General features: G+C 41.7%; 1 protein-coding gene across 2 annotated transcripts; it reads right to left on the reverse strand.

The window, feature by feature from the left end:
- Nucleotides 1–956: 956 nt before the first annotated feature.
- Nucleotides 957–57,222, reverse strand: LOC126457799 (protein chibby homolog 1). Of its 2 annotated transcripts, XM_050094396.1 has the most exons (4): nucleotides 56,919–57,061; nucleotides 47,943–48,175; nucleotides 24,754–24,869; nucleotides 957–1,402 (listed from the first exon to the last, which is right to left on the reverse strand). In XM_050094396.1, exons 1-4 carry the CDS (start codon nucleotides 56,927–56,929, stop codon nucleotides 1,313–1,315), a joined length of 450 nt encoding a protein of 149 aa, XP_049950353.1. In that variant the 5' UTR covers nucleotides 56,930–57,061; the 3' UTR covers nucleotides 957–1,312. The 2 variants fall into 2 exon arrangements, with proteins under 2 accessions (XP_049950353.1, XP_049950354.1); XM_050094397.1 differs by lacking the exon at nucleotides 47,943–48,175 and having other exon boundaries at nucleotides 56,919–57,222.
- Nucleotides 57,223–144,179: the final 86,957 nt, after the last annotated feature.

The following is a 144,179-nucleotide window of genomic DNA, read 5'->3' on the forward strand; positions in this document are numbered from 1 at the left end:
GGTAGTCCGCTGTTTATTTATCACTTGTCCTGTCGTATCTCCAGTTACTCTCATAGTACTGGGTGACAATTACTCATTTCATCTACACTGTGCAAATAATGAAGTATATAACAGGGGAAACTTTCTATTGTGCACATACGAATGTTTATTTTCCATTATTTATTACCTCTACTGCCAAACTAACTTTCAAAAGTAATGCTAAGATGAAGACAGTGTCATTCAATTGATACATTTCTGTTTTTGTTATATGTTGTGCAGCCATGGTGCAACTGTGTTGTAATGTCAGCACAGAGACGATGACACACAATTTGTCCAGATGTGTGGTTTATTCAGTTTGAAAAACACCTGTTTTGGGAAGTTGTGATGTGAAATAATGAGATAGGTTTTTCTTGTTTAAAGAAGTTGTTAACAGAATAATGTTTTCCCGAAACATGTTTTTCACATTAAATAAACCACACATTTGGACAGCTGTTCTGTCACAATCTCTGTACTTGTGTTTCACCTGGGACTGTACATGGACATGCTTTATATAATTAAATTATTAATGCCTTCTTTATCATGATAAATAATACATGAGAAAGGAATTGTGAAACCACTTACAAATAATGAAAATTGTGAAGAGTGCAAAGTATTAATTCTGCTGCAAATCTGTCATTTGTATTACATCTGTATTTAAATCATTTCAGTGCTGTAGAAGTTGAGGAGATCGAATAAGGCAACTTACTAATTCATAGCTTCCTCGATGGACAAACTGCTCTGTGCTCGAGTTGGTGAGAAGGCAGTAAGAAAAACAAATCTGATAATCGATCTTCAGACAGCAACAGACATTTTTACGTTAAATCACAGTGTTTCCACATTTATTTATTCCTGAATGGAGGCAGAGTACTCAAGCCATTGTGGATAAAAAAACGTCTGCCATGTTACTTATGATGGTCAGAGCAACATGAAATAAAAAATAAAAAAATGAGCTTTTTATTATTAAGTCACTTATTTTCACTCACACTAAACACTATCAGGCAGCCTTCTTAAACAGTATGACAAAAATCCACAAAGAGTGCATTCCTTAAAAATTTCTGAAGGCTTCAGTTTTACAGCAATTAGCTTCTATACAGACAACCTTCTACATGCTGATTAAGTGTTTCATTGTCTGAGCTGTGGAACAAAACATCAGTTCTCCTTAACAATAACCACTACACTTAGTTGTAGTGTCTCCGTTCATGAATTATTTATCACACCATGATGTCTTTCAGACCTGCTGGTGATAACTTATTTCTGTAGAGCAAGAAACATCTGACGGCAGAAATAATAGTTTTCAATTTCTCCGTTTTAAGTGTTTCATAGCTGACTGCAGTTTCTCCATCTGTTTTTCTTTGAGATGAGCTTCGGCAGTTGTTTGTGTTAGCTGTGAATGAAGAAACAATTCTTGAAATTAAACTTTCTAAGAATGATGCAAAATATTGGTACCTGTTTTAGCATTAATTTAGAGAAAAATAGCAAATAATGAATATCTTATTTCACAAAAGTATGTATCTTAGGGTGGATGCTGCATCAGTGAAAGGATTTTGCCACAAAAAAGAGCATTCTTAGATCAATAATGACTTATAACTATTCAGTTAGCTCATCAGCACCAGGTATATTCCCAAGTCCAACACAGATTCTGGACAAGGGATGAATAGTCAACAAGGAACAAATGGTTTCTTTAAACTGACAAGGGAACCTCCCCATCACACCCCCCTCAGATTTAGTTATAAGTTGGCACAGTGGATAGGCCTTGAAAAACTGAACACAGATCAAACGAGAAAACAGGAAGACGTTGTGTGGAACTATGAAAAAAATTAGTAAAATATACAAACTGAGTAGTCCATGCGAAGATAGGCAACATCAAGGATAATGTGAGCTCATGAGCGCCGTGGTCCCATGGTTAGCGTGAGTAGCTACAGAACGAGGGGTCTAGGTTCAAGTCTTCCCTCGACTGAAAATTTTACTTTCTTTATTTTCGCAAAGTTATGATCTGTCCGTTCGTCCATTGACGTCTCTGTTCACTGAATAAGTTTAGTGTCTGTGTTTTGCGATCGCACCGCAAAACCGTGCGATTAGTGGACGAAAGGACGTGCCTCTCCAATGGGAACCGAATACATTTGATCGCAAGGTCATAGATCAACTGATTCCTCCACAGGAAAACACATCTGATATATTCTATAAGACACTGGTGACGGCATGTGCATCACATGACAGGAATATGTTATCGACCCACCTAACTTCTACACTTAGCGAATGCGTAAAAAGATTCTTCTACCTTGCCCAATTTAGGTTTTCTTGTGGATGTCATAATCACTTCCAAAAAAGTGATGAAAATATAAGAGTTTGTCACATAAACTGAAAATAAAGAATTAAACTTTTCACTCGAGGGAAGACTTGAACCTAGGACCTCTCGTTCTGTAGCTGCCCTCGCTAACCACGGGACCACGGCGCTCCTGGAGTCCCATTATCCTTGATGTTGCCTATCTTCACATGGACTACTCAGTTTGTGTATTTTACTAATTTTTTTCATAGTTCCACACAACTTCTTCCTGTTTTCTCGATTGATCTTTGTTCAGTTTCTCAAGGCCCATCCATTGTGCCAACTTATAACTAAATCTGAGGGGGGTGCGATGGGGGGGTTCCCTTGTGAGAAAGAAATCAGTACCAGACAGATGATAAATACTGTTATGAAAAAATATATTAAGAATGAGTGAATTAAAAGTGTCCAATATAATATTAATTATAATCAATCAATTTTATTGCAAACTGTTAACATGTGTATATAAAGGAGCAAAATAATAAAAGACAACTATGTAAAATGGCAATAAGAAAGCATGCTAAAGCTAATTTACCTTTGTGATAAAATAAGGAAAAATAGAAAGGTTTTTAATCAATAATTAGTCTCAAGAATAAACAAAACCATTGCAAGCTAACAGATACGAGAATAACACCTTGCTAACTTTCCAAATAGAACTGTATAGAAAAATAACAGAAGTAATTAAATTGTACTGAGAAAATACTAGCACAGGAGACATTTTTAAAACTGACACAGGCTGAGACATAATTTTCCAACAAAACTTATCTGCTAGTGTTGTGTTCTGACATATAACTATGACAGTACTTTCCAACTGTATACATGTTGAGCATAGCACGAAGCCACATTTAAACAGTGTTGAAAACATTTCTCAACATTGTTTTCAGTGAAGACTGCAACACGTTTGAAACTATACTCATTGTTTGCATCCCCGTCCACACTAGCAACAAATATTTCTGCATATATAATTGCAGTGTTTACAATGCTGAACTGGTAGCAGACATTTCACACAGCATATCTGCATCAAAACCTGTGCTACGAGCAGCGAAGAAGTGCAGTGGTGCTGCACCAGTAATACTTGACAATATAAGAAGGCAAAGACTTAGGCTTTGTTGGTGAAGGAAAACACAGTACAGCGCTCTCGTCAGAAATGACATGCTCTACTAGCTGAATTTGGAAGATGCTGCTAGGATTTTGAAATTTTAGCAAAGACAGAGCTGCTTACCCCAAAGAAAGACACAAGTTTCAGAAAAGCAATTCCTGTGAGACAATGACTTCCTGTTATTCTTCACTTATGCCAACACAATTTTTTTTATCAAGGCCTTGCATAGTTATTCCACATTTTAAAGCTATCTCAAGTAGTTCCTGCAGTCTGTGAAGTTTTGGTTGACGGATTACGTAAAGTTAATTTGGTTACATTAATAGAACTGAAACATATTTTTCTATTGTTCATAGATAAACAAATAGCGTGCAATAAAAACGAATCATCATTTTCAACAAAACAGTGGAATGTCACTGTCCATTCTAAGGAACATGAGAGAGGTATTTTCACAAAACACTCTGTAACATTACTGTTGCCTCGTTTAATGTGTTGTGTTCCCCCTCCCACCACCTTTATCACCAGTTTTTCTTGATCTGCAGTGTCTCCTGTTTCATCTGCTGGTATATCTTGGAGAATCTGCACTCAAATTTTCAGATGTTGGCACCTGAAGGTGAGTGCCTTGAAAAAGGAAGTGTGTCCAGCTGGGCATTCCACTTTCTCCGTTGTGTTGGATCAATCCATGGGAAGCAAAGTGTCTTACAGTGCCCTGTTGCTAGTGGGAGCAAATTTTAGAATTACAGTTTTCTGCCTCTTGAATAACAACCTGAGAAGGCACATACTATAACTATGACAGCAGTGTATCTCCACAATTTGCAAGCGGCTATTACAGCACACAATGAGGCTGCAATTTGTATTGCCTTCAGGCAGTTGTCATGATCTCAGGGGCTTAGAGATGCTGCTCCTTCATGTCTAACTGCATTTCTAAACATAACACAGAGGACTTCACAAACATTCGAATAAATTCATGATGAATCTTCACGCAATTTTGTAAGCTCACAAGGAACTGTACCAGGTAAAATAATTTCAGCTGAATCTCACTGTATAGAATACAAATCAACATTACCAAGCATAATCTTGTTTACCTTCTTTTCAAATGCGGCTCTTGGTTCCTTAGGTTTCCGAATATCATACAATAAATGTAAAGATTCAAATTCAAACTACTTTGGTTTATATAATCATTCAGTAGCACTGCAAGACCTCTTGTTCTCTTCCTTTTTTCATTTTTTGTATTTGCCCTGAGTTAACACAGAACGCCTCCTTAGTGAGTGGTCAGTGCAGCTGACTGCCATGCAGTGGACCCATTTGAATTCCCAGTTCTGCCAGAGATTTTTCCTCGGTGGGAGGACTGAAACGAGGTGCACTCGGCCTCATCAGGCCAATTGAGGAGATACTTGACCAAGTAGTAACAGGTCAAAAACCTGAAAACGACCAGGAGAGTGGCGTGCTTACCACATGCCCATCCATACCGCATCCAGTGATGCCACTGGCAAAGGATAACACTGTAGTTGGTCAGTCGGGACTGACTGGCCTGTCTACAGCCAGACTGTGGAACTTACTTCATTAGCAGGCACCTCAGTTTCTATTAAAATTAAAAGGAAGGTCAGTGTTGGCCGTAATACTGATGTTTTATTGATAGCAGAATCGATTTTCGATCACATAATGATCATCTTCAATACTGTGGTATAAAAATTCTGTGGTATAAAAATTAAACTCAGACACTGGTATCAAGTTATCAATAACCAAAACTGAGAAGCACAATTGTGATCGATAATCGATTCTGCTTTCAATAAAACATCAATATTCGGCAAACGCTGACCTTCCTGTTAATTTAACATACATGGTCGTTGTGCACACAGCACTCCATGGAGTAGCCAATCAACCTCAGTTTCTTCTCCGCGTCACTGTGGCTCATGCTAAGCGGCACAGTCATTTTTGGTATTGAATCCTGTTTTCACTCTAATATTTTTGTAGTTGGCACTACATAAATTTCAGAGGCACTCCTCTGCTTCAGAGTACAAGTTTGAAAATATGATTTCTTGTCTACATCATTATTTTTTACACACTGTAACATAACACACATACAATATTCTCCAGCACCAAGTAGGGAAGAAAATAAACACTGATGCTACACAGCGGCATTTAGTCGTAGCTGATCAAAAACAATGTTTTCTTTCATCTGTATCAACATAGCCGCAGAGAGCTGTTTTTGTGTGTTACAGCACGTTACAAGTATTGATAACCGAGCAGTGGCTGCATACAATGTCACAAACATTGATACACAGCTCAGTGTAAGTGTGGCTGTACGTAGAAGTGAAGCAGACAATAGTATAACTTGAGGTAAGGATATTGCACTCATTATAGCTAGGAACACAACACATCTACGAAGAGAGAGAGAGAGAGAGAGAGAGAGAGAGAGAGAGAGAGAGAGAGAGAGAATGACTGAGCAATTGGTTGTGTATTACACTGTATGTAACAGCATATAGCCCAGGCAAAATTACACCATAGCTTGTTCCCTACAGGGTAACTGTAATCGCCACAGCTATGTCTGCAACCCAATAGAGTCAAAGAAAAGTAAGACATCTGCAAACCGCAATCAAGTCTAAATATGTGTAAGCCTAAGCCTATTACCTGCACTTTTTTTCCCACAAAACAGCAGCAGAAAAAGATCCCCACTACACAGACTAATCCCCTACTTCAAAGACAATATAAAACAAAACACAAAATATAAAATTTATTTAATTTGTACTAAACAAATATTTAAATAACATTGCAAAAAACCTATATCACAAAGAATCAAGTGGTGATACCCTTATAAAAGGCATTCACAAACATTAACCTTAAACCTTATGTTGGTTCTCAGAAATAGGCACCCAAAAGTTAAAAAGTTGAAACACTTCTCTTACTTTCATTCTATTATGTCATATACACTGATAGAAAAAGAAAATTGCGACATCAAGAAGAAGTTGTGTGACAAAAACAAAAGTTGATTGGTGTATACCTACATTTGAAAGATGATATCTAACCACATTTCACGCCAGTCACATAAGAATGGTGCCAGTAGCACCACTATGGGGACGCAAATCAGGTTTGCTTTACATACAAACTGTAACAGTCATGAGATTGATATGGTGAGTTGATATTAGTCAAGAATACCTTTAAGGCAACAAAGATGCCATTACCAACACTTCACTGAGTTCGAAAGAGGTCACGTAATAGTGTTACGAGAAGCCGGATGTTCCTTTTGTGATATTGCAGAAAGATTTGGTGAAAAGTAGCCACTGTGCACAACTGCTGGCAGTGGTGGTCACAAGAATGTACGGCTACAAGGAGACCTGGCTCTGGACAGCCACGTGGTACTACAGAGAGACCATCACATTTGGCATATGACTATGGACATTGTACTGCATCTGTAGCAGGAATTTGAGCAGCACTTGGCACTGCAGTGACCAATGAATTGCTACAAATCAGTTACTGCAAGGACGGCTGGGAGCCAGACATTCAATAGCATGCATTCCACTGAACCTAAACCACTGCCATTTGCAACATTGGCGGTGAGAAGCAAAAAAGCTGTGTTGTCTCAGTGTCAGTAAAGACCGCATGTTAGGAGCAGGACAGCTGAGGGCCTGCAGCCAACTTGTCTGTGTGCCAAAACATTGGACCTACATTTAGAGTTATGGTCTGGGCTGCGATTTCGTATGACAGCAGGAATAATGTCGTGGTTATCTCACACATCCTGACAGCAAATATGTATGTCAATTTGGTGATTTGACCTGTTGTGCTGCCATTCATAAACAGCATTCTAAGGGGTGTTTCCTAACAGAATAATGCTAGCCCACATGCCGACGTTGCAACCCAACATGCTCTACAGTGTGTTGACATGTTGCGTGGTCCTGCTCGGTTATCAGAACAGTCTCCAATCAAGCACATGTTGGATATCATTGGAAGACAACTCCAGTGTCATCCAAAAACAGCATTAACCGTCTCTGTACTGACAGACCACGTGAAGTAGGGCATTAAACACCATCCTTCATGTATGTGTTCTACCGCCACTTGTTGAATACATTTTTTATCCATCCAATTACATAATTTTGTCAATAATTGATTGTTTTCATTGTTATAACATATTTCAGTAATTAACACTGCAAAATTAAAGGTTAATGTAAGTGGGGGGATATGCCATTGCAAATCGGAAATGCTGGTACATTAATAACCTTTGTCACTGCCAGAATGTTGAATGCAAGCATGCAAATGTACATGCATTTTGTTTTATAGATGCCAGATGTCAGCGGCAGAGGAACAGCTCCATAAACAGCCACACCATCAACCACCACTCCTCTCTTACGCACTGAGCTTGGCCAACCTTAACATCCCACAGCCTTCACCACTGCCTCCCAGATCAAGAAAAACCCATAATCTCACAAACCAGTTACAACAGTACAGTGCCTTAGCCTCTCATCTGAAGCACTCTCCTCTACTGAATTATTTATATTATCTAAGGGCCTCACTGTCAGCCCTAAACCTGCGTTTGATCATGCTACTTTTGTGAAGGACGTACTTCCCTTCACATGTAATGTCCATTGGAAATATCACTTTGTACCCAATCCCAAAACCTTTCCAACAGCAAACCTGGCAGTGAACCCTGCCTTGAACAGTTCAGACCGCAATCCCAACTTGATCCACCACCACTACCTCAAAATCATCCCTTACAAGCCTTCCAAAGAATTCCTTACATCCAGCATTGCTTCGTGACCTACCTCAGGTCCCTACAACATGACCCTAACCTGTCCTCTGCAGAACTCCAGGCTCTATGTTCCCTAAAAGCTGATGACTCCATCATTATCCTCCCAGCAGACAAAGGATCTACTACTGTGGTACTTCACCGAAAGGAGTATGTTAGTGAAGGTCTATGCCAGCTGTCTGACACCTCTCCATACAGAATCTTCCATCAAGATCCCATCCCTCGTGCCCCTCACAAGGACTAACACCTCAATCCATAGAATTTCTCACCCCACCCAAACCACACACCTTCTTCCTAAAATCCACAAACCCAATCATCCTGGCCATCCTATACTTGCTGGCTTCAAAGCACCCACTGAACATATATCTGTCATGGTTGATCAACACCTTCAATCAATAGTACAAAGACTCCCATCCTACATCAAAGATACCAACCACTTCCTAGATCATCTGAAATCCATGCCCGTCCCACTCCCACCGCACATCTTGCTTGTCACCATTGATGCCACCTCCCTCTCTACCAACATCCTCCATGTTCACAGTCTGTCTGCTACTGAAAGCTTCCTCAGTCAGTGCCCACCTGATTCCAATCCTATGACATCCTTCCTACTCACCTTAATTAACTTTATACTTAACAACTACTACTTCGCCTTTGAGGGGGCAGACATACAAACAGATCATGGGAACCAGGATGGCTCCTTCCTATGCCAACCTTCTCATGGGTCGCTTGGAGGGGGCTTTCCTAGGATTCATGGTTTGGTTTGGATACATTCATGACATCTTTACCATATGGACTCATGATGAGGCTGACCTGCTAAAATTCCTTGAATCTCTGAATACCTTCTCCCAATTAAATTTTGTACGGTCCTGTCCCGAATTCCAGCCACTTTCCTTGATGTTGATCTCATCCTCACCGAAGACCAGCTACACACTTCCGTCCCCATTAAACCCACCAACAACAGTAATTACATTTTGACAGTTGCCATCCTTTCCACGTCAAACGTTATCTCCCATATAGCCTTGGGATCTGAAGCAAATGTATTTGTTCGGATGCAGAATCTTTACAGCAATACGCCACCATTCTCACCTCAGCCTTCACTGTACGTAATAACCCCACCAGCCTAGTTAAAAAGCAGATTTCTCAGGCCATCACATCCAATCCTAGTACTGCTGATCCCTCAAAAAGCAACTTTGGACCACACCACTTGTCACCCAATATTATCCTGGTCTTGAATGTATCAAGCACCAACTTTGACAAGGGTTTTATTTTCTACAATCATGCCCGGAAATAAGATCCATTCTGTCTGTGATTTTGTCCACCACACCTAGAATAGCTTTTGTTGCACTCCCAATCTCTACAATATCCTTGTCAGACCCTACGCTCCTTCTGCACCCATCTCCCTACCCTATAGCTCCTACCCGTGCGACTATCCCTGCTGCAAGACTTGCCCTATGCGCCCTCCTACCACAACGTATAATAGCCCTGTACCAGGCAAAACATATACTATCAAAGGGAGAGCGACTTCAGACATGACACGTCATATACCAGCTGTTGTGTAACACTGTTTGGCTTTCTACATCGGTGTAATACCACCAAATTATCAATTAGGATGAATGGGCATCGGCAGAGTGTGTATACTGGCAACTCGCAATATTCTGTTGCAGAGCATGCTCTACAACATGACATCTGTGACCTCGGCACCTGTTTCACTACACATGCCATCTGGATTCTTCCCTCAGACACCCGTTTCTCGGAACTCCAGGTGGGAAGTAACACTACAACATGTCCCAGGTTCTCACCACCCACCTGGCCTTAATTTATGCTAATTTCTTCCATCTCAGCATTTCTTCACTGTAACTATTCTTTGCTTCACTCTGTTTTAGTTTTCTACATCTTTCATTGTCTTTCCCGTCTATTTTTCATCACCCCACTCCCACCTCTGTTACATACAAGGCACTTAGCTTCTCACATTAACTCATGCATGATGTTTAAGCAGTAATCTCTGTCTGCATATTACGCTGTCTTCCACCTTCAAGCTCTCATCAGGTTTTCAAATCTCGTCCATTGCAATCCCCAACAATCAGCTTTTCCTTCTAACCCCATACGGATAACCCCCCCATGAACCGGTTCTGGGTGACTTTCCCAAAATCTACCCCTTTTCCTAGACCTCTCCAGTCCTTTTCCTTCACCCCTCTTCCTTCTCCTTCAACTTTTCTGCCTGAGGAAGGAGCCATTGGCTCCAAAAGCTTGCCAATTACAACGATTCTTTATGTGTGTGTTCTGCCACCATTTGGTGAGTAGATTTTTTCTCTATCCAATTACTTAAATATGTTAGCTAGACAAATACATTCCCAAAATTGAATTACTCTACATTAATTATTTTTCGGCACTGCAATTTTTCTCCATTATCATTTTTTTTCCCCATCAGCTTAGTATCATATTTTGGGTTTACTAACTACCACTTCTCCAAGTATCTACTCTTTCATGAAATTTATTGTAAATAATATATCCCTTTTTCCAACAAACAGCTCAGTTTGAAACCCAGTATTTGGAACAAGAACTACCAACACACAGACTTAATGGCACTTTAGCCCAAAAAGTGGTCCACTATTCAGGAACAAATATTTTCAATAATTTTAGCAACAATAAAAAGTTTAGCTAAAAATTAAGTCCAGCCTAAGAGGAAGCCTGAAAGACTTACTTGTGGCCAACTCCATTAGCTTGTCTGATGATATATAAACAGAATTAACTGATGTAGTATATGTATTACTACAACAGCTGCTGCTGCTGCTGTACAACTACTACTACTACAATCACCACCACTAACACCACAACTAACGATACTATTATTATTATTGTTATTTCTCTTTCCTGTCTCAGACGTTATGTCTGGTTAAAAACGGAAAGTGACACGGACCTTGATCAAGCGTGACTTCCTTTTAACTGTACGGTATATGTTACATTGCATTTAGGAACTTTCGGGTAATTGAACGTGTATCAATAATTACAGAGTTCTGTAGTTGTATATATACGTTTGGATGTAGCTGTATTGCATTCATGTACTGGTGGATATTGCGTGGTATGACTCCTGTAGTTGAAAGTATAATTGGTATAATGTCAACTTTATCCTGATGCCACATGTCCTTGAATTCCTCAGCCAGTTGGACGTATTTTTCAATTTTTTCTCCTGTTTTCTTCTGAATATTTGTTGTATTGGGTATGGATATTTCAATTAGTTGTGTTAATTTTTTCTTTTTATTGGTGAGTATGATGTCAGGTTTGTTATGTGGTGTTTTTTATCTGTTATAATGGTTCTGTTCCAGTATAATTTGTATTCATCATTCTCCAGTACATTTTCTGGTGCATACTTGTATGTGGGAACGTACTGTTTTATTAGTTTATGTTGTATGGCAAGTTGTTGATGTATTATTTTTGCTACATTGTCATGTCTTCTGGGGTATTCTGTATTTGGTAGTATTGTACATCCGCTTGTGATGTGATCTACTGTTTCTATTTGTTGTTTGCAAAGTCTGCATTTATCTGTTGTAGTATTGGGATCTTTATTATGCTTGCTGTAATATCTGGTGTTTATTGTTTGATCCTGCATTGCAATCATGAATCCTTCCGTCTCACTGTATATATTGCCTTTTCTTAGCCATGTGTTTGATGCGTCTTGATCGATGTGTGGCTGTGTTAGATGATACGGGTGCTTGCCATGTAGTGTTTTCTTTTTCCAATTTACTTTCTTCGTATCTGTTGATGTTATGTGATCTAAAGGGTTGTAGAAGTGGTTATGAAACTGCAGTGGTGTAGCCGATGTATTTATATGAGTGATTGCTTTGTGTATTTTGCTAGTTTCTGCTCATTCTATAAAGAATTTTCTTAAATTGTCTACCTGTCCGTAATGTAGGTTTTTAATGTCGATAAATCCCCTTCCTCCTTCCTTCCTGCTTAATGTGAATCTTTCTGTTGCTGAATGTATGTGACGTATTCTATATTTGTGGCATTGTGATTGTGTAAGTGTATTGAGTGCTTCTAGATCTGTGTTACTCCATTTCACTACTCCAAATGAGTAGGTCAATATTGGTATAGAATAAGTATTTATAGCTTTTGTCTTGTTTCTTGCTGTCAATTCTGTTTTCAGTATTTTTATTAGTCTTTGTCTATATTTTTCTTTTAGTTCTTCTTTAATATTAGTATTATCTATTCCTATTTTTTGTCTGTATCCTAGATATTTACAGGCATCTGTTTTTTCCATCGCTTCTATGCAGTCGCTGCGGTTATCCAATATGTAATCTTCTTGTTTAGTGTGTTTCCCCTTGACTATGCTATTTTTCTTACATTTGTCTGTCCCAAAAGCCATATTTATATCATTGCTGAATACTTCTGTTATCTTTAGTAATTGGCTGAGTTGTTGATTTGTTGCTGCCAGTAGTTTTAAATCATCCATGTACATCTACATCTACATCTACATTGATACTCCGCAAGCCACCCAACGGTGTGTGGCGGAGGGCACTTTACGTGCCACTGTCATTACCTCCCTTTCCTGTTCCAGTCGCGTATGGTTCGCGGGAAGAACGACTGTCTGAAAGCCTCCGTGCGCGCTCTAATCTCTCTAATTTTACATTCGTGATCTCCTCGGGAGGTATAAGTAGGGGGAAGCAATATATTCGATACCTCATCCAGAAACGCACCCTCTCGAAACCTGGCGATCAAGCTACACCGCGATGCAGAGCGCCTCTCTTGCAGAGTCTGCCACTTGAGTTTATTAAACATCTCCGTAACGCTATCACGGTTACCAAATAACCCGGTGACAAAACGCGCCGCTCTTCTTTGGATCTTCTCTATCTCCTCCGTCAACCCGACCTGGTACGGATCCCACACTGATGAGCAATACTCAAGTATAGGTCGAACGAGTGTTTTGTAAGCCACCTCCTTTGTTGATGGACTACATTTTCTAAGCACTCTCCCAATGAATCTCAACCTGGTACCCGCCTTACCAACAATTAATTTTATATGATCATTCCACTTCAAATCGTTCCGTACGCACACTCCCAGATATTTTACAGAAGTAACTGCTACCAGTGTTTGTTCCGCTATCATATAATCATACAATAAAGGATCCTTCTTTCTATGTATTCGCAATACATTACATTTGTCTATGTTAAAGGTCAGTTGCCACTCCCTGCACCAAGTGCCTATCCGCTGCAGATCTTCCTGTATTTCGCTACAATTTTCTAATGCAGCAACTTCTCTGTATACTACAGCATCATCCGCGAAAAGCCGCATGGAACTTCCGACACTATCTACTAGGTCATTTATATATATTGTGAAAAGCAATGGTCCCATAACACTCCCCTGTGGCACGCCAGAGGTTACTTTAACGTCTGTAGACGTCTCTCCATTGATAACAACATGCTGTGTTCTGTTTGCTAAAAACTCTTCAATCCAGCCACACAGCTGGTCTGATATTCCGTAGGCTCTTACTTTGTTTATCAGGCGACAGTGCGGAACTGTATCGAACGCCTTCCGGAAGTCAAGAAAAATAGCATCTACCTGGGAGCCTGTATCTAATATTTTCTGGGTCTCATGAACAAATAAGGCGAGTTGGGTCTCACACGATCGCTGTTTCCGGAATCCATGTTGATTCCTACATAGTAGATTCTGGGTTTCCAGAAATGACATGATACGCGAGCAAAAAACATGTTCTAAAATTCTACAAGAGATCGACGTAAGAGATATAGGTCTATAGTTTTGCGCATCTGCTCGACGACCCTTCTTGAAGACTGGGACTATCTGTGCTCTTTTCCAATCATTTGGAACCCTCCGTTCCTCTAGAGACTTGCGGTACACAGCTGTTAGAAGGGGGGCAAGTTCTTTCGCGTACTCAGTGTAGAATCGAATTGGTATCCCGTCAGGTCCAGTGGACTTTCCTCTATTGAGTGATTCCAGTTGCTTTTCTATTCCTTGGACACTTATTTCGATGTCAGCCATTTTTTCGTTTGTGCGAGGATTTAGAGAAGGAACTGCAGTGCGGTCTTCCTCTGTGAAACAGCTTTGGAAAAATGTGTTTAGTATTTCAGCTTTACGCGTGTCATCCTCTGTTTCAATGCCATCATCATCCCGGAGTGTCTGGATATGCTGTTTCGAGCCACTTACTGATTTAACGTAAGACCAGAACTTCCTAGGATTTTCTGTCAAGTCGGTACATAGAATTTTACTTTCGAATTCAATGAACGCTTCACGCATAGCCCTCCTTACGCTAACTTTGACATCGTTTAGCTTCTGTTTGTCTGAGAGGTTTTGGCTGCGTTTAAACTTGGAGTGGAGCTCTCTTTGCTTTCGCAGTAGTTTCCTAACTTTGTTGTTGTACCACGGTGGATTTTTCCCGTCCCTCACAGTTTTACTCGGCACGTACCTGTCTAAAACGCATTTAACGATTGCCTTGAACTTTTTCCATAAACACTCAACATTGTCAGTGTCGGAACAGAAATTTTCGTTTTGATCTGTTAGGTAGTCTGAAATCTGCCTTCTATTACTCTTGCTAAACAGATAAACCTTCCTCCCTTTTTTTATATTCCTATTAACTTCCATATTCAGGGATGCTGCAACGGCCTTATGATCACTGATTCCCTGTTCTGTACATACAGAGTCGAAAAGTTCGGGTCTGTTTGTTATCAGTAGGTCCAAGATGTTATCTCCACGAGTCGGTTCTCTGTTTAATTGCTCGAGGTAATTTTCGGATAGTGCACTCAGTATAATGTCACTCGATGCTCTGTCCCTACCACCCGTCCTAAACATCTGAGTGTCCCAGTCTATATCTGGTAAATTGAAATCTCCACCTAAGACTATAACATGCTGAGAAAATTTATGTGAAATGTATTCCAAATTTTCTCTCAGTTGTTCTGCCACTAATGCTGCTGAGTCGGGAGGTCGGTAAAAGGAGCCAATTATTAACCTAGTTCGGTTGTTTAGTGTAACCTCCACCCATAATAATTCACAGGAACTATCCACTTCTACTTCACTACAGGATAAACTACTACTAACAGCGACGAACACTCCACCACCGGTTGCATGCAATCTATCCTTTCTAAACACCGTCTGTACCTTTGTAAAAATTTCGGCAGAATTTATCTCTGGCTTAAGCCAGCTTTCTGTACCTGTATAGTAAATGTGTGATCTTGTGTGGGTATGTTCCAGTAATATTGTATCCATAATTTGTATTATTTAGCATGTTGGATAGTGGGTTCAGAGCAAGGCAGAACCAGAAAGGACTTAATGAGTCTCCTTGGTATATTCCACGCTTAATCTGTATTGGCTGTGATATGATATTATTTGAATTTGTTTGGATATTAAGTGTGGTTTTCCAATTTTTCATTACTATGTTTAGGAACTGTATCAATTTAGGATCTACTTTGTATATTTCCAATATTTGTAGTAACCATGAGTGGGGTACACTATCAAAAGCTTTTTGGTAATCAATGTATGCGTAGTGTAGCGACCTTTATTTAGTTTTAGCTTGATATGTCACCTCTGCATCTGTTATCAGTTGCTCTTTACATCCTTGTGCTTCTTTGCAACAGCCTTTTTGTTCTTCATTTATAATTTTGTTCTGTGTTGTATGTGTCATTAATTTCTGTGTAATGACTGAAGTTAATATTTTGTATATTGTTGGTAAGCATGTTATGGGGCGATATTTAGATGGGTTTGCTGTGTCTGCTTGATCTTTAGGTTTCAGATAAGTTATTCCATGTGTAAGTGTATCAGGGAATGTGTATGGGTCTGCAATGTAACTGTTAAATACGTTAGATGTGAACTTCTTTAGCAAGAAATTTGCTATTTCATGTTTCCAGGGGCTTTCCAATTGTGAGTATAATTAATTGCTCGGGTGACTTCATGTTGGAAAATTATCACTTCAGGCATTTGTGGTATCATCTTGTATGTGTCTGTTTCTGCTTGTATCCACCGTGCATGCCTGTTATGCTGTACCGGGTTTGACCATATGTTGCTCCAGAAGTGTTCCATGTCTGTTATGTTTGGTGGATTGTCTATTTTAATGTGTGTGTTATCTATTGTCTGGTAAAATTTCTTCTGGTTTGTGTTGGATGTTTTGTTTTGTTTCCTTCTATTTTCACTTTCTTTGTATCTTCTAAGTCATTTGGCCAATGCTTGTAATTTCTACTTCTTTTCATCTAATTGCTCTATCGCTTCTTGTTGTGAGATTTTACCTAACTTATTGTTGTTTCCACTTGTGGTTTATTTGATGGTCTATGCAAGAATGGTCTAATGTCTGTATTTGTGTCTTTGTATTCTATATATGTCAGCTGAAATTTTTCTTCTATATCTAACATGTCTGTCACTTCGTGTTCTATTTGTGCTTGTTCTGGTGGCTGTCTTAAGATTTTGTTTTCCTCCGATTGTTTAATTGATGTGTGTTGTTCTTTGTTTGTTTGCTCTGGGATGTTTGAGTCCATTACTGTATTTTCTTCTTCTTCTGATTGCACATTATTTTGTTCCAGTATTTGTTGTACCCTCCCCCCATGAACCATGGACCTTGCCGTTGGTGGGGAGGCTTCCGTGCCTCAGCGATACAGATAGCCATACCGTAGGTACAACCACAACGGAGGGGAATCTGTTGAGAGGCCAGACAAACGTGTGGTTCCTGAAGAGGGGCAGCAGCCTTTTCAGTAGTTGCAAGGGCAACAGTCTGGATGATTGACTGATAACCAAAACGGCCTTGCTGTGCTGGTACTGCAAACGGCTGAAAGCAAGGGGAAACTATGGCCGTAATTTTTCCCAAGGGCATGCAGCTTTACTTTATGATTAAATGATGATGGCATCCTCTTGGGTAAAATATTCCGGAGGTAAAATAGTCCCCCATTCGGATCTCCGGGCGGGGACTACTCAAGAGGATGTCGTTATCAGGAGAAAGAAAACTGGCGTTCTACGGATCGGAGTGTGGAATGTCAGATCCCTTAATCGGGCAGGTAGGTTAGAAAACTTAAAAAGGGAAATGGATAGGTTAAAGTTAGATATAGTGGGAATTAGTGAAGTTCGGTGGCAGGAGGAACAAGACTTCTGGTCAGGTGACTACAGGGTTATAAACACAAAGTCAAATAGGGGTAATGCCGAAGTAGGTTTAATAATGAATAGGAAAATAGGAATGCGGGTAAGCTACTACAAACAGCATAGTGAACGCATTATTGTGGCCAAGATAGATACGAAGCCCACACCTACTACAGTAGTACAAGTTTATATGCCAACTAGCTCTGCAGATGATGAAGAAATTGAAGAAATGTATGATGAAATAAAAGAAATTATTCAGATAGTGAAGGGATACGAAAATTTAATAGTCATGGGTGACTGAAATTCTACAGTAGGAAAAGGAAGAGAAGGAAACATAGTAGGTGAATATGGATTGGGGCTATGAAATGAAAGAGAAAGCCGCCTGGTAGAATTTTGCACAGAGCACAACTTAATCATAGCTAACACTTGGTTTAAGAATCATGACAGAAGGTTGTATACATGGAAGAACCCTGGAGATACTAGAAGGTATGAGATAGATTATATAATGGTAAGACAGAGATTTAGGAACCAGGTTTTAAATTGTAAGACATTTCCAGGGGCAGATGTGGGCTCTGACCACAATTTATTGGTTATGAGCTGTAGATTAAAACTGAAGAAACTGCAAAAAGGTGGGAATTTAAGGAGATGGGACCTGGATAAACTGAAAGAACCAGAGGTTGTACAGAGATTCAGGGAGAGCATAAGGGAATAATTGACAGGAATGGGGGAAAGAAATACAGTAGAAGAAGAATGGGTAGCTTTGAGGGATGAAGTAGTGAAGGCAGCAGAGGATCAAGTAGGTAAAAAGACGAGGGCTAGTAGAAATCCTTGGGTAACAGAAGAAATATTGAATTTAATTGATGAAAGGAGAAAATATAAAAATGCAGTAAATGAAGCAGGCAAAATGGCTAAGCAGGGATGGCTAGAGGACAAATGTAAGGATGTAGAGGCTTATCTCACTAGGGGTAAGACAGATACTGCCTACACGAAAATTAAAGAGACCTTTGGAGATAAGAGAACCACTTGTATGAACATCAAGAGCTCAGATGGAAACCCAGTTCTAAGCAAAGAAGGGAAAGCAGAAAGGTGGAAGGAGTATATAGAGGATCTATACAAGGGCGATGTACTTGAGGACAATATTATGGAAATGGAAGAGGACGTAGATGAAGATGAAATGGGAGATACGATACTGCGTGAAGAGTTTGACAGAGCACTGAAAGACCTGTGTCGAAACAAGGCCCCGGGAGCACACAACATTCCATTGGAACTACTGACGGCCTTGGGAGAGCCAGTCCTGACAAAACTCTACCATCTGGTGAGCAAGATGTATGAAACAGGCGAAATACCCTCAGACTTCAAGAAGAATATAATAATTCCAATCCCAAAGAAAGCAGGTATGAAAATTACCGAACTATCAGTTTAATAAGCCACAGCTGCAAAATACTAACACGAATTCTTTACAGACGAATGGAAAAACTAGTAGAAGCCGACCTCGGGGAAGATCAGTTTGGATTCCGTAGAAATACTGGAACACGTGAGGCAATACTGACCTTACGACTTATCTTAGAAGAAAGATTAAGGAAAGGCAAACCTACGTTTCTAGCATTTGTAGACCTAGAGAAAGCTTTTGACAATGTTGACTGGAATACTCTCTTTCAAATTCTAAAGGTGGCAGGGGTAAAATACAGGGAGCGAAAGGCTATTTACAATTTGTACAGAAACCAGATGGCAGTTATAAGAGTCGAGGGACATGAAAGGGAAGCAGCAGTTGGGAAGGGAGTGAGACAGGGTTGTAGCCTGTCCCCGATGTTATTCAATCTGTATATCGAGCAAGCAGTGAAGGAAACAAAAGAAAAATTTGGAGTAGGTATTAAAATCCATGGAGAAGAAATAAAAACTTTGAGGTTCGCCGATGACATTGTAATTCTGTCAGAGACAGCAAAGGACTTGGAAGAGCAGTTGAACGGAATGGATGGTGTCTTGAAGGGAGGATATAAGATGAACACCAACAAAAGCAAAACGAGGATAACGGAATGTAGTCGAATTAAGTCGGGTGATGTTGAGGGTATTAGATTAGGAAGTGAGACACTTAAAGTAGTAAAGGAGTTTTGCTATTTGGGGAGCAAAATAACTGATGATGGTCGAAGTAGAGAGGATATAAAATGTAGACTGGCAATGACGAGGAAAGCGTTTCTGAAGAAGAGAAATTTGTTAACATCGAGTATAGATTTAAGTGTCAGGAAGTCATTTCTGAAAGTTTTTGTATGGAGTGTAGCCATGTATGGAAGTGAAATATGGACGGTAAATAGTTTGGACAAGAAGAGAATAGAAGCTTTCGAAATGTGGTGCTACAAAAGAATGCTGAAGATTAGATGGGTTGATCACATAACTAATGAAGAGGTACTGAATAGGATGGGGGAGAAGAGGAGTTTGTGGCACAACTTGACCAGAAGAAGGATCGGTTGGTAGGACATGTTCTGAGGCATCAAGGGATCACCAATTTAGTATTGGAGGGCAGCGTGGAGGGTAAAAATTGTAGGGGGAGACCAACAGATGAATACAATAAGCAGATTCAGAAGGATGTAGGTTGCAGTAGGTACTGGGAGATGAAGAAGCTTGTACAGGATAGAGTAGCATGGACAGCTGCATCAAACCAGTCTCAGGACTGAAGACCACAACAACAACAACATTTGTTGTACTTGTTGTTTGATTTTTTCTAATTCTGACTGGGGTATCCTGTTATTTTTGATTATTACATGGATCTGATCAGCTAGTCGTTGTTCTGTCAAAAATTTTAATTCTGAGTATCTGGTAATAAAAGTTGTGTATACTTGTGATCTGTATCCAGTTGTGTTGGTTCCTAAGTTTGCTGCTTGGTAATAACAGAACATGAGGTGTCGGTTAACTTCATCTCACCATCTCATCCTCTGTCTTTGTTTTCCTTCTAGAGTGGTTGCAGGAAGCATATCCTGCAAAACATCTCTATTTGGATTTAAATCATTTTCCGTGTGGCTAGCAGTGTCGTTACCATTGTGGACGGCCATAGGGTTCAAGCGTCGTCCCCGACCATGACAGCGCTTGTCCGAGGCTTCATTAGTTCTGTACTGAACCAACTAATCACACTAAAAGGGGGGTTAGCCCTATTAGTGGTTTGTTCTTTCCGTCGCCTTTTACGACTGGCAGAACATACCGGAGGCCTATTCTTTTCTTGGGCCTCCACAGGGTTATTATTATTATTATTATTAGTGCATTTTGCCACATTATGTAAAACAAGAACCATGGGCTTTGCAATAAGAGGTGGGAGTTGCTTGGGTGTCTCAATGAGACAGGCAACTGCAACAGAGGAGCCATACCATAGGTGCAACCACAACAGAAGCGTATTTGTGAAGAGACAAACATGTGGTTCCTGAATATGGGCAGTGGCTTTTTCAGTAACTGTAAGGACAACAGTCTAGATAGTTGACTAATTTGGCCTTATTAACATTAGCCAATGTTGCCTTGCTGTACTAGTACTGCAAATGGTTGAAAATAATGGGAAACTACAACTGTGATTTTTTCCCCCAAGAGCTTGTTGCACTACTGTATGGCATAATGTTGATGGATCCTCCTGAGCAAAATATTCTGGAGGTAAAAAGATTCTCCCATTCAGATATCCAGATGGCACTACCCATCACATTAAATAACACCCTAACATTCTACAATTCAAAGCACTGTCATGTAATCAAGCTTAAAGTATATTCTCAATACTTCAATATCAACACGTATGGGATAATTTCATTTTATAAATCAAAAAGTTCATAGAAAACTGGTCCAATTAAATTTCATAATTTCATGCATAACTACACTCTAAAAAACAATGCACCACATAGAAATTATCAAAATGGGACACAAATTAGCACATGTGATGTACATATAAATACAAGCAAATTATTACAATTTTGAAAAAATTGGATTATTTGTTCAAGAGAAAGAGCTTCACAAATTGAACAAATGAATAATGGATTAGTCTACATCTGGCCCTTATGCAAACAGTTATTTGCCTTGGCATTGATTGATATAGTTGTTTGATGTCCTTCTACTGAACATCATGTCAAATTCTGTCCAACTGGCATGTTGATCGTCAAAATCTCGACCTGGTTCAGGGGGGCCCCTGCCCATAACGCTCCAAATTTTTCAGTTGGGGAAACATCACATGACCTTGTTAGCCATGGTGGTGTTCTGCAAACACAAAGACAATCAGTAGAAATGCTCACCATGTGTGGGTGGACATTGTCTTGCTGGAATGTAAGTCCAGGATGACTTGCCATGAAGGGCGGGGTTGGGGTGGGGGGTGGGGGTGGGGGGGAAGCAGGCTGTAGTATATCGTTAATGTGTCACTGGTATGTAAGGATGCTGTGGATGACAATCAAAGAGGTCCTGTGAAATGAAATGGCACCTTAGACCATCAATCTTGATTGTCGGGCCACATGGTGGATGAATTTTATTTTGGTATCCCACCACTGTCCGGGGCATCTCCAGGTTTGTCTTCAGCCTGGACTTTCATACACTGGAGCAAAATTGTGTGCATTGATGAGTCCCACTTTGATCTGAACCCTTACTATGACCACTGAAGATGTCTCTGGAGATGTCCCAACAGCAGTGGGATAATAACCCAACTATCACCTGCCATATGATCCATGAACATGGGTTGAGATATGGGATGCCATTTCTTCTCATAGCAGGACCTCTTTGGTTGTCACCACAGCACCCTTACTGCACAGTGGTACATTGACAATATTCTACACCATGTTTTGTTAACCTCCATGACTATTCACCATGGGCTTTCATTTCAGCAATATAATGCCCACCTGCACACAGTGTGAGTTTCTATTGCTTGTCTTCATGCTTGCAGAACCCTACCTTGGCCAGCATGGTTGCTGGGTCGCTCCCCAATGGAAACACACTGGAGCATTGTGCGCAGGGCCCTCCAACCAGCTTGGGATTTTGATGATCTACTGTGCCAATTGGACAGAATTTGGCATGATATCCTTCGGAGGACATCCAAGAACCCTATCAATCAATGCCAAGATGAATAACTGCTTGCATAATGGGCCAGATGTGGACCAACAGATTACTGACTTGCTCAGTTTGTGAAGTCTTTCTCTTGAATAAATCATACAAATTGTAATCATTTGCCTGTTTATACAGGTACATCACATCCGCCAATTTCCGTCCCACTGGGATAATTCCTTCATGGTGTTTTTTTAAGAGTGTATTTTTATCTTACATGTTTAGAACAAAGTTTGAAGTTTTAACATAAAACACTGAGGATAATGTGCACAATTTCAATGGTTGCTTCACAATCCAGGCCATCTGGATCCTTCACTCTATCACCAACTTCTCTGAACTCTGCAGATGAGAGTTATCATTGCAACATATCCTTCACTCCCACAGTCACCCTGGCCTCGATCTCCGGTAACCCAATGTCTCTAACACTCTCCACCCAACAGTTTCTCCGTGCTTTGCCCTGCCACCTCCTCCCAATTTGCTTCCCCCACATCAGTGAACTTTGTTCCCCAACGGCTCTGACACTGAGAACTGTGCATCATATGCCTAGTCTGTGCACCTGCTAACTCTCCCTGCCACATTCCTAGCCACCAAACCGACTGCCTCCCTCCAAGCTGCTAGCTACCCACCCCCAACACCTCTCTCTGCCTTGTGCCTCTCTCTCCTCTACTTATCTCACCGAACACAACTCCCACTGCAACCTAGTCCAACTGAAAAAATGCAGCACTGGCATTGTGCATCCAGACAGTGCCATGTGAGAGTAAAGGCGTGTGTGTGTGTGTGTGTGTGTGTGTGTGTGTGTGTGTGTGTGTGTGTCAACAACTAAATGTTTCTGCTTTGTGGTGAGAGTTGTTCTTCACTCCTGAAGTATTTACGTTCTACCAGAACTTGCCTACAAAATTAAATTACCTAACAGCTAATCCTGTGCACGGTACACAGTCCAACAGGCAGGTTGCCTATCTAAAAGCATCCAGCAGCAACAGAAATTTGAATTTCAGTATTTTATATAGTTATAGACGAAATTTAAAAGAATAAAATGCCGTGATTACTAATTAGGAGTTATAATCTTGCACTAAATATTTAACATAAAACATTTAACACAGTAAGACAAGTATTATAGGATGTAAGCTGAAGGTGGAGGGAGGAGGGGGAAGGGAAAGGAATGGAATGGAAAGGAAAGGAAAGGAAAGCAACTGATACCAGCTGCACTGGTACTTTACATGGAACTGTCGCAACAAGTGAAAATGTGTGCATGACCAGATTTCAAAATAGTGAAGCTGGTCAACTGTTCACAAGCTGATGTCATGAGCATCCATGTAATGTGATCGAAGGACAGTGAAACAATGAGTAGGCGAAAAGGTGTTTGATGCCAGCACTGCATCACAAAACATAGTAGTTGGAAGGTTGTCCTCTTCGCGAAGCAGCATAGGTGGCTACCTGTGGCTGGTCTGCTGAAAGAGTACAATGCTGGTGCAGGTACAATGTTTTGGAGCACATCATTGAATGTAAAACTCCGCAGCATTTGATCCGCACATGTAGCTGTGCTGACCCAACAACATCAATTACATTTTCATTTGGCATGGAAATTTAGATTGGGCTGTGGATCAATGGAATTGTGTGACTGGATTGAATGAATCATGTTGTTACAGAAGGTCAATGGTTGTATCTGAGTACGCTGACATGCAAGCAAATAGCTCCTTGAATATGCAACGCACTGGCCGGTGGAAGCAGTATTAAGGTATGGGGGACATTTACACGGGCTTCCCTAGAAACTGTAGTAGTAATGATGATAGCTGCGGACTAGGTGAACACTGTCATGAACCATATGATCTCTCTCTTTGTGCTCGGAGTCTTCCCCAACAATGATGGTGTCTTCTGCCAGTGAAACTGTCCATGTCACGAAGCCAGAATCTTGTTACAGTGTTATAAAGAGCATGACAGTAAACTCATATTGAGTTCATGGCCACCAAATTTTCCCTGATTGGAACATAATGGAACACATCGGGGACACCAATCAAATGCCAGCTCAATTTTCACAAACTACTAGTCCTTAATTTATGGGAATTGCATGACCTGTACGGGAAAATTGGGTGTCATATACCTCCAGAAACTTACTGCGAACTTGCCGAATCCAGATCATCCAGACTCACTGCTGTACTGTGTTCCAAAAGCGCACCAACTCATTTTTAAGATGATGGTCGCAATGCTTTGGCTCATTAGTGTATCTATTCTACACTGCTAACGATTATAGAAAACAATATGCATCAGTGGAATATAATCTCAATTGTTTCATGAGGTCAAGTACAATACTTACGGAGTTGTGATATAACTTTCAGAACTGGTTATTTGACAGTGTCACAGGAGCTTTGAAAATATATAGCAAAATTTTAGGCAAGTGCTCAATGTTCAAAATGCTTTTCGTTTTATGGGTATGAATGAGAATGTTCATTATTTCCACAAGCTTACCATGTCAAGAAGAATTTCAAATTTCAGTTTAAGCAAATTGTTCTCATTCTCAAGATCTTGTAGCCTTTTCCTCAATTTCTTGTTTTCTTTGTGAATTCCACTTGTTGGGCCAGTCTCTGAAAAGTCAAGAAGAAGCTATGTAATTTGAGTGTCCCTGTGATTCTTGCATATTCCAGAGGGGCAAATGTTCAACTCCACAAAAAATGTAGAAACTTTCAGCTCAGAGGAACAGTAGTTTAAGAGAAACACAATGCTATTTCATTCTCACATTCCAATTGTTATTCAATTTATAATCACTTTGTGAATGTAAAGCACTCAAACATATTAAAGATACCAGTCCACCACAATGTGACAAGGTGGAAGAAGGCAATGAAAACTCCATCTCACCCACAAAGAATTATGAACAACATGAAATGGAATTGTGTTCTGTGCTTCACATCTAGCATCTACTAAGATAAAAACTGAAATGTTAAATGAAACAGAACTAAAATTACTACCCTGAAAAAAAGATTTTGGGGTGTGCCAATGATAGGGCTACAAACTGATTAATTATCCATATTCATACAAAATACTTAACTATAGTCACCAGTAACAATAAGTGATATTGTGCTACAATGATATTTAACTACAATCAATGTCAGATGCTTTAAACTGCCACGCAATTAGTCTCAATCACTCTAGTTTCTGCTAACTCAGAACAAGAGAACTGTGAGGTAAAAAAAAGTTTGTATATCTAATATATCCTGAACATACACTTTCTACTTTCCTCTACCTTTACATGTAGCAATGACACATTTAAACATACCATGAGCTCCGTCCTCGAACCACTCACATTTATATAATGTGACACTTTATAACAAATTCTTAAGACCGGGATGTTAAATACTTTCAGACAGGGCCATGAGACGTGGCTCCAGTCCCCACCCACCCTCCCCACCCCGTCCCACATGTAGGAGTGTCATTTAGCACTTCTGAAGAATGGGTTTAAGAATACAAAGTTCTGAAACAGTAAACAATTCTCCCACGTTGCATACAGACCTCACATTAAGTTCTTACAGCTTAACTTAGAAAATAAATACTTCATTGATATTTTCACCATTACTTCAGAAAATAAACTAATAAATCAAAGGAGAGTTAAGACAGTAATGTATTTTTCAACCAATGAAGTATAAACGATGTTACAAAAAGGTACGGCCAAACTTTCAGGACACATTCCTCACACATAAAGAAAGAAAATATGTTATGTGGACATGCGTCCGGAAATGCTTACTTTCCATGTTAGAGCTCATTTTATTACTTCTCTTCAAATCACATTATTCATGGAATGGAAACACACAGCAACAGAACGTACCAGATTGACTTCAAACACTTTGTTACAGGAAATGTTCAAAATGTCCTCCGTTAGCGAGGATACACATCCACCCTCCGTCGCATGGAATCCCTGATGCAGCCCTGGAGAATGGCGCATTGTATCACAGCCGTCCACAATACGAGAACGAAGAGTCTCTACATTTGGTACCGGGGTTGCGTAGACAAGAGCTTTCAAATGCCCCCCTAAATGAAAGTCAGGAGGGTTGAGGTCAGGAGAGCGTAGAGGCCATGGAATTGGTCCGCCTCTACCAATCCATCGGTCACCGAATCTGTTGTTGAGAAGCGTATGAACACTTCGACTGAAATGTGCAGGAGCTCCATCGTGCAAGATCCACATGTTGTGTCGAACTTGTAAAGGCACACGTTCTAGCAGCACAGATAGAGTATCCCGTATGAAATCATGATAACGTGCTCCATTGAGCATAGGTGGAAGAACATGGGGCCCAATCAAGACATCACCAACAATGCCTGCCCAAACGTTCACAGAAAATCTGTGTTGATAACGTGATTGCACAATTGCGTGTGGATTCTCATCAGCCAACACATGTTGATTGTGAAAATTTACAATTTGATCACATTGGAATGAAGCCTCATCCGTAAAGAGAACATTTGCCCTGAAATGAGGATTGACACATTGTTGGATGATCCATTCGCAGAAGTGTACCCGTGGAGGCCAATCAGCTGCTGATGGTGCCTGCACACGCTGTACATGGTACGGAAACAACTGGTTCTCCCGTAGCACTCTCCATACAGTGACGTGGTCAATGTTACCTTGTACAGCAGTAACTTCTCTGATGCTGACATTAGGGTTATCGTCAACTGCACGAAGAATTGCCTCGTCCATTGCAGGTGTCCTCGTCATTCTAGGTCTTCCCCAGTCGCGAGTCATAGGCTGGAATGTTCCGTGCTCCCTAAGACGCTGATCAATTGCTTTGAACATCTTCCTGTCGGGACACCTTCGTTCTGGAAATCTGTCTCGATACAAACGTACCGCACCACGGCTATTGCCCTGTGCTAATCCATACATCAAATGGGCATCTGCCAACTCCGCATTTGTAAACATTGCACTGACTGCAAAACCACGTTCGTGATGAACACTAACCTGTTGACGCTAAGTACTGATGTGCTTGATGTTAGTACTGTAGAGCAATGAGTCGCATGTCAACACAAGCACCTAAGTCAACATTACCTTCCTTCAATTGGGCCAACTGGCGGTGAATCGAGGAAGTACAGTACATACAGACGAAACTAAAATGAGCTCTAACATGGAAATTAATCGTTTCCAGACACATGTCCACATAACGTCTTTTCTTTATTTGTGTGTGAGGAATGTTTCCTGAAAGTTTGGCCGTACCTTTTTGTAACACCCTGTATACTACAGTGCCAATGATGACAGGACTTCACAGAAAATTAATTGTGTGTAGCATTTATTGTCTCAGTACAGTGTATGTCTCCCACTGGCCATTATCACACCCTGTATTCATCTGGGAACACCTTCTAATAAGTTGACTTTAGGTATTTCCTTCAGTCCCTCCAATTCCATGACAAAGTCCTGTGGGCAGTCTTAATGTGCCTTTTGAGCAGTCCTGTTATCACAGCCCCATTAGTTGTGGACAGTACTTGAGCGATGATGAAACGTGGGGTGGCTCCTTTCTAACATCGTAAGAAGTGAGAGGGAGTAGAAGCTCTTTTCAGTTACTTAGGACAGATGAGGGAAAGCGAGATGATCGCTACCAAACTAGGAAGTATCCTAGTTGTCAAATAGGTATAGTTTAAACAGTTAAACAATTTATTTCCTGTACAAGCCTATACCTCAATGGAAGAGGTGTGCGTCTTACTGTGCTTTTACTCTTATAGGTCACTGGCCTAACTCATTCGAGAGACACAACTTGCATCATAGCACACTCTTCTGATCACACTAACAATATGGGTTCCTAGCTACTAGAGGAGAGCACTGTCCCTCAGCCTATTCTGATTACTTATAGAGATTACATATAGTTCACTCTGTTCCCTTAACCTTGCAGTTGTGCTGTTTTTTGTAACATGAGTGGGCGTGTGGCATACTTTGTACAAGAATAAGTGTCTTTATGTTACCAAGGTATGTATGAGGAATACCATAGTTTAAACTTAGTATAATTCAACAAGATAAAATAAACTTACATTATACGAGCTAAATCACTTGTTTAGTTAAACAATAATAAAATAGATTTTCATTTTACCATTTTGTTGCGACAGTAATGACCCACTTGAAGCATTAAACAGTGCAGTTGAGTTGCATCAGATCCCAGCCAACTGCTTATTCATTTGCTAACTATCTCGTAGGCAACTGCCTAATTGTGGGATTGTACTGCTAGCTCATAATCTAGGTCATCATCTTGCACAGATAGTAAATTTTTTCTCACCTAGCACACTGTTTATTTTATATTATTGCTGGTATCTTGGACATATAACAACACAACTTATCACAGTGTTAACTCAAGCAACGATGAACAAATACATATGGGCTTGCAATAGTAAAACAACAATGGAATGGTACAAGACAATGTTATTTGTCAGTAGTGCTCTTTATATACTGCTACACCTGCTCAAGGTCTCATTAATCAGCTTTGTCAGAGCTGAATCCTTTGCCATGGTTCATCTTCACTTTCTAGAAACATTTACATCACTACAATTGTTCTTCTATTATCTTACACACAGACAAAGACACAAAATATTTCTGTTGCTCTGCAGTTGTCCTACTCAGTTGCTCTCCAAAATGAAATACAGTTTGACCTCACATATTCCTTACTGGGTAAGTGGCACTCAATATTGTAATGTCAAGGGTTCACTGGTGAACTATGAGACATCCAGTTACATGTTCTGACTCAGACTGCTCCAGTGCTGCAGAAGCTAACATGCTACTATGCATACTTATGATGGGCTCTTATTTACAGAACACCAATGGCTATTTGCTTCGTGTTCACAGGGTGTCTTGTCACATAGCTTCTATTTTCTCTTACTGCTTCCCCAATTTCTGGAAACTTACAACTGTGGTTGGAACGATTTTCATTCTCGTGGCTTAACTAGCACGTCTTTGTTTTCATCCACTGACATATCTACTGTTACCTAGAGACATGTTGATGCAGTACAGTGTCCATCATGCTGAGGCTTTGGGTGCACCACTTTCCCCTTTGTATGTTGACATCACTAAGTTTGCTCACTTGAAGGACTTTCTGCCAAAACTGTCTAATATTTATTGATGGGAGTCATCATTCAGATCAATGAGGGGTGTTCTCTTATACTTAACATTAATGGAATTTGACAGTTCGGGGTGTATATGTGGACAAGGAAAAAAAATTCCCAGATTTCCCAGTTAAAAATACACTTTCTCCCAGGTGAAAATACAATTTCTGTGTTAAGTGACAGTATACTCTTCCTTGGCACTGTAAAACTCATCAATCCTTTGAATGTTTATGGTTATATATACGGATATAGAATTTCCTGGCACTTTAGAAAACTAAACTCAGTGGGGAAAAATATGTTTTGAAAGACCTTTGAAATGCAGCAACAAGTACGCTGCATATTTTTGTATTACGAAGGTATAAATTTGAATTCCACCTAATACCGCATGTCACTTTCCGAAGCATTGAAATCTAGATTGCTATGTGCTTTTGTAAGCCAGTCATAGCTCACGTCACATGAGCTCACCAGCTGATGACAGCATAAGACACGTGATGTAGTCATCCAATAGCAAGATCACTCTTAAGTAGCGCGAACACACAAATAATAAAAGTTAATAGTTTAAATTAATATTATTCTGTAGTAGCGGGATACAGTAACATCCTTTGTTAGAGTATTGGTTCTTACCAGTCAAAATCACAAAAATTTAACTGAAAACTAAAGCATTGTAAAATTCCCAGAATTCTAAACAATCCCGGCTTCTTCCCGATTTTCTTCCAGATGAAAAAATTCCCGGGTTTTTCCCAGATATACTGGTTGTCCTGGGTCGTATACACCCTGTAGTTATAACACTGCAAGTGTTCTCACGGACAGTCCATGACAGACTGCAACCAGATACAATGTCAATATGTTATTTTTACTTTTGTTCATTACCAACTGTTATTATAAAAATCTGTATTATTTAATCATTAATACTTGGTTTGAGAATCATGAAACAAGACTGCATATATGGAAGTCATCTGGAGGCACCAAAATGTTTCAGATAGAATATTAAGACAGACAGTCTAAGACTGAAAAACTTTTTCAGGTTATATGTGAACACTGATTATTAGTTGTGGACTGCAGATTAAAACTGGAGGAACTGCAGAAAAAAGAAGGTGGGACCTGGGTAAACAGAAAGAACCAATAGTTATTGAGGATTTCATTTGTGTTTGGTGTTATAAATATTAATCCTGCAAAGTACTATAGATCACTCAAATTGCCGACTGACAGATCTCGAAAAGCTTTTGTATAATAATCAATACTGTTGTCGACATGTGGCCTTTTCTTCAGTTCATGCCTATACGGAAAGATGATGATTTGGCTCAAGGGAATGCATGGAGTGGAGAAACGGTTACATAGCATGTGTGTCAGAGGGGTCATGAGAGGGGGGAATGTTTACTTGTTTCTCAGATAGTACTGGCAACCCATGGAAGCACTCACCTCATACTGATCAGCAGCTACGGTAATAAATAACACATGGAAGTAACAAAGACTCGCGAAAATGGATTATACAGGCATTCATGTTTAAACACAGTCATTACATTAACTGACTCTCACAACACAACAACATTTTACAATGCTTCAAAAGAGCCAGTCCTAATAGAGCGCTTAAGTTGGCAGCAATTAAAAATTGAGGACAGTCAACAAAAAATTTTCTGATTTGTATAGTTTTCTTTGCGTAATTGTACCTAATATACTGTTCAGTGATCACACGTGTATTCATTTACTTCTAAAGTGAATAAATTATCGTCATGTGATCTTGAAGTGAAGGAGATGTAAAACAAAGTATGCCAGACTTTTTATATTTATACCTCCACGTCCCCTATTCCCAGAAAATGCAATGCAATTGTGCAGTGGAAATTAATTGTGACTAAATCTTCTGTTAACATACCAACCCTGTACGAGGGAGCTGGCCACAGAATTTCATAATTGCAAGACCTTGCGGGAGTATCAACAAGTACGACAAGAAAGGATAGTGTTCCATCGCATTAGCAGGTCATACAGAAAGCAGGACATCATTGCTTTGTGCAAACTGAGTAGCTAGCATCAGCAGGAGCTTAGTAAAGCAATACGACTGAGAAGTATCACATCACCTGGTTACGTGAAGTAAGAAGCCGTGTCGCTAACACAAGAATGCACACTGAATATTGTTACAAACCAGTATGCTGGTATAACAAATGCGTTAAGCAAATAGGGTGCAGTATGAACTGCTGATACATTCATATTAGGGAAGCCTATGCGGTCATTACAAGTGATGTTGGGTCAACACCAGCCAATATTTCACACTATAAATATTCCAGCATTTGAGTTCAGAAGGGAGTTGGTCAGAAGGATCGATGTCATAGAAAAATGCTTGTACTCGATTCACGGGCACGGTATTAAAATGGGGTATAAGTCTGTTGTAGATTTCCTTCTCTACTCAACACCGCCAACAGCCGCCGAAGAGATGTCTTCCTCTCCGTAATCACCAGTCAGGAGTTCGGTGCTGCTGACAGCTCCAATGCAGATGGGAAGGCCTGGGGGTCTTCCGTGTCAACTTGGACCAGGACACCAGTGTTCTTGACACTTCAGTGGAGCCATGGGTCCTACCTGCATGACAGGCCAGGGTCGGCGCACTTCTCGACCACACGACAACTGTCATTGCGGTTCTGAGAGTAGAGATGAACCACAGAAATGGGAGGGGACCGAGGACCTCCTAGGCTGGCGTGTGTAAGTCACATATGCATGTGCCACCTTCTTCGAGTGCGGAGGGTGGAGACGCAAAATCCACTTCCAGTGTAGCTGCCAGGCGCTCGCGGCACACCTGGACAAGCAGCGGCAGAGGACTGCCTTAGAATCGCTAAAGGAGAGATGTATTTGCAGAAACAATAAATGGTTAAAAGACACTCTTCTCTTACTGCACCCACCGGCGTACACAGGTTACAACTGGCTCCTCTTCCCTGAAGAATTAGCGAGTGGTGAACTGGAAGAGTGCCTCCTGACACACCATCCATCTGCCACGCCTTCAAATAGTCACCACCTGCACTTCCTTAACCTCCCTTAAAATCATGGTCAGATGTTGGTCGCCCTAGCAACAACTGAATGAAACAGGGGGAAAGAATACAATAAGAGATGAGTGGGTAGCTTTGAGAGATGAAATAGTGAAGGAAGCTGAGGATCAAGTAGGAAAAAAGACCAAGCCCAATAGAAATACTTGGGTAATACACGATATATTGAATGTAATTTACATCATCATGGAATACATATGTTTAAAAATGAAATCGACAGGAAGCGCAAAAAGCAAAGTAGCAATGGCTACAGGAGAAGTGCAAAACTTTAGAAACAAGCTTGACTATCGGAAAAATATATGTTACCGAAAGGAAAATTAATTAAAGCTATAGAGAAAAGAGGTTGTATGAATGTCAAGGGCTGAAATGGCAAGGCAGTTTTTAGCAAACAAGGGAATGCTGAAAGATGGGAGAAACACAGGAGGGTAAGGCAATATCACAGAAAGGAAACAGGCAACAGACAAAGAAGACATGGTTATACAATGAATACTAACAAAAGTAGAATAAGGATAAGGGCATGCAGGCAAATTAAATTAAATAATTCTGAGACAATCTAATTAGGAAATCAGTGGTCGAATTTTGCTATTTGGCAGCAAAATGGTCAAAGTAGAGAGAATATTAAATTTGTATTGTAGTCTTCTCTTGAAAACCAATTTACTTGCTAAGACTGCTACATTAACACAATTACTGGCTTACTGGTTCTAGCAATATATTGCCTGCCATCCCCAGATCTATAATAGAAAATATGTTGATGTTGCAGGCTTACAGTCAAATAAATAAAAAAATGAAGTAGGGCATACACAACAGCTCAATGACAAAAATTACATACCCAAAAAAACAGGCAATGAAAGTTATATCATACACTGCTTGCACCACTCTCCCACACGAGGACTATACAATATGCTGTAAAATAACAACTCTCACAAAATTCTTCTCATGTGGATGGACACAATCCAAAGGCAACATATAATAATAAGTAGCTTTAACTAGTAAATAAAAACATACCATAAACAAGTCGAGACATTACTGTGACATGCCAGATGTTCTATCAAAGTGTGTACAACTTTGAGTACACATGGGTTGAACAAGACAGACACATGCCACATCTTGCCACTTCATGGTATAAAGCCAGCTTGGCTATGACAGAGTAATTGACAAGTGGATTTGGAGTGTAAAAGAAACTAGTGCTGAGATGTCCAACCAGATGGTGGTCTGCACTGCCTGATGTCAATTGCAACAAATGTAAAGGGGTCACAGTTTTGTTTTAACATTAGAATTAACAGAAGAAATGTAACATCAAAGTAGGAACATCAACAATGATAGATTTCTACTTACACTTTCTTAAAGATGACATGTTAAATTTCAAACAGGCACAATCAAAGAACAAAATGGAATTGCAGCCCGAGCTGCTGGAGTTGGTAGTCATGTGTGCATGAGGTGCACTTGTTTGTTTGTATGAATGGTGTGTGTTTTTCTTTTTCTGATGAAGACTGTTGCTGAAAGCTTTGTATAAATGTCTTTTAACTGTGTCTGTCTGCAACTTAATGAGTCACCTTTAAGGTAAGTAGCAATCGATCTTTTCCTACATTGTTGATACTCCTACTTGGAATTTCCATTGTTTAAGACCAAAGCTGACTACAACAAGTACCTAATAACAATGGCAAAGTTTACTCAAATTGCATATAAAATAATCAGTGTGCTGCAAACTGTCATGGATGGTTGCCTATGCCATCAGATAAAAACTGGACAATTTGCGAGATGACAACATAATACATTATGTGCATTAAGACTTTCATACTGTACAATATATGTAATAGAATTGTTCTAAGGGGAAAGCTACACAATTGATATTTACAGAATTATGAAATAGGATTTGACCTTATTGATCAGTTTCAGGGCAAGCAAAGGATGACAATCAACAATACGTAGAAGGAAATAGAACAACAAGCTTCCACACAATGAAAGACTGTAATATAAAACATTAGGTTGGTGTGTAAGCTAGTAGCATTTTCCCACAAGATTAATAAACACAACAGACACACATATCAGATTTTAGTCATCAGTAATGTATTCCCCTTTGCTATTTAAAACAGTCTGTCAGTGCTGGGGTAACTTTTCAATTCCACAACTGTAGAAATCATAGTTTTGAGGAGAAGAACTTGTCGATCATGATCGGAGCACATTTTCATCTGGAAAGGAAGTTCCTTGAAGGCAAGAGAGTGCAAAAAATGAAAATCTGAGGGCACAAGATCAGGCAAAAAGGTGGCTGTGGAACAACTTCCCAACCCAACTCCTGTATAGCGCCTTTTGTCAGCCTAGCAAAATGGACAAAGGCGGAAATACGGAAGCGTCTGAGGACAAACTAAATATAAACAAATTTAGACACCCACCCCCATACAAAACCACACAAAACGACGAAAAAACTGACATCACAAATACCACTAACCACAATAATCATCTGGAATCGGACACTTCCCTTGACCTATATAGCTCAACAGCAGCTCCCGATCTCATAAATTGGGATCGAACACTTCCCTTGACCTATATAGTTCAACAGCAACTCCCGATCCCATAAATTAGGATCTAACACTTCCCTTGACCTATATAGCTCAATAACATCTCCCGATACCAGCCACACATTGGGATCAAACACTTCCCTTGACCTGTTATCCTTACGACATCTCCACATACAGCCGTCCCTGGTCCGAGATGCCGGAACTTTAAGTAAGCCTCATTTCTTCACGACATACTGAACACTTCACAACTTCATCCAAAAATCCAAATAGTTGAAGAAATTTTATTAGAGACAATGTACTGCCCCCATCATAGGCGACAACCGAAAACTGTTGACCCTGTCAGTCATATCCATACCTACCACAGACATAAAAAATGCAATTTACCAAAATTCGCACACGACGCCACACTCGCAAACTAAACCAAAAACATCACCTAACACACCATCAGAGAGCACCACCGATCACATCAAAATGACACCTACAAACACACCACTCTCACAAACTAAATTCCGTGCCGTCGTGACGTCACACACCACAACAGCCTTATGTCACGGGTCAAAGCCGATGGGTGGGATCGGACGCTTCGGTCGACCCCGAAGGCATTATCATGGAGTAGCATCACTTCACACAGTCTTACTGGTCATTTTTCTCAGACAGGACCTGCAAGATGTCTCAGCTGTTGACAATAAATGTCAGCGGTGATGGTTACACCTCAGGTAAACAATTCATAGTACACCACACCGTCGCTGTTCCTCTAGATGCATAACATTATCTTTTGTGGAAGCATGCAGTTCTTTGTATGGGGAGTTGCTGCTTTGTTTGGGCTCAATTATTCCTTTCTTTTCCTTATGTTAGCATAAAGATGCCATTTCTCATCACAAGTAATGATACAGGATAGGAATGGTGGTGGTGTTCATGACCCAATTGAATGACTAACATGCAGAGATGCACATATGGCCAATCACCGATTTTTGTGATTTTGGCTTAGAGCATACGGTACCCATACACCTGATTTTTGAACTTTCCACATTGCATGCAGAAGTCACAATGGTGGAATGATAAAAGATAATTACATTTGCCAGTTCTCGAGTACAGTGACTTGGACCATTGGGGATTAATGTGTTTAAACAAACTTCATCAAATCCCGAAGGTCTTCGTGAATGTGGGGAGTGACTAATACTGAAACGATCCTCCTTGAAACAAGAGAACCATTTTCTTGCCATGCTCTGTCCAATTCCATTATCCCTACACACAGTGAAAATGTTTCTGGATGCTTCTGCTGCTGTCAGCCCTCTACTGAACTCAAACAGAAGATGATGTCAAAAATGTTCTATTTCTCCACATCGCATTCCAATTTCTAGCATCCACTGCTCCACTCACTATCTCCAAATGACAATACGTAAACTCAAATAGCAACAGTGAATTACAAATAAATAATGAAAAATGATAAATAAGCTCACAGGAACTGGAATACTAACATGAAAAACAAAAATGCTACGAACTTATGCACCAACCTAATACACTCATGTGCAAAAATTTTTTTACGAAAAATATGTACCAATAAAAAACACTTTACCTGGTGGTCTAGGCAGCCATCAATAATAATTTACAGCTACTGTTTCTTTTATACACAATTTGCACAAATTTTGATATTACGATTACTATGTTGATGTTACATTTCTTTTGTTCATTCCAATGTTAAAACAAAAATGTGCCCCCTTTACATTTGTTGTAATTGACATCAGGCAGTGCAGACCACCATCGGGTTGGACCTCTAAGCACTAGTTTCCATTATATTCCGAATCCACTTGTCAGTTACTCTGCTGCAGCCAACCTGACTTTAGACCACGAAGCAGCAAGATGTAGCATGTGTATGTCTTGTTCATGCCACATGTACGCAAAGTTGTTCACATTTTATGTCGCAAATTGTCCAGTTCTTGTCTGATGGCGTAGGCAATCATCCATGACAGTTTCCAGCATACTTTTTATTTTATACACAATTTGAGTAAACTTTGCCATTGTGATTAGGTAGTCAACTTTGATCTTAAACAATGGAAATTCTAGGTAGGACTACAAACAATGTAGGAAAAGATTGATTGGTACTTATTACAGACGACAAATTAAGCTGCAGACAAATCACACTTTATGGAACACCTTGTATATCACTGTAATGCCTCAACTTTTTTATGGTACTTTTTATCTAAAAATTTTACTTGTTAGAGCTATTTATTACTTATGTTAAATTTGGATTGTACCCATCCACATGAGCAGAATTTTATTACAGATGTTATTTTACAGCATATTGAATAGTCCTTGTATGAGAGAATGGTGCAAGCAGTGTATGATATAACTTCCACTGCCCATTTGTTTGGTTACGGAACTTTTGTCATTAAGTGGTTGTGCATTCCCTACTACTTTTTTATTTCTTTGACTGTAAGCCTGTAACATCACCATATTTTATTTTTATAGAGCTGAGGATGGCAACACATACTACTGAAACTAGTGATCCAGTAATTGTGTTAATGTAGCAATCTTAGAAAATAAATTTGTTTTCAAAAGAAGACTACAATAGAATATTATAGATTGCCTCCTCCACTGAATGATTATGTCAGTTAACCATAGAACATTAAATGCCGACTGGCCACAGCAAGAAAATCTTTCATGAAAAAGAAATATTTTAAAGTCTAATAAAAATTTTAAGTGTTATGAAGCATTTTGAAAGTATTTGCCTGAAGTATAGTCTTGTACAGAAGTGAAATGTTGACGATAAACAGTGCAGCCAAGAAGGGTTGAAGCATTTGAAATGTCTGCTACAGAAGATAATATAGGTAGATCAGATACACTGAAGTGACAAAGAAACTGGTATAGGCACATGTATTCAAATACAGAGATAAGTAAACAGGCAGAATACAGTGGTGCAGTTGGCAATGCCTATATAAGACAGCAAGTGTCTGGTGCAGTTGTTAGATCAGCTACTGCTGCTACAATGGCAAGTTATCAAGATTTAAGTGAGATTGAATGTGATGTTATAGTTGGCACACGAGCTGCAGATTTCAATGCTGGGACATCAACAAGTGTCAGCATGTGAACCATTCAATGAAACATCATCAATATGGGCTTTTGGAGCCGAAGGCCCACTCGTGTACCCTTGATGACAGCACGACACAAAGCTTTATGCTTCGTCTGGGCTCATCAACACCAACTACTAATGACTGATGACTGAAAACATGTTGCCTGGTTGGACAAGTCTCTTTTCAAATTGTATTGAGCGAATAGACGTGTATGGATATGGAGACAGTCTCACGAATCCGTGGACCCTGCATGTCAGCAGGGGACTGTTCAAGCTGGTGGGGGCTCTGTAATGGTGTGGGGCGTGTTCAGCTGGAGTGATACGGGACCCCTGATACATCTAGATACGACACTCACAGGTGACACGTACATAACTATCCTGTCTGATCACCTGCATCCATTCATGTCCATTGTGCATTCCAACGGACTTGAGCAATTTCAGCAGGACAACGCAACACCCCACACATCCAGAATTGCTACAGTGTGGCTCCAGCAACACTCTCCTGAGTATAAACACTTCTACTTGCCACCAAACTCCCCAGACATGAAAATTATTGAGCGTATCTGGGATGCATTGCAATGTGCTGTTCAGAAGAGATCTCCACCCCCTCGTACTCTTACGGATTTGTGGACAGCCCTGCAGGAATCATGGTGTTAATTTCCTCCAGCACTACTTCTGATAACAGTTGAGTCCATGTCACGTTGTGTTGCGGCACTTCTGCGTGCTTGCAGGGGCCCTACACGATATTATGCAGGTGTACCAGTTTCTTCAGCTCTTCAGTGTAAGTAGTACAAATGGCCGAATCAAACTGGAGAGAAACAACATTTATTGCACAACCTGACTAAAAGAAAGTTGGTTGGTTTGGGGGATTAAAGGGACCAGACTGCGACGGTCATCGGTCCCTTTTTTCAAAAAATTAAAACCACCCAAAGAGAATAAAAACAAACAGCAGGAAAGACATCAGATGACACAGGACAAGAAATACTCCTACAGAGATCAGACAAAACAAATTAAAATCACACAGAGTGTGACGGTGGTTGGCCGACCATAGAGATAAAAAGGAAAAGCCAACCACCGAGAACACATTAAAAACTCAGCGTAAAATCGTAGGCCAATGGCCAGAATCGACACAAAAGAACAGAACAAACACTCAGAGTAAACAATAAAAACCCCCTGCCCGAATAAAACTTAAAACTAAGCCAGCCATAACAGGGTCATCAGATAAAAGGGCAGGGAGCGTATCAGGCAGCGCAAATGTCTGCCTGACCACAGCTAAAAGGGGGCAGGCCAACAAAATGTGGGCCACTGTCAAAGCCGCCTCGCAGCGACATAGAGGAGGGTCCTCCTGGCGCAGTAAATAACTGTGTGTCAGCCGGGAGTGGCCAATGCGGAGCCGACAAAGGATGACCGAGTCCCTGCGGTTGGCTTGCATGGATGACCGCCACACAGTCGTCGTCTCCGTAATGGCACAGAGATTATTGGGCGTGATTCGATCGCGCCATTCAGCATCCCAAAGCGCAAAAACTTTTCGGCGGAGGACTGCCCGCAAATCAGTCTCTGGGAGGCCAACATCCAGAGATGGTTTACTCGTGGCCTCTTTCGCCAGGCGGTCAACATGTTCATTGCCCGGGATACCGACATGACCGGGGGTCCACACAAAGACCACAGAGTGGCCGCAATGGGCAAGAGTATGCAGGGACTCTTGGATAGCCATCACCAGATGAGAACGAGGGAAACACTGGTCGAGAGCTCGTAAACCGCTCAGGGAATCGCTACAGATAACGAAGGACTCACCTGAGCAGGAGCGGATATACTCTAGGGCACGAAAGATGGCGACCAGCTCAGCAGTGTAAATGCTGCAGCCATCCTGCAAGGAACGTTGTTCAGAATGGTCCCCTAGAGTGAGCACATACCCAACACGAGCAGCAACCATCGAACCGTCAGTGTAAACAATGCCAGAGCCCTGATACGTGGCCAGGATGGAATAAAAGCGGCGGCGGAAGGCCTCTGGAGGGACTGAGTCCTTCGGGCCCTGTGCCAAGTCGAGCCGAAGGCAAGGGCGAGGAACACACCATGGGGGTGTACGCAAAGTGGCCCGGAAAGGAGGTGGAACAGTGAAAACCCGAAGCCCGGAGAGAAGCTCTTTGACACGGACCGCGATTGTACAACCAGACTGGGGCCGACGTTCTGGCAGATGGACGACCGATCGCGGGAACAGGAGACGATAGTTTGGATGCCTGGGCAAGCTTAAAACATGGGCAGCATAAGCGGCCAGCAAACGTTGGCGTCGTAACCGCAGTGGAGGGACACCTGCCTCCACTAGTACGCTGTCCACAGGGCTGGTGCGGAAAGCACCAGTGGCAAGGCGTATCCCGCTGTGGAGAATTGGGTCCAGCACCTGCAACGCAGATGGGGATGCTGAGCCATAAGCCAGGCTCCCATAATCCAGACAGGACTGGATTAACGCCTGGTAGAGCCGCAACAGGGTAGATCGGTCGGCGCCCCAGCGGGTGTGGCTCAAGCATCTCAGAGTGTTTAGATGCCGCCAACACGTCTGTTTAAGCTGCCGGATATGAGGCAGCCAAGTCAACCGGGCATCGAAAACCACCCCCAAAAACCTCTGGGTCTCCACCACAGCAAGAAGTTCGTTGTCAAGAGAAAGCCGCGGCTCAGGATGGACCGTTCGGCACCGGCAGAAGTGCATAACGCGGGTCTTGGCAGCCGAAAACTGAAAACCATGCGCTGCAGCCCAAGACTGCGCCTTGCAAATTGCGCCCTGTAGCTGACATTCAGCAGCTGCAATGCCAATAGAGCTGTAGTATAGGCAGAAGTCGTCAGCATACAGGGAAGCGGAGACAGAATTTCCCACGGCCGCAGCGAGCCCGTTAATGGCTATTAAAAACAGGCAGACACTTAAAACAGAACCCTGTGGCACGCTGTTCTCCTGGGCGTGGGAGGAACTATATGAGGCTGCGACTTGCACGCGGAAGGTACGATACGACAGGAAATTGCAGATAAAGATCGGCAGAGGGCCCCGAAGACCCCATCCATGAAGCGTAGAAAGGATGTGATGACGCCATGTCGTATCGTACGCCTTCCGCATGTCGAAAAAGACAGCGACCAGGTGCTGACGGTGGGCAAAGGCAGTACGGATGGCCGACTCCAGGCTCACCAGATTGTCGGCGGCGGAGCGGCCTTTATGGAACCCACCCTGAGACGGAGCCAGGAGGCCCCGAGACTCCAGTACCCAATGCAAGCGCCGGCTCACCATCCGTTCGAGAAGCTTGCAAAGAACGTTGGTGAGGCTAATGGGCCGGTAGCTGTCCACCTCCAAAGGGCTCTTGCCCGGTTTCAAAACGGGGATGACAATGCTCTCTCGCCATTGCGACGGAAACTCACCATCGACCCAGAGACGGTTGTACAGGTCGAGGAGGCGTCGCTTGCAGTCCACTGAAAGGTGTCTCAGCATCTGACAGTGGATGCTATCTGGCCCGGGAGCGGTATCAGGGCAAGCGGCAAGGGTACTGTGAAATTCCCACTCACTGAAAGGAGCGTTGTAGGATTCAGAAGTGTGGGTGCGAAAAGAAAGGCTCCGACGTTCCATCCACTCTTTAATGGAGCGGAAGGCCTGGGGGTAATTCGCAGAAGCGGAACTCATAGCAAAATGCTCTGCTAAGTGGTCTGCAATGACGTCGGAGTCAGTACAAACTGCTCCATTCAGTGAGAGCGCAGGGACGCTGATAGGTGTCCGATAGCCGTAGACGCGTCGAATCTTGGCCCAGACCTGCGATGGAGTGACATGGAGGCCAATGGTGGACACATACCGCTCCCAGCACTCCTGCTTGCTTTGGCGGATAAGGCGGCGGGCCCGCGCACGCAGCCATTTGAAGGTGATCAGGTGTTCAATGCAGGGATGTCGCTTGTGATGCTGTAGCGCCCGCCAGCGATCTGTAATTGCTGCAGCGATCGCAGGCGACCAAGGCACAGTCCGCCGCCGAGGGGACCCAGAGGAGCGGGGAATGGCAGATTCGGTGGCAGTAACGAAGCCGGTGGTGACCGATTGAACCACCGCATCAATGTCATCAGTAGAGAGAGGCTCAAGAGCGGCAGTGGAGGAGAACAAGTCCCAGTCAGCCTTATTCATAGCCCATCTGCTAGGGCGCCCAGAAGAGTGACGCTGTGGTAGTGGCAGAAATATCGGAAAGTGGTCAGTACCACACAGGTCGTCATGCACACTCCATTGGACAGACGGTAAGAGGCCAGGGCTACAGATTGAAAGGTCAATGGCGGAGTATGTGCCATGCGCCACACTGAAGTGCGTGAAGGCACCATCATTTAAAATTGAGAGATCGAGCTACGACAATAAATGCTCAACGGTGGCGCCTCGACCTGTTGCCACTGACCCACCCCACAGAGGGTTATGGGCGTTGAAGTCGCCCAATAGCAAGAAAGGTGGCGGCAATTGGGCTATCAGCGCAGCCAGGACATGCTGCGAGACATCACCATCCGGTGGAAGGTAAAGAATGCAGACGGTAACAGCCTGTGGCGTACACACCCGAACAGCGACAGCCTCTAAAGGTGTTTGGAGAGGGACAGACTCGCTGTGCAGAGTGTGAAGGACATAGAGGCAGACGCCACCAGGCACCCTTTCATATGCTGCCCGGTTCTTATAATAACCCCGATAGCCACGGAGGGCGGGGTTTCGCATTGCTGGAAACCAAGTTTCCTGAAGAGCAATGCAGAAGAAAGGGTGAAGGCTGATGTTGTCGGAGCTCAGCTAGATGGTGGAAGAAACCGCTGCAGTTCCACTGGAGGATGGTATTGTCCATTGCGGAGAAAGGCGTGACGGGACTGGGAAGGCAGATTACGCCGCTGGGTCACCTGCTGCCTCCGATGGAGCACCCGTACAAGTGCTATCCATTGCGTCTGAGGGATCGGCGAGATCGAGGTCCTCAGCGGACGCAAGGATCTCCACCTCATCCTCAGATGCAGAGCTTTTAGGTAGCGGTGGAGTAGGTGCCACCGCAGGTGTCTTGGACTTACGGGTCTTCAGAGTCATTTTCTCTCGCTGTTCCTTTGGTTGCCGTTGTTGAGAGGGCTTATTGGAGTCAGTCTCTGGGACCGACGAGGATCGCGAAGCACGTCGACCAGCGACCTGTGGCTTCTTCAGCCACTGGTTGGTGTCTGCTGTGCCGCTGGTAGGAACCTGGGAAGGGAGTGACCCAAGGGATCCCTTCCGAGCGAGAGAAGCCGAAGAAGACTTACGCTTCTCCGGCTTAGAAGTGGGGACTGGTGTCCCCGGTGGTTTAGTGGGTGCTGCTCCCGAGGTAGATGGTGTGGGAGCAACAGCGGGAGAAGGGGCCCCCATCGTCAAGGGGGCAGGTGAGGTCCTGTGACTCTGAGAGCTGACTGTATATCTTGCAGCTGAAGGAGCTGGAGCAGGAGTGACAGTGGAGGCATAAGATGACATCATGCGCATGGGATGTAGCCGTTCAAATTTCTGCTTAGCCTCGGTGTAAGTCAGTCGGTCCAGGGTCTTATATTCCATGATTTTGTGTTCTTTCTGTAAGATACTGCAGTCCAGCGAGCAAGGGGAATGAGGCTCTCCACAGTTGACACAGACGGGAGGCGGAGCACATGGACTATTGGGATGAGATGGGCGTCCACAATCTCGTCATGTGAGGCTAGAAGTACAGCGAGAGGACATGTGACCGAACTTCCATCACTTAAAGCACCGCATCGGGGGAGGGATATAGGGTTTGACATCACACTGGTAGACCATCACCTTGACCTTCTCTGGTAAGGTATCACCTTCGAAGGCCAAGATGAAGGCACCGGTAGCTACCTGATTGTCCCTCGGACCCCGATGAACACGCCGAACGAAATGTACACCTCGGCGATCTAAATTGGCGCGCAGCTCATCATCAGACTGCAAAAGGAGGTCCCTATGGAAAATAACACCCTGGACCATATTTAAACTCTTCTGTAGGGTGATGGTAACGTGAACATCCCCCAACTTGTCACAAGCAAGTAACCTGCGTGACTGGGCAGAGGATGCCGTTTTTATCAAAACTGACCCAGAGCGCATTTTGGACAAGCCCTCCACCTCCCCAAACTTGTCCTCTAAATGCTCTACAAAGAACTGAGGCTTCACGGATAGTCCCCATCAGCTCTGGTACAGATGAGATACCTGGGCGAATATACGTCACTGTCATTCATTGCCTTTCGTTCCTCCCATGGTGTGGCCAGGGATGGGAACGATTTGGGGTCATAAACGTTAGCTTTAAAATGAGCCCTCGAACGCTTAGAGACTGCTGGGGGCTGGCCGCCAGCGAGAGATGATGTACCACGCTTCATTGCGGGTCATCCGCCCTGATGCCACCAGGGCCCTCCCCATGGGCGCCACCCAGCCGCAGCAATAGCCACCTGGCAGGATGGCCATTGCCGGGAGTCCTGATGCCCCAGGGAGATGGGCATCTACTCCTTGGCATACGTGGGGAGTTAACGGCGCAGGCATCAGTAGAGCGATCCCTGTGTTGTCAGGGGGCTACAACCAACAGGGTACATGGCGGCCCCACCACAACGGACTGGATACCATGCTGGATCTTAGGTGCAAAAATGTCCAAGGTCGTCGTCGCAGTTAAAAGCAACACTGCAGAGTGCAGCGTGGTAATCGCACCCAGGGACGTATCCTCGCCCAAGAGATGGAAAACGAGCGGGACACCATTGCAACGACGAAAAAGCCGGCTAAAGGTCTCAATGCACGACGGATACAGTGCACCATGTAAGGCGCCCTTCCCCAATTGGCTCGCTCTTCAGAATAATTTAGAAAGATGGAGGTCAAACCCGAGAGGGGACCATCACATAAGGCCGAAACATTTGAGACTCCTTTTAGTCGCCTCTTACGACAGGCAGGAATACCGCGGGCCTATTCTAACCCCCGAACCCGCAGGGGGGGACTAAAAGAAAGGTGTGGTTGCTGGGATACAGCCTGAGGCATCAAGAAATTGTCAATTTGGTGATGGAGAGAAGAGAGTGGGGGACGTAAAACTTATAGAAAGAGATCAAAGTGTGACTACTGCAAGATGGTTCAAGTGGATGCAGGCTGAAGTTAGTCACGTAGCTAGATCACAACAACAGTAACAACAACAACAACAACAACAACAACAACTACTACTACTACTACTACTACTACTACTACTACTTTTCTCGTTCTAGACCATGACTGCTTTGTCCATTGACACACTTCTTTGATTGTAAGTCATTTTAAAGCTCCCTTTGGCGTTAATTCATGTTCAGTTTCATCATCCACCACCCATTTGTTCCACGATTCCTCTCATACACAATTTTAAATGATTTATTTATTGAGGCATCAAGAGGTTGCAATTGTGTAGGAAGTCCTCCCAGAATAACAGCAAGCTCTGTATTTCCCTGTCTCAATTTCTCTGTCAGAGACTTTATCGAATGACTACTACACTGTTCTAGCTCAAGAAGAGAACTCTCCTTCAATAAAGCACCTCTCCTATCCCACACATTGTTAATCCATAACTTCACACCAGCCTCGTCCATCCAACCTTTATCATGTAAGTGAACAACAACATCTGGTGGTTATTTTAGGTTTTGGCACAGTTTTGCACTTGAAAATGATCACTGAATTAAATTTACGACAATTTTAGTAGTATGAAAGGACAACAGTGTAGAGCATTTTTTCATGTACACTTGTTTTTATAGTTACAGTTTGAGCATGTTTCACAGCAACAGTTCTGTTCCTCGGCACATCAAATGCCAGAGGAGTTTCGTCCATATTCGCTATTTGGCTTAGTTCCATACTGGTTTTCTTTTGATGCTGAATAATAAAGTGATGGAAAGATAATATTTTCTCTTCATACTCTTGTGGCATTTTCAGAGATCTTTTGGTTTCGGCTTGCAAGCTAAGTCCATGATGCTTCATAAACCTGTAGCACCGACCAAGTAAACCCTTGAAATCCGTTAAGCTCCACTGTAGTACTAGCTTAGGAGCATGTATTTGAATCATTTTTGTATTAATTCCAATGCCATTTTGACAGTGTCCTTGAACCCATTTCGATACATCATCATCTAGGTTTGGCCATTTTGCATCCAGTCCTGTATTAGCACATTTAGTGTTCATTTTTTTCAGTTCTTCTTTATTAGCCTGTCAATTGGAAAGGTTTTTTTCTGTTGGTGGAGGGCCAAAATGCCACTCAGCTGCTCTGTTTCCATGTTCTGCTGCAAATGCCACTACTTTCAATTTATACCCCGAATCATACAAACACCTCTTATTTCTTTCCATTAGCCTACAAAAACATTGTACTGTTACCAATAACACAAATCACTTTCAATTCAAGTACACTGGCACCGTAGACTGCAATGATGCATCATAGGCTAGACAGTGTTCTGGATTTGTGATGGTGGGGCAGAAGGGAGACTGTTAGCAAGCTGGTGAATCCCTACAACTTATGTTTGTTGCATCAGCACACTGCTGCTGCCAGTTGGATTCAGTGATGTCAGATAGAGACAGGTTTCCCACAGTGTCGAATATAAGGCCATTTTTAAGACTGATTGGAATTTTAAATTAAACACCGGTGATTTTTATATTAATTTCGAATGTAACACGCAAGCAATTTTTCGGGGAAAAAGTGCATCTTATAGTCCATAAAATATGGTACTTAAACTTTCCTACTTGTGCCAGTGTACATGGAAAACTGTGTACCATGTGAGCACCAACTTTGTAGGAAAGACATACAGATTGTGCGTCACAGGATTTGTGTTGTTAATAGTGTTAGTGTCTTGACTTGGCATTAGGCGCAGGTACTGGTATGCTGATGTACGGTTGAAACACGATCATCGGTGTGTATTACGTCTGCAAACAATAAACATGGGTCTGGACAAAGTGACCAGGGCTTTACTTTTGATGCTCTTTTATCAAAACAATGGCAATAGTGCCGCTGCTCTTCATTAGTACTGACACATTAGAGCAGGACTGAGAAGTCTTTGCACATCAGAACTGATGAAAATGATTCCAAAGTTCGAATAACTGGAAATTTGGTAATAGTGTCAAAGTTACTTTAGGCATGGCTAGATGCAATGAGCCATCATCTAGTAGTGCACAAGCTATGTCATGACAGCTAGATGTTTCAGAGTTGGCTATTTGAAAAGTGCTGTGAACAATTGTGAATTGGTATCTGTAGTGGATCTGTCGTGGATGCAGAGGAATGTCCCATTGAGCAACATTTGTAACATAAATACGATATGCAATTAACAAGTTTTACTTTCTTGTGTGGAAATTAAAATGTGTTTCTTTCAATGGTTGATCTGTTATTTCTCTTTGCACATCCTTAAAATGTTTCTATGAAATTTCATTGCCCTACAATCAATCTTTTTTCATGAGGGTCCTCTCTAGTACCTAAAGTTTTATTATAACCAGTCTGTACTGTGAGCCAACAAACACATGTAAAAAAAAATATAAAAAAACTTCCTTATAACACAGTCAGGGAAACAAGTGCTACCAATATGACAAATGATTTTATGAAGACTCTTTGGAAAAGGAAGCTTCATTATCATGTAGTCTGGAAAGTGGCAGTTGGAACAGAATAGTTGCTTCTGTGACATGCCGTTGTCAGTCTGCAAAGGGCTGTGATTTTATGAAGACTCATTAGAAAAGGCAGCACATTATCATGTAGTCTGGAAAGCAATGGTCGGAACAGAATAGTTGCTTCTGTGACATGCTGTTGTCAGTCTGCAAAGGGCTGTTAATAGCGGGAAAGTCAACGCTGTGTCTTGTTCACCTAAAGTAACTGACAAATTAATGTGACATAATAGCCCAAATTAGAAATGCTGAGTATCAACAATGAAGTGGTTGGTTGGTTTGTGGGGGTTGAAGGGACCAGAAACAATGAAGCACTGAACACATAATATAATGAAATGGATGCCTCGTATCTATAAGGAGCAATTGATATCACCTACTGTGGCAGCACACTCTTACAATCCACCATCGCAACATTTGCATCCAGCACCAGTGGTGACCAAACAAAGCAAGTGTGCCACTGTTGTGTGCAGTCAGCATCTCGCCGGCATGTATGAGTACATTGGGCCACTGCCAGAGGATCCTCGTCCAGTTGCATCTCCTCTGCCATACACAAATGTTCTCGTAGATCTGCAGTGGTGTGCATTCAGTTGTCAGTGACAGGACTCTGTACCTGGACAGTTAACAGTTGAGTTAAATGTTTCTCTACTGTTGTCATTATTTGGTGAGCAGTTATCAGCCGATGTAATATTTGTGCATGCATTGGTTAACAATAAAGAGTGTAGATGTAGCGCTTACCAAGTTATATGATATTTAAATAGAAATGGGAATTATTAGTGTTTGACAATTTGCCTCTCATCTCATGAGACTCAGATTCCTGGGCAAATGTTTCTGCTTTTTCCTTAACATTCTCACTTTACTGAACTATTTGCTTTGCTTTGTCAGATAACAGAATCCATGATGCAGCGGCTACCATTTGCATTAAGTTTACACCCACGTAGTAAACATTTTTAAAATAAGGTTCTTTGAGGATAAACAACATGTTGACTGTAAACATTAGAATAAATCCCTATGGTGGGCTTTGTGAGATTCCATGTGAAACTGTGCCTGAGACTTTTTTTTTAAATTTTATTGTTAATTAAATTTATGTCACTGTTTGTAGTGTTCTGAAAAAATTATCAAAGTTACAGAAATATTCGAGGAAATAAGGTGACATGGAGTCGGCACTTCTGCATATGAGGAAGGAGGGCATAAAACTTGCTTTTTATATTAGCAGCTAATTAAGCTTAAACTGCAGCCACAGATATTATTTGCATTGTTAAGTTTAAAGAGCAGAGCATTACTTTCAGAAAAAGTTTTTTTTTTGTTATGCATTTAGTGTTTCACCAATTACATAAAACATGCAAAGTTTTATCAGTCACTCAGCAGCTACAGTGGTTCTGTTGATTTTAGCTTAGGAGTTAGAAAACCCACTAAATACATCTAGTGATCCACAAAGCAGAGTTTAACATATAAATGACCATGTATAAATCTTGAAAGTAATTGTGTCCCACCTGTGCCAGGTTTTTAGGCTGTTATGAAATCTTTAAACCAATTACTATTTAATCAGAAAAATGGGAAAAACCATGTCAGCAAAGAATAAGAGACAACTTTGAAAAAAGTTGCAGAAATACGATATTGCAGTTCCTGTATTATTCTGATTACGATGCAAAGTTCCTTTGGACATGCTTGCATGCAAGTGGGAAATTCAGGTTCAAGTCCCACTCCAGCAAAAATTTTCATTGTCGTCGTTCCATTCTACAGCCGATGGTAGTACTTATTCGCAACTGCGAATTAAAACGATGAGTTGTAGAAAGGTGTCAGCACATACAGCACTCACAAAGAAAATAAAGACAATAAGATAGAAAAAGATGAGAAAACATGAAGATAAAGGCAACCACATCTGAAAAATTTTTAATCGAACACTGTATGATATGAAGGATGCTGAAAGAAAAAGAAAGTACAAAAAAAAGTCAGTAGCCATACGAAAAGTATGTATGGGAAAGTGTGCAGAAAAAGGTAATAAGCAGATTTTCTTAGAGACAAGGAAACTTTATCTTGGAAACTTACGAGTGCTAGTCTGCTCACAATACAAAACTTTTTCGCAGGTGTTAAAAGCGGAAGGATGTCAAGTCTTCTATACACCCACAACTGAAAAAATAGTTAGTTTGCAGAAGCATTACATGAATCTGACAGTAATTCTGAGATGAGTGATGAACAATCATATTTCGAAGACCTGTAGACATACAATCTTTAAGCAGTAACAGCGTTAGAACCAGATGTCGCAAAGAGCTTGCCTAGAACATTTATTTTGTGAAGATATCAGCCAAATATATGTATGCTGCATTTGTGCAGAGCGCTCTTCACAAAAATTGAAAAATACAGACTGTCTGTATGAGACTTGTCAGGGACTCAGCAAAGTTGTTGAATGTTGATGAAAAAGTTCTTGCTATTCTACCAAATACAGGTCATCAAACATGTTAGGATCACCTTAGACTTTTTTGAAAGTGAGTGAGTACCACTCTTTGCAGTTTTTTAATAGTGGATTTTTTTACCTAAAATAATTAGGTACCCAGAACTTTAAAGTAACAATGTAATGAAATTTATCTAAATTACAGGTAACTAAATGTTCCAACAAGGTTACCTAAGTAGAATATGAAGTCTAAATATGTTAAGCAGTGATTCATCTGCACATTAATCATTAAACCATCCCTAAAACATCACTTTGTAAGCTTTTGATATTCAGCTTTAAAGGGAAGGTAAAACAACTACCCATATGATCATCAATCAATCTTTAATTTATTTTTATTTATACTTTTTGTTATATTAGCTTTTGATTGTCAAAAAATGTAAAGCAACTGTTCAACCCATGACGATGGAATCCTCCTTTTACTTTGAAGGTACAGCTAGTAATCATGGTGCAGTTTCAGTAATAGCTGCCTCCCTCGCCCACCTCAATAAATAAATAAATAAAGTAAATAAATAAAATAGTAGGATTATGTAATTTTACATGTTCAGTTTACAAATAAGCCACAATGGCACAACTTAAACAGGAATTAAGAGATGTTTACCTCTAGCAGTAAGATTGTAAAAGAACTGGTGATTAAAATCAGAATACCAGTTGATCCAATTTCCGTAAAACTCATAGGCCTTCTGACAAATAAGCCTACATTTAAAATCGAAAAGGTTCAACCTTGTATACAAATGACATTAAAAACAGTTAAGAAGCCAAAAACTACACACAAGAACTATAAAGTAGAGCACAAAACTACAGGCATACAAACGCTAATGGAAATATACTTGGTTGTAAGGAGACTAATGCAATGGCTCCATAGCAATGTCCACTGCTGTGTTGTAGACCTATCACAAAGCAATACCTTTCCTGTATTTGCATGCTAGAATTGTAAATAGTATAAAAGATATGTGGTAAGTGCTCAGTACAATACTAGAGCTAAAGTTCACGAGATGTATATGTTGCACTTTGAGTTCAGTCAGTCATTCAGAAAGAAAATCTGTAGCAAATTTCTCCTATTCCAATGAGGTTTCACTGCATAGCTCACAGGATGTAGAAGAAAAGTGCCTGACTGGCGCTAACCCTATTCCTAAACTTAGCTGTGAAACAACGTTTTGATCAACTGCTATACATTGCACATCCACTGGACAGGAATATATCCCAAATGTTGTAAAAGAGCATAAGTACAACTATTTACAAGTCCGTTTCTGTAACACATGAGCTCAACTATCAGTGGAATATATTAATAAATATTTTGCTTTTAAGTTTGTGCATTCATTTTTAGACATGTTGCCTGTTGGCACTCGTATTGGTATCTTCAGCTGTTAGTCATTAAGTGATCTTTCTGACATTTTGCTAGCATGAGTGGCTGGCTATCGCTGTCAAAGACTCAACCTCCATATAACTGGTAGCAGACTTGCAGAGGGTCAAAAGATGAGAGTGATTAAATTAATTCAACTTAGGAGTTTTACAGTAATTACATTAGTTAAGGTGTGAAGGAATATTGGGAACCAGAAGTCGTACACGTGTTACATGCAGCTGTGCAGTTCAGTGCTACGATACTGTGGCATAATTGGGTCGGCAGAGCGCCATGTTCAGCAACATTGAGGAGAACGCTGTACCAATGGCCAGCTCCCACATAGCACAATACGTGACAAGAAGCAGTTCGCTGCACGCCAGAGCAGTAATCGGGTCAGTTATGCTTGCCGAGTGACAACAAAATATATTCCACTGACCTATTGGGGAAGAAGAAAAGCAGAAGTCTGCGGCAGGATGCTGTATTTAAGGACCAGCATCCAGCTCTTCAACATTGTGTGCTGTGAGGTGTTGGAGTGACGCATGACGCACAGCCTGTGTCACCTAACACCACCACCAGTTTGGAGTCATCACTGCCATCACAATCATTGTAATAGTCACCATTGTAATGCAAATCACCACCTAGGAGGCTCCAGAATGCCGCCGCCACCGTAACTATTGTCAGATGCCATCAACAGACAGCAGCCTGTCATGGGTGCACTTTGTGGTAACACACTGTCGCCATCATCCTGGGATGCTGCTGGAACAAATACCGTGGCAGGGACAGGGGCTGGGAACGCTGGCCCACCGAAGCCAGGCGGCTGCCACCAGAGGTGGTCCGCTGAAACAGGGCATTGACCTGTCCCACTGCCACACCCCCAGCCGCCAACACAACATAGGTCTGTGACGCATGGTTCCAGCTTCTGCAGTGAGTCCCTGCAAGGCCGAAGCACCACTGTCAAGGCAGCAGATTGAAGTTATGTCAGTGCACCTTCAGACTCAGCAGCAGGCACATGTGCGAACGTCTGCCCATCACATCCGTCGCTGTCAAGAATAATCAAGTGGAAGTAAACCTCGCCCTGGGGGGCCCACAACCAATGATTGCAGTTGATCAATAAATGTTATTCTGTCATCAGGAGCCATCTGTGGACACTCCCTTACCATCCTTTTCCTCGCGCTTAGCAGAAAACCCACGTTTGAATCTGGCGACGGGCAAAGGAGTCCCATGCCAGTTAACATGCCCTGCTTACACTGGTGTGGTCGTTTACAGACTGGACTCAAGTTGACAGCTGGAAGTTATATGAACTTGCTGCGCCAATGTCCGATGACTTTTTTCGTGGTCATTACCACTATAGTTATCCACTAGTTAACTGTACCAGTCATTTGCTTCAGCAGAGGAATCCAGGTCCCGTTTATCATAAGACTTTCCTCCAACTATGTTGAAAGTATAGTGTTACTGTTAAGTCTGATTGCTTCCCTAAACAAGGTGGTGTGGTGGCCTTATTTCAGAAAAGAAACTGTATGTCGGAGAATTTCATATGTGGTCGGTCTCACATAGTGTAGGCCTTGACATGACAAACCTCTCTATCTGCCCTAGCCTGAAATGTCATTTATCTCTGATCTTGAATTATCTGGTCATTTGAATACACATACATGATACATAGTATGCTCTTGACTGAGTGGGCCTCATTTGTTCTTTGCTGACCTGACACATGCCCTGTGCTTCTTGGTCAGCACATAGGCATATATAATCTTTAAACTATGCCTGAGCAGTATACAAACAAATCTTTATGTCATTCTGGGAATGTACGGTGGAAAAAGAAAAATCTACGGGAAACAGAGAGTGGATTAGCTGCATGTAACAAGGGGAGTTCTACAGCAGTAGTGCCCACGTGAAGTCCCTGAAACATTGGCACTGTAAGTTCATATAAACTCTGACTAAGGGCTCGACTCCAATCTGCCACCAGCAAGGAAGGGTGAATCTTTGACCACGTTAGCCAATCATTCTGATGAAATGTCAGAAAAGAATCACAGAACAAATGTTGGCCAAATATCTCGAGACAAAATCCGACATACAATATGTTTAGGCCTACCTGGTAAACTGCTGAGAAACAACACAAGATAAAAATGTCATCCAAATTCTTCAAAGCATTGGTATTTATTTGCCAGAGAAAATATATACTTACAAAACATCAAACAATATATATAAAGCAACTTGTCACCATGATTGATTTTGAGAAAAATTATATTTTTGAAATAATTTCCTTGAATTCTGAAAGCATCAATCATCAAAATTCTGCATTTGATATTCTAAAATGCCTAGTTGTCAAATGATGTAGAATATTTTGTGTTCCTCCAGTTTAAAAACTGGTAACCTCTAAAGAAATATATTACAATGGGATATTCAGCAGGTTTCATTACTGAACACTATCATTCCTCATGTAAAATGAAGTAACATTATGTATAAAAAAAAAAGTAACTTGCCACAACATGAATGTTTACACGGAGGGAGAATGCCAATACCATATGTCCTCCTGCATGATAACAATTTTACATGACAGGAAAACACTGTCAGGTCTTAACCAGTATATTAAAAGTTAAAAAGAAAGAATAGTGTGGCAGCCCAAAAAGCCACAAACTGTCACCATGACTGCTATGTTTCTACAAAATTTCTTAAGATGAAATGCAGAAGCAAAACCCTGATGTACTCTCCACATTACAACTTTATTCATATGATTTACAGGCATGTGAAATGATCCCAGCTACAGGGTGACGATGTGATACTGCAACCACTATTAAAGCTAAACATTTCTTGAAAATCTTGAAACTCAAAGCCAACCATGGTGGAATTGTATTGCAGTGATTGGATGAACGTTGATATGTGGTACAGAACATCAATAAACAAATGCAACCAAACATAAATTTATGTACCTCTTTATTCATGCCTTATCAGGTCAAAGGAGGCGTCTGATCCCACCTGTCGGCTTTGACCCGTGACATAAGGGTATTGTGTTGTGTGACGTCATGACGGCACGGAGTTTAGTTTATTAGTGTGTTGTGTTTGTAGATGTCTTCATGTGGTTGGTGGTGTCCTCTGTTGGTGTGTGTTTATGTGGCATATTGGGCTCATTTTGGTGTCGGTACTTGAAGTGTGCATTTATTGGTCATGACTGTTATAGAAGAATGGAAATTAGTTTCAGTGAGTTAAGAACTAAGTTTCCATTGTGTGTATGTCATTGCAGTGTCGTTTGATGTTATTAGTTTGTTATTTGTTGTGTGGTAAGTCATTTAATTCAATTTGTGGCTTCTTTTGTTAGGTATGGATATGACTTCTAAGTTTAATAGGGCGCGTCTGCAGGCTGAAATGAGGAACGACACATAGTCCATTATTAAGTTTCAGCAACTTTTTGGGCTTGTGGAGACGATAGTGAAATGCGGCGTACGCAAGCAGAATATGCGAGAGGTTTTTTTTATGTGTGCGCATGCGTGTAATTGGGGTGGCTGACCTAATGTGTAGCGCTGGAACTTTTTTGTGGTAAGCAGTGGTTTTTTGTGTGTATTGTTTGCATGTTACGATGTTCGCTGGGGTTTTTATGTGTTGTTGGGTCAGTGTTATTTCAGGTTAGTGGTTGATGTTTTGGTATCGGCATTTGTGGTTGATTTATGTACTTAGGGGAAGTACTCGATTTCAATTTTTTTGGTACTGTCAGTTGTTATTTGAGCTATATAGGTTGTGGGAAGTGACCAATTCCAATTTATCGCCATAGCTATGTGTGTTTTGATACAGGGAGCTGTTGTTTACCTATACAGGTCAAGGGAAGTGTTCGGTTCCAATGTGACGTCGCCAGCTACGTGCGTTTTGGTATCGTGAGCTGCTGTTGACCTATATAGGTCATGGGAAGTGAATGATTCCAACTTGTTGTCGTAGCTGTGTTTTGATATCGTGAGTTGCTGTTGACCTAAAAAGAACACACCACGATCCCAAAAAAAGTTACAGAATGTATGGGAATTGGACACTTCCCTTTACCTTTTCCCTTTAGATCAACGGTAGCTGACGATATCAAAACACCAATGACTACAGCAAAACCTGTGGAAATTGGAATCAGACATTTTCCTTGACCGCAGTTGATGGTACCAAAATACCTATACATATAAAAATACGAAAATTGGAATCGGTCATATCCCTTGATCTATATAGGTCAACTATAACTACTTATACGAAAAAAACCAACACCTACAGCTACGAAAAACGAAACCACCACATCTCCAAAATTAAAAATTCAAACATCCCTGCGTAAATTAAAACACATTCAATACACAATAATTACACAAAACATTGCAACTTGAGAACACAACCAACTCAAACTCCGCGCCGTAATGACGTCACACACCACAACATATTTACGTCATGAGTCAAAGCAGACGGGTGGAATCTGACGCTTGCGTTAAAAAAAAGTAATAATAATAATAATAATAATAATAATAATAATAATAATGGTGAATTGAACAGACAATAGTACAAATTTCCTTAAAAATATGTTTTGACTCTGATAAGGAGTTCATGTAACAAAAATCATTACCTATAAATATATTATCAGGTTGACCTCTTAGGATGGAGTATGTTTGTAGGCAACACAATACATGTCTAGTTTGTACATTATTCAGTGTAATCTACAAAACAAGTTGTATTATCAGCGATGTCTTGTTATTCAGTTCTCTTGTCTGAAGGTTCCGTCTGTTCCTTTAATTCTGCCGTATGTAATTCAGTGATACGTAGCATATAGGCCTATGTGTGTGTATCACCATTTTTTATGTATGCCCGTATAGGGTCTAGTGCAGCAGGGGATACAACCCGTCGGCTTTGGACAATGACGTCACAAGTCGCCAGATAGCAGTTTACCATTTTCGCTTTTGCTGTTATGTTTCAGTTTCGTTTTTTTACTGATTGCTTAATAAAGTGGATCTGTTTATTCTATCTCGTGAGATTTTTTTTAAAAAAGCCAAAAAACACTTATCAGCCACTGAAGGGAGCTACAACACTAAGAAGAATCGCTTCTCGATTGGCGACTTGTGACGTCAATGTCCAAAGCCGACGGGTTGTATCCCCTGCTACACTAGTCCCCCTGTATATCATGACTTTTCTATTATTCATATCTTATGTAATTCTACTACATACACGGCGTATGTGTATGTATAGTGACATCAATACAATGGCTGGCTGAAAGATAAAGCGGCGAGAAAATTAATGACACATTAAAAATTAATAAAACATACATGAAGTCTGGAATACGGTAACAATGCCACATATGCCTGTGATTCATACTGGGAATATGCAGAGAAACAGACATCTCTACGTGACTAACCAGTAGCACACTTAATCATAAATTATTTGTTCTTCTTGCGTTCTGTAAACTGTGCAGAAACAACAGCTGATAGAACACTATAAAATGGAAATTTACTTTCTACCGAGTTGTTCATGGGTCATACGAATTAAACTACTTCATGTAGATGTCAATATTAATCAGCAACAGACGAACGTACGACAGACTTTGCAAAAAATAAGAAATACCTGGTAGCCATTCTCCTTTGTCGAATACAGCTTCTTGTTCTCCCAATCTTATCCTAATTTCTCCAACTTCCAACCCGAGATCCTCAGTGGGCCTTTCCTGTCCAATAGTTGCAATGGCTTTTCGTGGTGTCGGTTTTCTGGGTGAAAATTTATTTGAAAATAGTGGCATTGCACAGCCATTTATGAAGCACAGTTTCTACGAAACACCTATGCCACACTTTCTCTCTTCCAACTACAAACAAACACTTTCTCATTCACGTCCAGACGTCTATAAACAAAACATGCCTCCCAACATTGAACATAACATATACTAAAACCTCTGACATAATCGAAGTCAATTTCAACTACGATTCTATCGAAAGAAATTTACTGCAATGGTGACAGGTGCAACGGAGATACAGGTGCTGCGAAAGTATTATGGAGAAGATGCAACACCAACACCTACTTTGAAAATATGGTTTAAATGTGTATTTCACATAATGAAACGAGATAAAAATTTTTTGAGGCCAATGTGAAGTGTCCGGAGGTAAGTTTAAGCAGTTTTAGAGAATGATGAATTTTATGGATTGGCTACAATGAATGGATGAGGTGGTAGTGGTGGTGGTTAGTGTTTAACGTCCCGTCGACAACGAGGTCATTAGAGACGGAGCGCAAGCTCGGGTTAGGGAAGGATGGAGAAGGAAATCGGCCGTGCCCTTTCATAGGAACCATCTCGGCATTTGCCTGAAACGATTTAGGGAAATCACGGAAAACCTAAATCAGGATGGCTGGAGACGGGATTGAACCGTCGTCCTCCCGAATGCGAGTCCAGTGTGCTAACCACTGCGCCACCTCGCTCGGTGTAATGAATGGATGATGCTGACAGTTGAAAATCAGGTATTGTTTATTCTTTTGTAGCAGACCACTACATTATCTAATGAGAATTTTTGAGTGTTGTGTTTGTCGTTGAATATGCTAGTGTTCCTCAGTTGTTTAATCACTGATTAACAACATCAGTAAACTATTTGGAATGAATTCCATGCAATAGAAGCGTACAAGCGTGTGCTTTGATTCAGTTCATTTGGAGACACACAATTTAAGGTTATGGATAGGAAGAAAGACAATTCACCCACAGCAGTTGCTACTGTTAGAGCACATTTGGTAGATGGATGCTGCACGCGACACCATATTCCTTCCAGAAAGATCTCACAACAGACAATGATTAAAAAATGTAATCCAAGACTTTGTTGATCAGTAGCAGCATGCAGGCAGATGTGGGAGAAAACCAAAATTGAGCGCTGGAGTTCAGTGAAAATTGAAAAATATGATCATTTCCAATCGTAAAGCTACAAGTACGCTAATCGCTGTGTGGTTTAAGGATTATGGAGTGACTGTGTCAGCTAGAAGTGTAAGAAGACTGTTGTGCAAGACAGGCCAGCTAGCGCATAAATTAGTTCATGACTTTGAACGTTTATGGAGACGGTATACATGACAGCAAAAATCCCTTATTAATATCACTAAAAAAATTAGTAATGCGAAGTTTGATAGTAATAAGGATGACTATTATCTTGCATCTATATTTCAGTTAAGAATCAGTGTTCTGTGTCACAGAGGAAAGCAGCCAGTATGTGGGGAGGAGGGAATAGGGAGAGTTTCATCAAAACTGTGTACACCGAACTGTGAAGCATCCCATTTAAGTTATGGTCTGAAGTGTTTTTTCATGGAAGGGTCCAGGTAACCAGCACATGTTGAAGATTCTATGAATCAAAGATAGTATCTGAAAGTGTTAGAAGAGAGACTTCTGCATATGACTAGGGAATGGTTTAAGGCCAATTCAAACTGGCTGTCATATCATGTCCCATCAAAACATTCTGCAATGGATTTCAGATGGCAGCCTCCAAACTGTCCATCATGTCATGTCATGGTTTCTTGGGAAAAAGTTATTGGAGACTGACATAATGGATTGGTGTTGATCACATGATCCCCAGCCTCATTCTCTCAATACACAGCCATGAGATAATCTTCCATTCTTCGTTTCATCATGCTATTTGCAGTTAATATTATTTTTTTCCTATGTCTTTGTTATTCATTACTTTTGTTATTTTTTCATCATTTCTTTCATCAGAATTTGTAATTTTATAATGAATGGTGAAAGATTAATTGAAGCAGTGAGAGCAGCAGTCTGAACTGCACAGCATGAGCGACAGGACGTATTGAAATTCTTTTAGTAAAGAAGCATAGCGGAAAAAACAGAATTAAAGAATGTGTGAGATCTGATTCTTAAACATCGTAAACCTTCTCACATTTAGGCTGTAATTATCATTTGGTAGAAATGAATTCTTGGTAGCACTTCTAAACTACTTTACCTCTACTACATTTATAAAGTGAAGTTTTATGCATACCAATATTTAATATTTTAAAATGAAAATGGATTGCAATATGGCTGCAACTTGAAGTGAAAGAAGCACTGTTGGTCGAGTCAGATTGATTAGCAAGTGGAATTTATTTGTATGTTATCAGGTATTTATAACGTTTTATAATGAAATGGACTGAAACCTTCACACATTGCAGCAGTGGCAAAATGATTTTTTTGTGATATATGCATCAAGTAATTTATTAATGTCGTTTGTTTAAGTATATGTTTGTTGTGGGCTTATTTATAGTCAATTAGCTCTCAGGACTGTGCACAAAACAGATTTGCAAGCATCAGTAGTCAACATAATACAAGATGTAAAGGAAACTCATAAATCTTGAAGGTATATGACATGGGGGAGATATAAGTATTGCCTAAAAATTTGTACTTCACTGGGATCTAAATTTAACCTTAAACAAACCAGTTGCTCAGAGGGTTGGATGGCAGCTCATAACACTCTGTTCCTTTAGTAATTCAGGTGCAATTTGATGTAACAAATGAAAAAAATTGATGCTTCAACATTTAAATTTATTTAAAAACGCACATTTCTGTTCCTCTTTGTATTGTGTGTGAAATTTCCCTTCTGTACCATGAAATGACATTTTTCAGACCCACACTCCTTTCTTGTATTGTTTCACACTCCATTTCTCATCCTCTAATATACAAGATATTCCTGCAAGCTGCAAATAATTTGCATCCAATAAATTTCATTTTGCTACAAACACGGACTGCAGTGTCCATGTAATATAATCAACTGTGTTGTGTATGTGCACTTTGGGTATAAAAACAATTGACAATCATCTTGAGAAGATCACAGTTCCTGAGAAAAATCAGTTGAGAACAGTCATGCAAGTTGAGATCATGTGACTTGAATTGACTTGATGTGATATGATATGATGGACAGTTGAATGGGTCTTTTATGGTGAAAGTTATATGTTATGCATGGTGCAGCACCAAACAATAAGACAAAAGAGTTAGGGAAAGTTTTGAATGAAAATGTTATTACTGTCGTATTACTGTCTTCCTGTGATCTGTAAATAGCCCAGATGTGAATCTAATAAAAAATCTGTGGGCATTAGTTAACAAGAGAATAAGAACAAAGAAGATTACAACAAAGGGTGCTTTGACTGAATTACTAAAACAAACATGGACTCATGGCCCACATGTTCAAAACAGTTGTAAAAAGCTAGTAGAAAGTATGCCTAAAAGAACATAGATTTTAATAAAAACTAGAGGAATGCAATCAAAGTAATAAACATCTACAAAATTACACTGTTTACTATTATTCATCTATCTTAATATTCAATAAAAATTGCTGTATTAATTTGGACACCTCTACATAATACCTCCATGATAACGAGAATGGGGTGTAAACTGCCAAGGAGGATGCTTCTAATCTCCCTGTGACCTGCATTAACGCTATTGCCATATGGCACTGGCTAATTTAAGTGATACTGTTTTCCTTATACAGTTTATAGTGAAAATAATTTTTCTGACTCCTACCAAATGGGCGCTTTTTGGGCCAATCTCATCATCGCCCTCACTTGTGCTATACTAGTCGATTTTTTTTCCTTTTTTATCTTCATAACATTTTTTTATCTGCTTTGTTATTGTGACAAATTACAATGTTCCACAATGATTTTGGTACGTTTTCTGTGACTGGTGTTCCACAAAAGAGGTAAGATATCTGGAAAGCGAGAACGATTTGCGTTTTACAATAGCCAGACCAAAAAATGTACACATTGTCCATAAATAAGAACAAAACGTGTTCTAAAAGTTTCATTAAATAATCTCTTTCAACAGTGACAAAAAGCAGCTCTATTAAAACAGCGAATTACAGTTGTTTAGATGGGTAAGGTACTATGAACAGCAGAGCATTAGTATCATAGCCAAATTGATACAAAGCTAACAGCTACCACAATAGTACAAAAATATGTGCCAAATGGCACTGCAGGTGATGAAGCGATTGAAAGAGTGAACAATGAGATAAAACAGATTAACCAGACAGCTAAATAAGAGGAAAATTTAACTGTGATAGGGGATTGGAATTCTGCAGTAAGAAAAGGAAGAGACAGATAAATAGTAGTAGAGTATGGACTGGGATGGTAAATTTTTGCACCATGCTTAAATGATTGCTATTTTTATTTAGCGTATGGCTAATACAGACATATCATAAAATTAAATTACATATACATATGTAAATATTTACACACAAGAAACTTAAGTTTGGCTTTACAACTGAATATCTAGTCCTTGAATCCACCGCACTTCATCATGGAGTTGCTAGCAGGAAGTCCTCTTCAGCACTGTGATAGGCTCGAATCCTGCATTCACTGACAATGTGGTGAACAGTCTGATATGGAGCCCCGCAGTCACAGGCTGGATTAGGCAGCTTCTTCCACTGAAATAGAGCATCCCTGCATCAGCCTTGGCTGGTACGGATTCTGTTGAGAGTAGTCCAGGTCTTGCGTGGTAGGTTGAATCCACTTGGAAGTTTAGCACCTGAGAAGATGTTATGCAGGTGCACATCTGTCACTGCTTCCAACTGACCTTACCATTCTTCATTCCTAGCAATCATGCCAGCAGCGTCACACAGAGTTGGATGGCATGATTTCAGTCTCTTACGATTTGAAAGTGGCAGGTCGCTACACACGGGTAGGTTAGAATTCCTGGAGATCTTGTGGAATTCCCTCATAAGGCCAGTACATCTGCATAAATCAGGAGGCATTATACCAGTTAACAATGGAAGCCAATAAACCGGAGTATACCTGATTGCACCAGATATTATGTGCATTGTCATATTCAGCTGCGCGTCAACAAGTATAGTACCAGGAAGAGATTTCAAAGGCAGGTTTTATAGTGAGAGACATTTTCAGGGGAAAATGGGAACTCCAACCACAATTAATCGATTATTAACTGTGTATTAAGTCTTAGGAAATTGCTGAAAGGAGCCAAATTAAGGATGTGGGACCTGGGTAAGTTTGCTGCAGTTTAGAGCAAATCTCTTTTATTGCAAGATTTAATAGCACAGCATGCAAAAGCATAAAGCAGTCCAAGAATGCATAGCAAAAATCAGTACAAGGAATTATTACAAAAAGCAGAGAATAAATGAACATCAGCAATAATGTCACTTACCATAAACACTTAAGGATGTGGGACCTGGGTAAGTTTGCTGCAGTTTAGAGCAAATCTCTTTTATTGCAAGATTTAATAGCACAGCATGCAAAAGCATAAAGTAGTCCAAGAATGCATACCAAAAATCAGTACAAGGAATTATTACAAAAAGCAGAGAATAAATGAACATCAGCAATAATGTCACTTACCATAAACACTTTCCATCTTGAACATATTCACTATAACGACAATCAATAACTAAATAACTGCCTTCCCCCCTCCCCCATGGCCTAATCGTATCTTTGACTGAAGTGCACATGATGTCCAGATTGTATGACAACAGTTTTTGCTGCTGTGGAGTTGTCAGAGTCAGCATGTGATGTCTGCCGCAGCTTGTACATGACAGGTGGTGGAGAAGTCAGCAATTCTGGGATACTATCATTACTGAATCTATTGAAATCAAGGTGGCAGAGAACCTCATCATCTGGGAGGCAGGATACCAGCTCTGTACAGCATGAAATCTGGCCTTGAAACTATACAGAAACAATGGAAGAAATTCCCTTTGCCTGTGATGAACCTTAGATGACCAGGGGTGTAATTAATGGGATCAAATCTATTATTGGAGTACCAGGCAGTAGCTACCTCCATGGAAGACAGCCACAGTGGTCATGGACAGAGCAGGAAACAACATTAGCCCTCTGAAACCTCTGGCACCACAGAACGTGGGAGCAGATACAGAGCAGAAGTCCAGATGGAGGCTACTGCCATGAGAGATTGCTGTAGCAACTCCTACAGCAACCCTGTATCGCGGGAAGCGCACCTTGCAGGCGATACTGAACTCAGAACAGCAGGAGAGTGACACGTTCATGAGAGAAAGTCGTAATGATCGCGAACAGCATAAGAAACCTCTACAGTGTTACGAGAGTGCTAGTAATGCGCCTTGTGGGCTCAGACTGAATGCAGGACACCATGGGATGGTCGCCAACAGGTACAATAGAAGTGACGGGGGTGGACATAAAACAGAAGGCCTGGAGATGGATACCACAGCCACATTGGGTGCGGGCAGTGTAGTGAACACCAGATACCACCCAGGCATAAATATGGTACCCTGTCAGCTTGTCGACTAGTATCAGGAAACACCTAATGAAGATTCTGAGTTGGGAACACATGTAACACAGGCAGTAAACCAAATTCTATGAGGTGACAGAATGCAAACAGCCTGCCCTGGTCAGTAGTAATGTTAAGGGACACACTGAAATGAGTAATACATCCCCAAAAGAATGTGATTGCGACAGTTTTGGCGATGATATCGTCCATGGGAAAGACTTCAGGCCAACGAGTGAGACAGTTGATGGCAGTTAAGTAGTAAGTATGTCCTTCAGACGGTGGTAAAGGTCTGACGATGCCATGTGTTTGGTCAAATCACTGGTTAGGTGAGACAAATGAGTCAAGATGTGAACTGATGTGGCATGTGATCTTATTCCATTAGTAGGTCATACTCTGGTGCACAAATACCTTGTAGTGTTTGTCAATACCTGGTGACACAAAAGTACATTTAGCACAATTCATGTACTTTGGACCCTTGAATGAGATAAATCATGCAGGGATGTGACTGCATGTTGTAAAAAGCTAACAGTCAAAATGGACATGGCTAGTTGGGAGCATCACAATACAACAACATGCTTGGCAGTGGTACATGGATATGACAGAGCTGCAGACTACATGACTGTGCCAGTAAATCTTGGAACTCATTGTAGGATTACTGCACCACAGTGAGTGCTTTGTAATCAACTGCACCTATAATCGCTTCTACATGAGAGAGGACATCTCCAGATATATTCAGTTCTCCCACAATGTGGACTATAGAAGCCATAAAGTGCCATATGAAGTTTAAGTGACATTGTTGATGTGGCAACGCTTTGTCCAGCTTCTGACAGAAAGCATGCGCCAGTGGCTTGTTGTCGGTGATGAGCATAAAGTGTTGACCTTCAAGCATGTGCCAGAAATTCTTGACTGAAGCATATACTACTTATAACTCGTGATCATATTTTGATCAGTTCTGCTGCGACAGTGATAGCTTCAGGCTGAAGAATACTAACTGCTGCTAATGTTAGTCTACTTGTTGCTGAGGTGCAGGTGCTATTAGGATCACAGATGTGTCAGCCACTAAGGTGAGCAGTGCTTGTGGGGCAGGGTGTGCTAACAGTGTAGCTTCAGAGACAGCGGTCTTCACATTGCTGCAGGCTGTCTCAGCTTTGCTTGTCCATGACAGTCTGTCACTTGCTTTTGGTGAACCTTAAAAAAGTTTGTGTAATGAGGTGGCCAAGAGTCCACAGTTCCACACGAAATGGCGAGAGAGATCATTGACACTGAGAACTTGTCACAACTCACGGACAGTCACAGACTGTGGGAAGTTGGCTATAGCTTCTACTTTCTGTGATGGCTGTATTCTGCGGGCATCAATTGTGTAAACCGTGAATCATGTTTCTGATGCCTCAAAGATGCACATCAGTGGAGAGTAGTCCATGTGAGTTGAGGCAGGTGTTCACTTTCAGAACTGTACATCATCAAGGCATCATCAATGTAAAAATAACTGAAGTCAAGACCTTGTATAACTTCATCCATAAAACGTTGGGAAGTCTGCACAGCATTGCATATTCCAAAAGGGATTCTAGTAACTTTAAAGAGACTGAATGGGGTGCAGATGGCGGTTTTACCTATGTCTTCTGGAGCAATGGGTCTTGGTAAAATACATGTACCAAATCCAACGTGGAAAAGATGTACTTTCTATGGATGTTGAATGCAAAGACTTAAATCTGTGGGACGTCATCCGATGGTCCTCTTTGCAACTACATGTAGTGGTGACGCCCAGTTACTGCTTGAAGGGTGGCAGGTTCCTTGTACGAGCTTAAAGGAAAGCTCTTGTTTTGCTACTTTCAAGTTTTCTTGTGTTAGGCGACGAACTTGGACATAAATTGGGGGTCTTGGTATTGTCAGTATGTAATGTACTGCCAAATGTTGTACCAGCAGTAGTGTAGGTAGCTGCCAATTATCTCCATGAACTGCTTAACACGTTAATTGCCACATTATCTATAGCTGGGTGACAGGGAAGCTTCCATGGGGTCTCTATCACCACATATGGGCGATGCTCTTCTTATTCAAGCTAACAGGATTTACAGTTGGAATGTTCAAAGGATTTTAATGGAATAAGCACTGAAATATAACTACAGGATATACAACATAAGCATACAAGCTTTATATGCTTAATCCTATACGTTTTATTAATTTAAATTTCTCACAACATATTACATAGCACTGTGTTGCATGGTGTTTGTTAAAACACGATGACACATTTGAAGTGATTTTGGACAATTTGAACAATAGGACACACTTCTTTTTACGTTTTTTTCGCTTCTTGGCGTTCGTCAGTTAGCCTCTTCTTCTGGTAACATAGGGCACACATCCTTCATTTGGGCTTGCCATGCTGAATCTTACAACCCTCCAAACGGTGCTGTACATTCCTTGTTTCATTTCTATTACTGTTGGGCATAGCACTTTCCAGGGACAACCATTCAACACCTAGATGTTCCCAAAATTTTCTTACTTCTATTTTTGTGTTTGTGGCCCTCTGATACACGATGTGAGAATTTATTGTACTATTTCCTAAAAGCAAATGTAGTGCTAATTCCCGACCCACTTAGTGCCCATCTGTGTAGTTGTGGCACGTGACATCATCTGGACGCTTCTTTTGATGCCAGTTTTTCCATATTATATGCCAGTATTGCCAAAGATTACTGTGTTGGAGGATGATCGCGAGGCATAGAATCTGAGCTTGACGTCACAATAGGTGCATGGTTTGTTGATAAGCCGGCCGAAGTGGCTGTGTGGTTAAAGGCGCTGCAGTCTGGAACCGCAAGACCGCTATGGTCGCAGGTTCGAATCCTGCCTCGGGCATGGATGTTTGTGATGTCCTTCGGTTAGTTAGGTTTAACTAGTTCTAAGTTCTAGGGGACTAATGACCTCAGCAGTTGAGTCCCATGGTGCTCAGAGCCATTTTGTTGATAACGTCCTAACTTCGTGAACATCCTTCCATCTTACCATCGCAGTACCATTGTCATCTTTATGTGCTATAATTTCACCTCTCTTTAATGGGTATGACATTACAAAACGCGGCTTACATTTTTTGTTGTACCGTACAGTTTCAAGAACATGCATTTTGAACGTTAGCCATTTAACTGGTAATTTAGCTGACATAAAAGTTGTCGACAAATGAAGTTCGTCCTTTGTTTAACAATATAGCTGCAAGTTAAATACAGACGTTTTTGGCTATGCCAACTTGCTTTCTTCCGCCGGTATCTCGTCCAGAATATACTTACGCAGACCATGTATAACCTTCGGTGGAGCACATCTTGAAAAGTTCTGTACCATACTTATGAGATTTCGTTGGTATGTATTGCCTGACCTTAGTCGTCCCCTTGTCGACTACCATATCTTCTCCTGGTGAAAATATTTTCTGATAATTTTCTGTCAATATATTTGGTAGAAGTAAAACTTTTCCAAGTCTGCTACTCTCGTCTGTCGTTTCGTTATTTAAGAAAGGCAAGTTTGCTAACAGTAATTCAAAATTATTTCAGGACACTTTCTTGTGCAGAAATGGAAATAGGCTCAAACATTAACGACCAGTGTCTGTACTATACCCACTCAAATCATCAGTCCAATAAAGTTCGTAATTTGTCAGACGTGGTGGGTTTACACCTGTTCAGTAGCATGTTGAAGTAGTTTTTGCTCTGCATATCGATTAGTTTCTGTGACTAAAAAGCTCATCATACTGTTGTCTAAAAATAGCGAAAGCGCTTCACCTGCTCTAATATCAGATGGCAAGTCCCTTAGAAACCCCCTTTTCTGCTATACGGAAAGACTTTGCCTATTAGCGAATTCGTTCCACTGGATATTGTGCATTGAATGAACAGAGTTCAGTTCCTCTTCTTCATCTGCAGCAAGTTCTTCCAACGTGTCATCAAAGTCTTAATTTGCACATGATTAGGGTCTCAACTCAATGAAACTCTATTTATCACTTTTCGCCTGAAACGTACTACTTAGTCATCTCTACACTCCTCTCTCTCTGTTGTTCTCTTAGGCCATCCAAGGAACATTTTGAGGATACAAAGGTCAGCGTTTCAAACACAGTATGTTTCTCGACTTAATGATGGAAATGGGATAACTGCAGTGAGATCACAAGCAGTCCTCTAGCCGATGTAACTATCGCTTTCTCCGCTTTGGAACCAAAAACTTTATTGTTTGCAGTGAACTGGAAGTTCTGTGGCGTTTGTTCAACTGCAAAGCATGGTCTTCTCTAGTTGCATCATTAGTATTCCCGCTTATCGCTCTGTTTACGTTCTGGTGCTCCGACAGTCGGTGACTAAAAATATAATTAAGAGAAAGATATGACGATAGTATCATAATCAGCAGCACCTGTCGACTGGTGAAGTTTTTTCTTTTACACAAACACCATGCAGGATATGATGACAGCTACTGCTTTCAATCTTCTGTAACATGAACAAGAAATAATTAGTCTTGGAAGTTCTCTCCTTATTAATGGTAATTACCTCTTTTCTCTCTTAGTACAAGAATGCCCATGACGCTGCAGCCGTCGTCCTATTGAAGATTATTCCCGTGCATCCGAAAATTTGCTGCATTGTTTCGTGATGCAAAAAAAGGGGAAGAGGTGTATTGCAGGCTCGTAGCTATAAAATACTCTTCTTCCACGAGATAACCACTTTTTATTTGTTAGACACATTTAGAAGAATATAATTCCATAAACGACAGTGGTCGAGGACAGAAGAGCCATGTTATAAGCATTATTAAAAAATCTGAAGGTATATCGTTTCTAAATTTTCCGCTGCCCCCTCAGATTATATTAATGCGGAGTAATATGAATTAATATATCTTCAGCGCATTGAACTGGCGCCTGTATGACTAATACATCTCGTTCGTCTATTGGGATGAACCTTATAGATACCTACAGATCGGATTTGGCCCCATGTGAAACTCAACTGAATCACACTAGGCGACGAACGTGTTAAGAAGTTCTACATATGGAGAATCACCTGCGATCATTTATACAGCAGTATCATCCACTCAGTGTATACATCTATGGCTGGCCAAATTAGTGATGGTGTCAAGGAGACAACAATGACGAAAATCTGGTAGCAGATCATAAAATGATAGAAAGTCTGCTCTGAGGATAGGGTGTATCACACCTGTCACAATAAATTACGACTCAAACTTGCTACGTGGAGCTAGGTTCAGTAACAGTGTCACACAACCATATATCTTGGCCTGCGACCATATATGTCTGGGTAGGCTAACCATTGGCAGCCAATAGACAACAGTCTTCACTACTGCAGTGAGGCAGATGGGAAGATGATACACAGACACATAGTCGACTAAGAACTGTACATACTAGTAGAACTCGATGTCAAACAGTCGAGAGCACTTGTTTGAAATGCCTGTCGTTGTCATTAGTGACCTTTGGGTGCATTTCCCATCTCACATTTAATAGTGTAACATGCAAAAGTGTAAAACATCCTGAGAATACATAGTGAGAATCAGTACAAGGAATCATTACAAAACCTAAACAATGAATGAATGTCAGCAATAATGTCGCTTAGCATAAACACTTTGTGCCTTGAGTATATCTGATACAATGATGTACAACCATTACAAGCTGAAAGAGTCATAAGCTATCAAAAGTGTCCAAGGGAGCATTAGGCAATTTTTGATTCAAACAGGGGAAGGGAATCAAGAATCTTCATTGGCCATTGATCATGCAAGATGAAAAAGGCTTCATCTGTGGTACATATTAAAAAAAAATTCTGACACTATGTACAGTGAATAGGTAGTGGAAAAACTACAAATACTTAGGCAGTAAATGTAGTGTTCAATACACATTACAGCTATTACAGCTACTAATTTGAAACACAATTAACATATGAAGTTACTAAATACAAGACATATTGTACCAGTGAATTCAATTATGTTACCAACTTCATGAACACAGTTAACACACAAAACTGTTAAATGCGAAGTATATTGAAACAATTGATACAGTGATTAAATAAAATTAATGAATTAGTATAAATGCTGCAAACAACATACTATAGATAGTGAATACAGCTATTTTATTACATGCCAGTAACCATTATGTATTTGTTAACTGGTAAGCCTCTGTAAGAATAATATACAGGGAGTGCAGCTGATTTTACAAATCGATCTCAGCGCTATGCATACAGTAAAAATAGTTATCCAACAACCAGTTGTACAATCTCTCTTTAAGAAGTTTTAATGGCATGACCTGAGCAGTTTGTGATAGTTTATTGAAAATTTCTAAACTATTCACTTTGTGTGTAGTACCAGTTTTTATTACCCTGTACCTTGATATGTCATAATCGACCTTCTTTCTAGTGTAGTAGTCACAAATTTCTTCCCTGATAATGATAACACCTTTCATGCCATTGTTTTTTTACAATTAGTATGCAGATATGTACCTACAGGTTTACAACAGTCAATAGTCTTGGCCTGGTGAAGGGAGGACAAAAGTGCTCTCTGGGATCCATTTTACACATTCTGTGTGACATTCATAATGTAAGAGGTGTGAACCCAGATAAGTAGGCCATAAGCAATATGTGATTGGAAAAAGAAAGTTTGTATTAACTATGCCTCTAAATATAAGATAGAAGACTCTTCAAATATTTTTTTGCACCTAATTTATGTTTTCTTTCCAGTTAAGTCTGGAATCAACATGTATTCTTAACAGTTTTACAAATTTGTTTTCTGTGACTTTGGGCAATCCAAAAAGAAGCTGTAGCCATTTGTCTGGATTACTGAGTAATTTATTTGATGACAACCTGTAGAAGGCAATTTTGAGTGATTCCTGTATGCTATTATTCTAAGCTGAGAGCTTTTGATGCAGGGTGAGCAGGGTTGTGGCATCATATGCAATGATTTAGGTCATTGATGAGGATGTTGATAAAGAAGGGTCCAAGAACAGAGCCCTGTGGAACACCATTACTAATTACTACTACAAGGAAGTGTTTACTTTTAACTGTGGCAAACTGCCTTTTATTGTGAAGATACAAACGTAATACTAGTAATCCTAGATTACAGAACATGAAATTCGAGTTTTGCTATCAGGATGTCAAAGGTAATGCAGTCAAATGCATTGCTTGGACCGCATAAGACAAGTGATGCCATATTCCAGTTTGAGAAGGTTGTTCATTTCTGGTCAATAATTTCCAAAATGGAGGCAGTTGTGTTTCTTCCCTGTAGAAATTCAAAGTGACAGTTACTCAGAGGATTGTGGTCTCAAAATAACTACTTAATTGAGAATACATAAGTGATGCAAATATAATAGAAAATATAGCTACAATTGAGGTTAGACTACAATGCTGAGGTAGATATTTATTCCTATTTTTGAATACTGGAATAACTTTGGAAATTTTAAAGGAGTCAGGAATCACCCCATGTTGTAAACATTTGTTCGTTATAAAAGCCAGTGGTTTACAGATCAGATGTATTCTGTTTTTCTAGAGTTTGATAATTTTGATTTAGAAAAATATTATTTGTGCCATTAGCTATACAATTTTATGTTTATTCTCTACCAGTATCAACAGCTACAATCATCTTCGAGGAGAAAAATATTGTAAACCAATGGATCAACCAAATATTTCCATCATATATGAACCACACAAATGTAGAACATATATAATTGCCATAACGGCCTGTCTTAATACAGTCCATATGTACGTACTGTACCTTGTCGCATTTACAGTAGTGCACATTTGGTGATAACTCCAAATATGCACTACTGTAATTGTGTTTAGGCACAGCGTGTTTACATGGACTGTATTAGGATTGGATTGTTTGAGGGAAGAGACCAAACAGCAAGGTCATCAGTCTCATCAGATTAGGGAAGGATGGGGAAGGAAATCGGCCATGACCTTTCAAAGCAACCATCCTAGCATTTGCCTGGAACGATTTAGGGAAATCATGGAAAATCCAAATCAGGATTTCCAGATGCGGGATTGAACCGCTGTCCTCCTGAATGTGAGTCAAGTGTGCTAACCACTGCGCCACCTCGCTCGGTGGACTGTATTGAGACTGACTGTTATGAAAGTTATTTATATTCTACATTTGTGTAGTCCATATATGATGGAAATGTATGGTTGATCGACTTTATGTACCGTACAATGTTTCTTTTCTTGAAGATGATTGTAATAATCGAAACTGGTAGAAAATAAACACAAAATTGTACAACTGATGGCACAAATATGCTTTTTCGTAATTATTTAACAGCTGTAAACAATGACCTACGAAAAGCTCTATAAAAATTTGAGACTGTTCTTAATTTTAGTGACTGATACTATATCAATTAAAGACTTGATCTACTGGTGGATGTATGGGCATTAAACAAATCCCTACCAGATGTTTCTGTCCTTCTATTTTACTTTCAATTTTTTGAATGACCTAATAAAATAATTGCAATAGCTTGTGGATTTGGGGTGCAGGGTTACTCCATGCAGCACCAGTTAAACAGCCTAAAATTCCAAATTGCTTGGCTCCTCTTCAAGGCTCAAAACAGGAAGCAGCAGTGTGACTCAGGCATCCTGAAGTCTCCTGTGTATTGTCGCCCACAATGCTGACAGAGCACAGCGTCGGCCGGGCAGTGGCTTATGATGCAACTATTTATGTCAGCAGCGACTCTGTGAATGGGGGGTCTCAGCTGTGGCTGCGGGGGCAGCGGCATGTCTCGCACTCCCTGTGCTGTCCAGCCAGTGGTAGGCAGGTGACATAACTGCAGTGACACACTATCCCACGTTGATGGCCATCAAGCTACTTCATAGGGCCAATGCTGGCCCAGTGTGGTGGCAGCTCAGGTCCTGTCGTCTGAGGGTGGACTGCCCTGATGCAGAATCGAACTGTGGTCCATAAATAGCATTCCAGATGGAGTCCAAGTGTCGCAGCCTTGTGGTGATAAAACTGCAACACTAGCAGAAGTAACTTTAGTGTAAAATGGCTATATATTTAAAGGCTTCCAAGCTATGCTTGGTTGTGCTTTGCTATGCCTTACAGCATGTATACTAAACATTTTGGTGGCGCCCAGTGCTTCAAGGCTTCTGCCCACTTCTGCTTAGGTACTGCTGTGTCAACTGTTTCCACTCCTCATCAGGCCAACTCACTTTGCTATGTTGCGACAGCTGTGAAATATTTTGTAACTCATAATACACGTGCGTGCCTGTGGCTGATGTTACTGCAAACCATTTCCTACTTTTTGTGTTTCTAAGCAAATATGGTCGGTGCAGAAAGATTCTCTTGAGCTATAATTAGTCATACTGCACTGCATTTGTTGGGTGCACCATCAAGGTGCCTTTCATAGGCAACCTGTACAAGCTTAAATTCGTATTTTTTTTACACTTTAGCGTTAAAAGCATGTGTTGTCTCATCTGGTTTGGTTACTATGTGTACTAATTAATCTTCTTTATTTTTAGGTTTTTGGGAAGAATTAGTTTTTATTAACAGTGACCAGGGATACCAAAATTTTATATTAAAAAAGGTTTTCAAAGGCAGTTTAAACATCAGATTTATCAGATAGACACTTCTAACTGAAGTCCTAGTTTGTATCTTTTGAATCACCAATAACTGACGTAATGTAGCTTCCTTTTGTCTTTTTACTCACATCATATTCTGTGCACTAGAATACTTGGTTGTCTAATTGGTAGTTTGTGGACCAATGTGTCAGGATCTGCAAGGCATACATTCGTAAGACTAACTGTATAACTGCCTCTGGGAAAATTAAAAATGATATTATCTGTACAAGAATTATTGCATGTAGTATACTGGTTAGTACAGTACAGATTAAGAGACCTTAGAAGATTAAGAAAAGCTCTAGCGAGCTCACTGTTTCTATGTTGAAATCACCATATGAGCCAATCTTCATTTTGCACTTAAGTATTTTTGTAATTCCTAATTAAATCTTTCAAAAATGTATCAGTATCACAGTTAGGTGTCTTTGTATGCTTGCATTTATTAGATTTTCATTTGTTACTTTTATACATCTGAATTCTGCATTTAACTCTGTACACTGTGATGGTCCATCAATTTTTGTAAATTGGGAATTGTCTCTTACAAAGAGTCCAGACTCATCATTTTGCCTCTGCTTTCTACTCATTATGACTGTAGTTGTGTATCAATGAAGAACAAAAACATCTACCTGATTTTCTGCTAATCAATGCTCACATACACACATATGATATTAACATTCTCATCATTACAAAAGTGTTGTAATTCTAACAGTTATTTCTAATATGGCAAATATTAATTTATAATAAAGTAAATACTTGATCTCTCTTTTTGTTTTTCTGAAAGCCACTTCTCTTTGAACCAAAGTTCATATCCCTACATTACGTGGGGATGGCATAGACTGCTTACCACATTGGTGATACCCATTCCTGTTCTGTTGTATTGTTGTTGATTTTAGCCCACAAAAATCCTGATTTTTTACAGATGGTTTCCTCCTGCATGTTGGTTGGCTGATGCTGGGTTTGTAACAAAGCAGGTGTATTTCTTCCTTCTGTATTGTTTTTCCTTCCCCTCAAAGTTATTTTATTGGATATATCTTCAGTAATGTTATTTTGATGACGTGAATGGTATCCAAGAATCTCAAATATTGGCACAGAGTTTTTCTGGCTTAACTTTAAAATTTATTACATTCCTTTGGGTGTCAGGTGTTAATAAGCTCATTAATTTACCTGAAAACCATGATAATTACAAAACCAGTATATTTAGATTTATTTCTCATTGTTCAAATGTAAACATATAACTGATTTCTAAATTCCTGATAAAGTATATCAAAAATACATACAAATAAGCGAAGCATTTATACAGGTGGTTTGGAAAATGTGCTAGCAACTTTTGCACTCATTTAATTGCAGACAACTTTGAATTTTTAAGTAAAACATTTTACTGAAATAAAAACCCATATTTTGGCAAAGATAGTGTGACTCAGTAACGATTAGCATACATAATTAAAAGTCTCAGTTAAAACTAATGACTCTCCACTATTTAGTTAATTAGGAGTATAAATCTTTAATTGTAATTTGTAAGAAATTAGTAAATAACATTAGGCAAATTCAATTCTAATTTTGTAATGTTATAAAACAATGTCCTCAGGAGCTATTTTAGTCAGCTTGTAAAAGGTGTAATACTGGCAAGATCTGTGCCCACAATTACTGGACAATCTATATCTACATCTACATGTAAGTCTACATGGCACTCTGCAAATCGCATTTAACTGTCTGGGAGAGGGTTCGTCAAACCACCTTCACAACAATTCTCTGCTGTTCCACTCTTGAACAGCATACAGAAAGAAGTAATCCTTTATCTTTTCGTGTGTGCTCTGATTTCACCTATTTTGTTATGATGTCTGTTTCTTCCTATGTAGGCTGCAATCAACAAAATATTTTCGCATTCAGAGGAGTCAGTTCGTGTTTGAAATTTCGTGAGAAGATGCCTCCACAACGGGAAACACCTTTGTTTTAATGATGTCCAGCCCAAAACCTGTATCACCTCACTGACAGTCCCTTCCCTGTTTCTCGATGATACAAAACATGCTGCCCTTCTTTGAACTTTCTCAATGAACTCCATTAATCCTATCCAACACGGAATTCACAGCAATACTTCAAAAGAGGATGGATAAGCGTAACATAGGCAGTCTCTTAAGTAGATCTGTTGCATTTTCTAATTGTTCTACCAATAAAATGCAGTCTCTGGTTTAAGTTGTTCATAATTGTAATCTCTAGGTATATAGTTGAATTTACAGCCTTTAGATTTGATTGATTTATTGTGTAACCGAAGTTTAATGGATTCCATTTAGTAGTCACGTGGATATCTTCACGCTATTCATTATTCAGGATCAACTGCCAATTTTCGCACCATAGAGATTTCTTGTTTAAATCATTTTGTTATTGCTTTTGATCTTCTGATGACTTTACTAGATGATAAAGGACAGCATCATCTGCAGACAACCTAAGATAGCTGTTCAGATTGTCTTCTAAATCGTTTATATAGATAAGGAACAACAGAGGGCCTGTAGCACTACCTTGAGGAACGCCAGAAACCACTTCTGTTTTACTCGATGACTTTCTGTCAGTTACTATGAACTGTGATCTCTCTCTGAAAGGAAATCACGAATCCAGTTGTATAACTGAGACGATATTCCTAGCACTCAATTTCATTACAATCCACTCGTAATGCATGGTGTCAAAAGCCTTCTAGAAATCTAGAAATAAGAAATCAATTTGAAATCCTTCGTCAATAGAACTCAGCAGTTCATGTGGGTTAAGAGCTAGTTGTGTTTAACAAGAACTATGTGTTCTACATCCGTGTTGACTGTGTGTCGGTAGACCGTTCTCTTCGTTGTAATCCGTAATGTTGGAACACAACATATCTTTCAAAATCCTGCTGCATATCGGCGTTAATGATGTGGGTCTGTAATTTAATGGATTACTCCTATTGCCTTTTTTAAATATTGGAATGACCTGTGCCAATTTCCAGTCTTTGGGTACTGTTCCTTCGTCGAGTGAACGTTTGTATATGATTATTGAGTATGGAGCTACTGCATCAGAATACTCTTAATGGAACCTAATTGGTATAGAATCTGGCCAGAAAGACTAGTTTTTTTTTACTCTTTCACGTACAACTAATTTGACCAAAAAACAGCTCTAGAAGTACACAACTTACTTTTATTGTGAAAAATTCATACAAGCAACATATTTATAATAGAATGAACATAATTATTACCATTGTACACAAAAATTTAATTTTTATAATCATTGTTGGTCACAAGGGAGGTGGTTCATTTTTTGTACCACCGTGCGTCAAGATGCATGATAGTCTTGGAAGCATGTCTTCCTTTTCCCTAAGCATAGAGGAACCTTACACACACTACACATCCAGTCAGTGCGAATTTGTTGTTTCTTGGAACTACATGCTGCACATCTCCTCCTTGTAGATCTTTCTGGTTGATGAGATGAACTTTCAAGACGCACAGATTTCGGAACATTGGGTTTCTTCTTGTTGAACTGGAGATGGCTGCTCAGACTTGGTTTTTTACCTCTTGAAGCTACCAAGGCAGGTGCCACTAAATCCCTTGCGATATCTCTTCTAAAGTCCTTCAGAGTCATCTTAGGCAACTTCATTTCTTTATGGATGATGAAAGCATTCACCACGGTGGCATCAATAAAGTACCAAAATATTCTGTGCCACCACTTTCTGCTCTTTCTGTCAGTTTCATATACGCCATTCAGCTGGTCAACTTTATCTACACAATTCATGTTGGCATTGTAATCGGAGAGAGCAATGGGGCAAGAAACTTTTATTTCATTTCCATCTTTTTCCTTTCTTGTAACCTCTGTTGTTTGAGTTGGATCATGGAAATTTGAAAGCAGATGGATGGATCTCTTATCTTTCCACTTCATCACACTAGGGCCTGTATTGCTAGTAGCCCAATCATAGTCACCCCTTTTCATTTCCTTGTCACTTTTCAGCATAGGCAAAGATTTTCTTCTTGGATTCACTGTATCACAAGCATGTATTTTGTTTTCTTTCAAATCTCGAAGGAGATCTGGGCTACTGAAATAATTATCAAAGTAAGCTCTGTGATCCTTACCTTTAATATTTTCAGTGAAGTCTTTCACAACTCTTTCTCCCAATTTCTTTTCCACAGCATTATCTTTCTTTCCTGTGTAAATATCCAATTTCCATGCATAGCCAGATTTGCCTGCTGGTACTCACAATTGTAGCCTCTCTTGATACGCTTCTTTGACAAGTACTGTTTTATAGAAGATCTTCCTTTAAATTTAATCATAGATTCGTCCACTTCCATACATTCATTTGGATTCAGTGCTTTCTGAAAGTTATGTGAAATTCTTTCTAGGACGCAAGTTATAAAGTTTATCATAGTTGGTGTCTCCTTGTTGCGGTATTTTACTATTGTCATTCAAATGTAAGTTGGTGAGAAACCATTCGAAACACCTCCTTGACATCAGCTGCCTCACATAACTATCATGTAGATCAGCACCTGAACTCCAGTAGTCTCTGTAACTAGGAAGTGGTTTTATGCCCATCAAGATATTTAACCATAAGAAAGTTTTTAATTCTTCCATGGATGCTGGCACATAAGGTTTGCCAGTAGCCAGAGACGACTGTTGCGCATATAAGTTCGTCTGAAACAAAAATAAATTCGTATCGTCTGAAAGCAGAACTCCAAATAACTGATATGGTGATGGTGTGCCTAACTCCACAATAAAAACACTGGGACCACACTGGGAAATAAATGCAGGGGCATCAGCAGGGCATTCAGTTTTGCTCCACTTATGTTCAGTCTTCGACTGATGATCAGCAATCTCAGATGGAGTCTGATGCACTGTGACAGTTTGACTTAGCTCAGTCTCTGGTGACCTAATCACTGAAATGGTAGCTGGGCACTCATCCTCAGAATCACTTGACGTATCAGAATCAAACAGAATAGTTTTGGATGTAGTTGGTTCCAGACAATAAGAATTGTCATTGGTGTCATCACTGTCCCCACTATCAAATGATATGTCAGATGGAATATCCTCTTCAAGGGCTTTCAAAATTTCAGACTCAGTCAGCTTTCTCTGACCCCTCATTATTACTGAAAAGTAAAGAGTAAGATTTACCTATGTCTGAAGTAGACTGACTGTTGTGGTACAGTGGTACATATTTTGAACCGATGAATAATTAGCTATATTTTAATAATTTCTCATAGCAATAGTCTGACCAACACAAAAAACTACAATAAACAAATGTACTTACATATTCCAATAGAAATTTTGTTGGAAACCTCCGTTAGCAGGTAACAAATAACAATGTTGCACAAACAATGTCTCCACAGTGTACTTCAGCGCACCTGACGTAGAAATATGAAGTACTAGTGCTGATACAAGAACCCAGTAACAACTGCCATCTGGTGCATACATCTAAGAACTACAAAGAACATGCCCTGCTAGTAGTTCAAATAATCTACCACGAGAATACACTGTTCTACGCATCCAAATTGGTGGTACAAATAATGTACCACCGTACGACCTCGGTGCAACATAAGGTGGTACACAGATTGTACCACCAGATTTGAAAGAGTTAAGTGATTTATGTTGTTTCACTATTCGGAGGATAAATACTTCAAAGTTACTCATATTGCCAGCTGTTCTTGATTTGTAATTCAGATTCTGGAATATTTACCTTGTCTTCTTTGGTGAAGGAATTTCGGAAGGGTGCATTTAATAACTCTTTTTTGAACTGTACTGTCGTCGATAGTATTTCCATTACTATTGCCCATAGAAGGGATTGATTGTGTCTTGCTGCTAGCATACTTTACATGTGACCAGAATCTCTTTGGACTTCTTGCCAGGTTTCGAGACAAAGTTTCGTTGTGGAAACTATTACTAGCATCTCGCACTGGAGTCCGCGCTAAATTTCGAGCTTCTAAGGAAGGTCCCCACTCTTGGGGGTTATACAGTCATTTAAATTTGGCATGCTTTTTTCGTTGTTCCTAGAACAGTGTTTTGATCTATTTTGTGTACCATGCGAGATTAACTCCGTCGTTTGTTAATTTATTTGGTATCAATCTCTTAGTTGCTGTCAATACTATTTCTTTGAATACAAGCCACGGCTCGTTTACACTTAATTTGAAAGGAGTGGAGATTATTCCTAGGAAGACTGAAGCGAATTTTATTTGCTTTTTTGAATAGATATATTTTTCGCTTATTTTTGGGGTGGATATCTGAGTTACGTTACTCAGTCTCGCTGCGACAACCCTGTGTGTAACAATCTGTGTACCTGATTCGGTGCTAATTAATTAGCTCGGGATTATTTGTTGCTAGGAGGTCAAATGTGTTCTCACAACTGTATTCTGTTCGAGTGAGCTCATGAATTAACTGCTCGAAATAATTGTCAGAGAATGTGTTTAATACAATTTCGGATAATGTTTCCTGCATACCTCCGGATTTAAACTTGTATTTTCGCCAACATGCGGAGAGTGAATTGAAGTCACCACCAACTCTTATTGTATGAGTCGGGTACGTGTTCGAAATTAGACTCAAGTTTCCTTTGAAGCCTTCAGCAATTTTATCTTCTGCGTTGGGTGGTAGATAAAAGGATCAATTATTATTTTATTCCGGTTGCCAGAAATGATCTCTACCCATACTATTTCACACGAACTATCTACTTCAATTTCGCTACAAGTGAAACAACTTCTAACAGCAAAAAAAATGCCACTGCCAACTGTACTTAACCTATCCTTTCTGGACACCGTTAGGACCGCCACAAAAATTTTGGCTGAACTTGTCTACCAGACGTTTCATTGTTCTATGTCTGTTAATTACTGTTCAGTGGTGTATTGAGTGCCAGTGCTTTCTATTAGCTCTTGGAGCTCTAGTACTTTTCCAATACATCCACGACAATTTACGACTGTTATACCAATGGTTCTTAGGTCCACGGATACGTTCTTCCTGTGTTCGACCTGTACCTTTTGAGACACAGATGCAGACAACTTACAAGTCATACAACGTGCATAATTTATCTAAGTCCTTTGTCTGAGACTTTATTCGGTGAATGCTTTCAATGATTCACTGTGAACTGTTAATTAATATCATGAACTGTGTTAAATTTCAATAACAGATAATTTAAACTGGAGCAATAGATTCTGGCTATTAACAGAGTTATTTCCAAATGATACATACTGTGCACATAGTTTTCTTATTGACATGACTGTTATACTTCAAGGAGAGTGATTTGAAAAATTTTTTCAGTGCCTGTGTTAACGATTTCTTTGCCACACATTAATAATTGTGTTTGATTACTTCAGTTGTGGGTTACTGCACTCAAGCGATCATATTATAGGATATCAGATGAGTGTAATTTGTGGATGACCATTTATCTGTGCATAAATTATAATACGATATCTGTTCAAAAAATTCCGGAACATTCGTAATTTCGCGCCAATGGTGTGTTGGGGCAAAAAGCTGTTGGCATCCCTGCACACCATAGAGTAAATATCTCTGGAGTGAGCATTCACATGCGCAGAACAGATTTTGAGTTGTCAACACACATTGCCGGCCTGGTCACGTGATCTCAGGACATCGTGTATTTGTCCGTATAGAGCCCTGCATATTTAGAATGTCACTACATCCCTAGTACAGACGGATTCTTTTCGTATGTTTCGTAGATTATTTATATATGTTGCGCAGACATTTTAACAGTATCCATTTGATACCGGTAATAAACCAGCTACATAACTTTTAAGGGCAAGTGATATTACATTCTGCTTCTTTGAGATAGGTGTCATAGTTCAGATGCACTCGATTTTTGGTAGTTTACGGTATGACACGGCACTTTATAGTATTACAGAGCCTGATGTACATTTTTGCAGTGATAGTCCTGCATAACGACTTGACAGTACGCTAGTACTTTTGCAAGTGTCCAAAAACCACCGAATTTGCCACACATTAACAATTATATCCTTGCTAATTCTTCCTTTTTTCTCGTATTTCTGCGTATTTATTTTCTCGTTTTTGCGACCTAAAGCACAATTTTTCTTACTGGTGGCACTTTGAGGTATTTACTTAACGCATTTTAAGTACTTGCTCCCACTTTATTAAATAAATAGTAGACTGAGTAATCTAGATGCATTATCGACAAGTCACTGGTAAATGCATGGAGGATAGTATTTACTGAAACAACTAACCATTCCCTTTCCTGTTCCACTAGCAAATTTACGAGAGGAATCGATTGTTTGTAAGCTTTTGTACAAACCGTAATATCTGTTATATAGTCATAAAATCGTAGAAAAATAGGTCTACAGAATCAAGCCTTAATTATAAGGCGTCTCGAAATTTTTAAACATATGCAGTGTCTCTTACTAATATGATAACTATAATTAGAGCAACATGGTATGTACCCATGAAAAGTTACTATCCCTCCTTTCACATATTTTTCTTTGCATCCGTTGTGACAAGAGTAATTCACCTCGCTATTACACTATCAACAAGCGGTGATACACAACAAAAACTTTTGATATTATAAACTTCAAACACTGCAGAAAGCACACACGCACACCGAAGTCCCGAAAACACGTGACAATCCTGGTTTAATGTTGACAACATGCGCAGAACGCAATACTCACTCCAGAGATATTTACTCTATGCTGCACACGAATGTGTTTAATGTGTAACTAGTGGACTTGAATGTTGCATGTCTGTTAGTTATTGCTCAGTGGTGTATTGAGTAGAGCATTGTGTAGCACAGTTTGTGAATTTCGAGATAGGAGAATTAGAGGAGCGACGCGTCTGTATTAAATTTTGGGTGAAACTCGGGAAACCTTTACAGAAACACACCAAATTATACAAAAAGCCTACGGTGATTAGAGATTAGGCCATATTAGGTGTTACGAATGATTCACACACTTTAAAAATGGCCGGACCGAAGTTAAAGATGACTCTTGAATGCATCGTGTTGCCGCTAAGTTCGTCCCACGGTTCATGAGTCAAGACCAGAAACACATTCTCCTTGCAGTCTGTGATGAGCTTTTGGATCGCGCAAATGAGAACGAGATGCTCCTGAAGAGAGTCATAACTGCTGATGAGACGTAGATCTACGATTATGATGTTGAGACCAAGGTTCAATCTTCACAATGCGTGGTGAAAGGTTCTCCAAGGCCCAAAAAGTCAGGTCAAATGTCAAAGCCATGATGTTCTTTGACATTGAAGGATTAGTTCATCATGAATTCGTGCCACAGGGACAAACTATTATTCGATGGTACTATCAGGACGTGTTGCGACGATTGCGAGAACATGTGAGAAGGAAATGGCCTGAAACGTGGAAAGACAATTCAAGGCTCTTGCATCACGATAACGCACCCGCAGATTCCTCCCTGTTGGTGCTTGTGTTGCACAAAAAATGAAATCACTGTCCTGCCTCATCCTCCATAATCTCCATACCTGGCCCCTGCAGATTTTTTTTTATTTCCAAAGTCGAAAACCACGTTGAAAGGACAAATATTTGCAACGATAGAGTAGACAAAAGAAAATTCACAGACGGCTCTTTGCGCGATCCAGCAAGACGGATACGAAGACTGCTTCCGGAAGTGGAAATGGTGCTGCAAGCGGTGTACCAATTGTGGAGGAGATTGTTTCAAGGAGACCACGCAAATAAGTAAAAGGTAAGTGTAGAAAAAATTTGTGGACGAAGTTCCGGAATTTTTTGAACAGATGAGACCCAGTCTGACCATAAACAGTAGGATATCCAACGTCAAAGTGCAAATAAAGTGTTCGAACTGTAAACTTTGTGTAGACCTTATTATTTAAAATTGCCTACTTTAGACAGTCACTTTTCAGCCAAATCGAAAGAGGCACATCCACTGTTGGCATTTTAACACAGGTAAAGACGATTATGCTTCGAGTTCACTGATGTGTGGTGTAGTTTCTGCTGCTCTTTGTTGTTGTCGGTTTTCTTTTCTTTCTGTTATAGCTGTGTGCAGTAGACTTGTGGCGATTCGTGAATGAGTCGTTCATTTGAACGACTCTAAATAAAGAATCGTAAGAATCGAATCGTGATACGGACGAATCGTCGTTCAAAAAAATTGTAAGAACGATTGCGTGTTTCCGAGTCGTGACGATTCCAAGTTCCAACGATTCATCGATTCTTAGTACGCTACGCTTCGAAGGCAACTTCCGAATCACGCCGAGTCGTGCCCAATGATTACGACCGCTAGATGGCAGTCAAGTGGAGGATGCGTGTGAACAAAGGAAGCTCGGAACGAACAAACGAAGTTCGTGGGCCGTAATATTGCTCGTGAAAACCAAGCTGACACTTGGCAGTGGCTGACGGGAACGAGCGTAAAGGCATTTCCCATTTACTATCGCTACCATCAGCCACCGCGCCGACGTCAGCTTAGTTTGCGCGAGTAATACACGAACTAGTGATGACAGAAATGATATACAGCGAGTACACAGCTCCCAATACACACGATTAAAATCCAGAAATCCAACTATGATGAATAAATACGTACCTCTTATTTGTTGCAGATGCAATGCAAAACACACACACCTTCTTTACACACAAACAATAGCACTTGGATTATGTATTATATTTCTTGTATCTCGAAAACGGCCCTAACGATTTGGATGAAATTTTGTATTTAGACTGGTTTTTGCTTTTTGAGTTCACCTACATAGTTCCATTCTTATATATATCTAAAAAACACAGATGATGTGACTTACCGAACGAAAGTGCTGGCAGGTCGATAGACACACAAACATACACACGAAATTCAAGCTTTCACAACAAACTGTTGCCTCATCAGGAAAGAGGGAAGGAGAGGGAAAGACGAAAGGATGTGGGTTTTAAGGGAGAGGGTAAGGAGTCATTCCAATCCCGGGAGCGGAAAGACTTACCTTAGGGGGAAAAAAGGACAGGTATACACTCGCACACACACACATATCCCAGCTTGGGATATGACTTACCTTAGGGGGAAAAAAGGACAGGTATACACTCGCACACACACACACACATGCTGCGGTTATCCTTGACGCTGCATCACAGACAGGAGCGCCTGCGATGGTGTACTCAACAATGCACTTAGGTGCACGGATGGCAAAACATCATTTTTTCGGATGAATCCAGGTTCTGTTTACAGCATCATGATGGTCGCATCTGTGTTTGGCAACATCGCGGTGAACGCACATTGGAAGTGTGGGGACCTCACATGCGCCGATGCTCAAGGCGGACAAGTCATCTTGTGTCTCAGTGGGTGACCGACCAACAGATCGATCCAACCGCCAATAACCGTTGCCCGAGCAACTCGAGCAGACTGGCGGCCTAACGCGCAGATCGGGCGACCACTAGCTGAGTTCTGTTACTGGCAGAGTGGCAAGTCTCTCATGTTCTGGCTTTAAAGTTTGATCCAACCGACATACTAGCACTCCGACGACAGACAAACACTAACTGCTGCACAAATGGGAACGAGAGGCAGACCAGCAACTGGTGACGCAAGACTGACCCAGCCTCACTCCGACTGACCAACTGTCACTGGCCCGCTTATAGCGCCCCTTAAATGCATGTGAACAGGCAACCTTTCCCTTTTTCCACCAGAGGGAGACACCAAAGCTGCGACTGCCACAGCGGCGCCACCGCCAGAAATGGAGGGCGACTGCTTCACACTATGTGCTGCGGCACTCTCTTCAAAACAGCAAATTTTACCATGGCTCAGTAAGCACTTCTGAAAAATAGGAATTAACATAAAGTATAAATGTATCAGTAAGATTTTCCTGATGATATTTACCTAGAGTGTAGCATTGTACAGAATTGAAACATAGATGATAAGCAGTGCAGACAAGAAGACAATAGAGGGTTTTGAAATGTGATGGTGCAGAAGAATGCTGAAGGTTAGAACAGTATGCCATATCTAATAAATAGGTGCTGAATCTAATTGAGATGAAAAATAATTTATGGCACTGTCGAGGGAGACCAAGGGATGAATAAAGTAAGCAGGTTTAAATGGATGTAGGTTGCAGTAATTATTTGTGGATGAAGAGATTTGTACAGTGTAAGGTATTAGTGCAGGGAATAACTACCAAATAGTAACTTACAGTCACTCAATATGTTGGTCATTCAGAGATGAAAAATAACTCTTCACATGCCAACATTAGATCAAAAGGTATTTATTGTACTGAAACTTGTTCGTTAGCACAAAATGAATATATACTTACTCTTTCATCCTGCTTAACATGCAAATTCCCATTTTAATTTAATAATAATTTCATTTGATATGACTGCTGGTCTTCACAACCATGTGGAAACTATCTTTCGACTCATAAACAATAAAATGATCTTATATTTGTCTATTTATTCGTTTAACACCAATTCTACTCTTATACATCAATATTATTCCATTATCTAACTTGCACTCCAACTGCAACTCCATTCTACACTCTAACTGCCTCTTGAGTATTGCATACCAAAAGTCATTGTAAGGCAAAGATACCTAACAACAGGATTGACTGTCATGGAGAGCAGTGTTTGGCACATAATGGTAAGGGTTAGCAATCAGAAAAAATTATTAAAATTTATTCACATTGTCACAGGCGAAGTCAAGTCATGCCAAAGGCAGAAGCAGAAGCGGCAGGTGAGCCAGTATACTGCAACTGGATGAGGATAAGGTCATCGACACATTATGACGCCATCTCTGGAGTGAGGATACGCATTCAGCAGAAGGGAGACTGTGACAGAAAACCAAAGCAAGCAAGACAAGCATATTCTTTAGATCGTTAAGACATGCTGGCAAGAAACTGTCTCTTTTACAGGAGCATATAGTGAGGTACTGACACAAGAATTAACAGCCTGTTAAGTAAACAGAGCAGGAATAGTACACATGCTGTCATTATGAACTGAGCCTCACATCATTTCCTCATGATAGGTTCCTTTAAATACTCCACCTCTCCATCTCTCATCATGAGTCGATTACTGGGATCGATGGCATTCACAGTAATAGCACTCGGTCCCGTAATTATGATGCTGTAGTTATCTATGTCCTAGGTGCTCCAGCACAGTCTGTGAACTAGCCAGAGATGAACTCAGGATGATGGCATTCACATGGTGAACATCACACTGCTTGCCACATAGCACCTACTGATAGAGGAATTGTCTGTCTACTAACAACACCAAATCACTGGATGTTATCAGCACTGAAATTCAACATGGAAGCCAGGAGAAGGGCTGCTTGCGGTCCATGTTCCTGTTCAACACTCAGGCACCTCTGGGCGCTGGAACAAAACAAGAGTACGACTACTGATAATGAGGTACACCACTGATAGGTCAACAAGGGCCATTGTGGAATTCAGGGTGGACCGAGGGCACTCCAGCAACCAGCCCATGATCACCTCACGCTGGCAATGGCCACACCTGCTCGCTAGCTGTCAGAATATTTTTTTATGTCGATCGCTTCTTTTATGGCGCTTTCCTAGAAACTGTTATTCCAGGTAATTACAGATGTCTCGACGCATGCAGTACCGTACAATGTCCGTTTCATAGAGCATATTGTCCTAATTCTCATTCTCAGGGTAGCGTAGGCGAAAACATCTTTTGTGTTCTACACAGCACTGTTCAATAGTATGCAGTTTCTCTGACATTAAACTGTCCACACCCACGCGGTATTTTATATACTCCTGGTATCCTGTGATCTACATTGTCCTTCACAGGCCTCATTAGTTACCGAATTTTTGTTGGAGCGCTGAAGACGGAATTAACTTTATGTCTCTTTGGGAGCTGGCCAATCTTTACGGCTGTTGAGCCACATGACTGCAAAAACGCAAGGTTGTTCATGTCTTCCTTGGGGTCCTTCTGCTTACGTTTCTTTGGTAAGATGTCTTGAAAAATCTGACAGTTGTTGTAGCCGTTCTCCTTGAACACTTTCCATAAGTGGCAGGAAGGTTTTCAGTAATTGAAAGGCCTTCCGTCGACGCGCCACGGTTTTCAGAACAAAACTTTTCTGCAGGGAGTGGTGACAGCTGGTACCATGCAAATATCGATGCGTATGGGTGGGTTTCCGATAAACACTGTGGCTGAGACACCCATTTTCTTTACAGCTGACAAGCACTTCAGGAAAATGCAAGGCACCATCTGTCTCTACCTCTGTGTGAACTTGATGTTGTCAGGGATGCTGTTGATGTGATACAAGAATTCTCCCAGTTTTTCATGTGCATGAGGCCAGACGATGATTGTGTCGTTGATGTAACGATAAAAGCAACTACGCTTTGCAGAAGCTGTGTTCAGGGTGACATTCCATAAACATGTTGTCTATAACTGGAGCTAATGGGCTTCCCATCGCGACGCCGTCTGTCTGGTTAAAATATTCTTCTTCATACAAAAAATACGATGGCGTTAGAGTTTGCTTAAATAAATCAACAACAGTGTCATCAAATAACTGGGAGAGAAAGTGTATGGAATCTTTACGGGAATGCGAGTGAATAATGACACCACATGAAAGTTAACCATCGTATCTCCTTCTCTGAGATGCAAGCATTTAATTCGACTGATAAAGTGGTCGTATTCTTGATGTGGTGCACACAGTGACCAATATGCGCAGAGTAAGGAGGCTGGCCAGATGTTTTGTGAGCCCATAAGTTGGTGATCCAGAGGTGATCAAATTAGGACATAGGGATGTGCTCTTCTTATGAACCTTTGAAAGGACATAAAATTTAGGTGGTAGAGGTGTCTGAGGGAGGAGCTTTTTAACGACGTTCTCTTCCAGTGAAGACCACTTAAGACACTCCGACGTCTTCCTCATTATTCTGGATGTTGTGTCCCTTTATAGTTATTCTGGCTGTTCGGTCCCTTTAGAGTTTTTCATACGCCTCCTCCTCCAGCATCAGCCAGATCGTTGCTCGTAGTCAACTCGTTCCGTAATGAAAGTTGCATTTCCCTTGTCTGCCGACAGAACTACAATGAGAAGAGCATTGTGGAATTCGCGAAGACCATTTCAGCTCTTGTCATGTTCGAGCAAAATCGCCAGTAGCAATGCCCCACTTGAATTCTTCAGTAGTTAATCTAATAACACGCCCTTCTCCGTCAAAACAAGAGAGTACGTAATGGCTGGAGCCGGAATGAGTAATTGCTTAGATGAAACTACTCTGAGGATGGCCAGTTTACGCCAGGTCAAGGCATAGGTGATGTATCACGAAGGACATCGCCCTGGACGCAGCTCTTGTAAAGCCTAGTTACTTTTATCGTTACGTCGACGACGCATTCGTTGTCTGGTCTCCTGGTCGTGAAAAGCTGGGAGAATTCTTGGATCACAGCAACAGCACCTATGTCAATGTCAAATTCACGATGGATATAGAGACAGATGGTGCCTTGCCTTTTGTTGAAGTGCCGATCTTCCGTAAAGAAAATGGGTATTTCAGCCACAGTGTTTATTGGAAACCCACCCAGACAGACCGATGTTTGCATGGCACCAACTGTCACCACCCTTTGCAGAAAAGTTATGTTCTGAGGACCGTGGTGCATATAGCTGAAGCTGTTTCAGTCACTTGAAAACCTTCCTAAGGAACTGAGCCACTTATCAAAAATGTTCAAGGAGAATGGCTCCAACAACCGTCAGATTTCACAAGCCATCTTACCAAAGAATTGTAAATAGAAGGACCCCGAGGAGGAAATGAAGGACCTTGCGTTTTTGCCGTTATGTGGCTCACTAACAGTAAAGATTAGCCAGCTCCTAAAGATATATAAAATAGATTCGCTCGTCAGGGCTCTAGCAAAAATTCGACAACTAATGAGGCCTGTGAAAGACGATGTAGGCCTCAGAACGCTGAGAGTGTAAATCATACCATGTGGGTGCGGACAATTTTATGTAAGAGAGACTGTGCATACTACTGAACAGAGCTGTGAAGAACACAGTAAATGTTTTCGCCTACGCTACCCTGAGAAATGAGCAGTAGGAGAACATGCTCTACGAAACAGACGTTGTACGGTACTACTTTTGTCGAGGCATCTGTTATTACATTACATTGCTGGGACAACATCATAAAAGTAGCGATCGACATAAAAAATTCTGATAACCAGCGAGCAGGTGTGGCCATTGCAAGTGCGGGGTGATCATGGGCCAGCTGCTGGAGTGCCCTCGGTCCACCCCGAATTTCACAATGGCCCTTGTTGACCTATTAGTGGTGTACTTCGAGTCAGTAGTCCTGTGGTCGGTTAATCGTCTTCCTAATCCTGTTTTGTTTCAGCACCCAGAGGTGCCTGAGTTTTGAACAGGAACATGGACATGAAGAAGCCCTTCTCCTGGCTTCCGTGTTGAAGTTCAATGCTAGTAGCATCCAGTGATGTGGTGTTGCCAGAAAACAGTAGGTGTTATGTGGCGAGCAGAGACTAATGTTTCTAGGACAGCATCATAAAAGAAATGATCGAGGTAAACATTTCTGACAACACCCTCAATAAAGATGGCGGCCTGCAGTTGAGCACAACTTACCATTGGAAGGTTGAAGCGGATGCTGCAAGAGTGCAATGACTACATTACCGTACATGGTGCTGGAGTGAGCACCAGTAACGTCACTGAAGGCACTGCCGCTATATGAGGATGGCAGCAGCAGTCATTCGACAGTCACCATTTGACAATGAACGAGGAGCACTCGGCCGAAAGAGCGTGGATTTTAAACCACTTGATGTAGCTGGAAAAAGAAGAGGGCTTTATCAGTACATATCGCCGCGAAACTGTGTATTCATATATTGAGAATAAAAGAATGAAATCTAACAACGTTTTACTAGCGTCATCGACGCTTCAAAAGTTCCCAACAGCTATTCCGACTCCACGCAGAAGCGTCTCCACTCGGTCCTCCGTAAATTGGTGCCGGAAGCGTGCACTCCAGCGACGTCATCAGAGGTTTCGGCATCGGAAGTGTTCGACTTCCACATCTGGAATTCGGGGACAGTGGTTTGCATCTACGAAGTTCATACATCACAATAGTAACCCCAATGCAGTAAGCACAAAAGACATTTTTCTTTTTCTTTAGTTGTGGTATGGCAGAGTTTAGGCACACTGTGATGAGCATTCTATGTTCAAAGTATCATTTGTGAAACCTAGAGAACCTGTTGATTTATCAGGATTCAGAGAAAATTGTAAAGAGACATATTTGGTACCAGTGAGATATACTATTTGTAATTTAACGGGTCATAGTGAACCACGCACTAGGTTCATACCAGTACTAAGTTCATACTTGTTCTACTTGTAGACAGTATGGTCATGGAGCATGCGAGTGTAGAGTCCCTGGGTGATGATCAGGCAAAAGAAGTAGTTGAGTCTAGTTTCGTACAATGTAAGCTATATTTTTCTTTTCGATATATGTTGCCCTGTTGGAAGCACGTATTTTCCATATACTTGTGAGATAGTGGTAAATGCACAAAAATGCTAGGCATAAGGTCAGCTACTTCTAGTGATAGTATAACCGCTCTGACAGAGCAAGAGTCACATTTATCAAATAAATTTGCTCAGCAGAAGTTACCCTATGATGAACTGATAACTCAGAATCTTTGCAGGCTGTGCAACAACCACAGTCAGGTTAGAATGAATTTAAATCGCCAGTAGCAACGCTCCATTTGAATCCTTCAGTAGTAAAACCTAATCACACGCCCTTCTCCATCAAAACAAGAGAAGACATAATGGCTGGAGCCGGAATGAGTAATTGATTAGACGAAACTACTCTGTGGATGACCAGTTTACTCCAAGTCAAGGTATACATGATGTATCACGAAACGCTGAAAAAGACAAGTACATTTTAACAATTAGAGGAAGGTTAGCATCAGAGGTACCGTAAGAGGAATGGTAGTAGGATTTTTAGAGAAAAGTTGAATGCGTAGAACCAGAACGCACATGAGACTTTTTCGGACAGAATCCATAAGATAAATCCGCAAATACATGAACTGTCGCAGAATCCAGAAACGGATCATGTCATACTCAGGGAGGCAGAAAACAGAGCTCTTGATGAGCTTTTGTACGGAATTCCTGCAGAGTTTTTGCGAAGAGTACGAATGGAAAACACAGATGATTTGGCTACAGCACTACGTATTGCCGTGCATTCGCAAGAAATAGATATTGCTACAATAGCAGGCGATGGTAAATGAATTTGTGCCCCTGAAAGAATTGTTACCATTGTGGGAGGAAATGGCATCAGAAGCCGCAGTGCAATCAACTGCACTGTTACAGATGTGGGAGTTCTGGCCACAAAGGCAAACGAGTGTGGGAACGGAAAACAGGGTAATGAAAATAAGCAACAGGTAAAGTTAAACTTAAATGAGGGTGTTTCGTCCGTCGGAAAACATTCAAAGTAAATCAGAGTACTGTAGGCACTATTGTAGAGACAGAATGCCGTTTGATAGGCTTTGTGAATGATAAGCAATGTAAATTTTTAGTCCATACCTGTGCACATGTATTTATGATTAGTCTCGACCTCGTGGGTAAGAGGTTAGAGAGTCCAAAGTATACATTACATGGAGTGGGAAATAATGCTATGGTATGAGGACGAAGTCTTGCAATGGTACTGGTATGTAAAACATTCTCGGTTTTCTTGGCTCGTCAATTTGGGATAAAATCTCAAGCTTTCGACGATATCCTATGCTAGGCGGAGTAGCCGTGTTGTCTCAGTCGTCCTGTAACGGATAGCGCGGCTCCCTCTGTCGGACGTTCGCGTCCTCCCTTGGACATGGGTGTGTGTGTTGTCATCAGCGTAAATTTGTTTAAGTTAGAGTAAGTAGTGTGTAAGCTTAGGGACCGATGACCTCAACAGTTTGGTCCCTTAAGATCTTATCACAAATTTCCAAATTTCAGTAGCCTCCATCGTCATCATCAGGAGCAACTGACTATCTTCACTGCTACTGTGGTGGCATTATATAGCCTGTGGACGGCTTCTGATTGGTCGGCGTGTGATTGGTCGGCGTGTGATTGGTCGGCGTTTACATACTGTTGTCGCAGTCGGTGTCAATGTCTGCGCTGGTGGCGCCACCGCTTATGTGGGATCATAAGCCCTGCAAGGATTGTCTCTGCTCTTCTCTGCATTGAGTGCTCTTTTCCATACACTACTCAGATAGTATCTGCTATCATGGTTAAAGTTCTTCTCGCTTATTCTTATTTTAGAAGCCACGTTGATAATAGAATCCCAGTATGTGGAGGCATGGGACAAAATTTTTGTTTCATCAAACAGTATGGCGTGAGCCACTGTTTCGGCTCGCTGGTCCCGAATAGCTGTCATAGACACATGCCACAAAAAATGATCTATTATTGTTAAAACAGCGATTACCCATTTGTGTTTGCACAAACAGTCCCAAGACGTCTAAGCCAAGTAATTGAAAAGGTCTATCCGCTTCCGGTAGTCATTGCAAAACAATTTTCTGATGACTCAATTCCGCCCACTGAGTACACGGAATGCAATTCTTTACATACTGATCGACACCTTGCCTACGCGTTGACCACCAATAACTCTGTGCTACCCTCCTTTCCGTTGCTTTTCAATCCAAATGACCAGAAAACATTGAATCATGTGCTTGCCTTAAAATTTTGCTTCACAATTTTTCTGGTACGACTATGCATGGACCGCTCCTAGTTTTACGGTACAATATCCCGTCTTGCACTATGAACTGTCACTGCAAGGTAAATCGTTGACAATCTGTGTCGGTGGTTTGTGCCTCCTCCCATTCGTTCTCATTTATTCCTGTGCATTCCATGGCGCATACTTCATGACTCAGACCATCCGCGTTTCCATGCGATTTACCCGGTCAATGAATCACTTCAAAATCGTACTCACTAAGACTCAAAGCCCACTTAGTTAATCTACTCCTTGGTTTTTTAAGCCCCAACAACCACTTAAGTGCTGCATGGTCAGTAATCACCTTGAAACGTCGTCCATACGAATAACACTGGAAATAGGTTATTTCGAAAATTAATGACAATAACTCCTTCTCGGTTGTTGTGTAATTTTTTTCTGCATTGTTTAGCTGTCTGGAAGCATATGCTATCGGGCGTTCCTGCCCATCTATTTCCTGAGATAATACAATACCCAAGGCAAAATTGCTAGAATTACAACATAGTATAAACTGTTTACTAAAATCTGGAAAAGCCAAAACTGGACTAGATGTTAACAAATTTTTTAACTTTTGAAAAGCCTCTTCGCATTCTGCTGAGCAGTGAAATTTTGCTCCCTTCTTCAACAACTACGTGAGGAGCCTTGCAATTTCCTCAAATTTTGCAATATACCTCCTTTAAAAATTGGCGAGACCTAAATAAGACTCCAACTCTTTTACTTTTGTAGGTGTCGGAAAATTCATTACCGCTTCTACAAGTTTTGGATCCGTGCAGACACCCTCCTGTCCTATAATATGACCTAAATAACGGATGTCTTGGAACAAAAAATGACATTTTTCCATGTGAAGAGTTAACTGCGCTGCTTTGAGATGATGGAAAACTTCGCGCAAACTGCGCACATGTTCTTGCACATCCTTTGAGAAAACAATTATGTTGTCCAAATATACCATACACTGATAAGGTTTCAGCCCTCGTCACACGCTATCTAGTAACCGTTGGAGGGTTGCTGGAGCATTATTGAGTCCGAAAGGCATTCGCCGATACTGAAAATGACCTGTAGGTGTTGAAAAAGCTGTCTTCGGTCAGTCTTCTGGGGCGACCTCCAACTGGTGGTACCTGCTTCGAAGATCCAAGGCCGTGAAATACCGGCACTGACCCAAATTATCCAAATTATCAGTGATATTAGGCATTGGGTATGGATCCGATACAGTTTTTTGTTACAGGAAATGATAATCACAACAAAAACGATATGCCTTGCCCCCATCAGGTGAATTTTTATCCACTATTACGACAGGAGCGGACCAGGGACTACTACTGGTTTCTATCATCCTATCCCTAAGCTGTTGATTAATAAATTCTTTCATGACAGGCTGTAAACTTTTTGGAACACGATATGGACGTTTACACACCGGTGCTTCCTTCCCAGTGGGGATGTAATGCTGAACTAACGGTGTGGCGGGCAGTGGACCATGAGAATTAAATAACTCTTTATATTCCGTCAAAAGGTTCTCCATGACTTCTCAGTCTTGCCCTTCTAAATGTGCTACTTTATACCTCAGTGCAGACCAGCTGACAGACTCTCCTGGTATTGCGTAAGCTCCTGCGAAATACTTATCCAGTTCATCTTCCCCTATTATCTCCAGATTCGTTATCACGGTACCCAGTGCTAACTGCACCTCTTCAAGGCAAAATTATCAATACTGACAGGCTCAACCTTTTTTCCTTCTATTTCCCGCACATAGGACACGCTACGGCGCGTAAAACACTTCATTTTATCCAGTGGCTCATTCTCAGACAAAGGTTCAGTAACACACAACGAATTTACCAGCACGCTAGCTTCAACATCTGTCCAGATTATTTTCTCTGTACCATTTGGTATAGTATCCCGCGAGTTAACCCTAAGGGACCTTGTACGCAGTTTAGGTGGCTCACCCATCTGGGTGGTTTCTTGTGACAGTAATGGTTTTTCGACCACAGAACCTAGGCAAAATTGTAATTCCATCCAGTTCTACTGTACGCCGTTCCAGGTTAACTTTTGCATGATGCACAACCAGGAAATCCAATCCGAATATGACATCATAGCTGCTGCCAGCAACTGGAAGAACTTCTACCTTCACCTAGAAGTTCCTCATTTCCACTCAGAAGTTTAACACTGCTGATCTGAGTGACTTCACCTGTCCCCCACCCATGCCACTTAACGCCCAGTGTGGTGGTTTTAATTCTACTTTACTGAGTACATTTCTACTCGCCATGGATACCTGAGACCCGGTATCCAATAAAAATTTGCATGGTCTGCCCCTCACCAAGCCGGGCAGAAAAAAGTCTGCCACTAATTCTGCACTAGCATTAATCCTTACCGTGGGTGTTGCACAGTGGACACACCACCCCCTGCCCCGTTTAACTGAGGAGGGTGAGGCTCACCTTGCGGTTTCCTATCATGTTTCTGCCTGGACCCATTGCAATTACACTCCTGATGACCTCAACGTCTGCATTTCCTGCACTGCACTTCCTTGCAAACGCGCCTAATGTGTCCCATCTCACCATATCTGAAACATTTTATATCTGCATTAAATACTGCTTTCCTGTCCCGTGTCTTTGTTACTGCTTCAACTTCCTCTAACGCCACAGCGATTCTGACTGCCTCATTGAGAGTCTTTGGGAATTCCATCCTAATCTTGCGGGAGGTTTCGGGTTGTATACCCCGCAAAAATGCGTCTAGTGCCCTCTGCTCAGCTTCCTGCAGAATGGCTTCATTAACCCTATCGGAATTCATTAGCTCATAGATATTAACATTAATTTTTCGAATTCGATCTACAAGAGCTTCTATTGATTCCCCATTCCTTTGATACATTCTATTCAATTGTTTCCAATAATATCTAGACGTATTTTTCCTCCGATACCTTTCCAGCAACCCTTTTTTGGATACTTCAAATGTCCAAGCATCCCTTAATTCTTCGTGGCATGTAACGTACGCTCTGGCATCCCCAGTTACTTTCAACTTAGCCACATGCAAAAGTGTTTCTGCACCCCATTTTCCCAATTTAGCGGCCGTGCTAAGGTTCTCAAAAAAAAAAAAAAAAAAAAAAAAAAAAAAAAATCATATCATCCTCCCCAGCTTTTCCCGAGAAAGGGATGACCAAAGACGCAGTGTTAGTGTCAAGAGTTACTGCATTAACAGGAAACCGTTCCTTGTTCACTTCTTTAGACCAAGCAAGCTCTATCTCTAATTCCAACACTCGCTCAAGTAGCTGCTGAATAGTCACCTCGGCTGACACAGACTGCTCCATCACTACCAGCTATTGAATCAAGACTACAGTAAGCCCAGAAAGAAGAACAGGATGGGAAGACTGACTATGCTACAGGTTCAGACAAACCACCAATGGAAAAATTGGCACTTACTTGTCACATTGCAGGAGTTGCTGATCCATTGTTGCCCTTCTCAGGTGCCACATATCCTCATCGATTACCAGCCACAATTTCCTCCAAATCCAGGGAGAAGACCACTACTGTCACCAATTGTAACAAGAGTGGGTGATGCATAGGTTGCCCGACTGACACCACTTGTAATAGGATGACTGGAGCGGGTGACGTGGTTGGGGTTGTAAGGCGTGGCTGGGTAGAAGAAGGTGGCTGTTTTTAGCAATCTTCCTCTTTATTGTTGGTTCTTCCAATACATTTCCGGTAGCTCAGCCCCACCGCTCGTGTTGTGGTGGAGACGTGCTGATGCGCGCAGCCCGGGGAACGCGATGCCTTGCTCGGTCAGTGGCTGCGTAGGCGGTAGGGGGTTAGCAGCACGAGGCCCGGCCTAGCTCACCTCCTGCAGAAGCTGCAGCTCGTGACGACGCCGGGAGTCGCCGGTGCAGCAGCGGGCAACGCCCTCCGCCGGCCAGTCCTCAGGGGCAGTGTCACCGATGACGACGACGTAACAGCGACCGAACGCCCAATCGGTCGAACCGATGCTGATGCCCACCTCTGATGCCCTTAAATAGTGCAGACCACTGTTGAATCCGTTGGTTACATGGCGCCGTGTTTAATAGAATGTTCTCGATGAGTTAGCTAACACAACGGAGCCACACGCGGCCCACGCCTGCATAATTCTGCTAATGCTGCATTCTGGCTGTTGATGGCTGCCGCACACGTACACACATACCGACGCTCGTTGCAAAACTGTGTCACCTGCATAATGCGCCGGCCAGCCTTCATCCTTGAGGCTGGCGCATCGCGCACTGAAACACACTAAATCACAATTTCGCACCATATTTCCTAAAAATAACCCCTTGTCCTCTACACTATGTTCTTCCTGTGTTCATCCTGCACCCTTTGTGACTGAAGCCCTTTTTGTGTTTTCAGCCCTCCACTCGGCTCTGTACCAGAGGTCCGCAATCGGTCCTGTCAACTATGCTGCAAATGGTCAGCTCTGCGTTTATCTTGCAAGCAAGTCTGGCAGCCTTTACCACTTCTGTTAGCTGCTCGAAACCAGAGAGTATCTCTTCTGATCCAGTGCGACACACATCAGTGGTACCGACGTGAGCAACCACCTGCAGTTGGCTGCACCCTGTGCTCTTCATGGCATCCGGGAGGACCATTTCCACATCTGGAATGACTCCACCCGGTATGCACACGGAGTGCACATTGGTTTTCTTACCCTCCTTGTCAGCCAAGTCCCTAAGGGGCCCCATAAAGCGCCTAACGTTGGAGCTCCCAACTAACAATAATCCCACCATCTGCGATTGCCCGGATCTTGCAGGCTGAGTGGTTTCCTCTGAAACAGGACAGACGACAGCATCCGTCTCAGCGACAGTGTCAGCCACAGACAGCACCTGGAACCTGTTTGTCAGACAAACTGGGGAGGCCTTACGTGCGGGCGCCTGGGAAGTCTTTCGCTGCCTACTTCGCCCCCGGGCAACCTCCCACTCGACCACAGGTGAAGGGTCAACCTCAGTGCAAGCAGTAACTAGGTTGGCCACTGGTGAGGACCAATCATAGGACTCTGACGCGCTGGACGTCCGTTGGATCCCCACGGCCAGCCCACAATAGTGGTGCCCATCCACTGCAGCCTCAAGTTGTGTAACCGAAGCCATCACAGCCTGAAGCTGAGAGTGAAGTGTCACCAACTCAGCCCACATCCGCACACAACATTTCGCAGCCCCTGTCCATACTAAAGAGCGCGGAAAACTAAACTATGCAGATAAACGGACTATCGGCACGTGCTGCGCAACTCTACTGACGAAAACGCACGAACTGTGTGTCTAGTAATATGCAGATATTCAAAAATCTAACTATCGAAGCACTCAGGTGAAACAAAATAATTTGCCCCTGATAAGGAACTTTTAATATGTCACAAAATCGATTTACTTTCTAACGCAAACGAAAACGCGGGAACTGTAGCTATTAGATTTTAAATTTACACACAGAAACTTAAGAAACTAAACTATTAAAGCACGCAGATGATACAATAAAATTCTCTCCTGGTAGGAGCTCGTAAATGTCACAAAAGCGGTTTACTTATCTGTTGCTGCGGCTGTCGCGGTCGGCTACTGCTGCCTGACTGACTGACTAGCACCAACAAGCGGTCACACTAGTTTTCAAAACAAGCGAACAAACGACTATCGACTCGCGCTACGGAAATCTACTTCAGACCCTGACGAAAACGCACGAACTGTGTCTAGTAATACACAGATATTCAAAAATCTAACTACCGAAGCACTCAGGTTGGTTTATCTCCTTTGGATGTAAAGTTGACAGTCCATCCACTGATTCGATGGTCCATGTCTTGTGAGAGTCTTCCTCCTAGCATCAGGTAGCAAAATTCTATACAACACACAAATATAAAGATAAGTTATCAATTCTCAAATCAAGCTGCTGTCCCATTGATACCTGATTACGGTGTAAACACAACTCTTGAGAAGTTACATTGCCCTCTACTTTCCTCGTAACAAAATTTTGGTTCAAATGGCTCTGAGCACTATGGGACTTAACTGCTGAGGTCATCAGTCCCCTAGAACTTAGAACTACTTAAACCTAACTAACCTCCAGTGTTTGCTGAGTCTTCAGTATGGTAACAAGGATGACTGCATCATACTGTGAGGTATGTCATTCATAATGTCCTGGAAGTCTCTTAGGAAGACATCCCATATTGTATACTGTTTGATACAATAAATTCTGCATACATTCCCTAAGTCTTCATAATCCGTTTGGCCGGATTCGCGAAGGATGGTAGGCTGTGACAAATATAGGCATGATATTATGTCTTCTTTAAACGCCATTTCGCGTCCCAGAGTTGAATCTGGGGCCGTTATCTGACATGAGTTTATCGACACACCTAACTTGTACAAGGAAATCCTTGCGTAACACCCTTGATACTGACAGTCCCATTGCTGTTCCCAATGGCGCGAATGTTACATATTTAAATGTTAGTTCCACCATTACCATAACGTAACTGTATCTACGTTAAGTCCAAGGAGGAAGTCCCATTTAATCCGTCGTCCTTAGCTGATATATTTTCCTAGACACAATGCATTGGTGTTTATGTTACCTGCTTCGATGGTTTGGGCTTTTGGTAATTCTTACAAATAGGCAATACTTTTCTGATCAACCTCTCTATGTTATTGAAGTGACATATCTTCTTCAGTTGAATAAGCATTTAAACATAACTAAGGTACATATACCAGAATATCTTGCTAATTAATTCTTCTGGAATACAGACAACCCAAACCACATCCATGACCTTCCTTTGGTAGAATAGAATTCCGTTCCTCTCAAGGTAGAACTGCCTGATGAGCACATGAGTTCTATCTCAGCACTTAGTTTTGAGTGCCAATAGAGCAGGATCTTCATCCAATTCTTTGGGTATTCCTTTCATCGAGGTAGCCACAAAATTTTCGAAGGCCATCTTCTGCAAGTAGAACAAGTAGGGATGGTTCTTTTTAAGGTTGTCGTGTACATCAATTATAAGCTCCGCTGGTGATCTTGATAGCGTATCAGCAATGATGTTTGTGCCTTCTGGTACATGTGTAATTGAGGAATCGAGTAAGTGAAGGAAAAACACCCATCTAGTCAGTCTCTCACTGTTCAGCTTCACAGTTAATAATAGCTCAAGAGATTTGTGATCTGTGTAGATACGCATCTTCCTGCCACATAAAAAATACTTAGAATCTTTTTAATGCCCAGAACACCTCCAGTGCCTTCAGTTCTGTGACCGAGCAATTCTTCTCACAGTTTGTTAATACTCAACTTCGTAATGCTATCGTTTTATGTACCTTCATCCCGTTTTCTTCAATCTCCTGGAAGAGCATGACTCCTAGTCTCAACTTGGCACTATGCACTGCTGTACAACAATCCCCCGTGAGGTCAGGGTGTGACATTATCAGCACTCTGATAAGTGCTGAATTTAGCATGTGAAACTTTCTCTCCACTGTTGTGTCTCACAACCAAGGTGTTTTCTTGCTGGTTAGGGTGAAGAGGCAAGGAGTACACATTGTGTCTACAATTATGAACTTTTTGTAGAAATTTATGAGACTAAGAAACCACCTCGCCTGTTGCCTGCTCCTCAGGGATGGGAATCCTGCTTCAGCTTCAATTTTGTCAACACATGGTGTTATGCCATCTCTCTTATCATGTGGACAAGGAATTCAACTTTGTGTGTTCTGAATATGACATACCTATGTTAGATGTTACGCCATGATCCTTTAAAGAGATGAACAGTGCACTCAAACTTTATTATGCTTCTTTCATGTTCTTTCCACTACCAAAATAACTCATGAGACTTTCCCTAAGTGTCTCGTCGAGGATACCCTCTAAATCACGTATAAAGGCTGAGGATGAGATATTCAGGCCAAATGGCAGACGACAGAACTGGTAGCAGCGTCCAAATGCCAGGAAGGCTGTGTACTGCCTGCAGTCCGGTGTAATTCGACTTACCAGGCGTTTGACCATAGATCTACCGATGAGAAAATCCTTGCTCCATGAAAACGCTGCAACAGTACCTTCCGTTTCCCAGGTCGGTCTGTTTCAGGTGCTGTGATAGTATTTGTTAGGCACAAATCGAGTATGAATCGAATCCATCTGTCCTTTTTCTCTAAGATTCACAATGGGGGTGTTATAATTTAATACAGTATGTTGGATTCACATCGTTGTTTAACATTTTGCGGATCTCTTGTGCCACTTTGTTTCTGTAAATGACTGGGATCACTTACAGAGGGAGAAAAATTTACTGTGCTCCCTTACTTTGAAAGGGTAACTAGAGCTCTTTTTGGTTCTGTAAGAATACTTCATTACTGGTATTGAGAACTTTCCTCAGTTGTTCCCTATCTAGTGCACTGATGTCAGTTAGCTGATTCATGCCTTTGTCAATCTTGTTTCTGATTTTTTGCCTAATCTCCGCCTCCCCCTCCTCCTCATGTTGTCATAATAGATAACCATAGTGGGCTTCTACTGTTCTTGCTCAAAGTTCATCTTCAAAACATAGCTTCAGATAATACACACGTACAAAGTACTGTATCTGGGCTTGGATAGCTTATCCATCGAAATGTATCTTGATGTTCTTGCCTTTCTGCAGGATGACCTCCTCCCTACTCAGATCCAACATGGCTTGGTTTCTCTGTAAGAAATTCATTCCCATTATCAAGTCAACGGCCAAATTTGGAAATACCAAGAAGTTCTCAGACAGGGTTTGTCCCTGACACACTAATCACAGTCTTGTTGCATAGCTAACATCTGTCACTTTGCCAGCAATGCCGCCTTAATCCACATCTATTTCATTGAGAGGATAGGGCAACTAAACCCCTGAATGCATCTCTCGAATGTAGTATCTGCAAAAACAGAGATTTCACTTTCACTGCCTAATTTTACTCCGAATTTTAAGCTCTCTATAGACACATTAATCACCAGGTGCAGATCCTGTGTGGTGTCTGCGTCCTTTTCTTCTAATAATAACTCCATGATATCTTCGTACTACAATGTATTAACTTGGCTTATTCCGAATCGTTCATAAATTTGTCCACAGTTTGGTGAATCAGGAGATCACAACTCTGTGACCTCGTCTTGTGGCCTGTTCTGATCTGGAACGAAACCGTTTTGCGGGAACCTTGATCCGTTATTGTTCTGTGTGTAATCATTCCATCCACCATATTGAGAACTGAGTTGTAGTAGTTGCCACCTTCCCCTCCAGCGATCCGTTTCTGTTGAAATGCCATTTGATAACATTATTATTATTCCTATGTGGTTCACTGTGAAAATTACTTTCTTGTTGATCTCGCGGTTTCTCGCATTCTGTAACTCAAATGCAAATTCTAGTTTGCAGAGGATAGTCTTAAACGCTTCCACGTGTACTCTACATCTTCCTGCCAAAACCTGCTGGTAATCCAGAGCCAGTTTCATATAACAGAACGTATAATGTCACCCAGGCTGCACGGCGCGTCTAGGAATTGATTTTTATGTAACATGGCTTCAAAGCATTTGACCAGGCTCTTAAATCCCAATGCGGTCAAGTCCTTAAATAGCTGTCTGTGTTTCCTGGAACCAATAAGTTGCTAAAAACCTGTCGCTGAATCCCCTATATGACATGTACATTGGGCAATGGCACGCATCTTCTCCACCATATTTCCTCTGAGATGCCTGCAGGCAGATCCTAATATATATGCAAGTGGCCACGATGATTGAAACGGAAAATCACAATGAGCTATCCACATTTTGGGGTGAATCAAATTACCACTATCTTTGTAGTTTTGAAACTTACGCAGAAACAGAAAGTGCTTAAGTCAAACACTTCTGTAGCTTGTACACAATCTAATTCCTGACTGTGAACACTGCGACAATCCTTCGCTTCTTACTTCTATTTGCATGTCCTTTTGCTAGTGGACTTTGTACTGTTCCTAGCCTATCTTCAGATTTAAGTAGTCATGTACAATTATTTGCCTCACCTATGGCTGCTTCTCTTCCCAATGCTTGCTCTACACATACTTGTAGCCTTTTGCGACCTCTGTCGGTCTCAGCGCATCTTTTCTGCAACTGTTGTATTAAACTTTCATGTATATTCTCCAACTCTAGCAGTGATAGAACTATTCGTGTCTCGTGTTGTTATCAGAATGGAGACGTCCGAAGCCACGCTTGCCTTGCGTACCTGTTCTTTTAGTAGTTCATAGTTTTGGTTCGATAATTATTTTGTGGCCTCCCTAATTTGCGGTTCAGTGTTTTCTTCCATCTGCTCTACACGTTCTCGTAATGTCGTTTGCTCATGTTGTATAAGCTGGATCTGTTCATTTTTGTCAAACTTCCTTGTATATCTCCTCCACTCCTCCACAGGATTCTTCTATTTTTTCGTATCTTCAGGTGACGTTTTTGTCATGTTAATGGCAACTTCTGCTACTTTTAAGGCCCATTCCACCATCGCCGTAGACTTCAAGATTCTTCCTTCTTTGTTTCATCTGTCTGCTTCATTATTTCTCCTACCCTTTTTTATGCTACTTTTCGTGCTTTTTCTGCTTCTTTTCATACTTCCTTGCGAGCATCCTCTGCTTTTTTATTGATTTTATTTAAGAATTCGAGTATACTCGACGTTTTGCATGTCGTTTCTGGTTGCTTGAAGGGTGATGAAGAGTGTGAACTAATTTCATTACTTGGTTCCGTTTTTCCTGGCTGATGTACTCCTGTACTGGTCCTCAAAGTTTGAGATAGTTACCATTGTCTTGACGTGTTGCGAAGTGACATCATCAACTTCATAACTGCAGATGCTATGAGCCTTTTGGCCTTCCTCGTCACTCAAAATTCCGAAATCATTAGCTGAAATTTTGTCGTTCCTGCCCTTTAGAAAGTCTAAGTGTTCTGCCAACCCCTGAACAATGCTATCTTAAGCCTGGTCAATGGTTTATACCGCTTTATTTTACTCTTGTTCTCGTTTTAATCATGCCTTGCTGCATATTAACATTCACTCTAAATACAAGACAAAATTACTGAACTTTATAGCTTTTGTGAACAAAATGTCACATACCACTACTGTTTCCTTTTCATGTTAATCACATAAAAAAACCTTCAAAAATTTTATCAATGCTGATAGTGTTGCTGATCAACTGATATGGATCAGAATCCACGAAATCACAAGAAGAGCAATGAAATAATACAGGTATTAACTATGGTGCCAGTGGACAATCTAAGTGCTACCGTGTTTATCCTTTCTTTCAGAGTTGTTCTGAGATTTGAAATTAGTGAAAACAACAAAAACTTACACAAATTCACAACAAATGAGAAGTAATCTTTTATCTGACTATGCCTTAATTTGTTAATGATCCTGGCTCAATTTCCTTAATTGCTGCATACTCTGGGAATAATTATGGTGGCCTGACTGTGCATCTGAAGATCATAACAGGTCAGTCCTGACAGGGTCGCCAAATTATGAGTGCAATGCTTACTCAGTCAGACTTGGTTCTAGTCCATACATAACCGTAAGCTCCAGTACTAGTCAAATGTGTACAATGTATTTAATAACGCAAATAAGATTATGACCCTAACACTGAATCATAAGATGGGTAGTCACAAATTTTACTCTTCAATTTCATACAAATGATGAAGGTATTGCTCATTAATGGAATAAGAGGCAGATACAAATGTAACTAGGTGATTTATTATGACGAAAGCAAGACATGTGGTTACTTACTTACTTACTCCTCGGCTCTACAGCTCTTGAAGGGCCTTGGCCTGCATCACAATACCTTGTCATTATATCCATGGCTTTCCGTCTCATCCTCTGATACCCAGCTTTTGCATGTCTTCTTCAATGCCGTCCACACATCTCTTTCTGTGACGTCTCTTCCATCGTCTGCCTCCAGCCTTGCCATCAAAAATCTTCTTACGTGTTCTGTATTCCTTCATTCTGACCATGTGTCCTGCACACTACAGCCTTCTTATTTTAATGGTAGTGACAATGTCAGGTTTTTCATGTGCAACATGTGCGATATAATGAAACACAAAATTTTACTCTGCATATTTGGTAAAGTCACTAATAAATAAGAGCAAGTTCTGTTGAAGCTAATATTTTGCAAAATTCCGGGGGGGGGGGGGGGGTAGGATTTTTCTCTTGTTCTATAACTACCTTCTGTTGCTTTACCTCCAAAAATTGCGAGAGCCATTCATAATTTCCTACATCCATTTGATGTCACAAGGCAGTTGATCAATCGGCGCCATCCGTTAATTTTCTAGGACAGTAGGAGGCTGGGTGAGAGGCTAGTCCCTCACCGTCCCAGCACTGCCGACACTCTTACTCTGATTTAGCCATTCACGGAAATTATCCACAGTCGGCAGGTGTTATCACAGGAGCAAATGCGTCACACCGCCGTAACTTCAGACGCACGCCATTTCGTGCCCCGGAGCGAGGACTGTTTCACACGAAGCAGGGAGTCTGGCGTGTCCACGGCCACTGTCCTGGACACTGGTCTACAAATTTCCAGACGGACTCTGGTGAGGTGCTTTCATCAAACCGCCCTCCGCCGTGCAGTTAGGTGCCCCACCTTCAGTGCTCACCGAGTTCATGGCTCTCCTCCAGATTTAGAAAATAAAGTTCCCAGCACCAAGTTAAATTGAGAAATGAATATTGCTTGGCCGACCGCTGTATGAAAGGGAATCATATAATAACTTGATCTAAAATCCATCCTGTGTAAACCCCTACTAGCCACTTTCGTTTTCCAACCAAATAGTGATAGTAAAGAGATAAATAATTATGAAAAGAGACAGGTCAAATGGCACGCTACTTTTTAAGGTTCCACGATTTTAAACCATCGTAGGGATTCAAGGGTTCAGCCATGACTGAACAGACTTCGACATTTGCACGAGAATTTCACACATCTTTCTAGTACGAGCGGGCCAGTCACTGCACACAGTTAGGTATTCCTGCGAATTATCTGATGACACAATAGTCACTTCCATCCCATTTGTTCTTTGCAGAGATTGGTAAACCAACCTCCGTCTGATTTAAGTGCGTTTCACTGTTCTTCACACATGTAAAATATCTCTCATATTAATGTGTAATTATTGCTTTCCTGTTTGTGTATGTGCTTACAAGGAACAATAGTAATAAATTGGTCTTAGGTTTAGCCAAGACGTTCAATTAGGTAGTTTGATTAACCTCCTTCTAATGAATTAAACCTCTAAAGCTTCTTGTAAACAAATTCCGGAACTCATTTATGAGGGCCACTTTATTCATATAATTAAATCTGTCGTGCGACAGACTTATTCCTGTTTCTGGGTCTATGGCAGCAATCAGTCTCTCGTTCGGCCCAACTGCTACAGATCATGAAAGCAGCCACAAGGCTTACTACCTGGTTGGCATCTTACAACATATCGAAACTGATCAACTCATTTATATGAACTATGGAAGTTTTAGAGGCTTACCTTCACCGCCCCCCCCCCCCCCCCCCCCAGATAAATTTCTGTGAATTCCCATGCTGCGCTCACTAAATTATACGTTTTGTTAATAACTAGAAATCTGTACTTACTTTGATTCCAACAGTCTGCGCAAATGCTTTTACAATCGTCGAAGACCAAACAGAAATAATTTCTTAATTGTTCCTATCTCTCTGTCACATTATTGTCGAAAATTTCGGTTTTTATATACTTTATCACTGAACGCCTTGCAGAGTTCAAATCAATCATCCAATTAAGGACAGCTTTACCCTTAAAGTACAGTTTCACATTTTAGCCCACTGGCGGACAGATCGTCTAGTCTCAGACGTTTCCACTCTAATCTCAGACGTTTTCACTCTCATGTACTTCAATTATTCCGCTATAGCTACCCCACCGAGCGTAGATGGAGCGCTATTATTTCCATCCTTCCTCCTCCTACCCCTTTTTCAGATGGTGTTCAGCGATAAAGTGTGCGAAAACCTTGGTTTCCTGCGACCTTTTAACTGATTAACCGGGCCCATTATTAAGAGGAAATAACGTTTAATGTTATCTCGGAAAAACCGTGCAATATGACATATTTACATACACTGTCCGATCAAAAGTATCCAGATACGTATTAGTGGACATAAATAAGTGATGTGTCCACTCTTCCCCCTTGTGACATCTTCTGGGGACATTATCAATATGGTGTCTGAATGTCAGTGCATGAATGGCAGCTCGTCCTTCTCAAGCGCCGAAATCAGAGAAAGTAGCCATCTCGGAAGCTTCCATTGGGTTCAGTTTGAGACTCTGGGCAGGGCATTCAATTTTAGGAATGGTATTGTCCACAAACCGTTTCCCCACAGATCCTGCTTTATGACGTGGTGTATTGTCACACAGATACAAATAATCATCGTCCCTGAACTTTTCCTCGATGTATGCGGTGCGCAATACTGTAAAATGTGTCCACGTCCTTTCTGTTTTAGTGTACTCTTAAGCAGAATAAAGGGACTAGAGCTGAATCCGAAAAACACTGCCATACCGCAACAGCCACTCCCTGTACGTTACTGTTGCCTCTGCGCATGATGACCGGCAGCGTTCTCCTGGCATTCGCTAAACCTAAACCCTCCTATCTGATTGCCGCAAGGCAAAGCGTCATTCAGCACTCCGAATTACTCGTTTCCAGTCATCCACTGTCCTATGGCGGTAGCACTTTGTAACTCACGAGTGATTCCTTCAGTTGATATGTTGCAGATTTTTTCAATCACCCTCCGCAATGTACGACGGTCCCTGTCCACCAGGAGATGAGGTCTACCTGGTCTTCATTTAGTTGCGGTTGTTCCTTTGCGTTTCCACTTCACAATCACATCATCAACAGTCGGCTTGAACAGCTTTCGAAAGGTTGATATGTCCCTGATGTATCTATTATTCAGGTGACATCCTATGGTTAGGCCACGTCCGAATTCACTGAGCTCCCCTGACCAACCCATTTTCCTGATACTGCTTCTCTACTGAAAGACAGTACACATCTCCATTTGTACTGGCAGGTTCTCCTCCTGTGACATCTAGTTGTCTGTTTTTCATTACATAGGACTTTTGATCAGATAGTGTATACAGATCATTGCCAGAGCTGAAATAAACAACTAGTAACAAAAGTAGTCCTGGGACTGACAGTCGATTGAACTCCAGACTTTTAGCTTTACCGCCTTACAATTCGATACCTAGCCACCGAGCCACACTGCTGCTTTGTATTGTCAGTGTAACATAGGCTGCCGAGGAACAGTATCAGACAAAGTTGCCAAGTTTCAAAGACCAAATTATTCTGATACTTATGTACACCGTTGTGCTAAATGGAATCCTATTCACTGAAGTAGAATCATCATCAGTGATGAGTCCCGCTTCAAACTGAGCCCTGATGACCAGTGAAGAAGTGTCTGAATAAAACTCAGAAAGCGGTGGGATACCAGCCAGGCTGTCACACGCCATATGGCCCGACAACAAGGAGTGAATTTTCAATGTCAATGAACTTCGCCAACAGCCATATAGTTTAAGATATTGAATTTTATTCTGAAAGCAAACAGTTTCTGAAATTGTCACGTCTTCGTATGTAGCATTTGTATAACGACTGGAATTCACGATATCCAGTGTTTTATGGCGCTATACGGTAAGTTCGTTTATTTGGATAAAAGCGTATGGGATATGAAGATGGCAAAATGAATTACCGTTGCTTTCAGAATAAAATAAAATATCTTAAAGTTCACGGCTGTTGGTGACGTTCATTGACACTGAAAAGTTCTTACCAGCTAATGCACTGTGGCCGTGATGGACGAACAGAGACAAGGAGTGATGGTTTCGGATGCCGTTTCTTTTCATAGGAGTACCCTTTGGGATGTCACTGCCAGCACCCTTACAGCACAGCGGTATGTCAACGATATTTTACATCCCATTTTGTTACCTTTCATGGTAATCCATCCTGAGCTTACATTTCAGCAAGGTAATGCCTGCCCGACATGGTGAGAGCTTCTACTGCTTGTCTTCGTGGTTGCCAAACCCTACCTTTGCCAGCAAGGTCGCTGGACCTCTCCCCAGATGAGAACGTTAGGAGCACTACGCGCAGGGCCATCCAACTAGCACGGGAATCTGATGATTTTACGCGCCAGTTGGGAGGAATATGGCACGACATCCGTCAGGAGCACATCCAACAACTCCGTCAATCAATGCCAAACCGAATAACTTCCTGCATAATGGCCGGAGGTGGACCAACGCATTTTGACTTGCTCAGTTTGTGAAGCTATTTCTCTTGAATAAGTCACCATTTTTCCTGAAACTGTAATCATTCGTTTGTCTGGACATGTACATCACACCTACCGATTTCCGTCCCATTCGGATAAGTCCCTCGTGGTGGGTCTTTTTTTTTTTCTTAGTGTGTATTGTTCGATTGGTATGCCAGCGCCACTATTATCACTATTAACGAGTACTACAATGCTACTTCAAAAAAAGTATGTATTATTTGTTTGTACATATTTGTTGTGAAAAGAACAACAGACGTGTCAGCTGCCTCCTTAAGACGTGTGTGATGCTGAAGCCCTCTCGACAATAAGTGCCTACATAAGACTGCCTTCATTGCTCTGAACTCGTTCTATCGAACAGATTGCTAACACGTAGACATATTCATTACGGGCTATATCAGTTTCAGTTTACCATTTTCCCATTTGACCACTGCTGAGCAACAAATGGAATATCTGAATAATACATAAGGAACAAATTTGCACTGCTCTGTTTCAAGCAGGAAGTAAGCTGCAGTATATGTAGATGGAAGAATGAACGAGAAAGACCACCAGTATCAATTAACGACCATCACTTCACGTCTCAAATTTCTTTTTTTCTTGCTTTTTTTTAACAGGTAAAGCTTTGTAGCTTTGTCATCTGGAATCGCGGGGCACATTTGCGGCTATAGCCAGCATATTATCCGTGGTAGTGTTGATAATAATGCGTCGTTACTTAAATGAGACTATAAAGAACACTCGCACAATTTCCCACAATCGCCTAATCGATGGAAGGTTACTGCTGAGAGTTTCTTGACAATCTTACGATCGGCAGACTTAGTGCGCATATGAATTGTGCGACACAGATGGTTTCGATTCTTTAGAAAATGGAAAGCATTCGATGTAAGTAAACATGTGTATTAATCCACTACGTTTGTGTATCTTTATACAGAGTATTTCAAGACGTTATGAAAAGTTTTGCACAGAAAACATTTTATTGTAAACATAGGCTTTATTTTCGTTGGTTTCCTAGATACATGTCTTTTAAACCCTCATGAATGAGAACAAGTGGTAGTAAATTATCAAACCTTAATTTGTGTTGTAGTATCAATTTTCATTTACAAGTTATTTACACTACTGCAGCCACTAAATCTAACGCAATTCAGGCTTTTGTAGATAGATAACTGCGATTCCGATCGCTGCTCGTGTCTACACCTTTCTCCAATCTGAACAACTGCTACTATATTCACCTGTACAGTTCTATCCTTAACCAAGTCCAAAAACGAAACTCTTATGGAGAAAACACGGATAACATTGTCGGAAATTTAGCAGGACAGGTCGAGTGGTCGCCATCAAGTAAATCAACCCAGCGGTCAGGTGGCTCAAGCGCAATTCCAAACTTAAAAAATACGTTGATATTGATTTCTTCAATATTTCTTTTGAAACAGCCTTCATGTTGGGTTAGTTGGCCGACACGCCTCTGGTACAAATGTGTTCAGTCCTGATAGTATGGGACATTTCAGAGTAAGAACTTTGGATGCCTGTTTTACACACTAATTAATATCTTAAGCTAACTGAATCTCAAGGAATGGTGTGGAATAAATTCAACACCTTTTCAATTTAGAAATTATTAGAATAATTGGAATAAACATATACATTTAGGCACACTAAAGTTTTTAAAATAATTCCTACACTGCGACCTACAGCCCACGCTGAGTGGCCGCGCGGTTTGAGGCCCCATGTCTCGGATTGCGCGGCCCCTCCCGCCGGAGGTTCGAGTCCTCCCTCCGGCAAGGGTGTGTGTGTTGTTCTAAGCATAAGTTAAAGTAGTATGTAAGTTTAGGGACCGATAACATCAGCAGTTTTGTCCCTTAGGAATTCACAAACAAAAAAAAAAATGACTCTGAGCACTATGGGACTTAAATTCTGAGGTCATCAGTCCTCTAGAACTTAGAACTACTTAAACCTAACTTAGCTAAGGACATCACACACATCCATGCCCGAGGCAGGATTTGAACCTGCGATCGTAGCGGTCGCGCGGTTCCAGTCTGTAGTTCCTAGAACCGCTCGGCCACTCCGGCCGGCAATTCACAAACATTTGAACATTTTTGACTGATAGGTATCTCCAAACAAAAAAAAAAAAAAAGGAATTGTTTGCTGATATGGAAGAAGTTGGTCACCGATAATTCATTTAGCACTGAACTTAGTAGCCAAACATTTTATATTAGCTGGTAAGTTACTGAAAATGAGCATTCCTGAATAACAGGCAATTTTGTGGCATAAGATGTAGAACAACGTATTATATGAATCTTTCAATAGTAAGTAAACGAATCCAAAACGGCCAACCAGTTGCAATCAAAGATGGTTTTATTCAAACTTTCACCATGGTTACGACGGATGTAAACCCATCTTCAGAAAGACATGGAACCCGAAGGCAATGTAACAGCATTAACTACAAACGCGGAGACATATATGCCAAAAATATGGGTCACTCAGAGAACAGTTCCTCACAAAGATGTGGGGATATAACGTATATCATAAAACATAACTAAAGGTATAAAACTTAATTACGAGGGATTCACTTCAGTTGTGCTAATATTTATTTGTACCACGACCAGTTTCGAGTTTTTAAAATCTCATCTTCAGGTGTATGAAATTATAGTATTTGGTGAAACATGATATGCGGTCGGGCCAGTCAGTGCAAGAGTTCCGGTCACTGCACGTTGGCGGAAACTGTCCACCATTGGGGTAGCAAAGCCAATCACTACAGTGTGGAGGGCCACGCCGGAGGCCTGGAAGCGCTTCCAGAGCTCCAGCGCGGACCTCCACAAAGTTGACGTTGGCGTTTAAAATCTCGAAACCGGTCGTTGTTTGATTAAATATTAGTGCAGTTAAAGCTGATCTCTCTAAATTAATTATCATGCCTCTCAGTTGCGGATGTCCTACATACCAAAAGTTGTGTAAAAGTGTAAAGCTGGTACTGACAAAATTTCACATTGGAAGTCCAAATAAGGAAGCGATCTGACATTTGTCCAATGAAAATGTGCTGTTAACACAGTTGCATACATTAGAAAATATACTCGCCCCTATTATCAGGGCTTGTCAAGCAAAAATAGATAAAATTCGAAAACAAAACCAATCAAAATAAATTGAGGTCATGATATGAGCTGCATGCCGACTAACAGGAAACAGTGAGCGTCAACATCAGGAAGTCAAACTTGGTGGCGCATGGGCCGAGATCGAAGTACGCTTGTGGCATAAACGGCCAGTAAGTGGAAATGCATTGACGGAGGAGAGGAGGACTGGGAGAATAGTGAGAAATAATGAATGTTAAAGGACCCTGTTGTAAAGTAAAATCTGCGAACTTACATTAAAGCCCTTATACACTGAAGAGCCAAAAGAAACTGGTACACCTGCCTAATATCGTGTAGGTCCTCCGCGAACACGCAGAAGTGCCGCAACACGACGTGGCATAGACTCGACTAACATCTGAAGTAGTGCTGGAGGGAACTGACACCATGAATCCTGCCGGGCTGTCCATAACTCTGTCAGAATATGAGGGGATGGAGATCTCTCCTGAACAGCACGTTGCAATGCATCCCAGATATGCTCAACAATGTTCATTTCTAGGGAGTTTGGTGGCCAGCGGAAGTGTTTAAATTCAGAAGAGTGTTCCTGGAGCCACTCTGTAGCAATCCTGGACGTGTGGAGTGCCGCATTGTCCTGCTGGAATTGCCCAAGTCCGTCGGAATGCACAATGGACATGAAAGGATACAGATGATCGGACAGGATGAATACGTACGTGTCACCTGTCAGAGTCGTATCTAGACGTATCAGAGGTCCCTTATCACTCCAACTGCACACGCTGACACCATTACAGAGGCTCCACCAGATTGAACAGTCCTCTGCAGATATGCAGGATTCATGAGATTCTCTCCATACCCGTACACGTCCATACGCTCGATACAATCTGATACGAGACTCGTCCGACCAGGCAACATGTTTCCAGTCATCAACAGCCCAATGTCATTGTTGACGGGCCCAGGTGAGGCGTAAAGTTTTGTGTCGTGCAGTCATCAAGGGTACACGAGTGGGCCTTCGGTTCCAAAAGCCCTGTCGATGATGTTTCGCTGAATGGTCCGCACGCTGACACTTATTGATGGTCCCGCATTGAAATCTGGAGCAATCTGCGAAAACGTTGCACTTCTGTCACGTTGAAAGATTCTCTTCAGTCGTCGTTGGTCCCGTTCTTGCAGACTCTTTTTCCGGCGGCAGTGATGTCGGAGATTTGATGTTCTGCCGGATTCCTGATATTCACAGTACACTCGTGAAATGGTCGTACGGTAAAATCCCCACTTCATAGCTACATCGGAGATGCTGTGTCCCATCGCTCGTGCGCCGACTACAACTCACTTAAATCTTGATAACCTGCCATTGTAGCAACAGTAACCGATCTAACAACTGCACCAGACACTTGCTATTTTATACAGGTGTTGCCGACCGCAGCGCCATATTCTGCCTGTTTACATATGTGTGTATGTGAATACACAAGCCTATACCACTTTCTTTGGCGCTTCAGTGAAAGACAACGAGTAAATTATTGTGCGAACAGTAATAAAGGTAATGCGTAAACACGCTGTGATAAAATTACGTTACGATGAAAGAGATAAATACATGGGCCATCGTATAGTGAAGAACATACTAACAAGAGTGGATAAAATCAGTTTCTTGACAAAATATGACACGGGGGAAAGGAACACGTATGCACAAATAATGCATGTTAGAATGTTGAGGAATGAGCAACTCACAAAGGCTACTGGCAACCATATGAAGATTTTATCCACTATATCGTTTTGAAGCGCTCAAAAAATTGCCTGGAAGCAATATGCATTTAAATATCTCTAGTTCTTCTCGAAGATGCAATTTGCACCGTTTGATTTCTTTGTGGAAAATAACTGTATCCTTCGAATTTTTCGTGATGTGGTTAGCAATCAGCAAGTGTTCGGCAAACGTAGAACTGTGTACATTCACTCCTTTTTTACCAACAGATGCTCTTTATATCTTGTCTTCACAGTTCTCCTTGTTTGACCGATCTAATAGTACAGACAAAACTGCAGGTCAATTTATAGAAAACCAATCACCAGTATCTTCCATTGTTTATGGAAGTTTTTTCTTTAAACTGTTCTCTGTGGAGACAGAAATGTTAGTTCTAATTATTCACCAGAATACGCTTAATCCTGTAAGAAAAATTTCCTAGAAATGGAATAGATATGAACTGACTAGCACCTTTGTTAGTTGTGAAGGAGGCATTGCTGCTCAAAGTCAAGCAATTTTGAGAGGGTTTCTTATTGCGCACGTAATCTACCGCGCCCTGGTCATATGCGTTGTTGACTGCGATGGACTTAGACTTAGCTCATTTTGCCGATTGGCAGACGATAAAAGAGTCCGATGTGTGGCAGAATTAAAAAACTCTACTTTATGCGCTTTTGGATGAGTGGAAGCCGCATGAATACATTTCCTTACGGAAGATGTTAGAACTGACGGGATCATTTACTACAAAAATTGTTAAATTGAGAAAACTGAGTTCGCTTTTTTCTCATAGAAGTCATTGATTGTATTGAAAAGAAGCTATAACTTACCATTACCGTCAATAATATTGTCAATATATCGCGCATAAAAAGATTTTTTTGGACATAATTCTGAATTGCAACTTTATGCGCTATGTTACCGTTGCTGGAGCGCTGGCATGTTCAAAATATTGAAGTTCTTTGAAAAGTGCTATGTGCAAGGGCGCCCACACCCGGGGTCAAGGGTCCCGCCCCCCTCCCCCTCCCTCTAGTTCTCAAAGAAAAGAGAAAAATATAGTGCCGTCACGTGTTTTTCTTTCAAGAAAATGACTGAAAAGCCGATATTTCGCAGGTATTTTACGCGGTCGGAGAATGACCTTTTTAATGGATACTTATAAGTCTTCATTTGTCTTCCTGGATATTAAAAATACTCCTCCCTCCCCCTAGAAATTATCATATGGGCACTCTTGGTTCTGTGCCTTCTATAAACCGCGTAGTTCTTCGAACATTTTCTAGTTGTCAGAAGATTTTGTCCATCCATTTTCTGAAGAGCTAAATGAGTGCAAATATCCTGTTCTCTGATTTGAAATTATATGCTACAACAAAGCTTTTTTCTTGGCCTGGTCGTTTTTGGTCGCTTTGTTGGTAATATTTTGTTGCTTTTATAGCTGAACTGTAATTTGAAATGACTTTTGCACCCCCGCGAATCCGGAAAGTCCACTGTAGTACTTGAAGTGTTTTGTGTTAAAACGACGATCGAGATTGTGCTCTTTTTCAAACTGTGATATCTTCATTGCGAACGAAGCACACGGTTTTATCAACAACAACTGAAAGAATTAAAATTGATATTTAACAAAATAAGTGTTATTTTTGTCTGTTTGTTGCATTTCAGCACTACCTATTCACTTCTATCTTTCTTTACACTGAAGCCGCGCGGGATTACCCGAGCGGTCTAGGGCGCTGCAGTCATGGACTGTACGGATGGTTCCGGCGGAGGTTCGAGTCCTCCCTCGGGCATGCGTGTGTGTGTTTGTCCTTAGGATAATTTAGGTTAAGTAGTGTTAGGGACTGATGACCTTAGCAGTTAAGGCCCATAAGATTTCACACACATTTGAACTTTTTTTTTTTACATTGAAATACTGCCATAGCAGTTCACTATGAAAAAACCGACACAGGCAGCCTCTAAACAACTGAATTGCCTTTAGTCACTTAGACTTTGAAGGCGAGCGAAGACACCAGACGTACCAGTCGCATTATTGTTTTCTGATTTGATTTTTCTTTATTACCCTATGGTACACTAACGGCAATCATAAAGAAAAAAGAAACTTTATTTATTAGTATAATGAAAACACGGTTTGAAGGAGATACGTTAAGAACCCTTGGTACCACCGATGACTACTAAGAGGGAATTTTTGACCGTGATTAAACAAAGCGTTTACAGAAACAGATGCACTCCACATTTCTCAGAGAAGATGGTCCAAAGAAACCTGCAGTGCAGACTCGCTTCGTGGGCTTAGTTTGTCCATCTTTATTTTGGATAGTACATTGATCTCACAAAAATCGTGATATATCTCCTAATTTCTTGTCGGATCTCTTTTTGCCCAGCATAGTGCAGCTACTCGATGTGACATGGACTCAATAAATCGAAGGAAGTCCCCTGAAGAAGTGTTGAGCCATGGTCTCATAACTGCGAAAGTGTTGCTGGTGCAGTATTTTCTACGCGAACTGACCTCTCGATTATAACCCATAACTGTTCGATGGGATTCGCGTCGGACGATCTGGCTGGCCAGCTCATTCGCTCGAATTGTCCAAAATGTTTCCAAACCACTTGCGAAGAAATGTGACCCAGTGACATGCTGCATCATCATCCATAAAAATCACATCGTTTTTGGGAACATGAAGTCCATGAATGGCTGCAAATGGTCTCAAAGTCGTCGAACATAATCATTTCCAGGCAATGGTCGGTTCATTTGGACCAGAGGTCCGAGTCCGTTCCATGTAAATACAACCACAATATTCTGAAGCCGCCAACAGCTTCCATAGCGCTTTGTTGACAACTTGGGTCTACATCTACATGATACTCTGCAATTCACATTTAAGTGCTTGGCAGAGGGTTCATCGAACCACAATCATACTATCTCTCTACCATTCCACTCCCGGACAGCGCGCGGGAAAAACGAACACCTAAACCTTTCTGTTCGAGCTCTGATTTTTCTTATTTTATTTTGACGATCATTCCTACCTATGTAGGTTGGGCTCAACAAAATATTTTCGCATTCGGAAGAGAAAGTTGGTGACTGAAATTTCGTAAATAGATCTTGCTGCGACGAAAAACGTCTTTGCTTTAATGACTTCCATCCCAACTCGCGTATCATATCTGCCACACTCTCTCCCCTATTACGTGATAATACAAAACGAGCTGCCCTTTCGATGTCCTCCGTCAATCCCACCTGGTAAGGATCCCACACTGCGCAGCAATATTCTAACAGAGGACGAACGAGTATAGTTTAAGCTGTCTCTTTAGTGGACTAGTTGCATCTTCTAAGTGTCCTGCCAATGAAACGCAACCTTTGGCTCGCCTTCCCCACAATATTATCTATGTGGTCTTTCCAACTGAAGTTGTTCGTAATTTTAACACCCAGGTACTTAGTTGAATTGACAGCCTTGAGAACTGTACTATTTATCGAGTAATCGAATTCCAACGGATTTCTTTTGGAACTCATGTGGATCACCTCACACTTTTCGTTATTTAGCGTCAACTGCCACCTGCCACACCATACAGCAATCTTATCTAAATCGCTTTGCAACTGATACTGGTCTTCGGATGACCTTACTAGACGGTAAATTACAGCATCATCTGCGAACAACCTAAGAGAACTGATGACTTTGTAGGGTCTGCGCCACACTCGAACCGTACGATCAGCTCTTGCCGGCCAATGTGGCGAGCGTTTCTAGGTGCTTCAGTCTGGAACAACGCGACCGCTACGGTCGCAGGTTCGAATCTTGCCTGGGGCATGGATGTGTGTGATGTCCTTAGGTTAGTTAGGTTTAAGTAGTTCTAAGTTCTAGGGGACTGATGACCTCACATGTTAAGTTCCATGGTGCTCAGAACCATTTGAACCATTTTTTATCAGCTCTTACCAACTGAAATAGGGACTCATCTGACCAGGCCGCTGTTATCTAGTCGTCTAGGGCGCAACCGATATCGTCACGAGATAAGGAGAGGCGCTACAGGCGACGTGCTGTTAGCAAAGGCACTCGTACTGGTTGTAAGCTGCTATAGCCCTTTAACACCACATGCCGCTACACAGTCCCAACTGATACGTTCGCCGTAAGGCCCACATTGATTTCTGCGGCTATTTCTCGTAGTGTTGCTTGTCTGATAGCACTGACAACTCAATGCAAACGCCGCTGCTCTCGGTCGTTAAGTAAACGCCATCGGCCTCTCTGTTGTCCACGGAGAGAGATAATCTCTGAAATTTAGTGTACTCGGCACACTCTTGACACAGTACATCTTGGAATATTGAATTCCCGAACTATTTTCGAAATGGAAAGTCCCACTAGTCTAGCTCCAACTGCCGTTTCGCATTGAAAGTCTGTTAATTCCAGTCATACGGCCATAATCACGCCGGAAACCTTTTCACTTTAATCGCCGGAGTACAAACGACAGCTCCGCCAGTGCACTGCCCTTTTATACCTCGTATACGCGATACTAACGCCATCTGTGTATGTGCATATCACTATCCCATGAGTTTTGACACTTCAGTGTATATTTCCTTACTATTTGTTGTTATATAGCACGAATGGACGAGAGATTTGCTACCTTGTAGTTCATCCATCCGCTATTATCCGATATCGTTTCCAGAATGAGATTTTCACTCTGCAGCGGAGTGTGCGCTGATGTGAAACTTCCTGGCAGATTAAAACTGTGTGCCCGACCGAGACTCGAACTCGGGACCTTTGCCTTTCGCGGGCAAGTGCTCTACCAACTGAGCTACCGAAGCACGACTCACGCCCGGTACTCACAGCTTTACTTCTGCCAGTACCTCGTCTCCTACCTTCCAAACTTTACAGAAGCTCTTCTGCGAACCTTGCAGAACTAGCACTCCTGAAAGAAAGGATACTGCGGAGACATGGCTTAGCCACAGCCTGGGGGATGTTTCCAGAATGAGATTTTCACTCTGCAGCGGAGTGTGCGCTGATGTGAAACTTCCTGGCAGATTAAAACTGTGTGCCCGACCGAGACTCGAACTCGGGACCTTTGCCTTTCGCGGGCAAGTGCTCTACCAACTGAGCTACCGAAGCACGACTCACGCCCGGTACTCACAGCTTTACTTCTGCCAGTACCTCGTCTCCTACCTTCCAAACTTTACAGAAGCTCTTCTGCGAACCTTGCAGAACTAGCACTCCTGAAAGAAAGGATACTGCGGAGACATGGCTTAGCCACAGCCTGGGGGATGTTTCCAGAATGAGATTTTCACTCTGCAGCGGAGTGTGCGCTGATGTGAAACTTCCTGGCAGATTAAAACTGTGTGCCCGACCGAGACTCGAACTCGGGACCTTTGCCTTTCGCGGGCAAGTGCTCTACCAACTGAGCTACCGAAGCACGACTCACGCCCGGTAATCACAGCTTTACTTCTGCCAGTACCTCGTCTCCTACCTTCCAAACTTTACAGAAGCTCTTCTGCGAACCTTGCAGAACTAGCACTCCTGAAAGAAAGGATACTGCGGAGACATGGCTTAGCCACAGCCTGGGGGATGTTTCCAGAATGAGATTTTCACTCTGCAGCGGAGTGTGCGCTGATGTGAAACTTCCTGGCAGATTAAAACTGTGTGCCCGACCGAGACTCGAACTCGGGACCTTTGCCTTTCGCGGGCAAGTGCTCTACCAACTGAGCTACCGAAGCACGACTCACGCCCGGTACTCACAGCTTTACTTCTGCCAGTACCTCGTCTCCTACCTTCCAAACTTTACAGAAGCTCTTCTGCGAACCTTGCAGAACTAGCACTCCTGAAAGAAAGGATACTGCGGAGACATGGCTTAGCCACAGCCTGGGGGATGTTTCCAGAATGAGATTTTCACTCTGCAGCGGAGTGTGCGCTGATGTGAAACTTCCTGGCAGATTAAAACTGTGTGCCCGACCGAGACTCGAACTCGGGACCTTTGCCTTTCGCGGGCAAGTGCTCTACCAACTGAGCTACCGAAGCACGACTCACGCCCGGTACTCACAGCTTTACTTCTGCCAGTACCTCGTCTCCTACCTTCCAAACTTTACAGAAGCTCTTCTGCGAACCTTGCAGAACTAGCACTCCTGAAAGAAAGGATACTGCGGAGACATGGCTTAGCCACAGCCTGGGGGATGTTTCCAGAATGAGATTTTCACTCTGCAGCGGAGTGTGCGCTGATGTGAAACTTCCTGGCAGATTAAAACTGTGTGCCCGACCGAGACTCGAACTCGGGACCTTTGCCTTTCGCGGGCAAGTGCTCTACCAACTGAGCTACCGAAGCACGACTCACGCCCGGTACTCACAGCTTTACTTCTGCCAGTACCTCGTCTCCTACCTTCCAAACTTTACAAAGGTCCCGAGTTCGAGTCTCGGTCGGGCACACAGTTTTAATCTGCCAGGAAGTTTCACATCAGCGCACACTCCGCTGCAGAGTGAAAATCTCATTCTGGAAACATCCCCCAGGCTGTGGCTAAGCCATGTCTCCGCAGTATCCTTTCTTTCAGGAGTGCTAGTTCTGCAAGGTTCGCAGAAGAGCTTCTGTAAAGTTTGGAAGGTAGGAGACGAGGTACTGGCAGAAGTAAAGCTGTGAGTACCGGGCGTGAGTCGTGCTTCGGTAGCTCAGTTGGTAGAGCACTTGCCCGCGAAAGGCAAAGGTCCCGAGTTCGAGTCTCGGTCGGGCACACAGTTTTAATCTGCCAGGAAGTTTCACATCAGCGCACACTCCGCTGCAGAGTGAAAATCTCATTCTGGAAACATCCCCCAGGCTGTGGCTAAGCCATGTCTCCGCAGTATCCTTTCTTTCAGGAGTGCTAGTTCTGCAAGGTTCGCAGAAGAGCTTCTGTAAAGTTTGGAAGGTAGGAGACGAGGTACTGGCAGAAGTAAAGCTGTGAGTACCGGGCGTGAGTCGTGCTTCGGTAGCTCAGTTGGTAGAGCACTTGCCCGCGAAAGGCAAAGGTCCCGAGTTCGAGTCTCGGTCGGGCACACAGTTTTAATCTGCCAGGAAGTTTCACATCAGCGCACACTCCGCTGCAGAGTGAAAATCTCATTCTGGAAACATCCCCCAGGCTGTGGCTAAGCCATGTCTCCGCAGTATCCTTTCTTTCAGGAGTGCTAGTTCTGCAAGGTTCGCAGAAGAGCTTCTGTAAAGTTTGGAAGGTAGGAGACGAGGTACTGGCAGAAGTAAAGCTGTGAGTACCGGGCGTGAGTCGTGCTTCGGTAGCTCAGTTGGTAGAGCACTTGCCCGCGAAAGGCAAAGGTCCCGAGTTCGAGTCTCGGTCGGGCACACAGTTTTAATCTGCCAGGAAGTTTCACATCAGCGCACACTCCGCTGCAGAGTGAAAATCTCATTCTGGAAACATCCCCCAGGCTGTGGCTAAGCCATGTCTCCGCAGTATCCTTTCTTTCAGGAGTGCTAGTTCTGCAAGGTTCGCAGAAGAGCTTCTGTAAAGTTTGGAAGGTAGGAGACGAGGTACTGGCAGAAGTAAAGCTGTGAGTACCGGGCGTGAGTCGTGCTTCGGTAGCTCAGTTGGTAGAGCACTTGCCCGCGAAAGGCAAAGGTCCCGAGTTCGAGTCTCGGTCGGGCACACAGTTTTAATCTGCCAGGAAGTTTCACATCAGCGCACACTCCGCTGCAGAGTGAAAATCTCATTCTGGAAACATCCCCCAGGCTGTGGCTAAGCCATGTCTCCGCAGTATCCTTTCTTTCAGGAGTGCTAGTTCTGCAAGGTTCGCAGAAGAGCTTCTGTAAAGTTTGGAAGGTAGGAGACGAGGTACTGGCAGAAGTAAAGCTGTGAGTACCGGGCGTGAGTCGTGCTTCGGTAGCTCAGTTGGTAGAGCACTTGCCCGCGAAAGGCAAAGGTCCCGAGTTCGAGTCTCGGTCGGGCACACAGTTTTAATCTGCCAGGAAGTTTTTCATCCGATATCGTTGATGGCGAACCATGTCATCAACATGGTGATGTTGACAGTGCTTGACTGTGGCGTCTGCATGCCATGTTCCCCAATCGAGATATTCCACAGAATGCCTTTGACATGGTGGTACTCGAAAAATCCAGCACATCAGCGATCTAGATGATCACGTGGTTCATACCTCAGGCATCGATCATGAAATGCTCCTTCACTCGACTGCTATGCTGTAACCCAGTCCTGGTCCCATTCCTGTCTCGGGACACAAAACTTCTGCATATGATTTTTACGTGAGTGGCATCCTCTCTTCAATGCAATAGCTATCTCTGAGTCAATTACACAGTAGCACACAGACAGCTAACATGTGTGTTTGCACTTATGTAAGTAGATACAATCTACAGTCTGCCAAACAATCACACGACCTGACGTATGCAATTTAGTTACCCACTGTGGATTATAATATTCTACATTGGTAGTAGAATATATGAAAAGTCACAGGGATACAGAAAAATACGACAAATATAAGAAAATTATGTTTAAACTGCTTGCATACGTTATCAAGGTGGTATGGGTGAATATGTTTTATGTAGGAATATGTCTATCGAAGGGTGTGAAAAGTGACTCCACGAGCTTTCAGAGGATATAGTGGTGAAGCAGGCATATATTATTGTCCAAAATAAAAAAAGGCAACTATTCCAGAATGAGATTTTCACTCTTCAGCGGAGTGTGCGCTGATGTGAAACTTTCTGGCAGATTAAAACTGTCTGCCGCACTGAAACATTCCCCAGGCTGTGGCAAAGGCATGTCTCCACAATATCCTTTCTTCCAGGAGTGCTAGTTCTGCAAGTTTCGCAGGAGAGCATCTTTGAAGTTTTGAACGTAGGAGACGAGGTACTGGCGGTAGTAAAGCTGTGAGGAGGGGCCATGCGTCATGCTTGGGTAGCTCGGTGGTAGAGCACTTGCCCGCGAAAGGCAAAGATCCCGTGTTCGAGTCTCGGTCCGACACACAATTTGAATCTGCGTGAAGTTATAAACATTTCCAGGCATTATAATTTACAAGGCATCAACTTCTCCATTAATGGAGAACATTCCGAAGTTTGGGGCACAAAATACTGGGATATTGGTTCATGATTATGGCCTGAAGGAAAAGAGATAAAGAAGTTAAAGTTGCAAACAAAGTTGTCAGACCCCTTCATTTCTCTGAATTTGCAGTCAACGTAAGCTGTGTGTAAACAAACTGCTATTCCCCAAAGGGGATAATTATAATAATCATTACATATCAATCAAAGATATGTCACAACACCTTTCTTCCCAGCTGAGCAAACATGACGGTAAAATGAATATTTGCCTTAGGTGCCTCAGAACCTTTTCCATAAGCGGGTTTCTAGCAGAAGATCTTGTGGGTAGGCTCTACCAAGAAACCAGTATGTGTTGTCGTGCCCACTGAGGAAAATAAAATCTTAAAGTTTAAGAATGCCCACCATCAGCAGCGTTGTCCTTTTGTAGCGTATGCTGACATTGAGTGTCTTCTCGGTCCTGTGACATGCTGTGATGGCGACCCTACAGCTTCACGTACCACCTTCACAGAAAATCACATGCCATATGTGACAGCGTACCAGGCTGTATGTTTGTATGATTCGAGTCTTAGCCATCACGAATTATACATCGGGGATAATCCTGCGATTTGGCTGCTCAATTAGCTTGAAAACGTTTCATGGGAGGCTGATAAGTTTTACAGCACCAACATTCCCCTGACCAAGTCAAAGGAAAATGATGATTTCTGAAGAAACCAGTTGACTGTCATATCTGTGGGCGGCCATTAGATTGGAAAATGGAAACTTCTCATAGGGGCCATTGTCACATAATGGCCAAGTTCCGTGGTACCACCCATAACACATGCAACCTGAAATACAAATTACCATGACACATACCCATATTTTTTCACAATTTGAGTGGATATGGTGCTTACTTTCTTGCTGAGCTCTTGGCTGAAATTGGTACTAAGAATGATCTGGTCAGTGTCCTGCCTGAGAGTAATGAGAAATATATTTCATTTTTTCAGACGAATGACGCCAAGAATTGCGCTCCATTTCCTGGACTCATTACGTTTTATGTAGGCACCACTCCAGAAACTTGTTGAAACTCGTCTTCATGAAGATATGTACATTACTCGAGGTGTGTATTCCGATGACACAAAGCTTCAACTTCTGACAAGGAAGGGCGTTTTCCCATACAATCATCTGGATTGTATTGGAAAACTCAACGAAACCAAACTACCCAAGATAACTGCATTCACCAATACCTTGAAGGCAATGGGATATTGGATGCAGTGTATTAGTGTGCTCTGAATATTCGACAGGAGTGAAAAATCTCCACTTTAGGAGAGTATGTAAAGTTTTACATGGACATAGATGTGCGTTTACTTGCGGATGTTTTGGAGGAATTCCAATGTGCATTCATGATCACATATGCACTGGACACTGCCTTTCATTACGCAGCACCTGGGTTGCCTTGGGGCGCTATGCTCAAGAAAACGAAAGTCGACACCGAACTGTTTATCTGACGATTCGAGATACATTATGAACTTGAATGTGCATAACTTAGACGGGAACGCCATGCAACAATCGCTGCCACTTGGCGAGGTTCGGTGACTGTCTGAAGATAAATGAGTCGGATTAGAAGGAAATTGAGCCGTGGTAAAAAAATTGCTGTTTTGAAGGGAGCCCCGCAGCGCGTAGTGTGAAGTAGTCGCCCTCCGTTTCTGGCGGTGGCGCCGCTGTGGCAGTCGCAGCTTTGGTGTCTCCCTCTGATGAGAAAGGGGGAAGGTTGCCTGTTCACGGGCATTTAAGGGGCGCTATGAGCTCGCAAGTCGGTCAGTCTGGGTGAGTCTGGAGTCAGTTCTGGGGTCAGTCTCTCGTCCCCAGCTTGCTAGTCTGTCTCTCGTCCGGATTTGTGGGATCGATAGGTTGGTCAGTCGCGCACTGAGACACAAGATGACTTGTCCGCCTTGAGCGTCGGCGCATGTGAGGTCACCACGTGAGTCCAGTGGGCCGCGCCATATAGCGAGGGGTAGTGGCTTCGCGGTCGACACGAGAGCAACAGGAGTCAACCCACGACATCGATCTGACCGGTGCGAGCTGCGACGCCGTGAGACGGGAGATCGACGCGCCTTCCTGCGTCCGTTGAAGCGGCTGGCAGCGGACGGTTCGGGAGAGCGATTTGGGGTGCTGCGCCAGGTCTTCTCCAGAAATCGCAGTTTATTAGAAGTTAAGTGATTGGTGATATGTTGTTTCATTTACTTGTAAATTCTACTTGTTTTCTTGGTGAGGTCACCAGCCGCTTTGTTCTGGGGTCGTCCCACCATTCTTCTCCGTTTGCCCACTCGTGGGAAGGTGGTTATATATGAATTTATTGATCCGTTTTTCCCTTGTGGAGTAGGGGCGGGTTAGAGCAACCTGTGGTTCAGTAATCTCCCTATCAATCTGCCGTACGTTAGTAGCTGCCTCTGTCATGTTTGTCGGATTCGGTGTGTTAACGAATTCGTTGCTTGGAGTGTAACGGCCTAATTCCTGAAATATGAAACCGAGCGAGGTGGCGCAGTGGTTGGACACTGGACTCGCATTCGGGAGGACGACGGTTCAATCCCGCGTCCAGCCATCCTGATTTAGGTTTTCCGTGATTTCCCTAAATCGCTCCAGGCAAATGCCCAAATGCCGGGATGGTTCCTTTCAAAGGGCACGGCCGACTTCCTTCCCCGTCCTTCCCTAATCCGATGAGACTGATGACCTCGCTGTCTGGTCTCCTTCCCCAAAACAACCAACATGAAATATGTTTTTATCTTGCCTATCATCTTGAGAGCATGTTAACTCGTGTGGCCAACTTTGTATAATTTTATATAAGATTGCATTTCATGGACTTTTATTTAAATGGTCATTTTAGTATATAAAGTTGCCACCCTTCCACCGTAAGACTTTTCTTAGAAGTTAAAATTAAGTTACACCGTCGGTGGCAAGTTAATCTTTTAATTTTAGTGTTTTGTACCATTTCCATCCCTCCTATGGGGTGCATAATTTGTGTGCTTGTGTGAATTGTTAAAACTTTTAGTTTAAAGTATTCTGGTGTGTTGCAGATTTGCACCAGTGTAGTCTTTCAGGGGTTGTTGTGAGCGGTCGTGACTACGACCGTGTCGAAAGGGAGCGGCAAGGTTCTCAGCCCGAAAGCTCATACACTCAATAATTTGTTTCTTCCTGCCTCTGAATAAATTGTAACTTGATATTTACAGGGTGCTTTCTTCTTATAATTTTAAATGTTTCTTTTTTTTTTTTAAAAAAAAACGCTTTTAGGAATAAAATTCCCATTTGTTAAAAGCAATTTTATTATTATTTCATCAGTTACTCCCTGGCAACTACTTCCACGCTCACATAGTGTGATTAAATGTGTTAATGTTCTTGATGAATAGCTAGTAAATAAAATAAAATTTTAAGAATATTATTTGAAATTAAATCCACGGTTCAGAAACATCCGAGCGTCGTGGCCAATTCTGGTGTGAACGCATACCTCAGATACCCTATTACTTTGCATGATGCCCTCAGCGATTTCCCGCTATTTCCAGAGCAACTAGTTCCTCGAGGAGGCTTCAGCCCCAAACTGATGACAACACTGAGGAACAAGAACAGGAACGTCATTCATTACAGAAACCTCCAGCAGTGTCCCAGCTTGGGGATGGAGCTAGTTAGAATCACCCATGTTATCTCTTTCAAGCAGTCACACTAGCTGAAAGGGAAAATTAATTTAAATACCATAATGAGAGCTTCTGCAAAGAATGATTTTGAATCAGATTTTTTAAAATTAATGAATAACTCAATTTTCGCCAAGACAACGGAAAGTTTGAGAAATCGTCACGAAATTCTTGTTAGAACACAATGGGATGGGCGTTATGCCGTAAAGAAATGTATTGCGACACCAAATTTTAAATGGATCATTATCTTAGACAAGAACTTTGTTGCCATGGAGATGGTGAAGACTGCAGTAGAGTTCACAGAACCTGTCTATGTGGAGACGTGCTTATTAGACCTGTGAACACTCCACATGTGCAGATTCCATTTTGAGTTTGCGGAAATTCATTTCGCTGATCCAAAGTTACTGAATATGGATACAGATAGCTTCATATATCGGATGAAGGGTTGCAATCCATATGAAGTAATGAGGTGCCACACCAATGCATTCCTACGTGACCAATAATCCTTACGCTATTTTTACACATAACAAGAACATAGCGGCTACGACGGGGAAAAAGTCCAAGGTTCACTCGGTGTGCTTGCAGGGGGGGCCTTGTCTGGGATGTGGAAGAGGCTCTTCCAGCGGCTATCGAGGGTGCAGGGTGCTGCCAGCTGCAGACTGTTGCACATGTTGGCACCAGCGATGCCTGTCGTCGGGGTTCCGAGAGAATCCTTGGGTCCTTTAGACGGCTGGCTTAATTGGCGAAGGCGGCCTCCATCTCTCGAGGAGTGGAAGCTAAGCTGACGTTCTGCAGCATCGTACCAAGGGTGGACCGGGGTCTTCTGGTTTGGAGTCGAGTGGAGAATCTAAACCAGAGGCTATGTCGACTCTGTGACGAAATTGGTTGTAGATTTCTCTACCTACGCTATGGGGTGGAAGGTTGTAGGACGCCCCTCGATAGATCAGGGGTGCACTACACACAGGAAGCAGCTACATGGGTAGTACAGTACTTGTAGCGTGCATATGGGGTTTTTCTTAGATTAGGTTCCTCCCAACGGGAAACAAACCGTTGGCCTGAAAAAGTACCAGTTCATGACACTGATGTAGGGGTATTAACTGTAAAAATTGTTTGTTCGCCTAAACAGATCATGCCAAAGGATTTAAATATGCTAAACCTCATGTTAGTAAATTGTCGAAGCGTCTGTAGCAAAGATCCCCGAGTTACTCTACGAAATAAACAGTAGCAATGCCAATATTGCATTAGGTACCGAAAGCTGGTTGAAACCAGACATAAATAGCAGTGAAATTTTGAACTCGGATTGGACAATATTTAGGAAGGGTAGGACTGATGCTATGGGAGGTTGTGTGTTCATTGCACTTAAAAGCTGTTTAAATGCAGTTGAGATCGATACCGGGTCGGACTGTGAAATAGCTATCAATCTGACAAGGATTGACCATTGTATTAGGATGTTTTTATAGACCACCATCATCTGAAACAAACGTCGCAGAACCTTTCAGTGTAATTCTTGAGTACATGGGAATTAAATATCCAAATTATCCATTAGTTATAGGTGGAGACTGTAATGTGGCATCCATTGACTGGGAAAATTACACGTTTATCACAGGGGGCAGAAGCAAAGACTCGTGTGAAGTTATTCTAGAAGCGCTCTCAACATACAACCTTGAGCAATTGGTTAGAAAACCAACTCGAGATGGGAACATATTAGATATCTTGGCGACAAACAGACCTGATATTTTCGAGGAAGTTAATCTAGAAGAAGGTATTAGCGACCATAATGTCGTTGTGGCTTCTATGTTAGTGGAAGTTGAAAAAAAAAAAAAAAAGCGTAGAGTTTTCTTGTTTGGGAAAGCAAATAAAAGTGTCATTAATGAATATCTTCATAGTCAACTCCAAGCGTTCACCGCAGGGCACAAAGATATGGACATCTTTGGTTGGAATTTAAAGGTATTGTCCACCACATGCTAGAGAAGTATGTGCCTAGCCAAAATATAGGGGAGGGAAAGGATCCACCTTGGTACATCAAACATATTAGGAAGTTGCTGACAAAGCAGAGAATTTTTCCCAGTCGTTTCAAACGTAGTCACTGCTCCACTGACAAACAGAAATTATGCGAAATGAAAGCAGCTGTAAAAAGGTCAATGAGAGATTCTTTTAACGAATTTGAAAGCAATATTTTATCTGCAGATTCTAAAAATAACGCCAAAAAATTTTGGTTGTATGTAAAATCTGTGAACGCTACAAATAATTCAATACGTTCTCATGCTGACAGTACGGGTAATGTAACGGATGATGATAAACAGAAGGCCGAAATTCTAAAGCTAGCTTTCAAAAACTCGTTTACTGTAGAGGACTGCAGCACCATTCCCCCTTCAATTATCGAACAAATGCAAGGATGGCTGACATAGTGTTTAGTGAATCTGGGATTGTAAAACAGTTAAGAACCCTAGACGCCAGGAAGGCATCTGGCCCAGACGGTATCCCCGTAAGATTATATGTTGACTATGCAACAAATATAGCATCATTCTTATCCATCATCTATCAGAGATCATTGGAACAGCGTAAAGTTCCCCGGGACTGGAAGAAGGCCCAGGTCACAGCAATCTATAAAAAGGGCACATAATTACCAGCCAACTTCACTAACATCGATTTGTTATAGAATCATGGAACATATTTTGTGTTCAGACATAATGACCTTTCTAGACTCTGAGAAGCTCATCTGCAGAAACCAGCACGGTTTTAGGAAACAGCGGTCATGAGAAACACAGCTGGCTCTCTTTGTGCATGATATAACAAGGCTCTAGATACCGGCTCCCAGGCCATATTTCTCGACTTTCGAAAATCGTTCGACTCAGTTCCGCACTGTCGCTTGCTCCAAAAAGTGCGCGATTACGGTCTACCTCATGACATATGCGGTTGGATAGAAAGTTTTCTAACAGACAGAGAGCAGTATGTCGTCCTGAATGGGGTGACTTCAACAGAAACCAGCGTAACTTCAGGTGTGCTCCAGGGCAGCGTACTAGGTCCACTGCTTTTTACGATTTACATAAACGATCTGGTTGATGGTATTGACAGCGGCGTTAGACTGTTTGCCAACGATGCTGTAGTCTACAGGAAAGTAGTATCACACGAAAGTTGTGAACTAATCAACGAGGATTTGCAGAAAATAAATGCGTCGTGTAATGACTGGCTGTTATCTCTCAATATTAGTAAGTGTAACCTACTGCATATAACAAGGCGAAAATCCCCATTAATGTACGAGTACAAAACAAATGCCCAGTCTTTGGAAGCGGTAACATCCGTCAAGTATCTGGATGTGACTATTCGAAATGATCTCAGATGCAATGATCAGATTACACATATAAGGCGAACTCTGGATTGCTGTTTATTGGTAGAATCCTAGAGGGACGCAGTCCTTCACCAAAGGAAATTGCTTGCTATATGTTGAGTATTGTTCGTCTGTATGGGACCGTTACCAGTTCGGCCTCATTCAAGAGATTGAAAAAGTCCAAAGAAGAGCGGCAAAATTCGTCACTGGTACATTTAGCCATCGCGAGAGCGTTACAAATCTCATAGAAAGTTTGAAGTGGGATACACTTGCAGATAGACGACGCGCTAAACGGAAAGGGCTGCTCACTACATTCCGAAATCTGATCTTCGCCGAGGATTTAGAGCATATATTATTACCACCAACTTTCAAATCGCGCAATGATCACCATTCAAAGATAAGGGAAATTAGAGCTCGTACTGAGGCGTTCAGAGAGTCGGTTTTCCCCCGTGCGATTCGCGAGTGGCACAGAAGGGGGGGAATAGGACTTTGGCGCGAATTGTGCCCTCCGCCACACACCGCTTGGTGGCTAGCGGAGTATATATGTAGATGTAGAAGTTCATCATCCCTATGAAAGATGAGGCAAATGGATTGCCAATTGTGGAGTTTGTGGAAGAGAACCACAGATACAGTATCTCGACAAAGTTGCATTCTATAGAACTATCAAAGTGTGAAAGAGGTGAAATCAGTAAAAAATTACACAGAATGTGAGTTTAAAAAATGTATTTGTTCCTCATACAACTTAAAAGTAATTTTACTTTTTCGTGAGCTGACCCACCACTACATCGACAAATCTTATTTTTATTGAGTCGATGGAGAGCACGGTACCCATAGAATTCCAGGTCTTGAACAGCTGCATACTTACGGGTTCGATGCATCCATGTGATCTCCTTCCGTTTCGATGTAGATAATGATATCCGTATAGTCAAATAACCGAAGCAATGACACAATATCCTTATTGGCAATACCTCGATCGTTGCAGTGGATTCCATGGAACAAACGTGTTAACCACTTTGTATTCCTCTGTGTTTTAGCGCACATCACAGCCTTGAAAGATATCGATGATGCAGTGTTTGCTGAGAATGTCTCTATTACACCAGCATCTTCTGTGAGTGCTATGAACGCAATATCTTTAAATATGAACCATCTGCATTCATTGTCACAGGAATCTTGAACATCTGCAATAATGTTCACACTTTGAGATGCCATTGTGAAATGCTCTGGATATGCCAAAACTCCTGTTCATTTACACAGCTCGCTGCACAACACCAGCAAGCAGGCAGTATTTAACCACATGGTCATGTAGAACTACAGCATATGTCGCAGTGCATTTAGGGAAATCTGCTGAAGATTCGGTTTCAACTCATACGTGTCTTGGTACTGAGTTAACTATCTCTATTGCGATGATTGATGGCAGCTCCTTGAATTTCCATGGACTTAGTAGTAGTCATCCTTCCTCCTCAACACCCTCGCAGCAAGAAGCACAGAACTTCACATACATGTCAAATGTCAGACAGTACACATTTTCATACCACTGTAGCAGCAAACTGTCATACAGATAGAATTCAAAATTCTAGTAGTCCCTGGCATTAGTTAACTTGTAACTGTGAAATGTGGTGGAATCATTTACTATATCCCCCTTCTGGCGGTCTGAAGTGCAAGTAGATGAAGGGGTGTTCCCAATTGGACAGAGGTTTTAATAGCTCATGTTTGTTTGTAGCACTGGGTACCAGTATTCAGATGGCTCCCATGAACAGATAGATACTTAATGGCAGATATGCACTGGGATTCAAAACTTTCAAAAGCTTCAAACACTCCTTCTCTGCTACTTTGACGTGAGGCGTTTTCCATACTATTTTATTGATGATGATCTCGTTCCACTCTTGGGGTCCTTGATTGTGTGATCTGTTATCCTTTGCACTCCATATCAGAATACGCTCCTGTTTAGTATTCATAATAATTCACTGTATGTCCTCAAAGTAGCCATCAACAGTTTTGGAGGTATGCAGGCAGTAAGTCTCTTGCACTCGTCCACTGTCCTACTCACTGGCTCCTCTATGAACCATCCTGCATTTTCTAAACCTTCCAAAGCTGAGGATGAGACAGAGACATATGTTTTAAGGATTGATGTTATGACATATGGTATACAACCATATTAAAAAAGATAGACCCATGTAAACAAAATTTTAATGTGAGCGATTTAGTACATATTTCAAAACACAAGACAGCATTTGAGAAGTCATACCTACCAAACTGGTCAAATGAGATATTTACAGTTTAAAAGGTGCAAAGAACGCATCCTAGAACTTCTGTCTTAAAGGATAGCAGTTGTACTGAACCCACAGGATGCTTTTATACAGAGAAACCAGAACTGGAAGTATTTCTCGTGCAGAGGGTCGTAAGACATCGAGAGAATAGTGCGCTAGTTATATGACTTGGTTTTCATGCAACACAAACCAGTTGGATTGACACTGATGATTTGCTGTATAACAGGGTGTGTAGACTGCAACCACCACAGTGTATAACATGTGTGATAGCAGATGCATTAGAGGATGTGTTGATATTCTCGACAGACAGCTAGTAGAATTACACATTCCCAGATATAGCTACTGTGGATCTGAAAAAACGGTTGCCACATGGTGATAAGGGGATTAATCTGCTTGATGAGGCATATTGGAACAGGACATTGCATACACAGCAAATAAATATCTCCCAGGAAGTCACACTGCAGATCGAATTTTAGCTGATAAAGCCAAGATAATATGCGCAAGAAGAGATACTGGCATATGCCAATGTGTTGCGGCATTTGCAGTTGAAAAACCATGGGTGGTAAAATTAAATTGGGTTTGTGGATGAATTACCAAAGACAATGTGGAAATACAGATAATGTGGAATTGTGAATTTAAATGTTGCTGAAGGTCCTGGAAGCCACTGGATGGCGTGTGTTAAAAAAATAAAAAGACCATCTACTGCTTCGACTCGTTTAGTGACACGCAACCTCCAGAAGAATGATCATGATACTTCACCAGCAGAATACACGTGTTCTACAATTTTCAACACTACCATGTCTTAAATACATGCTTGTGTGATCATCTATGTATCATGTTCCTAGTAACATTCACAATGACAGATATATAAGGAGGTACATTAAGTATCAGCAGGTGAGATTCAGATGCATTGTTGTATAGTAAGACTACAAAAGAACGATCGTCAGTGTTTCACATAAATTACTTTCCACTGATTGATTTAAGCAATGGCGATTAGAGTATTGAGGTGATTGGGCTGGAGACACACGATACCATCCCAAATATCACCTAGGCTAACATAAACGTCATCTGGAAATTAATGGTAAGAAATAAGTTGTAGGTATGATATTGATGATTTAAATGAAGTTCTAAAACAATCTGGAAAAGGAATCGAGCTATGTGCAAACATTAATACATTTAAATCTGAAATAAGAATGATGAACCCAACGATCGACTTTAACCAGTAAGGTTCAGCAGGAAAACTACTGGGTTTCACAAAAGGAAAAGTTCTGAGAAAGTCTTCTAAAAAATTTTACGCATCTGATCAGACTTTGGATACACTCCCTGTCAGTACAGTCCATGTCAAGTGTAACTTTGCAATGATCTCCTATCTTAATGATAGCGTGATTAATACAGTTTACGGATTCTTCCTGTCAGTTGGATCAGTGTACAAAATTTCTGAGACTCTCACCAACGATGTATACCTCCCAGTGATACTTAGGATGCTGGACTCTCTGGAGTTGCATGTTGTGGACCAGAATAATCAACTTGTTGACATTTGTGGTGAGGAAATTATTGTGTGACTATATCTAAGACAGGATAGGAGTAAGGTATAAAACCAGTGCACACAGCTCGTGACACAGCACTTCACAGCAGAACCGCAAGGTGATAACACTTGTAAACTATGAACGTCTTAAACCGTTAGGTCTGAAACCCTGCGATGGCGTTGTTCTTTGCAATGTAGAATATGATGAGTGAATTATATGCCAAGAATACTTCTTGCATAAACCTTATGCTTCAACAATATTTAACAAGAATGACGAAATTAGGATTGTCAACCAGCATCAAGACGCTAAACCCTCCCATGCAAGAGTTTCATATATTTGAATGGCGTATTTACGAAAAAGGATGGCTCTCCCACAGTGGGGTCGAAGCTTAGACGTAATGCTTTAGCATTCCTTTTTCAGGAATTTCGAAATGAACTTAACAGGGTTGAGGTTGATTGTAGTATTTTTAATATGACTGTATACCATATCTAGGAGTCTATTATCATGAACATCAATTGGTCTCATTTCTGTTGTGCTATATTTGGTTCACTTATGCAGTGCAATTATTTGTGGGAGGTTATCTACCCATTTATATGAACCATAAAGATTAAAACACATCCACGTTTGATCTTTTATTGTTCTGTTCAGATGTTCTGCAATACTCGTCTTCATGTGGGGAATGTTGAATAGTGGTGTTTTCTATATATCGCCCCATCGCTGTGATCCGTTTTAAGGTAGTCCAGACAATAATTCATTCCTGTCTGCAACAAGCACTCGAACACCTCTTCATCATCTCTCTCCATTTTTGTTTTTGCAGGTAATACCCAGGCAAATTTAGAATATGTATCAATGACCATCAAAATATGCTTGAAACCACACTTGAATACATTCTCATATCTACAATATTAGCTTGCTGTAGGTAATCCAAACCATTAATCACAACTTGTCTTTGTGGTATGTTTTGCATACTGGTTTGTATAGTTCTCAAACTACTATCTCCATATTTATTCGATGATACCTCTCTATCTAAGCTCTGGAATTTTTGAAACAAACTCATTCGAATAAGTTGTATTACCAGTGGCAGCTGATGCCATGAGCAATTGGTGCCGATCTATTAACTCACTGAGATCGTCACAATATACAGGGTGAGACACTAACTATTGCCACCTAGAATAACTCCAGAAGTATGATAGTAGCTGAAGAGTTTGTGGGACAAAAGTTGCATGGGGCAATGGGGGCCATAATATGATGTTGGTTTTTTGTTGCTAGGCGGGGTCGCTTCAGAGATATGAATGTCAACTTTGTTTTTGTAAGTGGGATGCTATAGTTTGGTACTTATTTTCTGATAGCAGCTATCGAGACGAATCCATTGTTGTGTAACATTAACATCTTTGAAGGTCAACGAAGGTCAAAATGGTGGCATGAAATTCCATTTACAGAACGTGTTTGAAGTGATGACCGTTGATATCAATACAGTGCTGCAATCTTCTTATCATGGATTCAGGGTATTCCTTTATCACTTCAGCACTTGTCGAAGCACATGCTCTGCAGTTCTCTCTCGTATATCGTGCAAATAGTAAATATTCGCCAAATATGTCGTATGCATCTGACGTGCCTTTGACATGCAAACACCATTCGACGGTTTCGCAATACAATACTAATAGAAACTTGTATCGTCAAAGCAAGAGAAAGTGAACGATATATTCCTTCGAAGAACAAGTCGATATGCTTCTCATTTATGAAGAATACCAACGAAATTCAGTGAGAGCTAGAGACTTTTGCGCTGAAAGATTTCCTCAACATACTCACCCTACACGTCGTACATTTAAATATGTGTATGATAAATTGAGAACAACTGGATCTTTAACGCATTGGAAACATATCTGTCAAAGGAAAGTTACTAACGAGGAAACGGAGATTGGTACTCTTGCCACTGTGGTTCGAGATCCTTGTGTTAGTTTGCGTCAAATCTCAAGGGAATCTGGCATGAGCCAGAGTAGTGTTATTCGTGTACTGCAATGCCATAAATATCATCCTTACCATATCAGTCTCCACCAAGAATTAACTGGTACGGATTGTATCCATCACACTGAATTCTGCTGAAGGGCTCAATTTCAGATTCAGAGGGATGAAACATTTATTAATTTGATTTTAATTTACTGATGATACTACCTTCATGAACCATGGAAATGTTAATTTGAATAACATCCATTATTGGGCAACTGAAAACCCATGTTGACAGCATCAAGTTGCACACCAAAAACCACGTTCTGTGAATTCTGGGATTCTGGAGGACAGAATTATAGATCCTTATTTCATCAAAGGAAATCTTAATGGTAGGAAGTACAAATTCCTGCAAGAAACATTAGGTCTATTATTGGAAGAAATACCTTTAGGAACGAGGAACAGAATGTGGTATCAACACGATGGGTATCTGGCACATTCCTGCAAGAAACATTAGGTCTGTTATTGGAAGAAATACCTTTAGGAACGAGGAACAGAATGTGGTATCAACACGATGGGTATCCGGCACATTTTTCGCTGATGGCTAGAAATAAGCTGGAGAGACATTCCCAAATCGTTGGATTGGGTGCGGAGTAGCTGTGTCGTGGCCAGTTCGTTTGCCAGACGTGACACCTCAGGATTTTTTCTTGGGGGGATTCGTAAAAGACATTTTTTATAAAGACGGTCCAATTACACCTGAAGATATGCGAGAGAGAATTGTCAGAACATGTGCTTCGATAAGTGCCAATGTGATAAGGAATACCACTGAATCCACGATAAGAAGATTACAGCACTGCATTGATACCAATGGTCATCACTTCGAATATCTTCTGTAAATGGACGTTCAGGCCACATTTGTCACCTTCGCTGACCTTCAAAGACCTTACTGTTACACGTCATTGAATTCTTCTCGATACCCACAATCAGAAAATAAGTACCAAACTATGGCATCCCATTTAAAAAAAAAACGAAGTTGACCTTCATATCTCTGAAGCGACCCCACCTAGAAACAAAAAACCAATGTCATATTATGGCCCCTGTTGTCCCATGCAACTTTTGTCCCACAAACTTTTCAGCTCTTATCATACTTTCAGAGTTATTCTTGGTAACAATAGTTAATGATTCTCCCTGTATATACTGCAGGAACAGTTCGTTTACTCTTTTATGCTGAATGTCAATATCATCACTGCTGGTATTTTCACCATCCAATATAGATTTTATATTCGTTTCGTATTTCACACTACTTTGGTACTCCATTTGCTTTCTTATATAGGTCAGTCAAACGCGATATTTCACCACACATTTCCAGATCGTTAGGTAAATAAGTTTGGAATTTCGAAGGTCTTAAAAAAATAAGATTAAGTAGATATGGTGTTCTTTGAAATTTCCTATCACTGTTCATTATTGTGTTACTGTGCCCAGCATGTATTGTTTTACCATGCTCACGCCAAGTACGCTGTCTATCTTAACATTGCTGTGACAGTTAATGAAACTGGCAAAGCATCGATGTCATCATCACATAATTTTACCAAGAGCTGCCGAAACGTTTTGGTAACTGGCTTGAAGGTTTCTATTATTGTTTGATCCAGCTCTAAATGTCCAATCCTTAGCAGTTTTAATTTGTCTTGAACAGCATTCCATGTCTCAATGACTTTATGTTTAAACAGCATCTTGTTATATACTAAGCAGAGTTCTGTATGGGATGCACTTTATACACATTCTTTTCAATTGCATCAACCTGCAGCGTTAAGTCACTTACTTTCTTTCCAGTTGCGTTAACCCTATCATTTAAAGTGTTGCTCGATCTTATAAGGGTATGGCAATATCTCAGCAGTTCATTCCTACACTCCCAACTTTATGTAAAAGAGACTGAATTTCTCCATCCATATACATGCCAATGTTCTGTCTATGTATACCCATCTTCTTGTGTTGAGCGCTCGACATGCTTGCAAACTTGTCCATGGTGTGAGGCGTACTGATATAATCACCTCTTGTCATAGATATATTTACCTAAATTCTTGGAAATGTCGTCTATACCTCCCAATACTCAGTTTTCTTGTTTTATCAATAATAAGAAACCTGCCTACATATGATTCCTGCGATCTCCACATATCTTTACAATTTCATTGAATGACATACCATTTCCTACATGTGCTTGATAAGTGTCTTTAAATTCACATTGTCTTGTTCAAAGGCTATAATAAAATTTGCACTATCCCTCATCAACTGCTTTGGGATTCTGAAATATGTCTGGCTTGAATACAATATTTTAACGCCCATATGATTACCAAAACAGACATACCTTCGAATTTGATCCTCATCTTTTACAACAGCATCTTCTAATGTGAACACAGCGTTTGGCTTTACTTTTTCCAGTGGAGGGATATCACTGCTTTCACTGACTGTTGTGTATGTCACACAATTTGCACCTTGCTATATTTCCTGTAATAGATGGTATTTGGGCTGCAACAGCATTTTTGAAAATACATGTATGTGCTCAAACTGGACTCCATTCAGGTGTATTAGCAGCGACATGAGAACATCTGTCTTCCCGCAACAGGATGGACCTACAGTTATCATCATATATTATCAGGAATGAGTACCCTATTCTTCTTCTTCTGGTATCTTGCACCATCACAAGACCAGTCACTTACAAGGAAGTCCTTGTGATGAGGATGCTTCTCCCATCCTACCATTGTGCAATGGGCTTTCATAGAAATAAAAACACTTGTAATAAAAATATACATAGCCACTACAGCACAATTACCTTAGCAGCTGAGCTACAATGGCTAAATTCTAATGAGAGGCTTCTGAAGTAAGAAGAAACACACACGATTTGCAATAACAGATATATATTTTATTTACACTTCTAAAATGGTACATAGTATGTATTACATCAACCAAAAAAATCCACTGGTTCATTTTTCACAGTATTTCCTGAATAATTATTTCATGTATGCACCAAATTCTGCACATGTTTGCTCGAACTGATGGGAGCATCACAAAACTTGGGTATTCCATCCTCAAATTTATCATAGGCTATCAGAGCCGACTTTGGTACTGCATTAATATATGAACTAAAGCACTGTCTTAAACAATTCAAAGATAATTCACATCATTGTATATAGCTTGACTACCTGATAACCATGGTTCCAGTCTCTCTAACACAAGAGATATCACCATCCTTAATCCAAATAAATGAACTAAAGCACTGTCTTAAACAATTCAAAGATAATTCACAACATCATTGTATATAGCTTGACTACCTGATAGCCATGGTTCCAGTCTCTCTAACACAAGAGATATCACCATCCTTAATCCAAATAAATGTGTTACAGTGGAGTGCTGTAAATAAATGGATTGGTCTTCAGATTTCACACTTTGTGCTGTGTCGTCAAACATTGATATGATAGTTGGCGTCAGACTAGGTTATTACATGTCTGGGGAATATTAATATAGGGTATTGTGCAACACAGTTCTTCCCATTATAGTGCAGCAAGCCACACTTTAACACTCTTCATTGCGTTTTCGATTTCCATCACCACACACCAGTCACTGTCTGCTGCTTCTGTGCCTATATCCAGATGCTTTGATCCACTAGCATTTAAATTCTAGGTGGAAGCGAATAGCAGTAGTGCTCAGGGAGCAATTGGTATCTTCTCGTCCACCACATCTACACTCTATCCTTGCAGTATCACCGGAATTTTCCAGAGTGGCGCGTATGTTGGAGCCCATTACTGACCTGCACTATATTGTTTGAAATCCCCAGTGAACTTCTGCGAGTCAGGTACAAGCTGACTGTCTTCATACATGAGTGACACAGACAATAGCAGCTTCTTGTACTACTCCGACGTGCTGACCACGTGCGCTACAGGATCCCACATGCCTGCAGTCGCTGCGGGTCCGGACAGGCTGGAAATCACCTCTCCAGGACCAGACAGCCTGGAGACTGATGAACAAAGAAGAAGAAGAACCGTTACATGTTGGAGAAAGAAATGGAGCTGGGCAAAGAAGTAGAAATTGCAATAGCAGGAACAAGTAATGAGTACTTACTTTTCTGCTTCTTCCTACTCTGCTGGAAGGAGCTGTACGATCTCAGCTGCTGCTGCTGCTGTTGATACTTCACGAATGTTCCACTGACTGAGACTAGCAAGCTAAAACACTAGTCTTATGTCCGTGATGTCACAATCAAGTGGCCAGATACAACACTGTCAGTGGTTCCTTCCAATTTTTCGCTTGTGATGTCATAATTTCGAACTAACTCTGGCGACAGTGTTATTAACTAGGTCAGTCGGTTGGGGTTGTTGAATCGCACACATTCGTCTCTTAGGCATAATGACTTGCCATTCCAGAAAAGCTAGACAATTACCTGTGTGACTTGTGAAGTGAGTCTACAAACCCTCCCATGGCATCACTATTATTTGCTGAAAGGTATTCATCTTTTTACACTCCTGCATTATCTTTCCTTTCCAATACTTACGTAGGGTGCTATGGACACAGTCCTCAGCTGCATGCTTCCAGGTAAAGCAGATATTAAGCCCCTCTCTGACTGATACCATCTAATCACTTGAACACATTGCGAATTCTTCCTGCCAATTTCCAAAAGGCTAACACCCAAAATAAAGAAAATAAACTACCCTGCGTCCTTTCATACCAACAGCTCATCGCAGACTGAGCGTTTCCCGCCTTTTTTCCAGGTGGGGAAGGGGAGAGGGGAGGAAGGGGGGTGCACTTGAACCTACCAAAATTAAATAAACAGCAGAGAATGATGGGCTTCTACCTCCAAAAAAATTAATTCTTCAATTTAATTAATTAGTCAATTAATTAGATATCACTTTGATATCAAAAGTGTGCTAGTTCTGTCTTTGCTCCAATACTTACAAGAATGCTGCTCATGTGTGGGACCCGTATCAAACTGGACTAACAGGGAGCATTACATATACAGAAAATGGCACCAAGAATAGTCAGAGGCTTCTTTGACCTTAGGGAGAGTATCACAGAGATGCTGCAAGAACTGAACTGGCAGATGAATGAAGACAGATGTAGAGTATCCTGCGAAAACCTACTTAGAAAGTTTCTAGAACTAACTTTAAGCGATGTATCTAGGAATATACTACATCCTCCTATGTATCGTTCCCACAGAAATCGCAAAGACAAGATTAGACTAATTATAGCCCGCCCAGAGACGTTTTAGCAGTAATTTTTACGTGCTCCATACGTGAAGGGAAAGCGAAAAAGTCCTAACAAATGGTGCAATCGAACATACTCCGTGCCAGCCACTTCACAGTGGTTTGCAGAGAGCAGATCTACCTATAGATGAGGAAAATGCCGTTATCAGTAATTACGTGTGGTTGTGAACTTTGGAAAGCCGACCAGTATTTACACAAAGCAAAGAAATTAGAGAATCACTTTTTGGAAACTCCGTAATTATCTCCAATTCCGACCCAAGTTTGAAATTTGGCTCAAAGATGCAGAAAATCTTCCTCTGTAATTGTTTAAAAGCGTGTCGCCCTGCGACGTCATTCTCTGCTCGATGACGCTTCAAACAGCAAGGTGTCGACGCAACGCGCATGAGAAAAAGCTCGTGTGAGCTGTAATGTGGGTTAATGATATCACATCGGCACCAAATTCCTCGAAAATTCTTTTCAACCCCAGCACATTCGAGTTAAACGACGAGAAGTTCGTCTCATCCCCACTTACCCATATTTCACCCATTCTTTTGAAGCCTCTGCGATGGAGCTCATAACCGCGACAACCAGCTCTGAAATCACGCGTTCTTCTTATGGACGACTAGTCACGGTGCCGCTCACAACTGACACGAAGACGCCTCAGGGGGTGACATAAAGGGCGTCAATGATCCCCCCACTGCCCTGGAGCGCTGAATATCGCATATTTCGAAGTCGAAAATAACAGTTTGCAGTGGAATGGGCAACAGGACGAAGTTCTTCACAACGTTAAACCCTGCTGCCACCGCCTGCGCGTTTCCAACCTACTCTGAGGACATCGTAGATCTGCAACCACATTAAACGTGATCTGATCCCTTTGGAATGTAGCACAGCCGCAATTTTTGCTCTGATGTACAGATTGTAATTACTAGGGACTGCCAAAAACCCTTCGACACATTTTGTACATCGACCGAAGCAGCAAACGGTTCATATGCTTTTTCATTCAACGTTTTTCGCATCCTCACGTTCAGATTTCGTCTAATGGTTCTTAACAGTTCCTAACGATTACAAGCTGTACAGAAAGCAAAAATTGCGGTTATGCTACAGCCCAAAGCGGTCAAATCACGTTTAATAGGGTTGCAGACTGCGACTGCTGTGTTCGGATGCGGCCTGAGTTGGCATCCCTTCGCTCCCAGCTTCAGGCAGTGTTGGCTTCGGTCACACAGCTTGAGGCTGTTGCCAATAGGCATCACTGTGGGGGTCCGGATGGGGGTTTGTCGGAGACGGCCAGCTCGTCCCATGCATCCCCCGATCGGACTATGGCTGTGGCTGCCCTGTATACTGCCCACATTGAGGTTCACCCCTCACCCCCGGTAGAGTGGGATGTCGTCCCGAGGTGTGGCAGGGCGCGAAAGACATTCCAGAGGGCTGAACGGAAGGCCTCTCCAGTTTGTCTGATGAACCAGTTTCAGGCTCTGTCTCCGGCTGATACTGATCTTTGGCCGGACATGGCTGCTTGTCCTGTTGCAGAGGTTACCCCTTAGTCTGCAAGATCCGGGCGGTCGCAGAGGGTGGGCTTACTGGTAGTTGGGAGCTCCAACGTCGGGCGCATAGTGGGGCCTCTTAGGGATATGGGTGTAAGGGAGGGGAAGAAAACCAATGTGCACTCTGTGTGCATACCAGAGGAAGTCATTCCAGATGTAGAAAGGGTCCTTCCGGATGCCATGAAGGGTACTGGGTGCACCCATCTGCAGGTGGTCGCTCATGTCGTCACCAATAGTGTGTGTCGCCATGGATCGGAGGAAATCCTCTCTGGCTTCCGGCGGCTATCTGATTTGGTGAAGAGTGCCAGTCTCACTAGTGGGATGAAAGCAGAGCTCATCATCTGCAGCATCGTCGACAGGACTGACTGCGGAATTTTGGTACAGAGCCGAGTGGAGGGTCTGAATCAGAGGCTGAGACGGTTCTGTGATCATGTGGGCTGCATATTCCTCGACTTGTGCCATAGGATGGTGGGGTTTCGGGTTCCACTGGATAGGGCAGGAGTCCACTGCACACAGCAAGCGGCTACATGGGTAGCAGGGGTTGTGTGGTGTGGACTGGGCGGTTTTTTAGGTTAGATGGCCTCGGGCGGGTACAGAAAGGGCAACAGCCTCAAAGGGTGCGGGGCAAAGTCAGAACATGCGGGAACCAAGCAGCAATCCTGTATTGTAATTGTAAACTGTCGAAGCTGCTTTGGTAAAGTACCGGAACTTCAAGTGCTGATAGAAAGCACCGAAGCTGAAATCGTTATAAAGGCACAGACGGTATTTAGAAAGGATAGATTGGATGCAACCAGTGGTGGCGTGTTTGTCGCTGTTAGTAGTAGTTTATCCTGTAGTGAAATAGAAGTGGATAGTTCCTGTGAATTACACTCCTGGAAATTGAAATAAGAACACCGTGAATTCATTGTCCCAGGAAGGGGAAACTTTATTGACACATTCCTGGGGTCAGATACATCACATGATCACACTGACAGAACCACAGGCACATAGACACAGGCAACAGAGCATGCACAATGTCGGCACTAGTACAGTGTATATCCACCTTTCGCAGCAATGCAGGCTGCTATTCTCCCATGGAGACGATCGTAGAGATGCTGGATGTAGTCCTGTGGAACGGCTTGCCATGCCATTTCCACCTGGCGCCTCAGTTGGACCAGTGTTCGTGCTGGGCGTGCAGACCGCGTGAGACGACGCTTCATCCAGTCCCAAACATGCTCAATGGGGGACAGATCCGGAGATCTTGCTGGCCAGGGTAGTTGACTTACACCTTCTAGAGCACGTTGGGTGGCACGGGATACATGCGGACGTGCATTGTCCTGTTGGAACAGCAAGTTCCCTTGCCGGTCTAGGAATGGTAGAACGATGGGTTCAATGACGGTTTGGATGTACCGTGCACTATTCAGTGTCCCCTCGACGATCACCAGTGGTGTACGGCCAGTGTAGGAGATCGCTCCCCACTCCATGATGCCGGGTGTTGGCCCTGTGTGCCTCAGTCGTATGCAGTCCTGATTGTGGCGCTCACCTGCACGGCGCCAAACACGCATACGACCATCATTGGCACCAAGGCAGAAGCGACTCTCATCGCTGAAGACGACACGTCTCCATTTGTCCCTCCATTCACGCCTGTCGCGACACCACTGGAGGCGGGCTGCACGATGTTGGGGCGTGAGCGGAAGACGGCCTAACGGTGTGCGGGACTGTAGCCCAGCTTCATGGAGACGGTTGCGAATGGTCCTCGCCGATACCCCAGGTGCAACAGTGTCCCTAATTTGCTGGGAAGTGGCGGTGCAGTCCCCTACGGCACTGCGTAGGATCCTACGGTCTTGGCGTGCATCCGTGCGTCGCTGCGGTCCGGTCCCAGGTCGACGGGCACGTGCACCTTCCGCCGACCACTGGCGACAACATCGATATACTGTGGAGACCTCACGCCCCACGTGTTGAGCAATTCGGCGGTACGTCCACCCGGCCTCCCGCATGCCCACTATACGCCCTCGCTCAAAGTCCGTCAACTGCACATACGGTTCACGTCCACGCTGTCACGGCATGCTACCAGTGTTAAAGACTGCGATGGAGCTCCGTATGCCACGGCAAACTGGCTGATACTGACGACGGCGGTGCACAAATGCTGCGCAGCTAGCGCCATT

The sequence above is a fragment of the Schistocerca serialis genome, chromosome 2 (genome assembly GCF_023864345.2).
Source record: "Schistocerca serialis cubense isolate TAMUIC-IGC-003099 chromosome 2, iqSchSeri2.2, whole genome shotgun sequence".
NCBI lineage: Eukaryota > Metazoa > Arthropoda > Insecta > Orthoptera > Acrididae > Schistocerca > Schistocerca serialis.

Excerpts from the sequence above, each read along its gene's own strand:
- LOC126457799 (XM_050094396.1), bottom strand. Across the intron at positions 24,870-47,942 it reads TGTAAGAGTGTGCTGCCACA|AGACTGGCCCAACAAGTGGA; the intron begins GTAGGTGATATC and ends TTGACTTTTCAG. Across the intron at positions 1,403-24,753 it reads TTGAAATTCTTCTTGACATG|CTAACACAAACAACTGCCGA; the intron begins GTAAGCTTGTGG and ends CTTCATTCACAG.